The 131,807-nt window shown below is 58.2% G+C and overlaps 9 protein-coding genes, 1 non-coding gene and 1 pseudogene across 38 annotated transcripts in view; 6 read left to right on the forward strand and 5 right to left on the reverse strand.

Moving 5' to 3' along the window:
• The first annotated feature begins 10,990 nt into the window (after positions 1-10,990).
• CIMAP1B (ciliary microtubule associated protein 1B) lies at positions 10,991-14,127 on the forward strand. 6 transcript variants are annotated; one of them, XM_059681285.1, is made up of 6 exons: positions 11,605-11,838; positions 12,121-12,324; positions 12,535-12,639; positions 12,736-12,857; positions 12,973-13,113; positions 13,306-14,117. In XM_059681285.1, the coding sequence occupies exons 1-6, from the start codon at positions 11,730-11,732 to the stop codon at positions 13,384-13,386; spliced, it is 762 nt and encodes a 253-aa protein (XP_059537268.1). In that variant the 5' UTR covers positions 11,605-11,729; the 3' UTR covers positions 13,387-14,117. The 6 variants fall into 6 exon arrangements, with proteins under 6 accessions (XP_059537265.1, XP_059537267.1, XP_059537266.1 ...); XM_059681282.1 differs by adding an exon at positions 10,991-11,086 and having other exon boundaries at positions 11,699-11,838; positions 12,535-12,857; positions 12,973-14,123; XM_059681284.1 differs by having other exon boundaries at positions 11,604-11,838; positions 12,973-14,121.
• Positions 14,128-14,177: 50 nt separating this feature from the next.
• On the forward strand, positions 14,178-18,099 carry TYMP (thymidine phosphorylase). The gene is made up of 10 exons (XM_059681280.1): positions 14,178-14,323; positions 14,490-14,712; positions 14,862-15,064; positions 15,459-15,557; positions 15,978-16,107; positions 16,426-16,544; positions 16,999-17,161; positions 17,242-17,472; positions 17,585-17,725; positions 17,807-18,099. Exons 2-10 carry the CDS (start codon positions 14,520-14,522, stop codon positions 17,959-17,961), a joined length of 1,434 nt encoding a protein of 477 aa, XP_059537263.1. The 5' UTR covers positions 14,178-14,323; positions 14,490-14,519; the 3' UTR covers positions 17,962-18,099.
• A 184-nt stretch (positions 18,100-18,283) lies between these two features.
• Positions 18,284-20,260, forward strand: LOC132226838 (protein SCO2 homolog, mitochondrial). 4 transcript variants are annotated; one of them, XM_059681289.1, is made up of 4 exons: positions 18,284-18,457; positions 18,654-18,875; positions 19,043-19,114; positions 19,414-20,260. In XM_059681289.1, the coding sequence occupies exons 3-4, from the start codon at positions 19,101-19,103 to the stop codon at positions 20,228-20,230; spliced, it is 831 nt and encodes a 276-aa protein (XP_059537272.1). In that variant the 5' UTR covers positions 18,284-18,457; positions 18,654-18,875; positions 19,043-19,100; the 3' UTR covers positions 20,231-20,260. The 4 variants fall into 4 exon arrangements, with proteins under 4 accessions (XP_059537272.1, XP_059537270.1, XP_059537271.1 ...); XM_059681287.1 differs by having other exon boundaries at positions 18,654-18,781; positions 19,025-19,114; XM_059681288.1 differs by lacking the exon at positions 18,654-18,875 and having other exon boundaries at positions 19,025-19,114.
• Positions 20,261-20,389: 129 nt separating this feature from the next.
• Positions 20,390-32,919, reverse strand: NCAPH2 (non-SMC condensin II complex subunit H2). Of its 11 annotated transcripts, XM_059681277.1 has the most exons (22): positions 32,675-32,800; positions 32,229-32,318; positions 32,050-32,127; positions 27,824-27,925; positions 25,183-25,359; positions 24,752-24,807; positions 24,561-24,642; positions 24,413-24,481; positions 24,227-24,306; positions 24,018-24,145; positions 23,701-23,781; positions 23,182-23,297; positions 22,540-22,611; positions 22,252-22,318; positions 21,950-22,057; positions 21,807-21,860; positions 21,421-21,657; positions 21,261-21,332; positions 21,103-21,158; positions 20,930-21,031; positions 20,696-20,845; positions 20,390-20,632 (listed from the first exon to the last, which is right to left on the reverse strand). In XM_059681277.1, exons 3-22 carry the CDS (start codon positions 32,101-32,103, stop codon positions 20,492-20,494), a joined length of 2,004 nt encoding a protein of 667 aa, XP_059537260.1. In that variant the 5' UTR covers positions 32,104-32,127; positions 32,229-32,318; positions 32,675-32,800; the 3' UTR covers positions 20,390-20,491. The 11 variants fall into 11 exon arrangements, with proteins under 11 accessions (XP_059537260.1, XP_059537256.1, XP_059537255.1 ...); XM_059681273.1 differs by lacking the exons at positions 32,050-32,127; positions 32,229-32,318 and having other exon boundaries at positions 21,103-21,155; positions 21,261-21,329; positions 21,421-21,510; positions 21,583-21,657; positions 32,675-32,918; XM_059681272.1 differs by lacking the exons at positions 32,050-32,127; positions 32,229-32,318 and having other exon boundaries at positions 21,103-21,155; positions 21,421-21,510; positions 21,583-21,657; positions 32,675-32,918.
• A 156-nt stretch (positions 32,920-33,075) lies between these two features.
• On the forward strand, positions 33,076-37,612 carry LMF2 (lipase maturation factor 2). 2 transcript variants are annotated; one of them, XM_059681267.1, is made up of 14 exons: positions 33,077-33,243; positions 33,731-33,984; positions 34,124-34,152; positions 34,294-34,511; positions 34,587-34,765; positions 35,147-35,288; positions 35,438-35,572; positions 35,645-35,750; positions 35,837-35,933; positions 36,017-36,199; positions 36,305-36,473; positions 36,559-36,670; positions 36,751-36,847; positions 36,943-37,612. In XM_059681267.1, the coding sequence occupies exons 1-14, from the start codon at positions 33,150-33,152 to the stop codon at positions 37,243-37,245; spliced, it is 2,118 nt and encodes a 705-aa protein (XP_059537250.1). In that variant the 5' UTR covers positions 33,077-33,149; the 3' UTR covers positions 37,246-37,612. The 2 variants fall into 2 exon arrangements, with proteins under 2 accessions (XP_059537251.1, XP_059537250.1); XM_059681268.1 differs by lacking the exons at positions 36,305-36,473; positions 36,559-36,670 and having other exon boundaries at positions 33,076-33,243.
• Positions 37,613-46,986: 9,374 nt separating this feature from the next.
• On the reverse strand, positions 46,987-50,183 carry MIOX (myo-inositol oxygenase). Its single transcript, XM_059680889.1, has 11 exons — positions 50,087-50,183; positions 49,594-49,674; positions 49,217-49,297; positions 48,956-49,118; positions 48,731-48,798; positions 48,516-48,625; positions 47,900-47,967; positions 47,771-47,820; positions 47,580-47,692; positions 47,348-47,487; positions 46,987-47,300 (listed from the first exon to the last, which is right to left on the reverse strand). Exons 1-10 carry the CDS (start codon positions 50,099-50,101, stop codon positions 47,379-47,381), a joined length of 858 nt encoding a protein of 285 aa, XP_059536872.1. The 5' UTR covers positions 50,102-50,183; the 3' UTR covers positions 46,987-47,300; positions 47,348-47,378.
• A 4,705-nt stretch (positions 50,184-54,888) lies between these two features.
• Positions 54,889-55,860, reverse strand: ADM2 (adrenomedullin 2). Its single transcript, XM_059680890.1, has 2 exons — positions 55,751-55,860; positions 54,889-55,207 (listed from the first exon to the last, which is right to left on the reverse strand). The coding sequence occupies exons 1-2, from the start codon at positions 55,858-55,860 to the stop codon at positions 54,889-54,891; spliced, it is 429 nt and encodes a 142-aa protein (XP_059536873.1).
• Positions 55,861-57,155: 1,295 nt separating this feature from the next.
• On the reverse strand, positions 57,156-57,320 carry LOC132228991 (small nucleolar RNA SNORA23). The gene has a single exon (XR_009451575.1). It is a non-coding gene; the product is annotated as a small nucleolar RNA SNORA23 (small nucleolar RNA).
• A 3,204-nt stretch (positions 57,321-60,524) lies between these two features.
• SBF1 (SET binding factor 1) lies at positions 60,525-84,426 on the forward strand. Of its 7 annotated transcripts, none has more exons than XM_059681292.1 (41): positions 60,526-60,749; positions 66,190-66,275; positions 66,610-66,747; positions 66,936-67,094; positions 67,173-67,283; positions 67,601-67,624; positions 67,835-67,940; positions 68,056-68,188; positions 68,277-68,385; positions 68,473-68,586; positions 68,668-68,745; positions 69,062-69,175; positions 69,247-69,375; positions 69,456-69,554; positions 69,659-69,863; positions 69,950-70,062; positions 70,850-70,999; positions 71,205-71,273; positions 71,351-71,509; positions 71,592-71,854; positions 71,933-72,105; positions 72,182-72,255; positions 72,330-72,525; positions 72,718-72,845; positions 73,299-73,477; positions 73,570-73,703; positions 73,801-74,008; positions 74,081-74,277; positions 74,359-74,496; positions 76,788-76,865; positions 77,169-77,350; positions 77,421-77,597; positions 78,005-78,292; positions 78,374-78,500; positions 78,573-78,703; positions 78,777-79,007; positions 82,624-82,731; positions 82,827-83,038; positions 83,617-83,704; positions 83,771-83,902; positions 83,994-84,426. In XM_059681292.1, exons 1-41 carry the CDS (start codon positions 60,695-60,697, stop codon positions 84,090-84,092), a joined length of 5,694 nt encoding a protein of 1,897 aa, XP_059537275.1. In that variant the 5' UTR covers positions 60,526-60,694; the 3' UTR covers positions 84,093-84,426. The 7 variants fall into 7 exon arrangements, with proteins under 7 accessions (XP_059537280.1, XP_059537275.1, XP_059537276.1 ...); XM_059681293.1 differs by having other exon boundaries at positions 66,936-67,085; XM_059681296.1 differs by lacking the exon at positions 76,788-76,865.
• A 1,409-nt stretch (positions 84,427-85,835) lies between these two features.
• PPP6R2 (protein phosphatase 6 regulatory subunit 2) overlaps positions 85,836-131,807 on the reverse strand; it is a 59,169-nt gene continuing 13,197 nt past the window's right edge. The window contains exons 1-23 of one of the 4 annotated variants that reach the window (XM_059681300.1): positions 118,195-118,820; positions 115,029-115,271; positions 109,696-109,882; positions 103,336-103,473; positions 101,919-101,984; positions 100,220-100,332; positions 99,807-99,920; positions 99,459-99,585; positions 98,579-98,731; positions 94,172-94,351; positions 93,742-93,806; positions 92,300-92,415; positions 91,241-91,326; positions 90,865-90,942; positions 90,543-90,640; positions 90,026-90,083; positions 89,771-89,895; positions 89,499-89,653; positions 89,052-89,214; positions 88,881-88,969; positions 88,347-88,506; positions 86,706-86,945; positions 85,836-86,623 (exon numbers count right to left, since the gene is read on the reverse strand). In XM_059681300.1, the coding sequence (XP_059537283.1) occupies positions 86,575-86,623; positions 86,706-86,945; positions 88,347-88,506; positions 88,881-88,969; positions 89,052-89,214; positions 89,499-89,653; positions 89,771-89,895; positions 90,026-90,083; positions 90,543-90,640; positions 90,865-90,942; positions 91,241-91,326; positions 92,300-92,415; positions 93,742-93,806; positions 94,172-94,351; positions 98,579-98,731; positions 99,459-99,585; positions 99,807-99,920; positions 100,220-100,332; positions 101,919-101,984; positions 103,336-103,473; positions 109,696-109,882; positions 115,029-115,255 (2,787 nt within the window). In that variant the 5' untranslated portion in view covers positions 115,256-115,271; positions 118,195-118,820 and the 3' untranslated portion in view covers positions 85,836-86,574. Of the gene's footprint in view, positions 86,624-86,705; positions 86,946-86,986; positions 87,498-88,346; positions 88,507-88,880; positions 88,970-89,051; positions 89,215-89,498; positions 89,654-89,770; positions 89,896-90,025; positions 90,084-90,542; positions 90,641-90,864; positions 90,943-91,240; positions 91,327-92,299; positions 92,416-93,741; positions 93,807-94,171; positions 94,352-98,578; positions 98,732-99,458; positions 99,586-99,806; positions 99,921-100,219; positions 100,333-101,918; positions 101,985-103,335; positions 103,474-109,695; positions 109,905-115,028; positions 115,272-118,194; positions 118,821-131,807 lie in introns of those variants that run through there. The other 3 variants (XM_059681299.1, XM_059681303.1, XM_059681302.1) reach the window with 3 other exon arrangements.
• LOC132226841 (transcription factor BTF3-like) lies at positions 124,457-125,474 on the forward strand (annotated as a pseudogene).

Genomic DNA, 131,807 nt, shown 5'->3' on the forward strand with positions numbered 1-131,807 from the left:
GAGGGGCAGCCTCCGACTCTGCACTTCAAGGTGCGTAGAGGGGGCTGGCACTGGTCTCTCCCAGGAAACTTCGGGGCTCGGGAGGGGGCCCCTCACCCTCTCCTCTACCAGCCTCGGGACTTTCTCTTGCCTGAGCTCAGCAGACACTGAGTCGTTTTCAAAAGCAATTTTCTAAGTTGTCAAGAGAAAAAAAGTGATTTAAATAAAGAAAACCCAGAAGTTTGTATTTCCCTTTATTTGGCCGGAATGATTACAGCCCACCCAGCCCTTCTAGAGCCCCCTGGGCCTCCAGCGTCTTGACTGCCCAAGTGCTGCTCTCGCCAGGCCCTGGAGCACCGAGTCCAGGCTGATGCCACTCCTGTTACCCACTGTCATCATCCAGCCCCGAGATCCCCCAGAAACCTTCCTCCCGCCCTGGGTGCTCCATCAGCCTGACCCCTGGGTGTCCTGTCTCAATCCAACCTTCCCTTGTCCTGGCTGGATCACTCCACTCCCCCCTTCAGCACTGGGACTCAGGCCCCCCCCAGGCCGGCGGGCAGAGGCTCCCGCTGGGCAGGCAGCGGCTCCCGCTGGGCAGGCAGCTTGCCTCCCCTCTGGGCCTGGTTTCTCAGGGAAAGAGCTTTGCCTCTTCCATCTGCTTCTCACTTAAGCTGATCCCAGGTGTAAATCTTAAGACGGTGCCAGGTGGGGCCCAGACATGAAAAAGGGACTGAAGTCCCTGGTACGGAGCAGGGCCCCCCACAACGTGTATTTGTTCCTTCTTCTGGGACAGGGGACTTCTCCCTGGCATCAAAGAGGTGGCCAAGATGCGTCCCTGGCACCCAGCCTGGGCTCCGCTGAGCCTCAGGTATCTCACCCATCAGGTTGCCTCACAGCTCCCCGAGCATATTAGATGTCAGCAAGAGGGTGGAAGGTGGGCCCAGGCCTTAAGGTGGCCCTCAGGTGGGGGCAGGCCCCCTGGACACGGCCCTTATTCTCTGTCCTGTTTCCAGGCTCTGCCTCTTGGTTCAGTTTGGGATCGAAAGACCTTGATAGGATGTAGATGACATCCTTACATGCACCCCATCAGGCACCTCCACCCAGCTTCTTAAGACCCCTGTCGCAGGTCTGAGCTGCAGGCTGCTTCAGAGAACAGGAGAGGTGTCCACCAAGTGATCCCTTCAGACGCCGCGGCAGGGAGGCACCGAGCACAGGAAATCATCCCTACCAACTTCGCAAGGTGCTGAGGACCACAATGGGTTCTTAAACTGGACCGGAGGCCGGAACAAAAGCATGGATGGAGTGTTTGTGTGAACTAATATAAATTCAAAGTAAACATCATTACATAAAAGGGTACGGTCTTTTTTTTGTTGTTGTTTTATTCCGGGCCCACGGGCCGTAGTTTGCCCACGGCTGGGTCCCAGTCTCTGTGGAAAGAAAACACCTCTCTTTGTCCAATCCAGATCGAGGGCAAAACTCGGCCCTTTGTAGAGAAACTATTGGGAGGGTGGGGACATGTTCCCTCCCTAACTTCCCAGAGAGAGTGAGACTGCACTGCTGGGAGGAGACAGGTTCAGAAGCACATGTGATCACTCCACAAACCGTGAAACCTAACAGTTATTCTAGTTGTGCTATGACAGCATAGATGTCATGAATTACCATCAAGGTGAAAATGAAAATCAAAATGGGTCCCTGGAAGGTCCCTTAGGCCAAGAGGTCCTTTTTCTAGCTGCTGTCCTAGTCAATACAAGGAATAAGGAGGGAATCGGGCCTAGGTACTGGGCGCTTCCATTTCCTCAGAGCTGACACAAGCAGGACAAGAATGGAGACAGTCTCCCCTACCAGCAACCGTCACCACCCACAGGCCAGGAGCTGGGGAGGGGAAGGACACCCACACGTGAGCTGGGCCACTGGAGCGCTCACGGAGCCCACCACACGTGATCCTCAAGCCTGAGCAAAGCTGGATGGTGCCCCAGCCACCACTGTGTCCTTTCCCGTTTAGTGGAGGAAAAGCATAGTGAAATGGAGACATAATTCCAAGATTGATACAATGGACAGCTAATGTACATAAGATGGTAGAGAGCAGCAACCCTATCAAATATAAGGTTTCTCTGTTATTGGAATTTTTTTAAAGCAACAAAAATATTGTATAATCAGCTGGTGTGGCTCAGTTGATTGAAGCGTCATCCCATACACCAAAAGGTGGTGGGTTCGATTCCCAGTCAGGTGAGGATTAACCATAAAAACAAACAAAAAAACTAAAAAAAAGAATGAAGGCAAAATAAAAATATTTTCAGACAAATAGTGAGCGTCTTCACTAAAGGAAATTCTAAACTATCTATGTATTTCAGGTATAAAGAAAATCAGACCAGATCAAAGAACTAAGAATGCCAGAAGGAAAGAAAAGCAACAACAACAAAAAGTGGTACATTAATAAACCTAAATGAACATTGACTTTAGAAAAAAGGAAAAAGACAGAAATAACTAAAATAAGAAATGAAAGTGGGAACATTATTACTGACATTACAGAAAGAAAAGTATAAGAGAATACTATGAACATTACATCCCAATGAATTAGATAACCTAGATGAAATGGAAAAGTTCACAAACTAGCCAGACACACACCACCAAAATAGACTCAAAAGAAATAGAAAATCTCAACAGACCTATAACAAGTAAAGAGATTGAATCAGTAACCCAACCTTCCAACAGAGAAAAGCCTAGGACCAGATAGCTTCACTGGTGAATTCTACCAAACATTTAAAGAATAATCCTTGCCCTAGCCAGTTTGGCACTTTGGAAAGACCATTGGCCTGTGGACTGAAGGGTCCCAGGTTCGATTCTGGTCAAGGGTGTGTACCTCGGTTGCAGGCTCGAGCCCCAACCCTGATCAGGGCATGTGCAAAAGCAGCCAGTCGCTCTATCTCTCTCACATAGATATTTCTGTGTGTGTGCCTCTCCCACTGTCTCTAAAAGTCAATGAGAAAATGTTCTCAGGTGAGGATTTAAAAAAACAAGAAAGAATAATCTTTAACATCAATCCTTCTGAAACTCTTCCCTAAAATTGAAAAGGCAGGAACACTTCCTAATTCATCCCATAATGTTAGCATTATACTGATACCAAAGCCAAATAAATACATCACAGGAAAATAAGATTACAGACTAGTACCCCTTATGAATATAGATGCAAAAATCCTCAACAAAATAGGAGCAAATTCAGTCCAATACCATATTAAAAGTGTTATACATTATAACCAAATGGAATTTATCCCAAGGATGCAAGGTGGGATTCAATGTAAGAAAATCAATCAATGAGGTATATTGATTAGAATACATTAATTTTAGACTACATTAATGAACTAGAGAACATTAATAGAAGAAAGGGAAAAAACACCTGATCATCTCAATTGACACAGAAAGTACAAGAATTATTCTTTAAACCCAGTACCTGTTCATGAAGAAAACACTCAGAAAACTACTAGTAAGAATCAAAGGGAACTTTGACGTGATAAAGGGTATTTAAGAAAATCCCCCGGCTGACATAATCAGTGGTGAAAGACTGAAAATGTCCCATCCCCTACGGACAGAAACAAGGAAAGTGCCTGCTTTCGCTGCTGCTCTTTAACATTGTACTGGACGTTCTGGTCAGAGCTGTTAGTGAAGAAAAAGGCATCCAGATTTGAAAGGAAGAGGTAAAACTATCTCAATTTACAAATGACATGATCTTATACTAGAAAATCTCAAAGAACCAAAAAGAAAGCAACTTGAGCTAATGAACAAATTTAGCGAAATTGCAAAATACAAGGTCAACACACAAAAATCAGTTGTGTTGCTATACACCAGCAACAAACAATCTGAAAAGAAAGCAATTCCACTTACAATATAAAAGAACTAAATACTTGGGAATAAATGTAACCGAAGAAGCTGAAAACTGAAAAACATTGCTGACATTAAAGCGGACCTAGATAAACGGAAGGGCATCCTGTATTCGTGGATTGGAAGACAATATTGTTAAGATGTCAGTACTGCCCACAGTGACCTACAGATTCAATGGAACCGCTATCAAAATTCCAGTAGCCTTTTTTGCAGAAATGGCAAAGCCCATCCTCAAATTTATTGGAATTGGAAGAGGTCCTAAGATGTGATGACCCACGTTCCGTTGTGGTTCAGTGTTCGGGCTCTGGAGAAGGGCTGCGCGCAAATGACAGAGACGAGACAAGAAATAATAATTTGGAAATTGGGGGGCCAGGCGGGAGCCCAACACAAGAGGGAGGACTCCACTTGTGCTCAGGCCTTGCCATCCTTTTATTCAGTTTGGGATACACCTATAGCCCTTAGGCAGGCAATTCCATAACAGCCAGACAATCTTATCAGTAAGGATTTACATGACTATCTAGTCGGGAAATCGCTTCAGCTACCATTGTGTTGACTAAACAGTCGGTGCATAGTTCCGACCTTTGCCAGGGCTCAAATTCACCAGCGTTCCGGGCTCCTTGTCCACACCTCTCTGCTAGTGAAGACAATGAGCAGCTTCCAAAACTGAATAGCCAAAGCAATCATGACAGGAACAAAGTTGGAAGACACACTTCCTAATTTCAGAACTTACTACAAAGCTACAGTATTCAAAGCAGTGTGGTACTGGCATAAGGATAGACATATACTAGTAGATGAATACAATAGAACTGAAAGTCCAGAAATAAACCCATGTGTCTCTAAGCCAATTGATTTTTTTATTTGATTTTTTTATATATCTTTTATTGATTTCAGAGAGGAAGGGAGAGGGAAAGAGAGATAGAAACATCAATGATGAGAGAGAATCATTGATCAGCTTCCTCCTGCACACCCCACACTGGGGATTGAACCTGCAACCCGGGCATGTGCCCTGACCAGGAATTGAACCGTGACTGCCTAGTTCATAGGTCGATGCTCAACCACTGAGCCACACCAGCCGGGCTAGCCAATTGAGTTTTTACAATGGTGCCAAGACCATTCATTGGAGAATAACAGTCTCATCAGTAAAGGCGCTGGGACAGCTGGCTATTCACACGCAAAAGAATGAAGTTGGATCCCTCCCTTACACTGTATACATAACTCAAATGGATCAACATTCTAAATATAAAGCTAAAACCATAAAACTCTTAGAAGAAAACACAGGCATAAATTTCATGGTCTTGGGTTTTGCAATGGATTCTTATTATAACACCAATAAAAATGAGCAACAAAAGAAAACCATAGATAAACCTCAACAAAACATAAAGCTTTTGTGCATCAAAGGATATGATTTTTAAAAGTGACAATTTGCAGAATGGGAGAAAATGTTTTCAAATCATATATCTGATAAGGGTCTGATATACAGAATGTATGAAGAACTCTTAACACCTCAACAACAAAAACACACAACCCATATATTTTAATGGGCAAAAGTCTTAAGTAGGCATTTCTCAAAAGAAAATATATAGATGACTAGTTAGCATATGAAAAGATGCTTAACATCATTAGTCATTGGGGAAATGCAAATCTAAACCACAACAATGTACCACTTAACATCCACTAAGATGGCTATAAATTAAAAATCAACACTAATAAAAGAGAAAAATGGTAATTGGCGTACGAGCTACCCTTTTCATTGGCTGATCAGGGCTATATGCAAATTAACTGCCAACTAAGATTGGCAGTTAACTGCCAACAAGATGGCGGTTAATTTGCATATGTAGGCACAATGCAGGGAGGCGAAAGGGAAAGCAGGAAGAAGCCCCCTGCCACTGACAGTGATCGGAAACCCAGGGGGGAGCTAAGAGCTGGGGGGCAGGGCAAAGGCGGCCCTAGGGCCGCCTTTGCCCTGCCCCCCAGCCATGATCGGAGAATCAGGTGCCTTTGCCGCCCTGGCCAGTGATAGCAGGAAGTAGGGGTGGAGCCAGCGATGGGAGCTGGGCACGGTCGAAGCTGGCAGTCCCAGAAGCTAGGGGTCCCTTGCCTGGGCCTAAAGCGAAGCCCACAATCGTGGGGCCGCTGCAGCTGCGGGTCCCCGCTGCCCGGGCCGGACGCCTCAGCCAGAGGCCTCCGGCCTGGGCAAGGGGCCGATCCTGCGATTGGAGGGTGATGGGGGTCAACGCCTGAGGGCTCCCAGTATGTGAGAGGGGGCAGGCTGGGCTGAGGGACACTCCTCCCCACACACACCCAGTGCACGAATTTCGTGCACCGGGCCCCTAGTAGTAAATAAAAGTGTTGGCAAGCCCTAGCTGGTTCGACTCAGTGGATAGAGCGTCAGTCTGCAGACTGAAGGGTCCCGGGTTCGATTCCGTTCAAGGGCATATGCCGGGGTTGCAGGCTCAATCCCCAGTAGGGGGTGTGCAGGAGACAGCCAATCAATGATTCTCTCTCATCAGTGATGTTTCTATCTATCTCCCTTCCTCTCTGAAATAAATAAAAATATCTATTTTAAAAAGTTTTGGCAAGACTGTGGAAAAACTTGAACTCTCACATATTGCTGGAGGGAATGTAAAATGGTTCAGCCACTGTGGAAAATAATTTGGCAGGTCTTCATAAAGCTAAACATAAAACTACCACGTGACCCAGCAATTTAAGGCATATATCTGAAAGAATTAAAGACAAGTACTCAAATGTGTTTATGTACACACATGTTCATAGCTCTGCTCATTCACAATAGCCAAAAAGAAGAAACAGCCCAAATGTCCATCCACGGGGGATAAACACATTGTGGCATGTACATAAATTGAAGCAGCCATAAAAAGGAAGGAAATTCTGACACGTGCTACAGCTATTCACCTTGAACACAGCACACTAAGTGCAATAAGCCAGACGGAGAATGATTTCACTGTATGATTTCACTGTAATGAGGTACTTAGAGTAGTCAAATTCATAGAGACAGGAAGTAGATTAGAGATTACCAAGGACTGGGAGGAGAGGAGGACTTATTGTTTAATGGGTACCGAGTTTACGTTGGGGATGATGAAAAAATTTTGGATCTAGATAGTGGTGATGGATACACAGGGTTGTGAATGGATTTAGCACCATTGAATTGTGCCCTTACAAATGGTTAAAATGACAAATATTATCACACAGTCCTCAAGCTGTCATTATTCTGCATCATAGGCCAGCCGTAGATGTTCTAACAGAACCATGTAAGGTCCCAACAGCGAGGGTGAGCAGGAGCACTGATCACATTATACATTTGTATGTTCCCACCAAAGGGACTTGGCATATCTAGTTTTTCCAAGTATCAAGAAATGCATTAAAGAATTTTCAGACCTGGGAACAGCCCTCAGGAGTGTGTTCCCTGAGAGCTAAGGTGTGCATACAAGAGTCCTGGCAACAGGACACTGACCTCGGTCAAGGCCTGCTGTCTCTTCGCAGACTGGCTCTGTCCAGATGAGTCTGTTTTCAGCTAAGTCACCTAAAGCAGGAAGGAACGCCTAGACTCATGTCTCAACAATTTATAAATTAAGAATCATTAGGTCAGCATCAACAACCAATATTTATTAATAATCAAAGCAAGAATAACAGTTGTGGGGAAAAATCAAGTGTTTTATTTAGAAGTATTTGGTACCAGAGGAGGAGGCCTCCCGTAATAATGTTGAAGGTAGAAGTCATGCACACCATATGTATTTGTTTTAAATTTTATGAAAAGAACAAAGTAAATCAAAAGAAAAACGATATATCTTCCTTGCCACATATTACAAAATATTTCCCCAATGATAAACCTTAAAACTAGACAAACTACCTTCAGTGGGAAGAGGAGGGGAGGGGCCGGGTGGCGCAGTGTATACAGAGCGCCCTCTGGTGGTAGGTGCTATGCATACCATCCTCCAAAATAACATCTCAAGGTTACAGAAGGGGCCACAGAAATCTCTTTCAAATGTATGGAATCTGAGCGGATGTAAACTGTTAGGTGACTATTTTTAAACTGTGCTATAGGTCCGGCCTGTGTGGCTCAATGGTTGAGCATCGACTCACGAACCAAGAGGTCACCCATTCGATTCCAGTTCGTTGTGGACGACTCTCAGCAGCATAACGTCAAAATGGTTCAACCGCTCTGAGAAGTTTGGCAATTTCTTAAAACACAAACAAACACACAGTTACCATCCACCCACAATAGAGTCCTGGCATTTATCCCAGAGAAACGAAATGTCTACACAAACACCTGCACAAAGATGCTCATAGTTTCATTTTTAATAGCCACGCTATTTTTAAAAATTAATAACAATAAGAATGTTGTGTATCGAAAACTACAGATATAACTAAAACCATATTTCCTGAAAACCCATGACCATAGGTTTTTTTTAAATATATTTTATTGATTTTTTACAGAGAGGAATAGAGTTAGAAACATCGATGAACGAGAAACATCGATCAGCTGTCTCTTGCACACCCCCTCCTGGGGATGTGCCCGCAACCAAGGTACATGCCCTTGACTGGAATCAAACCCGGGACCCTTCCGTCCGCAGGCTGACGCTCTATCCACTGAGCCAAACTGGTCAGGGCAATTTCTTTTTAATTGTTTGGGGTTTTTTAAAATATGTTTTTATTGATTTTATTATTTTTTAATCCTCACCCGAGGATATTTTTCCATTGATTTTTAGGGAGAGTGGAAGAGAGAGGGAAAGACAGAGAAACAGCAATGGAGAGAAACGCATCGATTGGTTGCCTCCTGCACCGGCCAGGGCTCGGGCCAGGTAGCAGCCTGCAACTGAGGTACATGCCCTTGACCGGAATCAAACCCGGACCCTTTAGTCCCCAGACTGACCCTCTGTCCATTTAGCCAAACCAGCTAGGACTCATGACCATAGTTTTAAATGTCCTTATAACTAAATAAAGACTGAAAAGTAAATTGACTAAGCCTGGGTTCCTAGGAAAGCAACGCTGAGGCAGAAACTTTGAACACTGCTTGATTAAGGTGTGACCGCAGGGAGAGGGAGAGGGAGGAAGCCACTACTGGGTGCTGAGCGTGCCAGCTGCTCCTTCTCAAGGGATCAGCCTCCAAGAGGCCAAATAAATTCATCATTTCCCAGTATTGTCCTTTAGGGGAAGAATTAATCCAGTCAAAGCTCTTCCCCTTGGCCCTGGCCAGGTAGCTCAGATGGTTAGAGAGCATTGTCCCAATATGCCAAGGTTCACTCTCCGGACAGAGCACATACAAGAAGCAACCATGTATGCACCAATGAATGCATACATAAGTGAAACAGTAAATCAACGTTTCTCTCTCATCAGTAAATAAATAACTTTTTTAAAAAATATATTTTATTGATTTTTTTACAGAGGCAGGGAGAGGGATAGAGAGTTAGAAGCACTGATGAGAGAGAAACATCGATCAGCTGCCTCCTGCACACTCCCTACTGGGGATGTACCCGCAACCAAGGCATGTGCCCCTGACTGGAATCAAACCTGGGACCCTTCAGTCCGCAGTCCGACAGTCTATCCACTGAGCCAAACTGGTTAGGGCAATAAATAATTTTTTTTTAAGGTCTTCCCCATGGAGTGTGAATTTCCTGCATTTCCAGGCTGCCCTGAGGTGGGGAGCGAGGTGCAGCTGGCCAGTCACCACAATCCATCTTGGTTCCCACTCCTGGGCTGGCACCCAGGGCTCAGCACTCACTTGACAAAGGCCAGGAAGTCCCACCAGACCACTGGACACTCCTCCCTGCCCTTTGCCCTCTAGGAGCTGGTGGGAGAGTGCCAAGTTGGGCAGAATAGACCCATGCTTTCTGGATCTAAAGAACGGTGCACTTGACTGTTCTTTTTTCTAATATTTGTAACATGTTTATTTAAATTTTTTCTTCATTAATAATGAAATCAAGGAAGACTTTGTTTCCCTCTGAACACAGCTTTAGCTATGTCCTATAGAGCAGAGTATGAAGGCATGCACCTTTGCAGTTTTATATATATAAAGGGTGTCCCAAAATTCACGCAAGAAGTAATTTTGATAGAAAACACAGGTTTATAATTAAAAGTTGTAAATTTTTTATTGATTCACAAAGTATACAGTATAGGGTTATGTATGGAATAGCATATCGGGTAAATGGATTATCATGTCGCAATAGCGAGCACCATCAACTGTTATTGCCTGAGCAGCCTTTTCGAATGGTCCGATGATGCCTCCAGCCCAAGATCCGCACCAAACAGTGACACGTTGTGGATGGCTTGGTTAATCGACAAAATTGTCGCATTTGGGGTTCAGAAAATCCACGAGTGATTGAGAAACAAACACATCCACAACGTGTCACTGTTTGGTGCGGATTTTGGGCTAGAGGCATCATCAGACCCTTCTTCTTAGAAAATGCGGCTGCTCAGGCAATAAGTTAATGGTGCTCGCTATCGCGACATGATAATCCATTTACCCAATATGGTATTTCATATATAACCCTATACTGTATACTTTATAAATCAATAAAAATTTACAACTTTTAATTATAAACCTGTGTTTTCTATCAGAATTACTTCTTGCGTGAATTTTGGGACACCCTTTACTTTGAAACTTCATATTTTGAGTTTTTCTTTGATTCAGGGGTTTTTTTTAAAGATAATTTTCTATTTTCTAACTATTTAAGTTCTCTTGGTTTTTTAACATTTTACTGTTTGTTTAGAATTGCTTTGGATTACGATCAAATCATCTGTCCTAGTTTTTCTCTTTATTCAATTTGCGCGCGCGCGAGCGTGTGTGTGTGTGTGTGTGTGTGTGTGTGTGTGTGTTGTGTGTGTGTGTGTGTGTGTGTGTGTGTGTGTGTGGCCTGGCACATAATGATATTTTGCAAATATTCTGTGGGTTTAAATAGATGCAACGCTCTCTCTCTACACATAATAATAAACGGAGCCTGCTGATTGTATTAAAGTTTTTTGTTCTCATACCTGCTTTTCACCTGAGTATCTGTCTATCCTGGAATGGGTGTATGGAGCCTCGGGGAGCCTGAGGCCCGCGCGCTGGTCCTGGCCAACGCCAGGCTCCAAGGAGGAGAGGCGCCGCGAGAGGCAGGGCTGGGGGCGGGGCGGGGCCAGACCGCCGGGTTGCCAGGCGGCAGGACGGGGACACAATGGGGTCGGGGAGTTGGCCGGGACACCCACTTGCCTTCCCAGCCGGTAGCCACAGGAGCAGGTTAGTGCATCAACTTCAGGCCCCTCCAGGCGCCGGTCCCAGTGCGGCTCCCCTGCTGCGGCATCTTCCCCAGACGCCCACACCGCAGCCCCCAGAACCCCGGGGACTCCCCTTCGGCGGTGCCGAGTCCAAGCTTGGCGTGGGCACACTCACACTGAACTCACTCAGTTTGGGGGTGGGGGTGGAGAAGGCCTCGCAGCTGGGTCCCTACCCTGCGCCCCCCCCCAAACTGGGATACCCCCCCCCACACACACACACTGAACGCACTCAGTTTGGGGGTGGGGGTGGAGAAGGCCTCGCAGCTGGGTCCCTACCCTGCGCCCCCCCCAAAACTGGGATACCCCCCACACACACACACACACACTGAACGCACTCAGTTTGGGGGTGGGGGTGGAGAAGGCCTCGCAGCTGGGTTCCTACCCTGCGCCCCCCCTCAAAACTGGGATACCCCCCCCCCACACACACACACACACACTCACACACGCGCGCGCGCGCGCCCGGAGCTGGGAAAGCTACTGTGTTTTCTGGCGCCTGGGAGACGGGTGGGGCCCCGCCTGGCTCGCCCCTGGAGTTGCCGGGATGTGTCCCCGCCCGCCCACCTTCTGTCCACAGGTGCTGCGGGCCGTAGAGGACCCACCGCGCCATGGGCTCGGACCTCTGGGTCGGTCCCTGGCGACCGCACCGGCCCCGCGGCCCCATCGCGGCGCACTACCGGGGCCCGGGACCCAAATACAAGCTGCCCTCCAACACCGGTACCGGCGCGCGTCGCTGCGCGGGGTGGGGTGGGAGGAAGGGCTGGCGAGGTCTGTGTCGGGAGTGGGATGCTGTACCGGAGAGCGGGAGGTCCGTTCTGGGGGGGCTGTACCCCGGGCCGGAGAGCGGGAGGTCCGTTCTGGGGGGGCTGTGCCCGGGCCGGAGAGCGGGAGGTCCGTTCTGGGGGGGCTGTACCCCGGGCCGGAGAGCGGGAGGTCCGTTCTGGGGGGGCTGTGCCGGGGCCGGAGCGGCCGGACCGGGTGACGCTGGGTCGCCCGCAGGTTACGTGCTGCACGACCCCTCGCGGGCCCGCGCCCCCGCCTTCACCTTCGGCCTGCGCCTCCCCAAGCAGCAGGTCTCGTGCAGCCCCGGGCCGGGCTACTTGGTGCCGGCGCGCATGACGGTGCGCGGCTGGGACGGCACCCCCGCCTTCTCCATCTTCGGCCGCCAGCGCCACGCCGCGCCCAGCCTCACTCCCGGACCGGGTCAGGACCCCTGCCCGCCCCCCAGGGCCAAGCGGCACCCAGAACTCCCACCCGAGCCCGACCCCGGGGACCCTCACACTCCAAGTTCGGGGCTCCGTATCGGACCTCCAAGAACTGCAGGCTCCACGGGTTTTGACCAACCGCGGTTCGGTGTCCCCTAATCCCAGAACCCAGGCCTGGTTCTGCCGACACCCCCGGTCCGCCCCACAGGCAGGTACTTCCCGGAGCGAGCGGGCAACGCCACGTACCCCAGCGCGCCTCGACACACCATGGCCCCCCGAAACTGGGGCGTGCAAGCGGAGCACAACAGCCCAGGTGAGACCACGCGGGTCCGTTACCGCTGCGAGGCCCTTCCCACCCGGCCCCGCGGCCACCGGGCTCACCCCAGGCCCCCTCGCTGGCTGCTCCCAGGTCCCGGCTCCTACACGGTGCCCTCGGTCCTGGGCCCGCGAGTCATCAGTAAGGTCTCCGCCCCCACCTACTCTCTCTACGGCCGCAGCGTCGTGGGCAGCTTCTTCGAGGACCTCAGCAAGGTGAGGGCGCTGCGGGCTCCACGTCGGGAGGGGCAACTGGGCAGCGGGTGAGGAAGCCAGGGCTGGGGCCAGTGGCCAACGGGAATGGAGGCCCAGCCCAGCCCCGCTCCCGCAGACCCCAGGTCCCGGCACCTACCACGTGGTGAACCCCGGCATCTACAAGTCTCGGGCCCCCCAGTTCACGATGCAGCCGCGGACGGCGCTCCCCCAAGACAAGAGCCAGAACCCCGGGCCCGCAGCCTACAGTGTGGACCAGGTGATCCGGGGTCCCGGGGCCAGGGGCCAGGGTCTGATCCGGGGGATGAGAGTCCGGGTCCAGGATGGAGGGTCCGACGCCCGAGGTTTGGGACCGGGGCAGGGGTGGGGGTAAAGGGGAGACAGGACGGGGACCCTGGCGCGGAGCTGCAGGGTCGGCCTGCGAGATCAGCGGCGTCTCCTGGGCCCCCAGCACCGGAAGCCCCGCGGCTGGAGCTTCGGGATCCGACACTCCGACTACGTGGCCCAGACCTTGGCCGAAGTGGATGACTGATGGGCCGGCGGGCGCGGCCCCACAAACCTCTGCTTAAAGCTTCGGGAACCAGCCGGGTGTCCGCCTCTCTGTGCGCCGGGCCCGGAGAGGGCGAGGGGGCGGAAGGGCGGGGAGCGGGGTGCGGCGAGTCCGGGAAGTCGAGTCCCTGGGGCCTGTGATTGGCCGGAACCAAAGAAACCAAAATCGAAAGCCGCGTCTCCAGACCCCGGTAGACGAGCTGGTGCGAGCTTCCTGCCCGGGTGCCAAGCTTGCAGTTTGGACCGTAGTCAGGGCACCTACAAGTCAGCCAATGAGTGCATCGATAAGTAAAATAACTACTTTACGTTTCTCTTTTCCTCTCTAAAATCCAATAAAAAAATATCCTCGGGTGAGAATTGAAAACAAAAAAACCTGGGGGGGGGGGGGTGAGGGGTCATGTGGGGATAAGGACACGTATGTAATAACTTAATCAATGAAAATTTAAAAAATAAAAATAAAGAAACCGCCCTGGCCTGTGTGCTCAGTGGTTAGCGCGTGGGCTTACGCACCGAAGGGTCGGGGGTCGCGGGTTAGACGCTGGTCCGGGCAGGTCCCTGAGTTGCGGGATTCTCCCCACCCCCTTCCTCCCTCCCTCCCACTCTCCCTGAAGAACAATGGAAAAGATATCATGTGAGGATTAACAAAAAAACACGTAGTCACTAATTTTTGAAAAACACATCATCCCGCCTCCTCGAGGCGGCGATTGGCCCAGAGTCCTATCCGTATGAGGCCCCGCCCACCTGCCGTCTAGGGCAGCCAGTGACCAACGGGTCCGCCCCTCCCTGTGGGGAACTGCCCCTGCCTGTCGGGAACTGCCCCTGCCTGTCGGGAACTGCCCCTCCCTGTCCTCGCCTGGAGGGACAGGGCGGAGGCCGGCAGGAACCGAAGCAGGAAAGGCGAGGGCCGCTGTCCGGAACAGGTAGGAGCCGGGGTCCCGTTATGAGGCTGAGACGTGGGAGCTGGACCCAGAGACACGCACGTGGGCAACACAGACCAGGCGGCGGGCGGGGCGGACAGCAGGAAGGAACGGGCGGGGACGAGCGCACCTGGCTGCTCCGATGAACACAGGGCGGGGCGGGTCCCAGGTGTGTCTCCCACCCCGCAGGCTCGGAGCAATGGCGACGCCGGGAGCCCCACTGGGTGGCGTCCCGTCCGGAGGGCCCCAGTGCCCTCCTGACCCAGCGCTGGAGCCCAAGCAGCTCCCGGAGCTGATCCGCCTGAAGCGAGACGGAGTCCGCCTGAGCGAGCGAGACATTCAGAGTTTCGTGAGCGCCGCGGTGGACGGGAGCGCGCAGGGCGCACAGATAGGTGTGTGGGGCAGGTGGGCATTCCTGACTCCAGCGAGACCTCCTACCCTTGGCACCCCAGGGCTCCGCACCACGTCCCTGGCCCCAGGCTAACCCACCCCTGTGAGAGCGCCCCCTCATGCTGCCTACACCACCGTGTCCCATGTTTAGGGGCCATGCTCATGGCCATCCGACTGCAAGGCATGGATCTGGAGGAGACTGTGGCGCTAACCCGGGCCCTAGCCAACTCCGGGCAGCAGCTGGAGTGGCCAGAGGCCTGGCATCAGCAGCTCGTGGACAAACATTCCACAGGGGGAGTGGGTGACAAGGTCAGCCTGGTCCTGGCACCTGCCCTGGCTGCCTGTGGCTGCAAGGTGAGGTGCCTCCTCTCCAAACCGGAAACTCAGGCCTCAGAGGCGGGCAGCTCCCAACCTCTAATTTGGTCCAGAAAGAGCCCCCAAAGGCAGGACCCAAGCTCCTTGCCCCCCCTCCCCCATTCCCAGCAGCCCCCGTAACAGGACCACGCTATCCAGCGCCCCTTCCTCTTCAGTACCCGAGAAAGGACCCCAAAGGAAAAGCTGGGTACTCCTCCCTGGGCAGATACCAGCCTCCTTCCTCAGTCCCAAACCAGGACAATTTCTTTCCCATTCCCTCTCCACCAGGTGGACACCCACTACCACTTCTAACTGCAGCTGAAGTCCTAACCAGGGAAGTGAGGGAGGAGGTGGAGGGTGACAGTGCAGGTGTACTCAGACCCCTGTCCAACAGGTACCCATGATCAGTGGGCGTGGTTTGGGGCACACAGGAGGCACCTTGGATAAACTAGAGTCGATTCCTGGATTCACCGTCATCCAGAGCCCGGAGCAGGTACGTGGAAGCCACTGATCAGTCATTGACCTGGATTATTGATGTAAACATTAAACAGAATCGCAGAAGGATCACTGATGGGTTATCAGTCAGGGTCACTAATGAGGATATTCATAAAAGTTATTCATGGGTCTTTGCTGATCATTGGACTTTGGTCAAAGTTACCAACAGACTTTTGGTTGGAGCCATTAATAGGGACTTGGTAAAAATCCCCAATGGGCCATGGGGCATCGATTAATGTCACTGATGGGTTGAGCCAATCATTATGAGGACTTATCAGAATTGTTCCTAAGTTACTGGTCATGGTTTTGACATTTGTCAAGGAGGCTGGTGAGTCCCTTGATCAGGGTTAGTGATGGGGTCATTGACCAGAGGTCACTGACAGTCACTGGGAGTCCTGACATATGGGGATTTGGCCAGATGCAAGGTCTGCTGGAGAGAGTGGGCTGCTGTATTGTGGGTCAGAGCAAGGAGCTGGTTCCTGCCGATGGAATCCTGTATGCAGCCCGAGATGTGACAGCAACCGTTGACAGCCTGCCACTCATCACAGGTGACCTGACCCCACACTCCAGGGTCCACCTTCTGCATGTTAAACATCCCTGACTTCTGATGGACCAGTAAAGGGTCCTCTCCTAAGGGGACTGTGGGACCTCCCCCAACCCCAGGGTAGACGTCCCCTCACCACTCAAGAGGGAGACCTGGCTGAAGCACAACAGTCCAGGCCCTGTGACGCCCATCATAAGGGACTTGACCCTCAATGTTCAGAGTCCCTGACTCCTCATGTCTGACCTGAGAGCCAGGATGCCCTGCATCGCTCAGGACGCGCCAAGCTCTCCTGTACCCAAGCCCCCCTCTGCCTCCCTCCCAGCCTCCATCCTCAGCAAGAAGGTGGTGGAGAACCTGTCTGCACTGGTGATGGATGTGAAGTTCGGAGGGGCTGCCGTCTTCCCGAGCCAGGAAAAGGCCCGGGAACTGGCTAGAGCGCTGGTGAGCGGCTGTGCCCAAGGAGCCTCTGCTGGGGAGGGTCTCCCCCTACGGGCCCAGCCTCCCCTTCATAACCGAGCAGCCTGCTCCCTGTTGCCTCGGCCACATCCACTCAGCAGGCCTGTGTCACCATGGCCTCTGCCAGCACCTGGCTTCCCCACTCCCAGTTCCTCCTTCACCCCTACTCAGTGACTTACCAGGCAAGGCTGGCATGGCCCCGGTCTGGAGAATCCTCATGGCTCTAGGCCCGGGAGGGTACACGGTCTTCCTGACCCCCACCTCTGAAGTCGGGCACATTGCCTGCTTCACCGCTCCCCCCACCCCAACAACCAAACCCTTCTGGGACCCCCTCACTCCTGGGGAACTGGCACCCAGGGGAGCAGCACCGGCTGGAGTTTGGTAACAAGCGGCCCCACAGAATGCAGGGCAAGGGCCACACTGAACCATGTCTCCAAAGGTTAATGTCGGGGCAGGCCTGGGGCTCCGGGTTGCAGCTGCGCTGACAGCCATGGACCATCCCCTGGGCCGCAGCGTGGGCCACACCCTGGAGGTGGAGGAGGCGCTGCTTTGCATGGACGGCGCGGGGCCACCGGACCTGCGGGACCTGGTCGTTAGGCTCGGTGAGTGGACCCGTAAGGTGTCGGGGTGGGAACTACAGAACCGCCTCCGCGGCACCTAAACCCCGGACCCACGCCGGCAGGGGGCGTCCTGCTCTGGCTCAACGGACAGGCGAAGGCCCAGACCGAGGGCGCAGCCCGGGTGGCCGCGACGCTGGACGACGGCTCGGCCCGGGACCGCTTCGAGCGGATGCTCGCGACACAGGGTGTGGACCCGGGCCTGGCCCGAGCCCTCTGCTCCGGGACCCCCGCGCAGCGCCGGCAGCTGCTGCCCCGAGCCCAGCAGCAAGAGGAACTGCTCGCGCCCAAGGACGGTGAGCTCCCGCAGACCCGCCCCCGCCAGGCCCCTTCTCCCCCCAGGTCCCTGCCCTTCCTCAGCCCTGCCCTGCCCCTCGCGCCCACCCGCTCAGCACTCCCTCCCCGCAGGCACCGTGGAATTGGTCCGGGCGCTGCCGCTGGCGCGCGTCCTGCACGAGCTGGGGGCCGGGCGCAGCCGCGCCGGAGAGCCGATCCGGTTCGGGGTGGGCGCCGAGCTGCTGGTCAGCGTGGGCCAGAGGCTGCAACGCGGTGAGCACGAATCCCGGCCCCTCATTACCCCGCCCGCCGCCCCGGCCGCCCCAGCCACTAACCGCCCATCCGCCGCCGCAGGGTCACCCTGGCTCCGCGTGCACCTGGACGCGCCCGCGCTCAGCGACCCGCAGCGGCGAGCCCTGCAGGAGGCGCTCGTGCTCTCGGACCGCGAGCCCTTCGCCGCCCCCTCGCCCTTCTCTGAGCTCATCTTGCCGAACGACGCGCAGCAATAAAGCCGAGAGCAGCAATAAAGCCGAGGGCAGCAATAAGGCCGAGCGGCAGCAATAAAGCCAAGCGCAGCAATAAAGCCGAGGGGCAGCAATAAAGCCGAGCGCAGCAATAAAGCCGAGGGGCAGCAATAAGGCCGAGCGGCAGCAATAAAGCCGAGGGGCAGCAATAAAGCCGAGCGCAGCAATAAAGCCGAGGGCCAGCAATAAGGCCGAGGGCCAGCAATAAAGCCAAGCGCAGCAATAAAGCCGAGGGCAGCAAAGCCGTGTCTGCGCCTGATTCGCTCGCGGGCAGGGGCGGGACTCCCGAAGCGCCGCCCCGTTTGGCACGTGACTCCCCCCCCCCCGCCTGCGCGCACTTCCAGCTGCCATCCGGACGCGCGTGCGCGACGCGTTGACGCGTGCGCAGTGGAATCCAGCGTGGCGACCCGGCAGAGGGCCACCGGCCTCGGGCCCTGAGATCAGGGCGGGGCGTCCGACATCCCAGCGCGAATCGCCCGAGGTGCGGACCCCGGGAAGACTGGGTGCGAGGTTCGGAGGGGCGGGCGGGCAGGCGCCTGCGGTGTGCTGGGCGCGTGGCCTGCGGCAGGTATAGCTTTGCCCGTGCGTGGAGGGCGCCTGAAGGCTCAGGGAGTCTCCGCAGGGGCCGCCGCCTGCCAGGCACATCTCGTGCAGCGCTCGGAGCCCATTTGGTAAAGGAGGCGGGTACAGAGGCTCAGGGACGCGCCCAAGGTCACCCAGCCCGGAGCCCAAGCCCAGGAATCGAGGGAGGAGGGTGGAAGCCAAGCGGTTAGCCCTCGGAGGCCCCTCAGCAGCAGCTGAGCAGGTGAGGGGTCCTCAGACCCCCGCCGACACCCCTCCAGGAGCCCCTGTAGAAAGGCTCGGCCGCCGGAGTTGTCGGGAACCCGGATGTGAAGCGGGTGCGACTTGTGGCCCGTGGAAACCTTTTCTCCAAGCGGGTGGGCCAGCCAGGGAGTGGCCCAGGTTCTGCTGTAGGCGGGGAAGGGGTGGTCTGCCGAGTCTGCCTTTGAGGGTTGAAGCCAGACTCGCCGGCCTCCTTTCTGAAAAGGGGGCTCATTGCAAACAGATACACGTGCTCGCGAACCCAGGCAGCTGTGCTCGCGGAGTGATCTCAGGCGGCTCCTATGCTGAGACACAGGTGAGTGCTGCCCTGTCTGGAGCTGCGGGGCCGGGGCCAGGGCCAGGGCCAGGGCCAGGGAGGGAGGAGGCAGAACGAGGAACTCGCCTGAAGGACAGCAGTGACAGGCTGGACTTCTGATGACACCTAAGCTTGGAGCTTCTGCCTTCAGAGGTGAGACGGTTCTGAGCTCAGCAGAGCACTGGGTGGCCATTTGGGACAGCTTGGTCCTCCAGGTGGAGACCCATTTCCCCAGTGATGGGAGGTGACCCAGGAGGCCAAGGCACCTTCCGGCTCCTGACATGTTTGCCCTCTTCCAGGAGCGTCAGGCCTGTGCTGCTGCTGCTGGCTCAGCTCCCCAGGACTCAGCACGGGCTCTCTCAGCTCAAGGCCTCCACCCTCCTGAAGACTCCTGGAGGCGAGGCCCTCCATGTGAGGTGCCGGCTCTTGTCAAGGCAGGGCCCTGCAGAGACAGGCAGGCAGGGCCAGCCCCGGGGCCCTGGGCTGCGCACTAGGCTGCTGGTCACGGCCTTATTTGGGGCGGGGCTGGGTGGGGCCTGGCTGGCCATGAGGGCTGAGAAGGAGCGGCGGCAGCAGCAGCGGCGGACAGAGGCCCTGCGCCAGGCCTCCGTGGGCCAGGGAGACTTCAGCCTGCTGGACCACCAGGGCCAGGCTCGCTGCAAGGCCGACTTCCGAGGCCAGTGGGTGCTGCTGTACTTTGGCTTCACTCACTGTCCCGACATCTGCCCTGACGAACTGGAGAAGCTGGTGCAGGTGGTGCGGCAGCTGGAGGCCCAGCCCGGCCTGCCCCTGGTGCAGCCCGTCTTCATCACTGTGGACCCCGCGCGGGACGATGTTGCTGCCATGGCCCGCTACGTGCAGGACTTCCACCCGCGGCTCCTGGGCCTGACCGGCTCGGCTGAGCAGGTGGCCCAGGTCAGCCGCAGCTACCGTGTGTACTACAGTGCCGGCCCCAAGGACGCGGACCAGGACTACATCGTGGACCACTCCATCGCCATCTACCTGCTCAACCCCGACGGCCTCTTCACAGACTACTATGGCCGGGCCAGGTCGGCCGAGCAGATTGCAGACAGTGTGCGGCGCCACATGGCTGCCTTCCGCAGCGTCCTGCACTGACCTGGATCATTAAAGGGTGTGGTGGAGCTGCGTGTGTGTCTGAGCCGTACCAGCTGCCCTGGGAGGCCACGGACGAGAGGAGCCCAGCACCTGGCTGTGGGCTGGACGCTGGAGATGGGCAGCTATCTTCTCTACACAGGAGCCTTTTAAAGGGATGGGTGGAGTGGCAACACCACTTTATTAGGCTGGGCCAGCCAGGAAGCAGGTGTGAAGTGAGCAGATAGATGTGTGCCCAACATCATGGGGGACAGGGCTGCCCACTCAGGGCTGAGCCATGGAGGGGGCGGTGTAGGTCTGGAAGCGCTTGTGGGCCCGCTGGTGCGTGAGCAGTCTCAGGGCCATGGTGTCCACAGCCGCCTCCAGCCCTGGCTGCTGGGTGATCTCTACCGTGTGGTCGTTGGCCTGTAAGGACAGGGTGTCAGCAGAGCCAGGGGCCACTCCCCACCCAGGCCCAGGGCCACTCACCAGTTGCAGAGAGGCCAGCATGGCGCGGCACACCTCAAAGGCAGGCTGGCCCGCCACCAGCTTCGCAAAGGGACACCACTGGTTGAGCTGACTGAACCTTGAGACCATCTGGTCCCCGTACAGGTGGATGTCAAAGGGCACGTGCTGCTCCTGCAAGAGGGAAGGCAAGGTCCTGGTCAAACCCTGCAAGCATCCGGCTCCATGCCCGAGCAGAAGCCGGCCCAGCCCTCTTACCTGCTCCTGGAGCAGGGGCTGGATGCTGTCCTCCCAGTCCCTGACACGCTGGCTCAGCTCCGTCTCCTGAACGAACTTCTGAGACGTGGTGATGAAGAGCTCCTAGGAGAGGACGGGAGCTGCTGCCTCTGTCAGAGCCATCACCCGGCTCCCCCCCTCCAACCGGGGCCTACCACGTTCCTCCGGACCAGCTCCTCGTAGCTCAGGGATGCCGGCATGGCCTCTGCTTCTGGAAAGGAGGGCAGTGGAGGTGTGGGCCACACCCTCCCTCCCCTCACCCTTGAGGAGCACCCTCAGGAGGGCCTGGCCCGCAGCCCACTCCTAGACCTACCCAGGTCTGCAGCGTCCTCAGGCTCTGCCCCGTCAGGCTCTGCGTACTCTTCAGGCTCTAGAAAGTCACCTGCTGGGAGGTGGGGTGGAACCAGCAGGAGGCAGGTCAGCAGGCAGCCTGTCCTGAGCCCTCTTCCTCCCGCCACCCTGTGAGCACCCACCTGCTGCCCCCAGCTCCTCCAGGGAGTCCTCCAGGCGGTCCTCCTCCACAGGCCACAGCCCCTCCTCATCCCTCGGCAGCCACCGCTTAGCTGCCTGTGCAGAGAATCTGTGAGCCACTGCTGTCTCCCACCACCCGGGGCTGTGAGGCCAGTGGCCAGTACTTGCCTCCCTCCTCTGCAGTTTCCGGAGGGTCTCCAGCTGCTCCCTCACGTGTTTCCAGTACAGAACCTCCATGTCTACACATAAAAGCTTCGTGAGGGGGTGCCCGCATCCTGCCTAGACCACCCTGGTCCACCTAGGGCCTTGGGCATCCCCAGGCGGAGGGGAGGAGGGCAGAGCATGGTGCCATGATCCCTCAGAGGAGCACACAGGGCCCCAGTCACACCTGCAAAGGACGGGCCCTTTTTCCGGAGCCTCCTGCTATCAGCATGGTCAGCATCTGCAGGAGAACTGGGTCGTCAGGAGCCAGACCAAGTCCCTTCCTGCCCCTCCTGCACGGGCCTGGCCCAGTCCCACACGCCCACTCACAGGTGGCCAGGTACCACTGGTGGAAGTCCTGCAGCTTGGCGGCCCCCTTCCTCTTGCGCTTCTGTCCCGGAACCTCCTCCACGCAGGCGGGCACGGAGTAGGGTTTACCTGGGGGGGCAAATGGACTGTGTCCGGGCACCACTGCAGGCCCCGGGGAAGGTCACCAACACCGCTGAGAGCCATCACACGAGGGAGCACAGCCCCACCAGGCTCTCCGTGGGTACAGGGCACACCCCACCCACCACCTGTACCCCCATGGACCCAGCCAGACAGTGGGTACAGCTGTCCCTCCCCCCAGTTACCTTTCTTGAAGGGCTTAGAGTCCAGGGAGCTGAAGGGGTCCAGGCTCTGCCAGGGGTCTGGGGTCTCCTAGGCACGGAGAACAAGGAGACTCAGGGAGATGGGGGACACACAGCCTTCCCCCAAGGCCAGCACTGAGGGCAATGACGGCCAGGGGACACTGGCCACGGGGAATCCAGGATCCAAGGGTGGAAGGGCCTCAGTCAGGTGGGAGTGAAGACGTGGGTGGTGGGGCCTCAGGCACACACCCTCCCTGCCAGTGGGCTCGGGTCGGGGCCCCACCATCTCACCTTCAGCTGGGACACAGGCTCCAGGGCCTCCCGCCTCTCCCTCAGCTCAAACCTCCTGGGCTGGGCAGTGCTCTGCAAAGAAATGGCCTCAGGGATGTCCCCTCCTGTGCTCTGGGGACAAATACTCTCCTGGAACCAGAGTATTTGAGCAGGAATTTCAAATAGTTCAAGGGCTAAAAGTAACACTGCTAGGAAAACCCCAGAGAACACAAACTAGTGAGCTAGCGGTCACGGGGAAAAACAAAACGGAAGAACACGGTAATATCCACGGAGCTACCAGCCAAAATGAACACTAACACGCTTCCTGTGTGAAGTTCGCGTCGTAAGGAAAAAAGGACGTCTTCGCTCTGGGGCCCGAGCACAGAGCCCACCCTTCGGGGCTGAGGGGACGGCAAAGGCCTCCAAGGTCCCCCTTCCTGCCAGCCTGCCCTCGGGAGGCAGCTCCAGAGACCAGCTGCCACCTGTGGCTACAGGGGCACCACAGGCTCAGCCAGCCCTGAGGAGCAGCAGCTGCTCTGCAGGGTGAGGCAAGGGGCAAGGAAGCCGCTGCCCAAGAGCTGGCTTAGGACACGTGGGGCTGCCCAAACCCAGGGCCTGCCCGAAGGACGGCTCAAGCTTTGCAGGCCTCAGTGTGTGCCCCACCTGCTGTGGGCTCCTGGACTCCTGGGGCTCCAGGGGGACCTCAGGGAGCTCTGCCACCCCCTCTGCTTCCTCATCCTCATCCCCACCTGCGGGCATCGGGCCTTCTGGAGACGTGCCTGGGCAGAGGAGCAAGAGACCCGTCAACCCGAGGAGCCCGCAGCCCAGGCAGCAGGTGAGGGCTGCCCCCTGGGCCGGGCGGCCCTCCCCCGTCTCGGCTGCTTCACTCATCAGCCCCAGAGCCCGGAGCAGGCGCCTCACTCGACGCGCTGTGCCGCTGGTTCCATCCTACTTCCGAGCTACTTTCCTCTCCACGTTGCCTCTGTGCCCGCCCAGAGGAATGGGCGGACAGGGCAGCGGGCTGAGTGGGGAACGAGGCCTGGGCACAAGGGCAGCTCCGAGGTCTCATGGCTCCCATGCCTCCCCAGCACGGGCATAGAGGGGTGAGCAGGCTGGGTCCGTTGAGCACAGAGTCCTGTCCCCACCCCCACTAGTCGGTCCACCAGGATGACCTCTTCTCACCTGACTCCTGGGAGATGCCGGGCACAGGGACCGGACTCCTGATCAGAGAGACTTCCATTGGCTGCTCATCAGCGCATCCAGCTGAGAGAGACGGCGTGAGACAGGTCAGCCCAGCCCCCGCCTCCCCCCAACTCTCCCAGGGACTCAAGAGCCAGGGCTGGGGAGGGAGAGCAGGGCCCTGCACTGAGCAGCTGTGGGCAGACGGGGCAGCAGAGGGACCAGCTCCAGCAGGCCGGCCTGTGGGGCAGGTGACTGGGGAGGGAGGATGCCAGTAAGGAGCCCCAGACCCACACCTAGGCCCACACCCGCGCCCTCACCCGTCCTGGGCAGCAGAGTCTCCCTGGGGGACAAGCCCACTGGCTCCAACATGAAGGCTCCTCGGGGGTGAGGGGTGCACGTGTTCATCCTAAAATCCTTCCGACTGGCCAGGACCTCCCCCTGACAGCTGTGCTGGCAAAAACACAGCCTCTGCAGAGACCATCCCCAGCAGCCGCCCTCCCCCACCAGGCCCAGGCCCGGCCCGAACCTGTACAAGGGGTGGCTGTTCTTGTCCATCTCATCCAGGGCTACCAGGGCCATGGGCAGGAGGGGGACGATGGCGACCTCCTGCACAGGGGCCGAGAGGGGGTGAGCGTGGGGACGAGAAGGGATGCCCACACTGTACAAGCAGCCCATCAGCTACGCTCACCCCACCTACGGGGAGGGCACTCACACAGGGGGCCTGCTCATTCCTCAGGTCCACATTAGCACGGGTGTCGGGCAGGTCATCCAGCGACAGGAACTGTGAGGAGACAGTGAGCTCAGCAGCGGCACCCAGCAGGCACCCAGCGGGCAGCAGCCAGGCAGCCAGGAAACCTCACCTCATCCTCCACCCGCTGGGAGGCCCTGGAGCTGGCGTCCCTGCTGGCCCCGTCTTCCTGCGCCGCGAGCTGCCTGGCCCTCCTGGGGGAGAATCAACGCGTGGGAGTTCGGAGGCTGCAGGGGCATCCCCAGCCACACGCAGGGCACACGGGCCTCCACCTCCTGGCTCGCGCCTCCAGGACGGACTCACCTCTTGCCAGAGATGAAATCGAGGGCCTGGTAGACCAGCGAGTAGAGGTATTCAACCTGGAGGCCGGAAGCAGGAGGTGAGGACGCAGACAGGAGCCCACCCACATACCCAGGGCAGACATCGTGCACAGAGAAGCCAGCTGTCCCCTCCCAAACCTCCGGCACAAGTCCTGCCAGTGTGGCCCTCAAGAGCACTTCTCCAGTTGGCCAGAACTGCTCTGACAGCCTCATGAGCGCCTCTCCCCCTCAAGGCTGTGCGTCCCGCCATGCGCCTCTGTGCACACCTGCCTGCGGGCGGTCCATTCCCTCCGTGGCCTCAGCCCACCTCCCGCCTCCACGAGTCTCTGGCACCTGACACCACTCCAGCCACAACCCAGGAGGCCCCACCCTTAGGGTGAGGGTGGGGATTTGGAGATGCTGACCACAACGCACCACCAGGGGGCGCGCATGCTGCCTCTGGGCCGGTGATCGGCAAACTGCAGCTCGGCTCGAGAGCCACATGCGGCTCTTTGGCCCCTTGAGTGTGGCTCTTCCACAAAATACCACGTGCGAGCGCATGTACAGGGCGACTGAAACTTCGTGGCCCATGCGCAGAAGTCGGTTTTCAGCCTGGGCGAGTCTATTTTGAAGTGCTGTTGATATTTGGCTCTGTTGACTGATGAGTTTGCGGACCACTGCTCTGGGCGAACCCTCTGCTGGGGGGCCTTTTCTCTCATGCACTGGACACTGACACCGTCGTGAGCAAGAGACCCCATTTATTAGGAATAATAAACGTGAACTTTCCTAAGTGTGTGCCACACACACAGAACCTTGCTTCACACTTCATCTCACGTAACCTGTCTGAATCAGGTGCCGCTACCATCCTTCCTTTATCAGAGAATAAACTCAGGGCGCACTCTCCCTCCCTCTCCCTCCCCCCCATGCATGCCTCTCCTAAATCCTCAGAGACCCCACGGGGCTTGCCGCCAGGGCAGCAGTGGGCAGCAGCGGCAGCTCTTCCCGGGCTCACCCACACCTGTCTCCAAGGCCCCCCTTTCTCTGGCCGCCAGTGAGCTGACAGCAGCCCCCCTAGGCCACCTCCCTCACTGTGACTTTTTGCTCCTCAGTGGCCACAGCAGCCCCACCTTGGCTCTCCTGTTGCTGCTTCTGTCCTAAGCCCTTCCTTGTTCCACTGCCCCCAGCTTTAATAAATGTGCTCTCAAAATAAAATTAAAATTAAAACATTAAAGAGAGAGAGAGTAAACTCAGGCGCAGAAACACAGTGACCTGGCGCAGTGCTGGGCCCAGGCAGCGCTGGCTCCCGGCGCCTGTGAGCCTAGTGCTGTGCTATCGAATACAGCAGCCACCAGCCACAGGTGGCTATAGCAACTTATATGAATTAACAGTTAATAAAACTCAAGATTCAACTTCCTTAGCCATGCTAGTCACAGCTGAAGGGGTCAGGAGCCACCTGCAGCCAGCGGTCCCCACCTGACCACAGATCCAGACCGTTCCCAAAGCCCGCTGGGCCGGCTCCAGAGCCCGAGACCCACCCCTCGGCTTCCCTGCAGCGACACCTCCGTTCCTGCCTCATCACGGATCTACCTGCCTATCCGTCCCCTTGTACTGGTGCGTTCCAAGTCAGTTGCAGACATTCCTTCTTAGGATACACACAGGAAAAAGGAACTTGGTTCAATGGGATTATCTAGGACAAAATCAGTAAAATCATAGGCTGTCTTAAAGCTCTGCAGTGCCCAGAGGCACACCCACCACACCCCGTGCCAGCCAACCACAAGCAGACTCCTATCCCTCTGTCTGCTGTGGACCCTGGAACCCAGCTCCTCCCAGCTCCTCTAACTCCTGCCTCCCACCCCAAACTCCCAACGCTGGATCAGCACCATGGCCCACTCGCCGCCCCCACCCCCAGCCCAGCCCCGGGGACCCCAAGCCCCCTGGGGAGGTGCCCAGCAGGTAAATTCCATCTCTATTAGACCACGCTTTCCATTCACCTTTTGTTTTGCATTCCCCTCAGCAAATACATTTATCGCTTGCCAAATTGCACTCTCCACATGTCCTATCCAGTAGCTGACTCTCAGTACCTAACTTAGAGCCTCCGTGACGGAAATTGGGGCCTTCGGCATCAACTCCCCAAATCCCTGCGTCCAACTTCTCTGCATCCATGTTTACATATCCCTCCAGTCTCCAGGGATGGGGCATAGCCATCCCTGACCCACTCTCACTTCTGGGATTCTGTTCATCTATTCTCCTCCCTCCCCCTCCCTCCGCCACCACTTCCCCAGCTGCCCTTCTACGGGTTAGCACCATGGTTCCCAATCCCCACTGTCAGAGAGGATGTTCTAAGAAATCCTGGTGCCTGCACCTCCCCCGTTCCAATGTATTCAGCCTGGGTAAGGCCCAGCCACTGGTAACGGCTGGGACAGTGGCCTCGGTTAACAACCGCGCTTTAGTTACTACCTCGTCTCTTTCCTCCCCTTTTCAATAAAATTTCTCAAGAGACGTCCACACTGACCTGGAGCACTTTCTCGTGCCTCTATTTCCTTCCGCCAGTGGTCCAGCCCTCCTCTCACTAAATCCCCGTGACCTGCAGACCCAGAAGGTACTTGGAAGTCTTTAGCGTATGGGTCCAATTCACTGAACTCAACATTTTTGGCCATTTTTCTTCCCTCTGGACATTGTCTACTGCTCTGACTTCCTGGCCAAGACATTTTCTCGATCACCATCTCTGACTTCCCCCTTGAGGACACTCCCTGAACACTGGCTCCCCAGGGTGCTCCCTCCCTTCTGCGTTCCCTCTCTCTACAACACACTCTCAGCCTGGGGGGCACACATGTGGGCTGGATGGTTCTCTGCAGCGTGGGGCTCTCCTGGACGTTGTCGGGTGTTTAGAAGCAGGCCCTGCGAGTTTAAATCCAAGCTCTTGTTCAGTGTTGAGATGGCGAGGAATCCGGGAAGGAGACAGGGGGCTGGCAAGGCAGGTCGGGGACGGAGTGAGCCGGCCACCTGCCCCGCAGCACACACGACCTCGGTCCTGCTAGCCCCTGAAACACCCAGGCCCGTGGCCAGGGATGCCCACCTTCTTACTGTAGACACAGGCGGAGCCCTGGATCAGCAGCGCTGCCTCCACAAAGTTCATTGTGGTTTTGCCTTCGTCAAAAGAAATGCAGATCTGGTCCAGCTGCAAGACACAAACCGGTTCTGGGGGAAGCCCTGCCTGTGCACCTCCCGCAGGAGCCCACCCACCGCCCCCCTCTGGCCCTCAGACTGACAGCTCTGGCTTTGCTTGGGGCTCACTTGTCTGCTGCTTTGGGAGGGTCTCTGTGCTTCCCCCCACTTCCTGTGACCTCTGAGCCTGGTATTTGGAAGAGGGAGACCCCAACCACACAGCCAGTGCTGCACACAGCTCCCTGAAGGTGCTCTATCCAAGTCAGGGCTGACTCAGACAGACTCAGACAGACCGGCAGGAAGACCCCGCACCCGAGAGAGGAAGGGGCCTGCAGGGGTGGGGAAGACAGAGACGAAACACCAATCCTTTGAGCAGAAAACTCAGGAAACACTTCCCAGTGAGTCCTCCTCCTCCTTCTGTGACCCCTGAACCCCAGCTCCTATCAACCACATGCCAACAACTCCCAACCCGTGCAGAGCAGCGCCCTCTCCTAAGTTCAGGTGCGTTCGTAGCTGCCCAGCAGGTATCTCCATCGAGACTCCCCCCAGCCTGGCCCCTCCTGCAGTCCCAGCCAACAGCTCTTCGAAGCCCTTACATGCCTGTCCAGCTCGGTGCCAGGAGCGCCCACCCCAGCCTGGCCCCACTCCTCTGCAGCCTCCCTCGGCTTCCTGCCGCCTGAGGAAGGTCTGGCCACGCCGAGTCTCCCCTCAGTGCACAGCGAGCAGCGTCCGGGCAATTCCAGCCTCCAGCGCGGCGCCTGATGCCGGCGCCCAATAAATGCTCGGTGGACAAAGGGGTGGCGTCGGCTAAGCCGAACACGCTTTGTGGTCCACTTTCCCAGGTGAAGGAAATGGCTTTTGGGGAAGAGCAGCCGCCACACAAAGGCAGTTTGCTGACAGGGTGCATGCACTTAGGAAAATGAGTCTGAGGTGATCGTATCCAAAGCGTAGGGCGTGCTGGGGGGTGAGGAAGACATTAGGCCTGTGGTGGTGCCAAGAAGGGGGTCTGGGCGGACCCCACCCGCGCAAGGCGGCTGCTCCTCACTCCGGAAGGAAAGAGGGAGCGCGTTGTTCCGGTCGGCGGGGAGGGAGAGGAAGCAGGCGCAGGACGGAGCGAACGGACGTTGTGCCTGAAGAAAGGGAACGCGGAGAGGGCGGCAGGGCCACCCAGACCCTGAGCAGCAAAGGTGGCCCTTCTCTTCGGTGATACTCTGGCCCCAGCTGGGCACCCACTCCCAGGACCTCACTCTCCATTCTCCTTCTATCGACTCCAGGTTGGACCTCCCATCTATGCCCAACCCTTTTGGATGGCTTACCTGAAAGCCACACTGAAACAGGTCCTCGCTAAGCCCTAGAGAGCCCCTCCCCAAACCACCTGCCCAGCATCCCAGGGCCTTAGCTCCCACCCTGTTCTCACCCCCCTCGCCCCATGCCCAGCGCCCAGCTCCCAGCTCCACCCTGGCCTGTCGGTTCCCGTCCACGGTCGCCCCGTTCCTCCAGCCCTTCCCTCCAGTCTCCTCTCACACCAGCCAGGGCTCGTCTGAGACATCAGCTAGACTACGTCGCTGCACCCACTCTTAGGGAAAACCCCAAGAGGCTAAGCAGAGCCCTCCACACTGACCCGCTTCCCTCTCCAGTGGCCCGCCCTCCCCTGCTGGCTGCACAGGACTCACGGCCTGCTTCCCACCTCAGGACCTTGAACAGTTCCCTGAACCTCACTGTGACTAAGCAACTCCTCATCCCAAAGTGAGGTCCCCCAGTCAAACTCTCCATAGAACCCGCGACCTTTCTTTCAAACGCTCGCCCGTCTGTGACTGTACAAAGGCGCCCGCAGCGGTGAGGAGGGCGACAGCTGGGACGTGGTGCAGTCACCTAACCTCTTTGGAGAACTAACACCAGCACCTGCACGGGCAGGGCTCCCGGGAGGGTTACGTGAGTTCATGTGTATAAAGCACACGAAACGGGGTGGCGGAGCACGTGCCAAATGTGTGACGCTCATTCCAGCTCCTGTGTGGACACCTAGGACCCAGCTCCCACAGAGTGCAGCGGGGACTATTTCCTCCCGATTTAATAGGTCCTGAGCATACAATGGACCAGGGTGTGGAAAGTCCAGCCGTTGGGCCTTATCATTGGGTCTGGCCCTGCCAAGGCATGAGGGGTGAGTTAGTTCAATGTTTGACCCAACAGAGCAGGCTAATGTTTAAGTGGATGAGTTTGTGTGGCCTGGGAATGGTGATAGCAACCTCCAAATGGCTCTTGGCAGAAAAAGCGTTCCCCACCCTGCAACAGACACTCAACAACAACGAATAAAGAAGTGGATGAAAGAAAACAGCTACGTAATAAAATCTGTTTAAAAAGAAAGAAGAACATTCCGGTAGCTGCGTGGAAAAAGAAGCAACACAAAACTAGAGTCAGGACGTGGGAGCAAGGGGAGGGGCAGGGCAGAGCAGGCCTGAAGAGCAGACAGGAGCAGGAGGCAGATTCAGCAGGCATCTCCAAGTTCCCTGCTCGAAACCTGAACCCACGGTCACCCGACCCAGCACAGCGCTCGGCATTTTCTCAGCAGAGTGCGTCCAAGCAGAGGTCCGCTGACATATCAAGTGTTCATTTAACAAGCGTTTATTCTGCACCTACTAAGTGCTGGACATTCTGTTAAGCAAAAGGAAAAGAGCATAAACATGGTCCCTGCCCTTGAAGAGTTTACATGTTAGGGTGGCAATAGACCCTAAAGAAGTTAATAGCTCATGATATGCATTCTATTCTTTATTTTTTGTTAATCCTCACCTGAGGATATTTTTTCCATTGATTTTTTAAATTATTATTGATTTCAGAGAGGAAGGGAAAGGGAGAGAGATAGAAACATCAATTATGAAAATCATTGATCAGCTACCTCCTGCACACCCCACACTGGGGATCGAGCCCTGCATCCTGGTCATATGCCCTGACCAGGAATTGAACTGTAACCTCCTGGTTCATAGGTTTACGCTCAACCACTGAGCCACGCCAACTGGGAGATTTTTTTTTTTTTTTTGAAAGATTGGAAGGGAGGGAGGGGGAGGGGGAGAGAGACACATTGATATGAGAGAGACACATCGACTGGTTGCCTCCCAAACGTTCCCCAAACAGGGCTGGGGATCGAACCTGCAACCCAGGTATGTGCCCTTGACTGGGAATCGAACCCAAGACCCTTCCGTGCACGGGTCAATTCTCTAACCACTTAGCACACTGGCCAGAGTGTGATAAACATTCTAAAGGACTATGATCGAGAGAACTATTTTAGATGGGATAGTCAGCTCACTTGAAACTGAGACATAAAGGATGCTAAGTAATCAGTCATAAAAACAACAACACACACACACAACCATACGGGGTGAAGAATGCACCCCAGCAGGAACAGGAAATACAAATACCCTCCGCCAAGCACGCACTCCGTCTTACAGGCTGACTGCCTCCAGACAGCAGGTGAAGAGCCCAAGTGAAGGCCAAGGACAGAAGCAGGACGAAGGCGGAGATGCAGAGGAGGAAGCTGGGTGCACCCTGAGAGCAATGGAAAGCCACGGAGGGGTGCCGGGCAGGGCAGTGCTCCCGCCCCCCCCAAGTTGTAGAGTCACACTTGCTGCTGGATGGGGCATGGACTGGACGGGGCCAAAGCAGCAGTGGGGAGACCAGGAAGGAAGGGAGGAAGGTTTTGCATGAGTCTGAGCCCGATGGTGGCCTGGACCACAGGAAAAGGAGAGAGGGATTCAAGCGAAATGCTGGTGGGATCACGCAGGCTTCGTGCGGGGCTGGATGTGGAGGGGGGGGTTTCACTAGATGAGCTCTTGGCTCTCACCTTCGGTTGAAGAGTGGTGCCGTTCGCCAACATCAGGAAGACTGGGATTTGCACATTTACTATATCTCCTTCGAATGACTCCCAAATGCACGCTCCCAGGTGGGACCTCCCATCAATGCCCAAACCTTTTGGGTGGCTGACCCGACAGTCACACTGCAGCAGGTCCACGCTAAGCCCGAGACTCTAGGGGGCCTAGAGGGTCCCCGCCCCAAGCCACCTACCCGGCATCCCAGGTGACATGTGAGATCCTGGGAATGCATGAGAATGTGGAGGGGAAACGAGTGAGGAGATGGCCCAGGGGGCACCTGCGGCGCTAGGCACGGAAGGTTGGGTGGGAAAGAAAAAGCGGGCACTGACATCGGACGAACAGGAGACACCGAAACCTGTTTCAAAAAGGAGGGCGTGGTCAACCCAACAGGTGCTGCAGAGCCGCACAGACGGCCCTTCCCGGGCGCCCGGGGTTTGACGGGATGGAGGTCGTTACCGATCAAGACGGGAGCAGCCCAAAACGTGAGAGCGAAAGTCAAGGGCGGAAGCGGAGCGGACAGCTCCTCGCGCTGCGGCACTCCGGGCACTGAGACAACATCGCATGTCAGTTACCGTTAAAGGTAAATTTTAAAACAGAAGGGAATTCTCCCATCCTGGCCCAGAGCTCTCACACACCCAACGTGCACACACACCCCATTGCATCGGGACCAATGCCGGTCCCACCTACTCCATCGACCGCGGAGCCCGCGCACGGGTAGCGAGCGACCTGTCATGACAGGCTCCCCTCGCAGCGATGGGGGCGGGGACGGCGCCGGGAAAAAACATCGAGCCCGAGGCCCAGCGCGGCCGGAGCGCCGGGTGCACCGACCCGGAGGGGGCGGACCGCCCGGAGCCCCCGGCCCGGCGCCCCGCCCGCCCAGCGCCTCCCCCGGCCGCCCTCACCTCCTCCAGATATTCGCCCAGCTGGGCCGCCACGTCCACCTCCCAGTTCTTGGTGAGGTCGCGGATGGGCTGCAGGAGGTGGGCGAAGCGCGCCTCCACGTCCTCCATGCCCGGCAGCGGCTGGGGCGGCCCGGGGCCCGCGGGGTTGGCTTCGAGGGGGGCCAGCGCCCTCAGCCCGCCACCACTTCTGGCGCCATTTTGCGGCTCCCGCCCAGGACGGCGCGAAGCGCGCGGCGCCGGGCGCACACCTATGACGCACGCGCCTAGGCGACCCCGGGCGCTGCGCCACCTACGCGCCGGAAGTGCCTCGGCGCGCTGGGGGCGGAGCAGGCTAGGGGGCGGGGCGTGCGCCGCAGGGGGTGGGGCGTACGCTGCAGGGGGCGGGGCCAGGGCGGGGACTCGCAGTTGCCGCCGGCCGGGCGGGGCGGCGCCGGGTGGACTCGCGGGCTCGCGTCCAGCGGACCGCGTAGCGGACATGGCGGGCTCCCGGCTCCCGCGGCAGCTTTTCCTCCAGGGCGTGGCTGCCGTCTTCTTGTTCGCCTTCGCCTCCCTCTACACGCAGATCCCGGGTGAGGGCGCCGATCGCGGGACAGCCCCCTCCCGCGCCCAGCGTCCTCCCATCTCCCCGCCGACCCTACCGTCCTGGGCGGGAGCGCAGTCCAGGCCTGGATGCGGGGATGGGGGCTGCGTTCGTGTCCTGCGGGCCGCAGAGTGGGGGGGGGGGCGGTAGGGGGGCTTGCCATGGTCCTTTCCCGTAGGAAGCAGGGCCCCGAGGTGGGGCCCGACCTGGTGGGGTAGGTAGGACTCGGGCTCTCACCTGGAGGAGAGGGGAACGGGACCTGCCCGCTGGGAGGCCCTGGCTGGGGAGCCCGCGTGGGGTCGGGTGCCTGGCCTGGCGAGGGGAGCGGTCACCGGGTTCTGACACGTGTCTGAGAGCCTGCGTCCCGGCCTGGGGGGGGTCGGGAAGGACTGGCTGCGGGTTGGGACCTGGGGAGGCAGACACGCGGGCCCTGGGGCGGGGGGAGTCCGCCCTCGCAGGACTGTGCCCTCCCACAGGCCTGTATGGCACCGAGGGCATCCTGCCCGCCCGACGGACACTGCGGCCCCAGGGCAAGGGGCCGTGGCAGCAGCTGTGGGAGACCCCGACGCTGCTGTGGGAGGCGCCCCGCCTGGGGCTGGACACAGCACAGGGCCTGGAGCTGCTGACCCTGCTGGGCACCCTGCTGGCCCTGGGCGCCCTGCTGCTGCGCCGGCTGCGCCACCTCCTCGTCTACCTGCTGCTCTGGGCCGCCTACCTGTCCGCCTGCCAGGCACGTGGGGGTTGCCTGCCTTCCCCTCACCACTGGGAACCTGGTCCCCAGCTGACTTCAGCCCCATCCACCCTCCCCCATCCCTCGCTGCCTCCCCAGACATACACCCCCTGCGCCCTGACAGCCCTTCTCCCTGCAGGTGGGCCAGGTGTTTCTCTATTTCCAGTGGTGAGTGACTGGGTGTGGGGCTTCAGGAGGCTGGGGGGCGGGCGACGGGATGGGGGGTCGGCCTCTCCTGGGGGGAAGGGCCCTCTGAGGGGAGCAGCCTTGATGGGGAGGGGCTCTCTGTGCTCTTCCTTCTCCCTGTAGGGATTCCCTGCTGCTGGAGACTGGCTTCCTGGCGGTGCTGGTGGCCCCCCTGAGGCAGCCCTCCCACCATAAGCAGCCCCCCCAGGGTGGGATGGCAGGGGCCTCGCCCCACGAAGGCCTCCCCTTCTGGCTCGTGCGCTGGCTGCTGTTTCGCCTCATGTTCGCCTCGGGTGTGGTCAAGCTGACCAGCCGCTGCCCCACGTGGTGGGGGCTCACTGGTGAGGGTCCCCGCCTGCACAGGGGGCAGTCCCGGGGGCCGCGGCCCAGCCCTGACCACCCACCGCCCCCCGCAGCCCTCACCTACCACTACGAGACGCAGTGCCTGCCCACGCCTGCCGCCTGGGTCGCCCACCACCTGCCCGTCTGGCTGCATAGGCTCAGCGTGGTGGCCACCTTCCTCATCGAGATCGCGGTGCCCCCTCTGTTCTTCGCCCCTGCTCGCCGCCTGCGCCTGGCCGCCTTCTACTCCCAGGTGAGTGGGCCACCCGCCCTCAGGAAGCAGGCGGGAATTGGGCCTCCTGTGGGGGACTGGGTCGCCGCCGCCGGCAGTCAGGAGGTCTCCTGCCAGAGGCCAGGTTAGCTCTAGGTAGGAAGGTGTGCCTGTGGGGCAGAGCCCGGCCTCGCTGGAGGATGTCGGGCTCAGGTCGGCAGGGGCATGAGGTGTGCTGCGCTTGCGTTTTCTCCAATGGTGTTGGGGAGCCGTGGTCGATAGGAGCAGAGGGGACAGAACAGAGGCCAGGGGCGCTGCAGAGGGGGAAGGAGGCCTGCAGGAGAGACCTAGGCGTGGGGGGCAGGCTCTGAAGGGCCCAGACGGGGGCGCTGGTTGGAGTTCTGAGCACAGACCCTCCGGCAGGTCTTGCTGCAAGTCCTGATTATCATCACTGGGAACTACAACTTCTTCAACCTGCTCACCCTCGTGCTCACCACCTCCCTGCTGGATGACAGGCACCTAGCGGCCGAGGCTGGCAACAGCCGTCGCAAGAAGACACCTGCCTGTGAGTGTCACCCGTCCCAGCAGCCAGCCGTCCTCACCCAGGTCTCCTTCCCCCAGCAGTCCCCACTGGCCTCTGCTCTAGCTCCCCAGCCTCCTGGCTGCCCACCCTCCGCCCTGTTCCCAGCTGGCCAGGACTGTCTTGCCCCGCAGCCTGGCCCAAGGCCCTGCTGGCCCTGCCGGCCCTGTTGCTGGAACTGGCCGTCTACGGGCTGCTGGCCTACGGCACCGTGCACTACTTTGGCCTGGAGGTCGACTGGGAGCAGCGCACCATCCACTCTAGAACCAGTGAGTGCCAGCTGGGTGCCGGGGGCAGGGGCTGGACTGGGCTTCCTGTCCTCACACCCCTTCTTTCCACAGCCTTCACCTTCCACCAGTTTTCCCAGTGGCTGAAGATGGTGACCCTACCCACCATGTGGCTAGGGGGCGCCTCCCTCGCCTGGGAGCTGCTGGCCGCCCTCTGGAGGTAAGTGCAGGGGGCGGGGGGAGGGGCGGCGTGGGCGGTAGAGCTGTGCAGAGCAGGGCTGACGGCACTTGGCCCCTGACCCTCAGGTGGACCCAGGTGCAAGGGTCGCTACGAAAGCTCTGGACTGCAGTCCAGCTGTCCATCCTTGGCACTGCCACCGTGGCCATGTTCCTGGTCAGCCTGGTGGGTAGCACTTCACAGGGCATCGGGGGAGGGGCCGGGCGGGGCGGGGGGAGCAGCACTGAGCCTCCGCCCACCGCCTCCAGGTGCCGTACTCCTACATGGAGCCCTCCACCCACGGGCGCCTCTGGACCGGGGCCCACCGCCTGTTTGGCGCCGTGGAGCACCTGCAGCTGGCCAACTCCTACGGCCTCTTCCGACGGATGACCGGCCTGGGGGGGCGGCCCGAGGTGGTGCTGGAGGGCAGCTATGACAAGCAACACTGGACGGTGAGCACTCCACGGGCGGGGAGCCCAAGGGGGATGGGGTGGGCGGGGGGATGGGGGGAAACCAGGTCTAGCTGCTCCCCCAACCCGGCTGGGTGTGGCGCACAGGAGATTGAGTTCATGTACAAGCCTGGGAACGTGAGCCGGCCGCCCCCCCTCGTGGCGCCCCACCAGCCGCGCCTCGATTGGCAGATGTGGTTCGCGGCCCTGGGCCCGCACACGCACAGCCCGTGGTTCACGAGCCTGGTGCTCTGCCTGCTGCAGGGCAATGAGCCAGGTGAGGCTGGAGCAGAGGGTCGGGCTTGCTGGGGGGCTTGCGGGCAGGGCTGGGGGAGCAGCCAGCTGAGCCCACTCCCCCGCAGTGATCCGCCTCATCCAGAGCGACATGGCCAGGTACCCCTTCCACCAGCAGCCACCCACCTACGTGCGAGCCCAGCGCTATAAGTACTGGTTCTCACAGCCCGGGGAGCAGGGGTAAGGCTGGGGCACCCGGCGGGGGCTGGGGGCTGGGGGCTCGGGGCTCCCCATCGCCTGAGCTCCCCGTCCTGTTTCAGCCAGTGGTGGCGACGCCAGTGGGTGGAGGAATTCTTCCCCCCCGTGTCCCTGGGGGACCCGACACTGGACACGCTACTCAGGCAGTTTGGTCTCCAGGTAGGAAGGTGCTAGCCAGGCTGGGGGTGCTGACAAGGATGACCTCCACCCCCAGGGACGACCCCTACTGACCCCCCTCAATCCTGCCCCCACAGGACAAGAGCCCACGCCGGGCCCGCAGCTCCAGCAACGCCCTTGCCCAGGCCCTCCAGTGGGTACGGAAACAGCTGTCGCCCCTGGAGGCCCCCACCCTGCTCTGGGGACTCATCCTCGCGGTGGGGGCCGTCAGGGTCCTGCAGGCTCTGCTGGGGCCCCGCCCCTCCCGAGCCTCCCCTCCCCCCAGGGAAGAGAAGCACAGGCCGGCACCCAAGAAGGAGCCAGGATCGGCCACGGACCAGGCGGCACCAGCCCCCAACAGCAGCAACAGTGGCTCCCAGACTGCCCGGCGGAAAAAGTAGCCGTGTTCCGTCTCCCACACGTCCGGAGGGTCGGCAGCCCCCCACCTCTGGCCTCTGAAGCTGGACGTGGCCCAGCCACAGTGCCTTCGCCAGTGGTCCTGGCAGACGCAGGCTGAGGTGCCGCCCAGGGGCAGGCTCTGGCTGCCCTGCTGCTTCAAGGGTCCACTTGTCCCCCACTGCGCCGACCACGTCCCTTCCCAGGGCCCCCTCTGGCCTGGACAGTGGCCCCGGAGGCGGGTGTGACCAGCTCGGAGCCCTTCCCAGGACGTGGTGCAGGACGGGGGGTCCAAGTCTGCAGAGGCCGGAGCCTGATGCCAGCCCAGCCCATCATTTGGTTCACGAACCAATAAAGGTTCTTCATGCTTGACCCGTGCTGCCTCCTTCCACAGGGAGGCCTGCGGACAGGCCTCTGCTGTGGGCACAGCCCAGCTGCTGTCCAGCTGTTGCTGACCCGGCTCCTTGGGTGTCTTTGCTCTGCCCTCCTCAGTGTTCCCCTCTGTAAAATGGACACAAGGGCCTGGTCTGGCACCGCTCAGGGCTCCAAGCCTCAGCCAGCACAGCCTGGCCCACCTGTCAGGTCTGCACTTCAGAGCTGCGAGGCCAGTCAGGGAAGGTGGGGCCTGGAACCCACCCAAACCCAGCCCCGTCTCCTGCTCCAGCTCCTCAGGTCACTGCCCTTGGGAAAGAAATGAAGACTTAGACAGAGCACTGGGCACTGCTTGGGCCAGACCAGAAAGAAGGCGAGGTGGGCCGGGGGCCGGGAGCCGCAGGTGGCCGGTCAGGGAAGGTCTGAGCACCACTGAGCGGAGGGAAGACCTGAGAGGCCAGAGCAGGAGAGGGTGCGGTCGGGAGGAGAAGAGGAGCCGGGACCCTGGGTCAGGCGGAGGAGGGCACCGTCCAGGTTTCCATTTGGGGGTTGGTTGTCAATCAGGTCACTGCCATCTGTGGGCACTTGCAGCTCAGCCTTCCCTCTGCCCCTCCACCCCCACCCTGCAGGCTCACCACAGAGCCCCGGACAGCTTGCCCAGGTGTGCCCAGCTCCTCTCCACATCACTGACAGCCTCTGACAAACCCACAGCCACTGGTGGACTCAGGTGGACCTGCGACCTGAGTTTTCGGGTGGGTTCAAAAGTGCTCTGGCCCTGGCCAATGTGGCTCGGTGGGTTGGGCATCATTGTGGGCACTGAAAGGTTGCCAATTTGATGCCTGGTCAGGGCATGTGCCCGGGTTTTGTTGGTCTGGACCCCAGTGGGGGCGTGCAGGAGGCAGCCAATCCATGATTCTCATCGATCTATCTCTCTCTCCCCCTCTCTCTTCCTCTCTGAAATCAATAAAAATATATACATTTTAAAATGCTCTGGCCCTAGCCAGTTTGGCTCGATGGACAGAGTGTCAGCCTGCGGACTGAAGGGTCCTGGGTTCGATTCCTGGTCAGGTCACATGCCCAGGATGCAAGCTTAATCCCTAGTAGGGGGCATGCAAGAGGCAGTTAATGATGTTTGCAGGCGGCTGAGCCACGGGCCTGTCTATACAGGGCGCTGCCGGCTTCCACCGACTCTGGCCACTGGACTTGGCCGTTCTCAGGTCCAGCGGTTCCCCCGCACCTGTTCCGCACAGCCCTGCAGCCTCCCGGTCAGCAGCCCTTTCCCGGCAGAGGTGAGCGCCGGCTCAGCCAGTGGCGGAGGCGCTCAGCACAGCCACGTGGCTGCCGTGTCCAAGTGCTGCCGGTGTCTGGGAACCACGTTCCACAAGGAGCATCACAGGAGGCACCCAGACACCGGCAGCTGCAGCAGTTTCACCGGGGCTGCTGGGGGCAGGAGTGAGACGCACTTCACCCGTCGGCCCTGGAAGCTGTACTGTGGGCTCAACACAGGCATCTTCGCAGGCTCAGTGGCTGAGCATCGACCTATGAACCAGGAGGTCACAGTTCGATTCCCCGTCAGGGCACATGCCCAGGTTGCAGGCTCGATCCCCAGTGTGGGGCCTGCAGGAGGCAGCTGATCAATATTTCTATCTCTCTACCCCCTCCCTCTCTCTAAAATCAATTATATATATATATATATATATATATATATATATATATATATATATATATATATATATATATGTATATATATATATGTGTGTGTATATATATATATATACATATATATATATATATATATATATATATTTTTTTTTTTTTTTTTTTTTTTTAATGTTGACTGGCATCCATGGACCCAGTCATCTGGTCCAGGACACCTTTATTCTTAAAAGTTATGGAGGACTCCAAAGAGCTTCTGTTTATGAGGGTTATATCTATCAATATTTACCGCCCTGGAAATTAAACAGAAATTCTTTACATATTTACTTATTGACTTTATTTAAACATAAAATAAATTCATAACATGTTCCAATAATAACAAATGTTTAATGCAAATTAACTATTCCCCACAATAGTAAGTGAGAAGAGTGGCATAGTTTTACATTTTTGCCAAATCATCTTTAATGCCTGACTTCTCGTATCTGCTTCTGGTCAACCTGTTCCAATATCTCCTTGGTCGAAATACATGACGAACATCGGGCCTCACACCGATATGTAGTTGGAAAGGGAAGAGTATTTTAGAATATTCTCCAGGCGTTGCACATATTCTGACTCCACATCATGACTCTAAGGAGTCGTTTCTTAGGGGCTCGTTGCAATGTGGGGTGTGAAGCCATGCCAGAGAAGTTTCTGTTCTCTGTCACATGACAATCCACTGGTGCATTTTGCATGATTTTGGAGCATCACATGTGGGTCATTTGGAAAATAATAGTTCATGGAATTATGCAGATCTTCTGAATGTTGACACATCCGTCCTATTGTACAATCTCAAAAAAAATCATGTTCATTAATATCACCGTCCATCTCATCAGAAAAGCCTGTAACTATGAGTCAAGTTCACAGCAGTGGACAGTGATGGACACGCCTGCTGGTCTCAGTCTATTGATAGTAGCGCTGTCAGCCAGAAATGCCTGGGGGACACTCAGCTGGGCCCACTCACCTGGCCCAGGTGAGTTTCCCACAAACATCTCCCCTTCCCAAACCTGAGTTACCACCGGACAGATCCTTGTGGCTATTACGATCGCAATGTGACCTTCATGAATAACCACTGGGAAACTTTGAAAAAAAAGTTTATTTCTCACAGGACATGCCAGGGTGCACACAGCAAGGTGAGAGAGAGCACTCCAGGCTGGGGGGCTGTTTTTATCGCATCGAGGTGGGTCCTAGGGTTTTCTGGGCTCGCTGTTCGGTAAAGTTAAAGCATAAGAGGAGTAATTAGAGTGAAGGAAGAGATATAAAAGACAAGTAACTAGAATGGTCAGTTACCAAAATCAACCAATATCTCTTACAACAAAGGAGCCTGGTTGGAGGGAGTTGGCCCTCTACCCAGTCCTGTGGCTGCGTTGTGTCTATTCCAGACGCCGCCTCTAAGCCAGGCCTCTTTGAAAGGGGTCTCTGCAATCTGAGCTTAAGTCAGGCACTTGCTACAAAAGCCAAATGTCACGGCATTCACTACACACAATTTCCCCAAAATCCTAGTATTTGCTCAGAAGCTAAATGTTACCGTTGGCAACCAATGCTGTCCTTGTCTTCCTGAAGTGACAGTGTCCTCTTCTTCAAGTGTAAAAAGATGCCTGCTGGCCCTGGCCAGGGACCTTGGTTGGTTGGAGTATCGCACCAATAGGCCAAGGTTGCTGTTTCGATCCCTGGTCAGGGCACATGCAAGAATCAACCAATGAGTGCATCAATAAGAGCGGCAAGTCAAGGTTTCTCTCTCTCTTTTTCTCACTCTCACCCTTTCTCTCTCTAAAATAAATAAAATAAGTAGCCCTAGCTGGTTTGGCTCAGTGGATAGAGCGTCAGCCTGTGGACTCAAGGGTCACAGGTTCAATTCCAGTCAAGAACACATACCCGGGTCACGGGCTCCATCCCTAGTAGGGGGCATGCAGGAGGCAGCCAATCAATAATTCTCTCTCATCATTGATGTTTATAGTTCTCTCTCCCTCTCCCTTCTTCTCTGAAGTCAATAAAAATATATGAAAATAGATAAAATCCTATGTAATAAAGCGGTAATATGCAAATTGATCCTCATTCCATCACGCCATCACAAGATGGCTGTGCCCACAGCGGAGGTGGGGAGGGGGACCTGAGGCTGCGACCCCCCACCCGATGGGGCTTGATGGGGGGCCTCAGGCTGTGCCCTCCACCTGGCAGGGCTTTACGGAGGTGGGGCTGGCTGGGTCTGGGTCTCACGTGATTTCAAGGTGCATGCAGGTGGGTGGGGACTTGACTCTGGGTCCCGCGGTGCGCCCCAGACTCTGACAGGAGAAAGATTTTCATATACATTTTACTAATTTTCTTTCATCTCTGGCACTTCTATTATAGAGAAAGGGCAAATAGCAATATGAAAATATTTCCTCTAATTCCCTTTTAATGTGCACAGATTTCATGCACCAGGCCACTAGTAAGTAAATCAATAATAACATTTTTAAAAAAGAAAAGAAAGACAGCCTGCTAAGTAGCCAAGACTGAATGACTGTGGTTTATCTATCGGTCCAGGGCACATGCCCAGGTTGAGCTGGAAACTCAACCACCCAAGGACTTTTCCTTGAGGCAACTGTCATGTTTCGTACTCAGCAGAAGCATTCTTCTCATTTTTTGTCACACGAAAGATAAAAAAAAAAAAAGACCCATATTCAAGGATAGAGAATTAAAAAAAATAGTAACTTACTCCTTGGTCAAAGACATTCTTTTTTAAAAAATATATTTTTATTGATTTGTGAGAGGAAGGGAGAGGAAGAGAGAGATAGAGACATCAATGATGAGAGAGAATCTTTGATCGGCTGCCTCCTGCACGCCTCCCACTGAGCCCGCAACCCCGGCCTGTGCCGATTCCCGTGACCTCTGGCCGGTCAAAGACATTCTTGAGCAAATGACCTTTTCTTAACTGGTGGTGTGAGGCCTGAAGGACACAGGACTAGTGCTTTGGGGCACCGTCTGGATCTGTGCAGGTCGGCAGCCATTTACCACTATTGCATGTATGTTGTCATGGTGAATGTCATCCCAGTGACAAGGGCGAATAATGTCTCAGTATATCGCACCAGCATCGACTCTCCGGGCCCGGAAAGGTTCTTGCGCTCTTCAGAACCGCTGTCGGAGCACAAATCAGCCTTGGGCATGGGCTGGCGTTGAGGGCTGGCGTTGAGGGCCTTGGACTTGTCATTGTATTTTCGTGGGCCGTTTGCACCTTTAGAAGCAACCACCCTTCCTCTAGGGCCGCTCAAAGTCCCCAAACCACAGCAAGTCCCTAGAGTCACCAAAGGAGAAGAACATTTTTTTAGGGGGGGCGGGGGGGGGGGGAAGGGCGGGGGATTTCCAGGCTGTTGTAGACAGAGAATCTATTGGAGGAAACTTGGAGTTGAAAGTGTCGTGGCTTTCCATTGGCTGAGCTGGGGCAGTCTTTCATTGGCTGAGTAGTTGCCCATCTTCTTGCCGGGTAAACGAGGGCTAGGCCGAGAGCTCCTGGACGGACCCTACAACTCCATCTGTTTATTAATCTTCACCCCCTAACAGCTCCTCCGTCCAGAGTAGCAAAGGCCCTGATTTGCTGCTCTGCTCCCGCAGGGCATGGCTGCCGGTTTCCAACACCAGTAGGGTTTCCCAACTGCCGGCCCCAACAGGCCTGGAAACAGATCTACACTCTCTGTTACCTGCACCCCACTTTCTCAGAGTAAACTGGCTCCTTTAAAGAGAAATGTTACCGATTGGAAGGGTGTTGGCCGACCAATGAGGGGCTGCTGCCCTAATTGCAAAGGAAGAGCTGGAGGAGGGGTGGAGGGCGGGGGGCAGAGGGGTCAGGGGGTTGGATGCAGCACGGCTGGAGGGAGAGCCAAGCTTGCCCTCGGTGGGCTCCTTAACTGTCCCAATGCCCCAAGGCCCCCACAGAGGCCCGACAGTCCCCTGGGTGGGCAGAACCCTAACCCTCCCCCAATCTGGGCCAGTTTAGGGTCTGACAGGGGTACAAGGAGGCTCTGGGGACAGGGATAAAGGCGGCTGCTCCCACCCTGCACTGGGGAGGCGCCACAGGGGTGGCATCAGGATGGCCACTTTGGACCCAGAGGGGCAGCCCACCGAGCACTGCCCTCCCCCAGCTCTGGGGCTCATTCTTCTCCTCCCCACCCCAGCCTCCTGCCAGACCTGCCTGCTCGCTGACCTGACCTCCGGGAGGCAGAGGCCCGTCCACCCTGAGGCGTGCCCTCCATGGCCCCATCGCCCAGGTCTCAGCGAGACTCAGCTCCCCCCTCCCTGCCTCGCCGGCCCCCACACACCCATGGAGCAACTCCAGGAGGGACCCACTCGACGTCCTGTACCTGCGCCTGCCCTGCCCGATCTCACAGGCTGGGAGGGCGGTGGAGAAGGGCAGCCACCCCTCCTCCCCGGTGCTGCCCAGCGATGGAGGGAGCAGGTCAGGTCAGAGTTTCCTGAGAGGAGAAGAGCTTGACCTTGTTCTCTCCTGAGGTCAGTGCACAGGGGCTCTGGGCACACGGGAGGGACAGTGGGGTGTGGGCAGGACAGGGAGCTGGGCTGAGCACAGCCTGAGCCGGGCAGGAAGGGCTGCAGCCTGCACCTCTGATGGCCACAATGAGAGGTCAGAGTGGAGGTGGACATTCAAGAGGTGATGGAGTTTTCAGCCCCTACGCGTGGATTTGAAATACCGTTTCCCACTCAAAGAAGCCAGGGTTCCTTGAACATCGTCCCATACACAAGGGTGCGGGTTCCATTCCCAGTCAGGGCGCATGCAGGGTTTTGGGTTTGATCCCCAGTCCGGGTGCTATGGGAGGCAACCGATTGATGTTTCTCTCTCACATCAATGTCTCTCTCCCTCCCTCTCTCTCTCCCCCCTCCCACATATATCCTATATAATAAGAGGTAATGTGCAAATTGACCGTCACACCCTCGTCCACAAGATGGCCACCCCCATGTCATCACAAGATGGCCGGCAGGGGAGGGCAGTTGGGGACAATCAGGCCAGTAGGGGAGCAGTTAGGTGTCGATCAGGTTGGCAGAGGAGTGGTTAGGGGGTGATCAGGCTGGCAGGCAGGCAGGCAAGCAGTTAGGAGCCAGCAGTCCCGGATTGTGAGAGGGAAGTCTGAATGCCGATTAGGCCAGGGATCGGGCCTAAACCTGCAGTCGGACATCCCCCAAGGGGTCCCAGATTGGAGAGGGTGCAGGCCGGGCTGAGGGACACCCCTCTAGTGCACAAATTTTTGTGCATCAGGCCTCTAGTGTATATTTATATTATTTATATTTATAATTTATATTTATATTGAAAAATAAAAAGAAACCAGGTCTGGGGCAGCCTCTGTGTAAGCTGATAAATGTCCCCCCAAAACATGTCCACACCAAACCCTTGGAACTTGTGTGACCTTATTTGGGGAAAAAATCTTGCAGAGCCTGACTGGTGTGGCTCAGTGGTTGAGCATCCACCTGTGACCCAGAAGGTCACGGTTCAATTCCCAGTCAGGGCACATGCCTGGGTTGTGGGCTTGATCCCCAGTACGGGGTGAGCAGGAGGCAGCCAATGAATGATTCTCTCTCATCATTGATGTTTCTATCTCTCTATACCTCTCCCTCCTTCTCTGAAATCAATAAAAACATATATTTTAAAAATAAAATAAAGAATCTTGCAGACATGATTAAGGATCTTGAGGTCATCCTCGATCATGGGGTGTGGGGACTAAATGTCATGAGAAGTGTCTTTATAAGAGAGAGGCAGACACAGAGAAGAAGCCGTGTGGAGGGGGGCAGGATGCAGCCAGGGCTGGGGGATGCTGGCGGCCATCTGAAGCTGGAAACAGCAAGAGGCCTCGTGGGAGCCTCCGGGGGAGCAGGCCCGGCCGACACCTTGATCTCAGAGGTCTGGCTCCCAGAACTTGAGAGCATAAATGTGTTGCTTCAAGCCAAGAGGTTTACGATCACTTGTTATGTCAGACACAGGAAGCTCATAATGTGGGAGTCTCAACCAGCAGACAGACAGCGAGACATCCCTTGAGGCCATTGCTGCGGTCGGGTCATGGGACCAGAGGGGATGGGGCTGTCTGAGCACTAGTAAGAATGATAATTCCAGCCCTGGCTGGTTTGGCTCAGTGGATAGAACGTCGGCCTGTGGACTGAAGGATCCCGGGTTCGATTCCAGTCAAGAGTACATGCCTGGGTTGCGGGCTCCCTCCCCAGTGTGAGAGGCAGCGATCAGTGATTATCTCTCATCATTGATGTTTCTGTCTCCCTCTCCCTTCCTCTCTCTGAAATAAATAAAAATATTTTAAAAATAACAATAATTCCATGACTTGCCCCAACTGGCATGGCTCAGTGATTGAGTATCGACCTATGAACCAGGAGGTCACGATAAGATTCCCAGTCAGGGCACACGCCTGGGTTGCAGGCTGGATCCCCAGTGGGGGGCGTGCAGAAGGCATCCAATCCATGATTCTCTCTCATCATTTATGTTCCTATCTCTCTCTCCCTCTCCCTTGCTCTCTGAAATCAATAAAAAGACATATTTTTTTAAATCCATGAACTGAAGCCTAAACATGCTGAAATCTGTTTGTTCTTAACACAAAAATGGACAACTTGGCCACCGTTGAGAGATGTTGCAAACGGGTAACTTAAGAGAAAGATGAGCGTGTACTTGCCTTTCCTACACTAACGGTAACCGGTAGGCAGTAGGAGGGGCTTCTGGGTCCCTCCGGGTCCGAGGAGGCTGGAGGAGCGAGGGCGGGATGCTGTCCAGACCTCTGATGGGTGAAGGATGTTCTTAGCTGACACTGAACCCAGCCTGTGAGGAGCGCTCCGCCACCTCCAGAGCACCCTTGCCCCCAACAAGCCTCACCCGATCTGACCAGGCCTCTACATTCATTTACCAATGACCAAAAATAGTGAGGAATTATTTCCTCCAGCCCCGGACAGAAGGAAACTCCCTGAGACAAAGAGCCACTTTCTACAAAGAAATAAACTGCCAGGGGAAGCCAGCCAAGCTGTGGTCTTGAGGGCACACTGGGGGGGTGAAACCACAGGGAAGGAGGTGATGGCCACGTCAGGATGGGGCTGCACCTGGGGCACCGGACGGGGGCGGGGGGGGGGGGGCTGGTGTGTGTAATCGTGGTTAGTGTTTGTACCCTGTGCACTTGTTATGTTTTCTGTAGTGTGTTCTTTAGCTATGAGGTGTTTCTTTCTTTTCTAAAAATATATTTTTATTGATTTCAGAGAGGAAGGGAGAGGGAGAGAGAGAAACATCACGATGAGAGAGAATCATGGATCGGCTGCCTCCTGCACGCCCCACACCGGGGATCGAGCCCACAGCCGGGGCAAGAGCCCTGACCAGGCATCGAACCGTGACCTCCTGGTTCATGGGTTGATGCTCAACCACTGAGCCACACCGGCCGGGCAGGTGTTTCTTTTTATAAGACGACCAAGCCCAGAGGACTTGGTGACTGTTTTGAGAAAGGGGGGGTGGCGACTAGGGTGACCCCAGGTTCTCACTGGGGAGCTGGGAGGGCGACGGGCACAGCAGGACACATGTCCACGAGGCTGGGTACTGCCCCCTGCACTCAGGCTGCCCTGCACCCAACACACAGGGCTCAGTGAGGTCCAACTCCAGCTGCTTCTAGGTCTTTTTTTTTTTTTTTAGTTTTCTTTTCTTTTCTTCCTTTTTTTTTAATCCTCAAGGATATTTTTCCATTGATTTTTTTAGAGAGAGTGGAAGAGAGAGGGAAAGACAGAGAGGAACATTGAAGTGAGAGAAACACATCGATGGGTTGCCTCCTGCAGGAGCCCCGACCAGGGCCCAGGCCGGGGAGAGGCCTGCACCCGAGGTAGGTGCCCTTGACCGGGATCGAACCCGGGACCCTTCCGTCTGCGGGCCGATGCTCTATTCACTGAGCCAAACAGCTAGGGCTGCTTCTAGGCCTTTATTGCCACCGAACGAGAGGCCACGGGTGGGGAGCAAGGACGGCAGGCGGGTCCCCCGGGGAGGCTGGGGTGGGCTGTCCCCGTGCCCGACACCGGCTGCCCCCAGGGAACCCGGGCAGGCCTGAGCAGGGCGGGCGGCCGGTCACCAGCTCAGGACCCCGGGGCAGTACTTGTCAATGAGGCCCTGGTAGTAGGGCCGCAGCTGGTCCACGTCCGGCAGGTCGGGACACTTGGTGTAGAGGTCAAACTTGCTGCAGCGAAGAAGGGACGGTGACTCAGGGGAGGCCCACACCCCCCCCCCCCGCCATTCCCACCCCCCCCAGTCTCCGTGGGGTGGCTGTACTTGAACTCCTGCACCCAGGGCAGCATGGCCAGGTCCTGCTCGCTGCACAGCTGCCGGTAGTCGCCCCCCGTGTGCCACGGGTAGAAGGAGTGGAACCGGATCATGTAGAAGGCCTGGGGACAGGAAGAGGCCACCCTAGTGAGCGCCAGGCTGGGCGGGCGGGTCGGCGGGGGGCCCCTCCCCACACCTACCTCGGGGGGCAGGGAGAAGTTGTTGAACTTCATCACCTGGTACATGTACTCTGTGGGAGAGAGGGGTCACCACCAGGCACCCGGGGGGGGGGGCCCTCCTTGGCAATGCCAGCCTGTCGCCAGCCTCACCATCGTGGCCCCAGGACATGAGGACGTTCTCGAGCCCACAGTGCGGCTGGTACATGCCGAGGTCTGAGCTGCAGGGAGAGAGGGAGGGTGAGGGGCTCAGAAGCACCCTGGGCCAGCGTGTGTGGCTCAGTGGATGAGCGGCGACCTATGAACCAGGAGGTCACGGTTTCATTCCGCTCGGGGCACAGGCCCGGGGTGCGGGCTCCATCCCCAGTGGGGGGCGTGCAGGAGGCAGCCGATCAGTGATTCTCTCCCGTCATGGATGCTTCTATCTCTCTCCTGCTCCCTTCCTCTCTGAAATCAATAAAAAGATATTACATTTTTATTTTTTTTAATATATTTTTATTGATTTCAGAGAGGAAGGGAGAGGGAGAGAGAGGCTGAAACATCCATGATGCGAGAAGATCACGGATCGGCTGCCTCCTGCACGCCCCACACTGGGGATCGAGCCCGAATCCCGGGCATGTGCCCCGACCGTAATCGAACCCGGGACCTTTTGGTCTGCAGGCTGACACTCTATCCACTGAGCCAAACCAGCCAGGGCTGCACTTTATTTTTAAAAAGAAGATGAAGAAACACCCCGTAGAGGACCAGCAGGGCGGGGGGTGGGGGGCACCTGTATCGAGGATCCTGGAGGTCGGGGTTGTCCTGGAAGGTGGAGTCGTGGAAAACCACAGAGGCCTGGGGACGGCAGCCCACGGGAAAGGTGTCGCCGACGACCGCCCACTGGGGAGGGACACCCACGACTCGCTTGCCCGCCAAGTGGGTGTCCCAAGCCCAGAGCTAAGGCTGTCCGGGCCCTGCCCACATGTCCTCCACCCCTGCCCTCACCTGGGGCTCCCCCGCCAGAGCCAGCACCTTCCCCAGGTCGTGCAGGAGCCCCACCAGGTGGAACCAGTCTGGGAGGAAGAGGGAAGGGGTGGTGGGATCAGGGCAGGGGAGGGACAGGGGGTGCCAGGGTCAGGGCCTGCAGGGAAAGGGCACCCTGTCTGCCCTCCCAGCCCCAGAGGCAGTGCCTCCCCCACCACAGCCAGGGAGGGGCGGGTGGGGGCGCACCCTTGTCGGGGTGGGCCTGCCGTATGCCCTCGGCCGTCTGGAAGGCGTGGAAGGAGTTGGGGAAGTCCACGTCTGGGTCCGACTCGTCCACCAGCCCGTCCAGCATGTCCACAGCCTCCAGGACGGTCATTCTCTTGTAGGAGAAGCTCCTGAACTGGGCGTGCTGGCCGGGAAGGACCGAGTCAGCAGGCCCACGGGCGGGGGCGGGGCGGGGGGGAGGGCAGCCCACCCTCGGAGCTGCCACGAGGGGTCAGCCGGCACCTTCTTCCGGACGAAGTCCACCGTCTGGTGCGTGTGCATGAGCTTGTAGGTGGCGAAGACGCGGTCCAGGAGCGGGCCGGACTGCAAGCCCGAGGGTCAGCCAGGCGGCGGCCAGCCCTGCCCTTCACCGCCCGGCCACTGCCCCCTCGCCCAGGGCTGGTCCCACAGGTGTGAAGGGGGCCGTCCCCAGGGACCAAGTGTCGCCCTCCCCAGGGAAGGGCTAGGACGGGTGGGGTGGGCCTGAAACATGGGGTGGGGTGGGGCCGGGGTGGGGCTTGAGAGGGGTGGGGGGGCAGGGAGGGGGCGCAGGGGTGATAAAGCTGGATGGGGGGCTCGGGGTCCAGGACCCACGGGTGAGGGCGGGGCGGGGTCCTCACGGTGTAGTTCCGGAAGCTGCCCTCGTCCTTGGCCACCTCCGGGTGCCCCTCCGGCCTGTAGACCAGGGAAGGGTCTGGGCCCTGGTTGGGGGGATTGAGCCCATTTCACCGTGATGCCCGCTCCAGGAGGCAGTGGGGACCCCCTCGAGGGCACGAGACTGACTAAGTGGGGGGTCGGCAGCAGAGGCCAGTGGTCGCCCCAGAGCACAGCGCCCGCAGCACACCCCTCTCCGGCCCTGGCACCCGCCGGGGGCCTTGGCGAGTCCTGGGCTGCCGAGTGGATGTCAGCCGGGCGCCTGTTTCTGGGGAGACGCTGTGTAGGAGCAGACCCACTGAGCCGCCCTCCCAGACCTGGGCGCTGGGAGCCCGGGGCGGGCAGCTGACTCTTGCCTAGCGGGACCACAAGAGGAGCAGCGGGCTGGCAGGCACCCGCAGGGAGGGGACACCGGGGAGTGGCCAGCAGGGCCCGTGGGCACTGGGCCTGGGGACTCACCACAGCCACCTTCATCCTGAGAGGGAGCAGCGCTGCAGGCGGGCAAGCGTCCCCAGGCCTGTGCCCTTATATACGCCCACGGTTACATAAGCGGCCGGACGCCACCCAGCCCCTCGGCCTGGGCCCTCGGTAATGAGTGACCATCCACCCTCCTCCAGGCTCGGCGAGTTGATGGGTCAGCACAGGAGCGGCCCAGCCCCTCCTGCCTGAGCTCCGGACTCCCTCCCGGACAAGTGGCCACTTAGGGTGAGCTGCGCTGTGTCCCACAGGCTCCAAACCCGGCCACACCGGCCCAGGGCCCTCCCCACAGGCGTGGGACCCCGCCACCCCCATCCCTCAGGCACCTGGGATCCTGGGCAGGGCCTTGTTCCAGAAACACTTACTCTTCCCGGTCGGTGTGGCTCAGTGGTTGAGCATTGACCGTGAACCAGGAGGTCACGGTTCAATTCCCAGTCAGGGCACATGCCTGGGTTTCGGGCTCCATCCCCAGTGTGGGGCGTGCAGGAGGCAGCTGATCCATGATTCATCATTGATGTTTCTTTCTCTTTCTCCCTCTCCTCTCCTCTCTGGAGTCAATAAAAAATATATTTTAAAAAAAAGAAGGGGGGAGAGGTCAATGGGGAAAAAGGAGACATATGTATATAATACTTTAAACAATAAAGAATTTTTTTAAAAAAGAGACTCTAGCCCTAGCCGGTTTGGCTCAGTGGATAGAGCGTCGGCCTGCGGACTGAAGGGTCCCAGGTTCGATTCCGGTCAAGGGCATGTACCTTGGTTGCGGGCATATCCCCAGTCGGGGGTGTGCAGGAGGCGGCTGATCGATGTTTCTCTCTCATCGATGTTTCTGACTCTCTATCCCTCTCCCTTCCTCTCTGTGAAAAAACCAATAAAATATATTTTAAAAAATAAAAATAAAAAAATAAAAAAAGAGACTCTAACACTTCTATTTATTTATTTATTTTGTATATATTTTTATTGATTTCAGAGAGGAAGGGAGAGGGAGAGAAAGATAGAAACATCGATGATGAGAGAATCATTGATTGACTGCCTCCTACCCGCCCCACACTGGGGATCGAGCCCGCAACCCCAGGCGTGTGCCCTGACCCAGAATCAACTGTGACCTCCTGGTTCATAGGTCGGTGCTCAACCACTGAGCCACACCAGCCGGGCTATTCTGACACCTCAAATGGGAAGGAAGACTTTCCTAGCTGGGCTCCCCCAGAACACATCCAGGACAGCCAGGAGCAGAGGGCAGGGCGTTCCCACACGCAGACCCAGGGAAAGCCCCGCTGGAAACCACCTCTGCCCACGGCGGGCAGGGAAAGGCCAAAGCAAGAGGCTGCTGCTCACCAGAGGGGTGTGTGAAGCGACATGTACACAGGAGGCGAGCCGTGGGCGGCTGCAAGACCAGACGCATCCCTACCCCGCTCGGCAGGGGCCAGAGCGCGATCGGGCCGGGGCGACGAGTCCCGGTACCAGTACCGGAATGCTCCCTGGTACGGAAATCACGGTACACGCGTGACCAGGGCCAGGCAAGGGCCTGTTCCAGGGACCGGCCCACAGCGGGGGCAGGGAGGTGCCAGCCGGTGTCGGAACCAGCACCAGCTGTGATCAGCCGCTGTGGGGTCTGCAGCGGCCTCCCCTGATCTGGCCCAGTCTCTCCTGGGGGAGGAGGGCGGAGGGTCCGTGGCAGGAAGATGCCGAGAGCGTGGGGTCACCAAGCCTCGGGGGTTCTTGCTAAACTGACGGGACAGGATTCTTGCTGAAGGCAGGGCAGGGCGCTGAGACGTCAGGGTGGGGCCGCTGCGAGTACCAGGCGAGGCCCCGGGAGGGAGGGCGGGCGGGCGGCTGAGAGGAGCCCGGCTGAAGTCTAGTAAAGGTGGAAGGTGGGTCTCTGTCTGGCTCTTAGGGTGAGAGGTTCGGGCAGAGATGAATTCAGGCGGCACTGGGCCAGGTCTGGTACCTGCAGACACAGCAGGGTCCGAATGCACAAACGCACCTGCCTGGCAGGGACGTTCTCCACAGAAGAGGCAGGCACAGCAGAACGAGTCGTGCCGGCCGCGTGGCTCCGTGGCTGAGCGTTGACCCATGCCCAGGAGGTCAGGGTTCGATGCCCGGTCAAGGGCACAGGCCCGAGTTGCTGGCTCGATCCCAGTGTGGGGCGTGCAGGAGGCGGCCGACCCAGGATTCTCTCTCATCATGGATGTTTCTCTCTCTCTCTCTCTCTCTCTCTCTCTCTCTCTCTCTCTCTTCTCTCCCCCTTCCTCTCTGAAATAAAAAATATATATATTTAAAAAAAAAATACGACTGAGCTCTTGCTGCTCAAATGTGGCCTGAGGCTCCAGAAACAAAACCACTTCCCGCTTCTGTGGGCCGTGATCCACGGGGATGAGCCTGGAGACCAGGGAGGGACGTGGGCGGGACACGCCCCAGAGAGCCCGGACAACGGAGCGAACGAGGCTGCTCTCTGAGGACGGACCAGGAAGCTCCCAAAGGAAGACCTTGATGACAAGGGGGGATGTGGACAGAACCGTGAATGGAGCCGGAGGCGCTGCCTGGCACCTCTTACGCCTCAGATCGCTGGATGTGAAAACGGGGCACAGTCACCTGTGCACGGGGCCGGAGCAGCCTGTGTCCCAGAGAACTGTGTGCAGAGACGACGAGAAAGCAGGTGTGACGACCCCTGGGCGGATGGCGGCAGGACTGGAAATGAAACATGGGTGGGAGTCAGCGTCACTCTGCCAAGCTGTCGGCACCGACAGCCACGCCTTCCTTCTGCGGACGTCACGGTCCCTGCCCCTCGTGAGCACCCCTCGCGTGGTCTCCTGAGCAGAGCACGATCTGGGCTTCTGCCAGAATCAGTGATTCGGGAAGAGCTTTTTAAAAATCCCAAATAAACGCTCGTCTCTCACGCTGAGAGGCCTTTTTTTTTTTAGGTTAACAAGAGGTTTGGCTAAAGCAGGGGCTGCCAGAAGGCCGTGGGTAGGGGCTGGGAAGCTGGGGTGCTGCGTCCGGACCTCCAAGGGGGGGTGCGAGGTCGGCGGCCAGGGCATGGCCTGGAGCTCAGGGGCCGGGGGACACCAGGTGTGATGCTTTGACCACAGCAGGTGACCTCGTGATGCGGCACAGCCAAGCGTTAAGGTCAACAGTCCGTCCCGCCTGGAGGAACAGCTGCCCAAGGCTCGGGGGAGGGCCGAGGCCGGGACACCACGGTGCTGCCCCGGGGCCTGGCAGCCTGGTTACCGCGAGGGGGTGCACCGCGGGGGGCATCGTGTGCAGGACCGGGCCACAGGCAGGCCAGGACTTTGCCCCCACTCTGCCCTCCTCGTTCCGGCCCCTCTCCTACGCCCTCCCTGCCTGCCTGCCTCGCCGACACCCCTCGGTGACCGCAGGCACTGGCTCTGAGGCCGGCCTACCAGTTCCAGCCTCTCTCAGCTGCTTTGGGGCGGCCTCTGCACTCTCTGTGGGTTTGCTGTTGTTGTTTGTATTTTGAATATATTTTTATTGATTTCAGAGAGGAAGGGAGCGGGAGAGAGAGAAACATCGATGAGAGAGAATCATTGATTGGCTGCTTCCTGCACGCCCCCTATTGGGGATCGAGCCCACAACAGGGCATGTGCCCTTGAACAGAATCGAACCCGGGACCCTTCAGTCCACAGGCGGATGCTCTATCCACTGAGCCACACCAGCCAGGGCCTGACTGTGGTTTTGTCCCTGACCTCTGTGGCTGCAGTGTCTGCCCATAGAGTTGGGATCATGATTGTGCCCCCCTCACAGGGTGGCTGAAGGGGTGACAGGGGCAAATATGGGCAAATTCAGTGCCGTGTGAGTGTTTGCTAAATACAAGAAACCACCTTCCTGGACCCCAGGTCATGCCCCTGTGACGTGGGGTGTCAGGACTTCGGACCACTGACAGGCTGAGTCGTAAGGAGCCCCATGCACGCTGCTGTGCGCCGTACCGCTCCCCAGGCCCTGACAAGCTGGGGACAGCAGATCCTGGGGAGTCCCCACAGTAGGCAGGGCGGGGGTCAGGGAGCCTGGGGTGCCTGTGGAGCCCCCTCTCTGTGTGGCTCTGAGCCCATGGAGCTGTTGGGCTGGGAGGTCTTGGCCACAAGCCGGCCTGCCTGGCCCTGGGACGTGGGAAGGGGTGTCTGTCTGCTCTGCCCCAGAACACCGTGTGGCTCTTCTTTTAAAATATATTTTTATTATTGATTTCAGAGAGGAAGGGAGAGAGAGAAGCATCACTGATGAGAGAGAAGCATTGATTGGCTGCCTCCTGCACGCCACACACTGGGGATCGAGCACACAACCCAGGCACATGCCCTGACCGGGAATTGAACCATCACCTCCTGGTTCCTAGGTCGATGCTCAACCACTGAGCCACGCCGGCCGGGCTAAAGCCAGGATTTAATCTGACGACGGGCCCAGCAGGGAGAGGGTTCCCGCGGGCCCGGAGGTGGTGGCACTGCGTGCTCAGGACTGACTTCTGCTCCGTGACCTTGAGCAGACCTCTTCCCTCTGAAACCCTTTCCCGAGTGGGATGCTGCCCCTGAGCATGCGCGCTCCTGGGTGCACAGACCCCGGGGCAGACGGACTGTGCCTGCAGGCCTGCCTGGGGCCACACATGTGCATGGTTTGTGGGTCCAAAGCAGTTCCAGGTAGCTCGCTGCAGCACCTGGTGGGTGGGTTGGGGGGGGGGTCTCTGCTGTCTGCGGGAGCCCTGGGGGCTGGACTGGGGCTGGGCTGAGCTGCCGCTCTGGGGTTGGGGTGCAGCATCTGGCTAGGGCATGCCCTGCCCCACCTCAGCCATAGCTGTAGGGGCTGCTGGGGTCCATGGGGGCTGGGTCCCGGGGGCCGGCCGATGCCACCAGCTGCCACAGACGGTGGCTGAGGTTCTGCACCTGGCAGGTGCTCAGCACACAGCCCGCCCGCAGGAGCTGGGCTCTGGGCCTTGGGGGGCCCAAGTGTCGACGGGGACCACTCCGGAGAGGCTGACCCGCGGCAGGGGACAGACTGGCGCCCCTCTGTGGCTGCAGGGCCTGGGGCGGCTTTTGGATCACAGGCCGGGGTGCAGGGTGCTGGGGCTGCAGGCCGCTGGCAAGGGTCCTGGCTGGAGGTGCCCTGCAGGGGAGATGGAGGAAGTAAACACAACAACCCAGCCATTCAGGGACCCCGCTTTCTGCCTGGAGAATGCCAGGGGGAGCCCCAGATGCTCCCCCTGGCCACTCAGCCACTCAGTAGCCCAGGTCCCTGCCCCATTCACCCGCGCCTCCTGGGAAAAGGGCACCCCTGGCTTCTGAGGGTCACTGTGCTCAGGGCCAGGGGCTCCCCCTCAGCCCTTCCTGCAGAGCGGGAGGTGGCAGGCCTGGGGACCCTCCAGCCCCTGTGCCCTGGCCAACCTCTCTGTTGGGGAGGGCTACTCGGCCGGGGGGGAGGAGGGGAACCCTGGGAGGGAGGCAAAGAGAGAGGGGCTCTTGCACTGACCAGGCTTTGCTGAAGGCTGGGGGCTGGCCCTTGATTCTGAGGGTAAGCCCTAGCAGCAGGGGGTTTCCCCAACGCGGGAGGGGGGGGGGTGTTGGGGAGGGGGCTGGGCAGAGGGGCCTCCCAGGTGTTCTGGTTTCTGCAGCTTCGGCCAGGGGACAGGCTGGTCTGCACCCCGCTCACCTGGGCCGGGCGGGCTGCCGGCTTCTGCCCTGGCCACGGGGCAGCGTGCCTGGGAGCTGCAGGTAGAGGAGGCTGAGGCATCCGAGGGTGACGGGCAGGAGCCGGGCCATGGCGGCGGGCGGCGGGTGGCGGGAGGCGAGCGGGCAGGTGCGGAGAGTGGAGGGCTGCAGCCACCCTTCCCGGGGAGCCTCCGCGTGGGGCGGGCGGCTGGCACCTGCGACCAGCAGTGAGCGGGTCCTGCTTAGGACGGAGCCCGGCACCTCCGGACCCAAATAGCCTCCCCAGGAGTGGACAGGGCGGGCGGGGCGGGGCGCCCTCCCCAGGCCTCCCCCCTTCCGCCGGCTCCCCAGCCTCCCCAGCCTCCCAGGCAGAAAGAGCGGGTGCTGGAGGGGTGCGGTCCGCAGGGCTGGTTCCCACCCACCACCTCTCCTGGGGGGGGGGGTCCCAGCCGCAAATGTCGGGGCGGAGGAGCAACTCCGGGGGCCTGGCAGCAGCGCTGCGGAAGCACAGAGGCTGGGCACTCGGTTCCCCACGGAGACGAGTGCAAGACCCTCAGCCCAGCAGCTGGCTTCCTCAGCTGCACCCTGTCCCCTCACGGCTGAAGGACGAAGGGATGTCTGTGAGCAACTTAAACAAGGAGAGAGTGAGGTCCCCACTGCCCCCCCCCCGCGGGCTCCTGCACCGCCCGGTGGGCACCCCACTCCTGACTCCTGCTCAGCAGGCCTGTGTGGGCGTCACCTGAGTACACAGGCACGAGCAGCTAAAAACACTTGTCGGCACAGCGCCCTCCCCACGCTCCCACTGTTGGCCCTGCTCCCACGTGCAGGTGTTCTGCGGCTGACTTCATGGATCCTTTTCTTTCTTTCTTTTTCTTTTTTTTAAAATATATTTTATTGATTTTTTAGAGAGAGGAAGGGAGAGAGATAGAGAGTCAGAAACATCGATGAGAGAGAAACATCGATCAGCTGCCTCCTGCACATCTCCTACTGGGGATGTGCCTGAAACCCAGGTACATGCCCCTGACCGGAATCGAACCTGGGACCCTTCAGTCTGCAGGCCGATGCTGTATCCACTGAGCCAAACCGGTTTCGGCTCTTTTTTTCTTTTTTAAAAAATATATATTTTATTGACTGTTTTACAGACAGGAAGGGAGAGGGATAGAGAGAAACATCGATCAGCTGCCTCCTGCACACTCCCCGACTGGGGATGCGCCCGCAACCAAGGTGCATGCCCCTGACCGGAATCGAACCTGGGACCTTTGAGTCTACAGGCCGACGCTCTATCTACTGAGCCAAACCCGTTAGGGCTCTTGCTTTTTCTTTTTTTTTTTTAAAAAAAAAAATGCAGTGAGTTATTATAGATATTGTAAATTCCCAAAAGCTATACAGAATTTCTGTTCGCAGAGTTCTGCGTGGGAATCTGAATGCTGGCCAGTGGTGAATTATGTCCAATGAGACAACACTAGAGCAGTGCCAGGATCCCATCCTCCTCTTAGGCTGCATGATGTTTGTGTGGATAGCAGGATCCTTTATTTTATTTTATTTTTTAAAATATATGTTTATTGGTTTCATAGAGGAAGGGGGAGGGAGAGTTAGAAACATCGATGATGAGAGAGAATCGTGGATCGGCTGCCTCCTGCACGCCCCCCACTGGGGATCAAGTCTGAAACCCAGGCATGTGCCCTGACCGGGAATTGAACCGTGACCTCCTGGTTCATAGATTGACGCTCCACCACTGAGCCACACTGGCTGGGCCCATCGCCCTTTCTTGGATGATTGAGCATCTCTGAGTCTACCCCTCTCTCCTCATCCTTCGGACCCTCCCCGGTCTCTTCCCCTCGGTCAGGCTCCTGTGAATGACCTGCCCCCTCCATGCCTCCTGCTGAGCACACCCTGGGAGCTCAGGGAACATGTGCTGGATGAAGGAGCCCACAAGTGTTGAGCAGGTGCCACAGCGAAGAGCTCGGTTTGCACCGGGGAAGGTAGGGAGCATCGGTAACCCCACTGCTGTTTGTTGACTTTTACAGAGTAGGGAGCAGGGAGAGTGGTGCAGTCACATGTGCAGTAGACAAGTGGAGTTCAGCAGGGAGGTGGGGGCAGCGGGGGAGGGGAGGGTACGGGGGAGTGGGGACAGAGTGGATGGGTCAGAGAGGAACTGAGCCAGGCAGGGAGTCACTGGAGAGAATGGAAGGCTAGCTGCCTGGGGCCGTCCTGGCAGAGGCGTCTCACAGGCCCAGGGCTGCAGAGGGGCAGATGGGAGAGACGGTGCTGGGAGTTACGGACGTGGCCAGGTTGGGGCGGGTGGGCGTGTGAGCATCGCTAAGGAGGGTGCGGAGAGGACAGAACGTGACATGCCAGCTGTGAAGGGACAGGCAGGGAAGGGGCATGGAGGACCCAGGGACATGATTCTGCACCAGCTTCTCCTCACCAGCCCCCCTGCCCCCCACTCCTCGCCTCAATCTGTTGTTCACACTGCTGCCAGATCGTCCTTCCAAACCACAAGTGTGATTGATCATATAACTCACCCCACCAATGACGGAAATTTCCTGTCTCTACAAGGTGCTTTAAAAAAAAAAATGTTTTCATTGATTTCAGAGAGAGAGGAAGGGAGAGGGAGAGACAGAAAAAAGCATCGATGGAGAAACATCAATCTGCTGCCTCTTGCACACCCCCTGCCAAGGATCAAGCCTGCAACCTGGGCATGCACCCTGGCTGGGAATCAACCGCGACCTCTCGGTGCTCGGTGCACGGGACAGTGCCCACCCAGCGGAGTCACGCTGCCAGGACACATAGGAATGGGAGGTGCAGGTGAGTCTCAGTGAGGTGTGGGCCCAAGGCTCACTGCATTCTTCGTCAGGACACTCGCTGCCACCATGGGCCCAAGGTCCCATCTCCCCGAAAGCCCACAGACAGGGCGCCCTCTGTCCGCGGGCTGCTTATTTTGCCACTGGATTAGCGGCCCCTCTGTGACCTCACAGCCCCCTGCACAGCGCATGGGGCACTTGTCTGTGATGTCCGTGTGCCCTCGGGGGTTCCTTCCTTCGGCCTCAGTCGGAGGAGCTATTTCTGGGGAGTGGTGGGCTGGCTGCTGAGAGCTGCCCACCGATGGCGGTGCCCCTGGAGAGAGGGCCCGGGCCACAGCCGGCAGGTGGTGCTTTAGAGAAAGTCATGAGAGGCAAGAAAAGCCAGGGTAGCCACTGGCTAGGCTAACGTCTTCGAGGGCAGTTTTAAATATATATATTTTTTATTGACTTCAGAGAGGAAGGGAGAGAGATAGAAACATCAATGATGACAGAGAATCACTGATTGGTTGCCTCCCGCATGTCCTCCCCCGCAACTGGAGATGGAGCCCGCAACCCGGGCATGTGCCCTTGATCAGAATCGAACCAGGACCCCTCAGTCCATAGGCCAATGCTCTATCCACTGAGCCAAACTGGCTAGACCCAGGGCAGTTTTGTAGAGCACCTTCAGGTGAGAGAGAGTGCGTTAACCTCTGATGGCCAGGATCCCTGGAGAGAAAAAGACTGAGCAAGAGGCAGATTGGAGGCTGGCAGAGCCTGCGGTAGCGGTGGAAGGAGGTGGGGGGAGGGAGGCGGGCTTGGGGTTTGGTGATGCAAGGCGTGGCTGACCATGGGGTGGCTCCTGTGTTTTCTGTGGAGGAGGGCCGTGGGGCTGGGGGCGGAGGTTTGAGGAGACTGCGGGTCGTCCATCAAGGCTGGGCCGTGGTGTCCTGGTGGCCACCTGCACTGTCAGAGGAGCAGGGCTCCAGGAGACGGCTGGGCAGGACCGTGTGTGTCTGGACAGTGAAAACCCAGGCAGAGAGGTGGGTGGGGGGGGGGGCAGGGCATTGGCAGCTGACAGGTGAGGGAGCCACACTGGGTAGGGTACAGGGCGAAGGGGGCCGCCAGGGGCGGGGCTGGGACCAGGGAGGGTGGCTCCCTGCAGGAAGGCCTGGGGGAGAGCAGGGAAGGCACAGCCCCTTCAAAGCACCCAGGGGGGCCTGTTGAGTGTAGAGTGCAGGAAACCCCATGGCAAGAAACTTCGGTGGGGCATCATGGTCCAGAGCGAACCCCCAAACTTGCCCGTGACCCTACGGTGCCTCTGAGAGGGCTGCAGAAATGGGCTCCAGCTACGTGCCTGCCGGGCTCGGGTGGAGCCCGGGACCCTTTTGGCTGCAAGTGACGGAAACCAATGCCGACAGAAGCAGGGGACCCCGGCTGTGCCTGGGCCTGTGCGCCCAGGTCGGGCGGGGAGCCTGGCGGGCTCCGTTCTCGTCTCTGGGTTTGGTTTCATTCATTCTCCCCGGCGGCCCCAGCTCGAGCGCGGGGGGCACTGTCGGGTCCTGGTGTGCGCCCAGCCGGGCCTCCTGCGGCCGCCGGTCATGGCCTCACCTCCTGCCGGGGATTCCAGGCGGAGCCCCCCTCGGGCTGGGAACCCTACGGGCAGGGCCAGGGTCCGCCCCCGCCGCCAGGTAGGCAGGTCCTGAGGGGACGTCCCGGGCCCCCCTGTGCGCATCCGGGGGCCCCGCGGGCAGGGCCAGGCCCTCCTGCCTCCCGCCGGCTGACAGCGCCGCGGACGGGGCACTGGGGAGCGGGCTGCGCCAGCCGCTGACCCGCCGGAGCCGCCGTCGCTGTCCCCGCCCCCGGGGCTGGACCAATGGGAGCGCGCCTCTCCGGGCCATGCCCAGGGGGCGGGGCCTAGAGCCCGCGGGCTGGACCAATGGGAGCGCGCCTCTCCGGGCCCTGCCCGGGGGGGGCGGGGCGAGGCCGCGCACGCGCAGGGCGCGCCCGGGCGGGCCGGCTGGCTGGGAAGATGGCGGCAGGAGCCCTGGCCGCCGCCGCGGAGCGGGCCCCGGGCGTCCGGAGAGCGCGGGCCGGGGCGGGGGCCGGGCCATGAGCACGCCGCCCTCGCGTCCCCGAGCCGCGGAGCCCGCCCGCCCCTCGCCATGGCGCGGCTCGCGGACTACTTCGTGCTGGTGGCGTTCGGGCCGCACCCGCGCGGTGAGTGCCGGGGCCGGAGAGGGTCGGCCGGGGCGGGCGGGCCGAGGCCGCCGGGCCAGGGTCGCGATCGTCCAGGGCACCTGCCGCGCCGGCTCGGGTCCGGGGGGCCTGGGTCGGGGGCGGGCGGGCGGGCGGGCGGTGAGAGGGATCGGGCCGCGCCGCCGCCGCACTCGGGGCAGAGCCGGGGCAGGCAGCGCCTCGGCGTTGCCGCGAGGAGAGCGGGCCCGGGCGGTCGCCTCCGACTCCCCGTGGGTGGGACGGGCTCCCCGCCTCGGCCGGCTGCCGGGCGGCTCTGCCTCCAGCGACGCGATCGTCCGCTCACGAGCCCCTCGCCGGCCCCGGTGCCTCCGGCCTGCAGCACAGGCCCGGCGCGGGGTGTCCCCGGCCCAGGCGGATGGGCGGGTGCAGGCGAGGGCGAGGGGTTCGGGGGACACTGCACCCGGAGGTGGTGGTGGAGCTGGAGCTGGAGGGTTTCAGGAGGAAATGGGGGAGAGAAGAGCCTTCCTGGCAGAGGGCCGCGTCCGCAGGCCTGCAAGCCCGGCCGGGCGGGGGTCGGCGCGCTGCCTGCTGTCCGTCCGCGAGGGCCTGTCCGCGCTCAGCGCCGTGTCTGAGAGCCCGTCAGCGCAGCGACAGGAGAGCGCAGCCCGGCCATGACATCAGCAACAGCCGGGCGGCAGCGCCTGGGGAGCAGCGCCCGTGCCAGGCCCTGCACAGCCCTTTGTGTGCCTGACCTCACCCTCTGGGGCAGCCCACCCAGCTCTCCCGGCTGGTGCCCGGGCACAGCGGGCACAGCGGGCTCGGGAGAGAGGCTAGGTGCCTGGTCCTAGGCCCGCGAGGGGGGCTGGGCGTGCCTTGTTGTCGGGGTGGCTGGTGGTCAGGCTGGGCTGAGCCCTGAGCCTGCGGTCCACCCTGCAGCGTGTCAGTCCTGCTGTCAGTCACCACCCAGGACCCAGGCTTCCTCTCCTCCTCGCCTGCTGGGCCCTGCGCCCTGCGGACCCTCCTCAGGGCCCTCCCACTCTGGACCGCTCCCCCGCTCTGCTCCCGGCTGTCTGAATGCACCCCGACACCGTGTCCTGGGGAGCGTGTCTCCTCCGGAGGTGGAGTTCTCCCGGCAGGAACCATTCTGCACCCGGGGGCGCACTGTCAGTGGCGTACAGGCCAGAGGGGCGCATGGGATCCAGGGAGCAAGGCTGGCCCCTGTGCGGGGCTTGGCTGGGTGCTGGCCGGGCTCGTGTGCAGAGCAGGCTTGGAGGCTGGTGGTGCTGAAGGTGGGGGGGTGGGGGTCGGGCCGAGGAGGCAGAGACCGTGCTGACGGTGTGACAGCAGACGTGGGGCGTGGAGGGCGAACATGAGGGAGGCAAGAGGAGGCGTGGGTGGGCTCCGTGACCAGCTGGCTGTACCTGTGCTCAGGGGTATGCACCCCACAAGTATGTGCCCTTTGACCAGGACGGGGAAGGCGGGAGCCCACAGTGCCCACTTACCATGAGTGGCAGGAAGGAGTGATTCCCAGGCTGTCCACTGCCTTGGGGGTGGGGCTCGAGCCCCAGGACCACTGCTCCAGGCTCCTGGCCAGCCCCCAGCCTCAGGGCTTCCCTTGGCAGGACTCGTCCATCCCTGTGAGGAACAAGCCCACAAGCCGGGTGCGTGCTGTGGGGCCAAGGGCAGAGGAGCACTGTGTGGGGGTCAGCAGGCCCCGCTTCGCCACCTGCTCGCTCTGTGACCTCGGGCCGGTCTTTAGGCCTCTGCACCCCAGTTTCCTCATCTGCAGATGGGATGAGACACGCAGACCTGCCAGGCTGCTATGAGCATGAGATGGACACACACATGACGCTGTTCGCAGGGCGGCTCCAGGAAGTGGTGGGTGTCTTGTCAGTGGCGAGCAGCAGGTGTGTGGACACCCCTGGGCACAGATGGAACGGACCCCTCTGTGGGAGGAGGAGGGGCCTTGCGTGCTGGAGGCCTAGGACATTAGGGCAGGGAGCGGGGTCCTTGGGTTCGGTGGAGAGGTTGGGGAGAGGTGGAGGTCTTGGGCTGGACCTGGACATCCTGTCCAGAGCTGCTGGCTGCAGGGCCTGGGTGCTGAGTCCCAGAGTCTTGCCAGAGGGAGAGCATCTTGGTTTCATGGTCACGACCTGGCGGACCTCTCCAGGGGGGAGGAGGGAAGGAGGTACCCCTTCTTTCATCGAAGAGGGTGCATGCCCCTCCCCTGGTGAGTGGGAGCACCTCCACACCAATACAGGCACCCTGAGCTGGTCTGGTAACATCTCAGGTGCCAGACAGATCACCTCTGTCCACCTCCCGGCCTGGCAGTGTCTGCTGACTTAACGCCGCGTGGCCAATGCTGGGTGTGTCTTTGGGAGCCAGAGATGCACTTGACCTGACCAAGTGGCCGAGGGACTGGGGCTGGACCCTCCTGGTCCCCCCTGCCCCGGCATCTGAGAAGACCCCCCTCCATCCCATGGCCTGGCCTCTCTCGGTCCTGACGGAGCGGAGCTGCCACATTCCTGTGCCCCATCGCTCTCCCCACCCATGTCCTGCCCTCCCTCTGGAGCAGGTTGGGGCTGTTTGGGTGGCCTCAGTTGGCTCCCAGCCCCCACCTGGGAGTCGAAGGGTCCTAGCGGGTCTGGCCCGACTGAGGAGGCTGCGAGCAGTGGTTATGGGGCTCCAGAGCGCCAGCCCCTGTGAGGCTGCAGCCCCTCTGCACGGACCCTGTGCTGTGGCTGCCGGGGAGCAGGAGGGCGCTGCCTGCCTCTGCTCTTCCTATGGCTGGGCTGGTCCCAGGGCGTGTGCACCCTCCCTGGCCTCTGCCCACAGTGCAGGCTAGCCCAGGCGGCCTCCAGGCACTCAGCCTGGCACTGGTGAGGGGCGCTGCCAGCAGATGACAGAACGCATGCCCTGTGTTCTCCCTCCCCCATCAGCCTCAGCCCACACGGGACTGGCTGCTGGGATGTGGCTGTGGGAGGAAGTCTGGTCCCTGTCTGTGTCTCAGGGGACCTAGTGCCCTTCCTCCTAGGGCCCCCCACCCCCACCCTGACGCAGGGCTGTGCTGGTCCCTGGGGTAGGGGCAGCTCTGGTGGGGCGCGGAGCAGCAGCAGGTCGCCTCCATGGCCACAGGGCTCCCTCGGGTGGGGGTGCTGGGAGACGGGACAGAACCCAGCCTTGCCTCAGGGTGGGGCCCATCGCCAAGCTGCAGCCTGGCCCTGCCAGCACAGACCGAGGTGCGGGCTGGGGTCTCAGAGGGGTCAGGAGGCCAGGCCTCTCTACCGCGTGTCCTTCCGGGAGGCTGCATGCCTGGAGCGCCCGGGCTCCGGAAGCTGCCCTGCACGCTGACTGAGGAACCTGTTTGCTTGTGGGGTGTGAGTGGGGCTGGCTGTGGGCGGATGGCGGTGTAGCCGGTTGTGTGCATTCAGCGAGCGCTAATTAGGCTGTGGTCTGTGCCAGGCTCAGTTGTGCGATGGGTACACAGTCGTGGCTTCTTGCTCACGGAGCTCCCATTGGCCCAGCCCCCCAACAGGTGTACCGGAGTCGGGTGTGGTGGAGGGAGGCAGGGCCTGCAGGCCCCAGGCTCGGGCAGCAGACAGCTGCCTGAAGGAAGGGACGCTGTTGGGCTGAGACCTGAAGGTCAAGTTTGGGGTCATCGTGGCCCAGAGAAGGTGCTGGTGCCATGAGCATCGCTTGCCCTGCCCAGCCACCTGCCCCTTAGGTAGTTGGGACAGTTCAGGAGTCGCCTCCAGTTGGTTCTTCGGAGGGTGGAGCCCTGCAAGTGAGAGTTGACATTTCATACGATGAAGGGAGGGAGGGAGGGAGGGAGGGGACGGTGGACAGTGGCCAGCTACTCTGTCCGTGTCCTGGGGGAAGAGGCGCCGAGAGAACTGCCTGCCTGGGAGGGGGGCTGTGGGGCAGAGCTGCACACCCCTCCTTCCTCCGCCTCTGCCCCATGGCAGGAACTGGGTGAGCCCTGGTGTCAGCCAGACCTGGGCCCAGATGTGGTTTGGAGCCCACACCCGTCGGCCCTCCAGGGAGCTTGGGGGAAGGAGCCATCCCTTAGGGCACCCCAGCCTGGGCCGCGCAAGGGTGGCCCTTGGGCGGGGGGCTGTGGGCATGTGTGTAGGTACATGTGGCACCAGCAGACATCTGTCCCTTTTCCCCACTTCGTCTTGTCTGCCACCTTATCTCCGAGTGTCGTGCTCAGAGGGGGAGGGGAGCAGGAAGCTGAGGTTTTGTGAGTCAGTCATGGCCCCTCACCGCCACCTCCAGCGCCACCTCCAGCTGGCGCCAGAACCTCCTGTTGCCGACTTGGTGCTGCCCCGACTTGGTGCTGCCCCAGGACCGGGACCGGGAGGTGGTCTCCTGGGAGGGCGCTTTCTGACCTCAGGGCCGGGCCCGCCCTCGCCTGTCGCCAGGCTCTCTGCTGCCCTGGGCAGTGGTGAAGCTGCTCCGAGCAGGGGAGGGCCTGCGGGTCGAGTGTGGGAGGTGAAGGTGGGAGGCTTGTGTTTTTCCTGCTGCCCTGCAGGGCGGGAGCTGGAGGAAGAACAGAGACTGTGTCCTTTCTCCGCGTCCCCAGAGGCCAGGGCCCCCCAGCAGGGCCCGGTCATGCCTCCAGTTTGGTTCTGGGATGAGTAAGAGCCACAGGTGTGACCTTGACCTGGAGCAGTGCCTGGGCACAGAGTGGGGGAAGCAGACGAGAGGGGCATAGTGGGCCCTGGGGTTCCAAGGAGTGGCTGGGTCTCTGGGGAGCACCCTGGGAGTTAGGCTGGGAGGCAGCTTCCCTGGGGCACAAGCAGGGATGTGGGCCTCCTGCCCCAGCCCTCCTCCCTGGCCCTGGGTGGCTGTGCACAGCGGCCTCCTGGGCAGCCTCCGCACTCCCCTGGGGGTGCTCTGTCTCTGAGGCAGTGGGCACCGTGGTCTTTCCCTGCCACAGACACTGCGTGTGCGACCTCTGTGCCTCTCAAGTGAGCCTCGGCTGACGGTGAGGCAGAGCCAGGGAGCAGGGCTGGGCGCTGGGCTGCGGGCGCCCACTGTCCTGGTGCCAGCTGTCAGGCCGGGGGCGTCGTGAGGGCCTCGTGCCTAGGCTGGGGTTTGGCTGGGGGACAGTCTGGAAGGATCGCCCCTCCTGGAGGGGTTGCGCTGTGCCGTTGGCTGCGTGCAGGCTGCAGTGGGCTCTGCGGGGGGTGCTGACGCTGGGCCAGGCCTGGGAGTGGGAGCGAGACAGGGAGGCCCGTCCACCGCAGGGCTTCTCCCGCCCTCTGGTGGCCCTGGGCCTGTGGCTGCCTGGTGGCCTCTCTCAGGATTATTTTTAGGGAAATTGTAGGTCTGGGAGCTGAGGCCAGCCTGGTGCCAGATGAGGACGGGGGCGGGGACGTTCAACCCTGGGCTTCGAGGCTCCTGCCTGGGGGGGGGGGTGTGTGGCAGGTGCTCTGACCCCCGCTCCTGTCCTCAGGGAGTGGGGAAGGCCAGGGCCAGATCCTGCAGCGCTTCCCGGAGAAGGACTGGGAGGACAACCCCTTCCCTCAGGGCATCGAGCTGGTGAGTGGGGTGTTGGCTGCTGGGGGCCAGGCCCCGCCAGGGACAAGGAGATGTCTGAGCTGCTTCGGGGGGTGGGGGCAGGGGGCTCGGTGCCCACATCCTGTCATCCCTCCCTCTTCACTATGGGGACCATGTCCTGCATCACAGGGTCTTCACCCCACCTAGACTATTACTCCCTTTTGTGGGGGACAGGCTAGGTCAGGAAGTGAGGTGCCCCCGGTGGCCCAGGGAGGTGCTATCTGCTGCTCTGGCACCTGGCATCCAGGCCCTGGCTGTGCGCGTACTCCGTGGCAGCGTGCAGAGGGAGCTGACCCCTGACCCTTCCCTCCCACAGTTTTGCCAGCCCAGCGGGTGGCAGCTGTGTCCTGAGAGGAACCCACCGACCTTCTTTGTTGCTGTCCTCACTGACATCAACTCCGAGCGGCACTACTGTGCCTGCTTGACCTTCTGGGAGCCGGCAGAGCCCACGCAGGTCAGCTTGGGGCTGCACCCCCGCCCCTGCCCCTGCCCCTGCCCCTGCCCCTGGGTGTGTCTCCCTGTCTGCGGTTGTCCTGGCACCTAACCCCATGGAGCTTGGAGTTTCCGCAAGAGTCACCCATGTCCTCCTGCTGGGTTCACGGGACCCGCCTGGGAGCCAGGCGAATAGGCTTCTGTCCACAGGAAGCCGTGTGCTCGGAGGACGCTGCCGGGAGGGAAGAAGAAGCCGCCGAGGGAGGCTCGGGGCGACTGTCACCGGGCACGTCTGGCCCGCCCGGCCAGCTGTTCGCTCCAAAGACTCTGGTGTTGGTGTCTCGGTTGGACCACGTGGAGGTGTTCAGGGTGAGGCGGGCAGCCAGGGCCGAGGCAGGGCGTGGGGCTCCCGCCAGCTGCTGCCATGCTCGTCTGTGGCTCTTGCAGAACAGCCTGGGTCTCATCTACACCATCCACGTGGAGGGCCTGAACGTGGGCCTGGAGACCGTGGTCGGGAACCTGCTCACCTGCACCATCCCCCTGGCCGGGGGCTCACAGGTGGGTCTGAGGCAGCTGCTGGGCCCTCCTTGCGCCCATGGCTGTGAGGGTGGGGCTGCAGGCTCTCAGAGTCCAGCCTGGGCGGAGCCCGGCCCCAGGCCTCGGACACGCGTGTGTCTTGGTGCCACTGCCAGCTGCCACCCCTCCTCGGCCTGCCTGCTCGCCTGTGTGTCCGTGTCGCCTGGCTCTGTCTGGCACCTGTCAGTGTTTCTGTCCTCTCGCTCCTGGGGTGTGCTGTCTCTGGATGCTCAGCCTCTGTCCGAGCGCCGTGTGCGCGTGTGTCTAACTGTGTCTCTCTGCCCGTCTGTCCTGTGCAGCTGGACTCTGTTGAGGATGGAGTGGTACGGACTCTTTGTTTCTTCTGCCCACCCAGCCCATCCCTGCCCAGGTCAGAGGCCCGAGCTCTCTCTGCAGCACTGCTCGGGCCAGCAGAGGCTGGTGTGGCCTTTCCCTCGGGCCCTGTCAGCCCTCCAGCCTGCTGAGGCCACGGAGCTCTGGGCTGACTCGGGACCGGGCGATGCCCCTGAGCACCACTCTCTCTCTCCCCACAGAGAACCATCTCGTTGGGGGCGGGTGACCGGCAGGTCATCCAGACCCCACTCACCGACTCCCTGCCCATCAGCCGCTGCAGCGTGGCCCTGCTCTTCCGCCAGCTAGGTGAGCCCGCCGCTCCGGGCCTCCCTTTCCGCCCCTGCCGGGGTCAGAGGTTGAGGCTGTCACTGTGCATGGGGTGGGGCGGGGCGGGGCCTGCCAGCCTGTCCTCTCCCTTCAGGCATCACCAACGTGCTGTCTTTGTTCTGTGCTGCCCTCACGGAGCACAAGGTGCTCTTCCTGTCCCGGAGCTACCAGCGCCTCTCAGACGCCTGCCGAGGACTCCTGGCCCTGCTGTTCCCGCTCCGATACAGGTGCCTGCCCGGGCCCCAGCTGCCACCCAGCCCTCTGCCCGGCCCCCTCCTTCCTGGCACCCACCTCACTGAGCCCTGGCCTTTGCAGCTTCACCTATGTGCCCATCCTGCCAGCGCAGCTCCTGGAGGTTCTCAGCACGCCCACGCCCTTCATCATCGGCGTCAACGCAGCCTTCCAGGCAGAGACCCAGGAGCTGGTGAGGCCTCCGCTGTGTACGCCCCGTGCTCCAGGCCCTGCTGGCTGGCCTGCGGGTCCCTGACCACCCACCGCCTTTGGTCCGCAGCTGGATGTGATTGTGGCTGACCTGGATGGAGGGACGGTGACCGTCCCCGAGTGTGTACACATTCCACCGCTGCCAGAGCCGCTGCAGAGCCAGACCCACAGTGTGCTGAGCATGGTGAGACCACGGGGAGGGCAGGAGGACGGGGCCTCAGCGCCTGGGCTGGTGCGCCTGACCACGCTTCTCTCCGCTGCTTAGGTCCTGGACCCGGAGCTGGAGTTGGCAGATCTCGCCTTCCCACCCCCCACAATATCCTCTTCCTCCCTGAAGATGCAGGTGGGGTCATGCCTTCCTGTGCCCTCTCCTTAGGCCTGCCGCCAGCACAGCTCAGCCACCCTGGCCGCGGGGGAGGTGGGAGGGCAGGCGCTGAGCTCCGAGGGCCCTGGGCAGGAGCGGTGGTCAGTGCTGTCGCAGGCATCCCTGCGCTCTGCGTGGAGGGGGCTGGAGGGAGAGGAGGGTCTGAGGCACCTGGGGAGGCTTGAGCAGGGCCCCCACAGGGTTTGGGTTTGAGGAGGTGGAGCCTGGAGTGGGTGGAGGGTGAGGGCTGCCTGTGCAGGGGCCGGGCACTCACCCGCACTCACCTGCAACCCAGGACAAGGAGCTGCGGGCTGTTTTTCTGCGGCTCTTTGCCCAGCTCCTGCAGGGCTACCGTTGGTGTCTGCACATGGTCCGCATCCACCCGGAGCCCGTCATCCGCTTCCACAAGGTGGGCATCAGGGCGGGCACAGCGGTCGGGCAGCAGTCAGTGCCTGGGGCTGACCTCCTCGTGCACCCCAGGCAGCCTTCCTGGGCCAGCGTGGGCTGGTGGAGGACGACTTCCTGATGAAGGTGCTGGAGGGCATGGCCTTTGCGGGCTTCGTGTCGGAACGCGGGGTTCCCTACCGTCCCACGGACCTGTTTGACGAGGTGTGCCCTGCCCCAGCTGGGAGGAGCCCCCGCCCCGCCCCGCCCCGTCCTGGTCAGGGCCTGACGCCCTCTCTCCACAGCTGGTGGCCCATGAGGTGGCGCGGATGCGGGCGGACGAGAGCCACCCCCAGCGGGTCCTGCGTCATGTCAAGGAGCTGGCGGAGCAGCTCTACAAAAACGTAGGTGGGCGGCCCGGGTGGGTGGCCCGGGAGGCCGCTCTGCGGCCCCGCCCTGGGAGCTCGGGGAGCCCTGGTCTGCGCGCCCACGCCTCCTGTGCCCCCAGGAGAACCCGTACCCCGCCGTGGCTATGCACAAGGTGCAGAGGCCAGGGGAGGCCAGCCACCTGCGGCGGGCGCCCCGGCCCTTCCCCCGGCTGGACGAGGGCATGGTACAGTGGATCGTGGACCAGGCCACGGCCAAGATGCAGGGAGCACCCCCCGCTGTGAAGGCCGAGAGGAGGACCACCGTGCCCTCGGGGCCCCCTATGAGTGCGTAATGGGGGGGAGGCCCTGAGTCTGGCCCGGGGGGGGGGCGGTGTGTGAGGTCAGAGGTGAGTGCGTGCTCTGCTCCCCAGCTGCCATCCTGGAGCGGAGCAGCGGGCTCCATGGCAACAGTGCTCGCCGCCTGGAGGTGGTTCGGAACTGCATCTCCTACGTGTTCGAGGGGAAGATGCTGGAGGCCAAGAAGGTGAGGGCGCTGGGCGTGGGGGGCGCTGGGCCCCAGCTGGGCCTCCTCACCTTCCATCAGTTGGGGGAGCTGGGCTGGCAGGGAGGGCAGTGGGTGCCAGGGCTCAAGTCCCTCCAGCTCAGTGGGGTTCAGTGAGAGCCGTTTCTTTCAATTTTCTCTTTTAAATTCATTGGAGGGACGTTGGTTGATGGCTCACATGTTTCAGACGGGCACTGTGACACGTGGCCTGTAGATTGCGGTGTGTGTGTGCCCACCACCCAAGGTCAGATCTTCCATCACCATGTACTTGGCCCCTTTATCCTTTCCTACGCCCCCCACCCCCCAAAGGTTTCTTTATCCTCCACAGAAAGTGTTGACCCATGTGTTTTTTTAAAAAACATAGAAAGGGAACCCACTCACTGCTTTTGGTGGTGCTCGTGACAGCTGGGGGTCTCGGGACAGCTGTCGGTTCCTCCTGCCACAGCGGCGTGGGCCGGGGCGGCAGCTCCTAGTCGTTCCCCAGGGAGCAGCAGGCCTGTGCTTGGGAGGGGGCCCGGCGAGCTCGCTGAGCGCTGTGCTGTGCTCAGGGCCCGTCTGCGCCCCTGCTGATGAGCGTGCAGCCTGCGTCCTCCCGCCTCCGCCTCCGCGCGCTGTCGCGTGTGGAGCCCTGAAGTCCCAGCCCCTGGCCCACCTGGCCTGGACACCCGAGGGCCCTGTGTTTGCAGCCTGGGCGCCCGCCCTCCAGGGCACCGTGGGTGGTCCCTGTGTAGTCAGTCACCTGCCCTCAGCCTCTGTGCTCCATCCCCAGCTGCTCCCTGCTGTGCTGAGGGCCCTGAAGGGGCGTGCGGCCCGCCGCTGCCTGGCCCAGGAGCTGCACCTGCACGTGCAGCAGAACCGTGCCGTCCTGGACCACCAGCAGTTTGACTTTGTCGTCCGCATGATGAACTGCTGCCTGCAGGTGAGGCGGCCGGCACGGGGCCCGCAGGGGGCCCGGCACTGCCAGGGGGTGGGGGAGGCTCTGGTCTGTGGGTGGGTACTGGGTTGTCCTGCCCTGAACCTTTGAACAGCCCAGGGCAGCCTGGGGAAGGTTCAGGAACCGTAGTGGTTGGTGCCCTGGGAGGCGAGGCGTGGAGGAGGGTCTGACGGCTCTGCCGCTGCCGCAGGACTGCACCTCTCTGGACGAGCACGGCATCGCGGCCGCTCTGCTGCCCCTGGTCACGGCCTTCTGCCGGGTGAGTGCTGGTGGCCCCGTGTGCCCTCCCCCCGCCCCTTCCCGTTGCCCCTGCTGACACCCGCCTGGCCTCTGTAGAAGCTGAGCCCGGGGGTGACGCAGTTTGCGTACAGCTGCGTGCAGGAGCACGTGGTGTGGAGTACGCCCCAGTTCTGGGAGGCCATGTTCTACGGGGATGTGCAGACCCACATCCGGGCCCTCTACTTGGAACCTGCTGAGGACCGAGACCCCTCCCAGGTGTGTGAGGACTCCCGGGCCTGGGAGTGGGGGGCGGGGGGGGGGGTGCTTGCCCGTCCCGGCTCACCCTCGGCTATGGCAGGGCTGGGAGGAGCCTGCAGAGGAGGAGCGCTCGGCCCTGGATGTGGCGTCCGAGCAGCGGCGTCTGTGGCCCATGCTGAGCCGCGAGAAACAGCAGGAGCTGGTGCAGAAAGAGGAGAGCACGGTGTTCAGCCAGGCCATCCACTACGCCAACCGCATGAGCTACCTGCTGCTGCCCCTCGACTCCAGCAAGAGCCGCCTGCTGCGCGAGCGCGCAGGGCTGGGCGACCTAGAGAGCGCCAGCAACAGCCTGGTCACCAGCAGGTGGGTGGGCCTCCGTGGCCTTGGGGGGGGGGGGGGCTCGGTTGTGAGGCCCGTACCCACCATGCCCTCCCGGCCCAGCATGGCGGGCAGTGTGGCCGAGAGCTATGACACCGAGAGTGGCTTTGAGGACGCAGAGACCTGCGACGTAGCCGGGGCTGTTGTCCGCTTCATCAATCGCTTCGTGGACAAGGTCTGCACAGAGAGTGGGGTCACCAGCGACCACCTCAAGGGGCTGCATGTCATGGTGCCAGGTATGGGGGGTCTGGGTCTGGACACGCTCCCCGTGGGCCCTGGGCTGGGCCCCGGGTGAGGACTCTTGTCTCCCAGACATCGTCCAGATGCACATCGAGACCCTGGAGGCTGTGCACCGCGAGAGCAAGAGGCTGCCCCCCATCCAGAAGGTGCGTGGGGCCTGGAGGGGCTGGGCCCCCGGGCCTGGGCTGGGTCCTGAAGTGCCGCTTCTGTGTCTGAGCAGCCGAAGCTGCTACGGCCTCACCTGCTGCCCGGCGAGGAGTGTGTGCTGGACGGCCTGCGTGTCTACCTGCTCCCCGACGGGCGTGAGGAGGGCTCTGGGGGCAGCGGGGGTGGCCCCGCAGTGCTCCCGGCCGAGGGTGCCGTCTTCCTCACCACCTACCGGGTCATCTTCACGGGGATGCCCACCGACCCCCTGGGTGAGCCTGGGGACACGCCTCTGCCCTGCCTCACACCCGGGGCTTTGGAACGAGTAGGACTCTCCCTGCCTCTCCTTCCCCATCTCGGGTGCAGGTCACTGCTTCCCTCCCCCTGCCCGGCCCCCTTAGCCCCGGGACCCCAACGTTGGGACTGTCCCCTCCCGTCCCCTGACTCTCTGCCGCCTGTCACAGTGGGGGAGCAGGTGGTGGTCCGCTCCTTCCCGGTGGCCGCGCTGACCAAGGAAAAGCGCATCACGGTCTCGACCCCCGTGGAACAGATCCCGCAGGACGGGCTGCATCTGCGCTCCTGCACGTTCCAGGTGGGCCCGCGGGGGAGGGGGCAGGACGCAGTGGGTGATCTGCCAGCGTTGGGGCGCTCCTGTTTGCTCTACGAGGCCCCCACCTTTGAGTCTGTGTCTGGAGTGTGCTGCATAAGCTCAGCACGACCCAAATGTACACAGAGGAGGAGGAAGCCCGGTTAGAGGCCGTGCTCCGCGGCCTGCCAGCCGCACCGGCCGGTGGCGAGGGCCCACGTGCCCAGTGCTGGCGGCGCTCCCTTGGAGCGACACGCCCGCCAGCCCCAGGCGTGCCCAGCACGACGCAGAGGCAGGGGGCCCTTCACAGCCGGGCGCTGGGCCTGCCCCGACCCCCGGGGCCCATCTGGTCGCAGGGTGTTGACCATCCCTCTCATTCGGGAGGCACAGGGCTTCCTGTAGGCTCTCCCGCCTCTGTGGTCGGGGCGCCCAGACTCAGAGGCCTTGTGTCTGACGCAGCTGCTGAAGATGGCCTTCGACGAGGAGGTGGGGTCCGAGAACGCCGAGCTCTTCCGCAAGCAGCTGCACAAGCTGCGGTACCCGCTGGACGTCAGGACCACCTTCGCCTTCACCCAGGGCGCCGCGCACACGCCCGGCCGGCCGCCCCGCGCCACCAAGGACAAGGGCCCCTCTCTCAGGTGTGGAGCGGGGCCCGGTGCCGGGAGCCCACGCCTCCCGAGCCGCTGGGGCGGGCCTGTGCCTGTCCGCTCACTGCCGCCCTCGCACCCAGGACCCTGTCCCGGAACCTGGTGAAGAACGCCAAGAGGACCATGGGGCGGCCGCACGTGACTCGGAAGAAGTACAGCCCCCCCGGCTACGAGCACCGGGGCCAGGCCCCCGAGGACCAGGAGGATGAGATCTCAGGTGGGGTGCGGGCCGCCCTGGGTGCCCGGGGTGAAGACCCCTGTGCAGGGGCCCTGGTGCTGTGGGGGTGACGGCTCCTGTTGCCTGGCCTCCCCAGTGTCAGAGGAGCTGGAGCCCGGCACGCTGACCCCGGCCTCGGCCCTGAAGCCCTCGGACCGCATGACCATGAGCAGCCTGGTGGAGCGGGCCTGCTGCAGGGACTACCAGCGCCTGGGGCTGGGCACGCTGAGCAGCAGCCTGAGCCGCGCCAAGTCGGAGCCCTTCCGCATCTCCCCGGTCAACCGCATGTACGCCATCTGCCGCAGGTGCGTGCTGGCCCGGAGGAGGCCGCGGGCTGGGGTGCTGCCTGCAGCCGCCTCACCTCACGCCCCCCGCAGCTACCCGGGGCTGCTGATCGTGCCCCAGAGCGTCCAGGACAACGCGCTGCAGCGCGTCTCCCGCTGCTACCGCCAGAACCGCTTCCCCGTGGTCTGCTGGCGCAGTGGACGCTCCAAGGCTGTGCTGCTGCGCTCGGGGGGCCTGCATGGCAAGGGTGTCGTCGGTCTCTTTAAGGCCCAGAACACGCCTTCTCCAGGTACCCTCCCTCGTCCTCATGCGTGCCCTGGGCCCCGTGCCCCATGCCCACTGCCCACTGCAGCTCTGCCTCCTGCCCCAGGCCAGTCCCAGGCGGACTCCAGCAGCTTGGAGCAGGAGAAGTACCTGCAGGCCGTGGTCAGCTCCATGCCCCGCTACGCCGACACATCCGGCCGCAACACCCTCAGCGGCTTCTCCTCAGCCCACATGGGCGGTCATGGTGAGGGGGCTCATGGGCCAGAGAACTTTTGGGGGTCATGGTGACATTTATGGAGGGCAGGTCAGTGAGGGGGCAGAATGTTTGGGGTCTGAGACGAGGGAGAAGGTCCAGCATGGGACCAGGTAAGTCCCCTGAGCTCCTGCTCTGACCACTCCTTCCCCCGCACTGCGCTCCCCGACCTCCTGGCCGTCCATGGACACAGCGTCCCTCCTGCATCCCCTCAGGGTCCCCATGGCCCACTCCATCCAGCCATCCTCCCTCTTGGCTTCTCTCCTTATCTGTCCTGGCCCCTTGGGCCTTGTCTGCACTGGTCTCCCCATCCCTGTCCCCACCACGGCCCCCTCCGTGCACATTGGACCCGCTGTCCCCAGGTGGCCCATGCTGGCGGGACTCGCCCTCCCTCTGTCCACGCCAGCCCTGCCCAAGAGCCCGCCCTCTTCTGTGGCTCTGCCCTGCACGCAGAGAAGGCCCCAGGCCCTGAAGGTCGGGCGGAGGGCCTAGGGGCCATCAGTGGACCCTGCCCTTTGCTGCAGGGACACGTGCAGGGTGGCCCCTGTAGAGGGGTGGTCTGGCCGCCTGGGCAGCAGGTGGGGAACCTATTGAGGAGGTGAGCCAGGTGGGTGCTGGGTGCGGGGAGAGGCTCAGATTTCGGGAACCACCCATGAGGGCCTCATTCTGTAACGAGGGAGGAGTGTCTTCCTCGGGGTCCCACTCCAAGGCACTTACTTCTGCATCCCCTTTCCCACCTGATCTCATAGGCTTCTGCCTGACCCCGACCCCCCACACCCCCCCACACCGTGTCTAACCCTGTCTCCCCTGTCTGCCTCCATTTCTTCCATCTGACCCCATCTCCCCATCTGACCCCGTCTCCCCATCTGACCCCGTCTCCCCATCTGACCCCATCTCCATCTGACCCCGTCTCCCCATCTGACCCCATCTCCATCTGACCCTGTCTCCCCCTGGCTGCCGTGGCTCAGGTGCCACGTGAGGGCCACTTCTCCGTGAGCCCCGCCCCATTGGTGCAGAGGGGATGTGGTGGTTGCTTCTTGGTCAGACCTCTCTGGTTCCCTCCATCCCTACTCTCGTACTTGTCCGCGTTTTTCTCTGCAGTCAACACGCTGGGGTGACAGGTGGGTTTTGGGGGCTGGTGGTACTCCCCCCAGGCCAAGCCTTCCAGAAGCCCGTACGTCCTCCTTGATTCTGAGTCCCTAGGTCTGCCATCCTCCACCCCTGACTGTGGAGGAGGGGCTCCAGGTGCACGAGGGCCTCGCCTGCCCCTCCTGCCCTCACACGCTCCCTCTGCTGTCTGAGCAGCCTCCCTCCCAACCTGGCCTGTAGCCTCAGCCCACACTTCAGGGCTCATGTCCCCTGTCTGTCACCACTTACTGGGCACGAGGGACAAGGGGGCTGGGAACGGGCAGCCAGTCACCCTGGTGGGTGCTCATGGGGATGTCCTCTGGGGCACAGGTCTGACCTTCTCCTCAGTGCTCTGGTTCGTGGCTTCTGCTTTTCCACACATCAGAGGCCACCTTTGCATGCGATTGTGGGGACATGGTGGCACTGCCACCCACCCTCCCCTGGTGCCTGCACCTCCCTGTGGCCACCTGGGCACTTCTGGCTCCACAGCCTCCTGGTCCCCCAGCTTCAGGGCAGCCCAGGCTCCGTCCACGTGACAAGGACACCTGTGTCCTCCCTGGGTGTGCCTCCTGTCCTCGCATGGAGGGGTGCGCTAGTGGGCAGGGCCGTGTCCCTGCTGCCTCCTCAGGCGACCAAGGCTGGATGCAGGCTTTGGAGCAGCTGCCTGGCGAGGTTCCCTGTGCCTCGAGCTGGGCCAGACCAGCCCATGAGCCTTGGGCCTGCCTCCCCGGTGGACAGCACCGCTCGGCCTGGGGCTGGGCTGGGCCGTCTGTGTCCTTGACTGCATGTGCTCCCGGGCTGTGGCTGGAGCTCCCGGATCTGGTGGCTGCTGGGAAGAGGCTGCTTGGTGGGATGTGCTGTGAGCGGCTTGGGGCCGTGCTGTGGGGTCCAAGGGCCCAGGGACAGGTCGTAGAGGAGGTATCTGAAGGGGGGCCCAGGGTTCCTGCCTCCTCTAACCTTTCCTACCTGCCCCTGCCGGAGGACCTGGGAGAACCCTGCAATTTGGCCCTGGCGTGGACCCTGCTGTCTGGGGGCTTCTGGGGGGCTTGGTGGAACCCAGTCCTGCATGTGGCCCCTTTGGTCCACAAGACCCCATGCTGGGCGCCCACCTGGGCCTGGGCCAGGCCTGAGCCTTCTTTCTGCTGTGCCCCCAGTGCCCAGCCCCAGAGCCAGGGTCACCACGCTGTCCAACCCCATGGCGGCCTCGGCCTCCAGACGGACCGCACCCCGAGGTACCGTACCATCCACTTAGGCTGGCTCCCCACACCTGGCACAGATGCCCCCGTGTGACTGAGTCGTCGTGGGCACTAACGTCCCCCCACGCCTGCCACTAACGCCCCACACAACAGACTGGCATAACCGAGCCCTCCCACAGCCCTGGGCACTAACCTGGCCCCCGAGTCCTGCCCCTGCCCCGGCCCTGACGCAGCTCAGGCCCCTCAGGGTCCTGCTGGCCTCCCCGCCTCCCCGGGAGCTCAGCCCCAGGTAAGTGGTGCCCGGCCCAGCTCGGGGGCTCACCTGGTCTCTCCGTGCAGGTAAATGGGGCAGCGTTCGGGCCAGCGGGCGCAGTGGTGGGCTCGGTGGTGATGTGGGCTCCCGGCTAGCAGGCAGAGACATGCGGGGGCCCCCCCAGGCGAACGGGGCTCCCCCAGACTCAGGCTTTCCGCGGCCCCAGCGTGCAGCCCTCTACATCATTGGGGACAAGGCCCAGTTCAAGGTGACTGGTCGGGGCATGGGACTAGGTGGGGCCTGGAGCCGGGCAGGTCTCACCATGTGCCCTCCTCCAGGGCGTGCGACCAGACCCCCTGCAGCAGTGGGCGCTGGTGCCCATCGAGATGTTTGAGGCCCGGCAGGTGAAGGCCAGCTTCAAGAAGCTGCTGAAGGCATGTGTCCCGGGCTGTCAGGACTTCGAGTCCGGCCCCACCTTCCTGCGCTCGCTGGAGGACTCGGAGTGGCTCACCCAGGTCTGCACTGCCCCTGCCCCCACTGTGGCCGAGGGCCCTCAGGGGGTGAGGAGATGGGGAGGGGCTGTCAGGCTACCCCGGGTTCTGGGCCCTTCACTCACTGCTGCCAAGGGCAGAGGAGGTCTTGGCTCACTTATCCAGCAGGATTGGGCCCTGGGAGGGAGTGATGGCCACTTCCCACCCCGCTCAGGGCCAAGGCTGTCCTTGGCGGGGTGCTGTGCATCCCAAGGACGGGCCCCCTCTCCAGTGCTGGGGGCTGGGGAGCGCGGGAGGCAGCAGGGTTCAGCTGTTCGTCGCTGTGCCTACCTTGCCGGCTACCCTGGGTGCATTGCCCACCTGGCTGCCCTCCTGGGGGCGTGTGGGTCCTGGGCTGGTCGGGGCCGGTCTGAGGCTGCTGGTCCCTGCAGATCCACAAGCTGCTGCACGTGTCGGTGATGGTGGTGGAGCTCCTGGACTCGGGCTCCTCCGTGCTGGTGAGCCTGGAGGACGGCTGGGACATCACCACGCAGGTGGTGTCCCTGGTGCAGCTGCTCTCGGACCCCTTCTACCGCACCCTGGAGGGCTTCCGCCTGCTGGTGGAGAAGGAGTGGCTGTCCTTTGGCCATCGCTTCAGCCACCGGGGGGCCCACACCCTGGCCGGGCAGAGCAGCGGCTTCACGCCCGTCTTCCTGCAGTTCCTGGACTGTGTGCACCAGGTGAGGGGGTGGCGGCGGCGGAAGGCTGAGCCCCGGGTCCTGGTCCCTGGCTCCTGACCCCTAACCTCTGACCCTGCACAGGTCCACCTGCAGTTCCCCATGGAGTTCGAGTTCAGTCCCTTCTACCTCAAGTTTCTTGGCTACCACCACGTGTCCCGTCGCTTCCGGACCTTTCTGCTGGACTCGGACTACGAGCGCATTGAGCTGGGTAGGGTGCAGGAGGTGGTCGGGGCAGCGTGGGTGGGGGCTGGCTGGCGGGGCTCAGTGCTGCCCCCTGCAGGGCTGCTGTACGAGGAGAAGGGGGAGCGCAAGGGCCCGCAGACCTGCAGGTCTGTGTGGGAGTACGTGGACCGGCTGAGCAAGAGGACGCCCGTGTTCTACAACTACATGTACGCGCCCGAGGACACGGAGGTGAGCTGGGCAGGGCCTGGTCGAGCCAGTGGCCTTCTCCTGGCCCAGCTCCTCATGCCACGCCTGCCCCCAGGTCCTGCGGCCCTACAGCAACGTGTCCAACCTGAAGGTGTGGGACTTCTACACCGAGGAGACGCTGGCCCAGGGCCCCCCCTATGACTGGGAGCTGGCCCAGGTGTCCCCGGAGCCCCCGGAGGAGGAGCGGCCCGACGGCGGTGCCCCCCAGAGCCGGCGCCGCGTGGTGTGGCCCTGCTACGACAGCCGTCCCCGGGCCCAGCCCGACGCCATCTCACGCCTGCTGGAGGTAGGCGCGGGCCCCACCCACCGCATGCCCTGACACGGGGTGCGTGTGTGTGTGCGCGTCCAGCGGCCCTGCCCTTCGCCGGCCTGCGCGCTGCCTGCCCGCCTGCCGGGGCCTGCCCTGTCCTGGCTGCAGGCAGTGGTGCTGGGCCTGTGCACGCTCCCTGCCACCGGGTGTTGGCCCTGAGGAAAGGCAAGGCTCTCCCAGGTCCTGGCGCCAGCTCCCACCCCTCTTCTGGCTCCTGCCTCGTGTCCCCTTCCGAGAAGCGTGCCTATGGGCCTGGGAGCGTGGGGTTGACGCCAGGCCTCCTCTCCTCGGAGGTCCTGTCTGCTCTGCCTCAGGAATCGGGATCTATTGGGGCCAAGGCCCTAGGGCAGGGGAGAGCCCTGTGAGCTGGGGGGTGGGGCTGGGTGGCAGGGACGCCCAGCAGCCAGAATTCTCCACGGTGGCCAGGCAGTCAGGAAGGCTGGACTGAGTGGCTGTGGGGGAATATCTCGGCATCTTGGAGCTTCTGCTTCCTTGTGGGGCGAGTAGAGGTGCTAGTTCCTGCGTCTCAGGGAGGTGGTCGTGCAGACCAGCAGGAATAGGTTTCAGCAGGGCCACTGGGCCTGGCCTGAGGCCACCTGCCACCAGGGGCTGGGGGAGCACAGGGCCATGGGTTTGTGGGTGAAGGTGACCCACAAGCACAGGGAACAGAAGAGAGTCCCCTCTTTATCTCTGGGAACACGAATAGACTTGGGGTCTGGAGTGAACTGTGCCACTGACTTCCTTACAACCCACACCCGTGTGGCACGTTCTCGTCTATACTCTGACTTCGACTGCATGTGTGTCTACATTTGAGTTTCTTTTACTCAGCATGTGGTTGGGTCTCATCTCTCCTGACGGTTCCTTTTATTGGAATTTTTACTCTGTTTACACTTAATTGTTGATGTCGTTTGGTTGAAGTCTAGCATTTTGTTATTTTCTACTTCATTTTTTTTTGTCCCTTTCCTAACAATCAGTTGTTAGTGTTCTGTGTTATCTACTTATCAGGCTTTTGAGCTATGCCTCTTTGTGTTACTTGTAGTGGTTGTGAGGGACCCCAGTGGTCCTCCCTTATCCATCCATGGTTTCAGTTACCTGTAATCAACTATGTTCCAAAAATAACAAATGAAAGGTTCCAGAAACAAACAGTTCATCCATTTTAAATTGCGCATTATTCTGAGTCTCAAGATCCTGCACCCACTGTCCTGCCCAGAACCCCACCTCCATCCCCCCCACCTCCCGCAGACACTCCTTCCTGTTAGCCACCTGGGTTGTCAGCTTGACTCACAGTATTGCAGTGCTCGGTTGAAGTCACCCTTGTTTTACTAAATAACAGCCCGAACCCATTCACATAACTTACTACAACGTATAAGTCAACTTTATTACTATTGCTGGTAATCTCTTAGGATGCCTGATTTATAAGTTAAAGTTTATTGCAGGTATGAATGTACAGGAGAAAACATCGTGTAGATGGTATGTTGGTACTGTTCACAGTTGCAGACATCCCGTGAGGGTCTTGGCACGTGTCCCTGCGGATAAGGGGCTGACTTGACAATCTTGTCTTGAATTCTCTGTGCCACCTGACACACAGACCCAGTCAGCACCCTCCTCATCACCCCTGTCTGTCTGTCATGTTGTCAGCCTGCAGTTTACGTTCACCTGTGTTACAAATACGCAGGAGGGATGGTGTTTACGTAGTCAACTTGGTTTTAAAGAGATGAGGAAATGAAAAGGCCTCTGTAATTGCCATTTTCAGTGCTCTTTCTCTTTTAGTGTAGATCTGGCCTAGTATTATTTCCCATTGGCCTAAAGACCTTTACTGTTTCTTGTGGTGCAGGTCTCCTCAGCTTCTGTTTACCTGAAAGTGTCTGTATTGTGCCTGTATCTATTAAAGGGTGTTTTCATTGTGTATAGAATTCTAGATTGACAGCTTTTTATACTCAGTCGTTTAAAAATATGATTCCAGATGTTTTCTGGCTTGTAGTGTTTCTGATTCAGAGTTGGTCTCTCTCTTATGGTTGTAAACTGCATAAAGTACCCCCCTTTTTTTTCTCTTACAACCTTTAGGATTTTTCTCATCATCTTTGGTTTCAACAATTTGACCATCACATGGTTTTTCTGTGTTCATTCTGCTTGGAGCTCTTTAAGCATCATAAATCAATGGGATGATAGTTTTCATCAAGTTTAATACATTTTAGGCTATTATTTCTTAAAAGTTTTTTTCTTCACAATCTCTCCCTTCTTTCCTCTGGGACTTTATTTTGCCATAGGTCATTGAGGCTATTTTTCCCTCCTGTCTTTCCTCTCTGCAATTCATTTTGGAGGATTTCTATTACCTTGTCTTCAAGTTTATTTCTCTTATGTTTATATGCTCTTAAGTCTATCTAATTAATTTTTCATTTTAGATATTTTTCAGCTCTAGAATTTTTTTTCATAGTTACATTCTCTGCAGAGTCCCCATCTCTTCAACCATTATGTCCATCTTTTTCTTAAAATCTTGTGTGGTAATTGAATACCAATTTCATTTGGGGGCTGTTTCTTTTAACCTTTCCACTAAGTATGGGTCTCATTTTCCTGCGTTTTTGTTGTCTAATCATGTTTTATAAGCTGGACACTGTGGGTTCCTTTTTGAGCGTTAGGAATGTGTTGTCTTCCTTGAATGTGTCTTGAATTTTATTCTTCCAGGCAGCTAATGGGCTTGTGTGTCAGCTGGTCTTCTCTGGGGTTGTTTCTAAGCTTTGTTAGGGCAGCTCGAGAGACACCTTCCCCCTGGTTCAGAGGGGCCCTGCTCCACAGGCGTGGCCCCTCCTGGGTTTCTGCTGACGGTGCATGTGCTCGCAAAGAGCCTGGCTCTGGGTGTCTGGCATTCATTCCTTCATCTCCCCGCAGTGCGTCCCCTCCAGGCTTGGATTTAGCTCACAGCTCCTTAGTAGCTGCTCAGGACTCGTGACATCTTGCCTGTCACATGGCGGTTTAATTTGGCCAAACACTCAGGAGGCCTCAGTGTGGGTTCCTGTGCCATCCCTCCCCTCCATCGCCGCCCTGCGGACCCACACACCTCCCCAGCCTCCTGGCGGCTGCCTCCGCAACTCGGCAACTCGGTGCTTGGCTCGGGCTCTGCCTCCGATTGTGGCCGTGGCCCTGGTGTCACCGTCTCAGGGCCTCTGGCCGCACTGGTCCAGCCCATGGTTGTCTACGGCGGCTATTCAGGAGCTGATCACCGTTGTGACCAGAGGTGGACGTCCCGCCTTCGGGGGCACGTTAGCCGGCAGTTCCGTTGCGTTCTGAAGAGCGCGGCCTCTTTCCTGGTAGGGATTGGGTTTCCCTTTGAACTTCAGCCGTTTTCCTGCCGTAGCCCGTTTGGGTTTGCAGTGCCCTCGTTGTGTTGTGATGCCTCTTACTTGTGTGGTAACACTTCCAGCTGTTGTCTCTAAACACTGATTCTGCACCTCCCCCACCCTGTCTTCTCCTTTTGTCCTGTTAATACACGTTAGCCTTTTCCTACTGTCTCACTTTCCTGTATTTTCTTCCTTTTGCTGTTTCACGTCCTAGGCTGGGTACTTCTGAATAACGCTAGCTCCCCGATTCTCCCCAGGAGCTGCAGCGGCTGGAGACCGAGCTGGGCCGGCCCCCTGAGCGGTGGAAGGACAACTGGGATCGGGTGAAGGCTGCCCAGCGCCTCGAAGGCCGGCCAGACGGACGTGTGAGCGGGAGTGGCTGTGGGGGGCTGGGTTGGCTTGCTGCCAGGAGGTGGTGGAGGCCGCCTGGCACTGACACAGGCCCATCTCCTGCCCCCAGGGCACCCCCAGTTCTCTGCTGGTGTCCAGTGTGCCCCACCACCGCCGCTCGCTGGGTGTGTACCTGCAGGAGGGGCCTGTGGGCTCCACCCTGAGCCTCAGCCTGGACAGTGACCAGAGCAGTGGCTCAACCACATCCGGCTCCCGCCAGGCCGCCCGCCGCAGCACCAGCACCCTGTACAGCCAGTTCCAGACGGCTGAGAGTGAGAACAGGTGCGAGGCACCACCCACTGGGCTGTGGGCACCTCTGGGCTGGGGGCCTCTCAGATCACGGACAGGTGCCCTTGGGGAACTTCTGGTCATTCTTGGGGGGGAAGGGCTTGTGGGGGGACCCGACAGTGGCTTGAGCTTCAGCTCAGTTGCTGGGGACGCAACAGTGGCTTGGAAGGGGTTTGGGATGTAGAACCAGTGACCGTAGGCCAGCCAAGGTGGCTGCAGAGCAGAGGGACAGGGCTGTGGGTACGGTGAGGGCAGGCAGGGTGCCAGGGGAGGTTGAAGTAGGTTCCCGGTGAGGCCAGGGCCTGGCGGCTGCATCGCCCTCTGGGCCTGGGGAGCTGCTGGATGTGCCTCCCTGTCCACAGCACCTGCCGTGTGTGCAGGGCGGCTTCACGGACACCCGAGGCTCTGATGTGGGGGGCCCTTCTCCGCTTTTCTGGGGCTCCCTGGTCAGTGCTCAGCCTTGCTTCATTTGGGGACAGGGGCATGGGTCTTGCTGCTAGGACCGGCCAGGAGGGGAGGGGACAGCTGGGCCTGGCTGGGCACCGATGGCCCTGGTTCCACTACCAATGCAGGTCCTACGAGGGCACCCTCTACAAGAAGGGGGCCTTCATGAAGCCCTGGAAGGCCCGCTGGTTCGTGCTGGACAAGACCAAGCACCAGGTGAGTGGTCGGCGGGCACAGGGTAGGCAGGGGCTAGGACCGGCCCTGACTTCCTGTCCCCCTCAGCTGCGCTACTACGACCACCGCGTGGATACAGAGATCAAGGGGGTCATCGACCTGGCGGAGGTGGAGGCCGTGGTGTCTGGCACTCCCACCATGGGTGCCCCCAAGACCGTGGACGAGAAGGCCTTCTTCGATGTGAGCTGTGACCGGGGTGCAGGAGAGGGCGGGCGGGCGGGCAGGGGGCTCCGTGGGGTGGGCCGAGGACTCAGCTGCCCACCCTCCCCAGGTGAAGACGACTCGTCGTGTTTACAACTTCTGTGCCCAGGACGTGCCGTCGGCCCAGCAGTGGGTGGACCAGATCCAGAGTTGCCTGTCAGATGCCTGAGCCCAGCCCTGCCCGGCTGCGCTGTGTCCAGTTACAGACCACTAGGGGTGGGCAGGGCCCCCCGGCCATGTTTACAGCCCCCACCCTTGACAGTATTGAGGCCCAGCCCCCGAATTTGTGTGTATAGCCCCTGCCAACCCCATCCTGCCCACCCCGCCCGCCTGGCCAGCTCTGACTTATTTTGGAGTCCTGGCTGAGCGCTGGTGGGAGGCGCCATGGTACAGCCCTCTCGGTGGGCCTGTAAATAGCCCAGCCCTGTCCGCGTGGTGGCCCCGGCGGCCCGCAGGCACCCTGTTCCTACAGAGTCTATAAAGAGAACTAACTACGTGCCACACGCCTGCGTCTCCTCAGCTTCCCAGAGGAAAGGACCCAGGTCGGCCGCGTGGGGGTCGAGCACTCTGCCAGGTTGTCCACAGCCCTGGGGCGGCTCCCTCAGGCCCCTGCTCTGGCCTGGCCTGGCCTCGGCTGGTTGTGGGGTTGCACAGCCTGAGGACCTCCCTGGTGCTGTGAAGAGGCAGTGGTTTCCGTAAGGGGAGGGGGAGTCGGTCATTTGCATGGCTCTTGGGAGGCGGAGGGGCTGGAGGATGGGGGTCACGAGACATGGTGGTCGCTGGTCAGATGGAAGGAGGTGCTAGGAGGGGGGGCTGGGAGCGAGGGTGCCCGAGGATGTGGGGAAGAGGGTTCATACGTGGCGCGGGCATGGCCCTGAGGCAGGCGTGGTGGCTGTCACTGATGGCCTTGGTTCTGGGAATCGGTTCCACATGCCTATCCACCCCCCAGCACGTCTTGGGAGTAATGGGCTCCTTTCCCATTCAGACATGAGTCCCACCAGCCCCGGGCCTCACCTGTGGGGTGGGCAGCAGGTGGGGTGTGGGGGATGGGTGTCAGAGCTGAGAGAACATTGCAGTGGTCTGGGGGTGGCCACTGGTTCCTGGTCAGAGGGGCTGGTGGTGTGAGGGCCTAGCTAGGGGTGGCATCTGTCAAGTAGAAAAGCAGAGGTGGCCCTGGCTGGTGTGGCTCAGTGGATGGAGCATCGGTCTGTGGACTCAAGTGTCCCAGGTTTGATTCCGGTCAAGGGCATATGCCCAGGTTGCAAGCTTGATCCCCAGTAGGGGGCGTGCAGGAGGCAGCCAATCAATGATTCCCTCTCATCGATGTTTCTCCCTTCCTCTCTGAAATCAGTAACAATATATTAAAAAAAACACACACACACACACACAGAGGTGGACACAGGTGCAGGTGGGACCTCGGCCAGCACAGGGGGTAGAGGGTGGGGCCCTCAGGTCCTCCCTAGGCCACTGCTGCCAGCTGTGGGACCGTTCCCAATACCCAGGACACCTACAGGCTTGGGGGTCCTGTGCCTGAATGTCATGTGGGGCCATGGGGCTTGTTCCCTGGGGTCAGGGGCAGAAGTCACCAAAGCAGTGGCCCCAGGGCAAGGTCAGGACAGCACCAGGCCTTCCTGGGAGACCCTCCTCCCGGCCAGTAGCCAGGCACAGACCCTGGGGGGAGTCACTGCCCTTCAGCTGCCCCTTCTGCCTGGCCAGGGAGGACGGAGTGGCCCTCGTGTTTGAGGTGTTGGAGTCGTGAGCTCCGGGCAGAGGAAACGCTCGATGTGTATTGCTCTTTGTTGCTCAGGTGTTGAGACCTGCAGCTGTGACGGGGTGGGCCTGGGGCAGCAGACACCCCTCCCTCCCCACTGGCCAGGATGGGCTCCAGGGTGTGCAGCTTCACAAGACGCGGTTGTCAGTAAGAATAACACAACTTTATTGGGAGTTGGGGTTTGGGTGCCCTGTCAGAGATCATCAGAACATTAAAAATGGACTCAGCATCACACACTCTGCAGGCCTTCCAGGACGATGGCACTGCCCCAGCGGGTGCAGACTCCACCCACCCAGCACTGCCGGGGCCAGTCTCTGCCCCTGCCCCCTCCTGCATGCCCATGGCCAGCTCTTGCCAGGTGCCCAAATGCACCGGAGTGCCAGGGCTGGGATACCCCTGCCGGGCTGTGAGGATCTCGATATTTTTAAGGCAGTCAAATGTTGCATCCTGGCTTAGAGGCTAGCTCCCAGGGCCCCTGGGCAGCTAAGAACTGTGTGGCCAGCCCAGCTCTGGACATGCATCTGTCCCGAGTCAGGGAGACCCTTCACTGCAGCCAGATACAAAGTGCAAACACGGCTCTCTCTGCGTTTGTTTAAAAATCGGTAAAAACAGGCTGGCAGCCTGTGGCGTCCGCGCCCATCGCGCCTCAGTCCTTGTGGCACCAGGGTTGTGGCCTGGCTCTGGCAGGCAGAGCGCACTCTGAAGCCTTATTGCTGTGCATGGGGTCAGGCAGGAGCGACGCGAGCTGGGCCGTCCGACTGGGTCCAACTGCCAGCTTTACCAATGCAGCATTTATTTTAAAATTAAATTAAATTAAAAAAGACAAATTGCATCACCAGGTAGGTATCGATTAAGGGCGCGCCCTGGCTGGATGGCAGCATCACACGGGGCCATTGGAGGCGGCTCCTGCTGGCGGGGCAGCTGTCTTCCTGCAGGAAGAGGAGTGGGTCTTGGAACCTAAGGGTCCAAGGGTCCCTGTCCAGTCCCCTCCCCCTGGCCCAGCCTGCTCACCTGTCCTTTGTCACGGTCCCCAGAACGGCCACTGTGGAGACAGCTGGGCTGGCTGTGGCTGTGGTGGTGACGGCCACCATGGGCCCTGGGGGCACTGCCACAGCCAGCACCCCTGTGGGGGCTGGGGCAGGACTGGCCTTGCTCAGAGCTGTGGAGGCTGCCTCGGGGGGGACAGCCCCAGCCAGTGTGGAGGTGGCTTCTGCAGGTGCGGAGGTGGGACCTGGTAGCGTGCTGGCAGCCCTGTGGGCAGATCTGGGCTCAGTGACCTGGGCTGCCCCAAGTTCCCAACATGCCAGAGCAACCTGCCTGCCCCCAAGGCCTCCACCCTCCCTCCAGGCAGCCCCTACCCTGCTCCCCGGGACCCTCATTTCTGGGGACCACACTTGGCCCTGGCACTTCCCTGACAGCCCACAGGCCATGACTGCCCAGAACTCGCCCCTCCCACACCTGGAAAGGGCCAGGGCATGACGGTGGCCTAGGGACAGCCTGGCCCCTCTTGCAGCCCAGGAGGGGGTTTGCCCAGCGGGGCCCACACCTGCCCAGCACTTGCTTCCACTGTGTCATGTCAACACCACCCTCAAAAGGACGGACCCCTGGGAGCCCGCAGAGCAGGCAGGAGGGGCTTGTGGGGCCTCGTGGGGCTGCGCCAGGTGCGGTTGGCAGCGTGTGGAATAGACCACACGAGCCTGCAGACAACTCGACGGGGAAGGCGCAAGCCCACATCGGCCAGGGCAGGGCAGGCAGACCGACGGCTTGCTTTTGGAAGGACATAACCCGCTGGTCGGAGGACAGCTGTTTAGGAGGGGAGAGGTCGGGGGACGTTGAAGAACTGTAATGCTGCTTTAAGAAGGAACTAAACCCCTCAGGAGCCCCAGACTTGCCCCCTTGCCTAGCCATGGTTTTCTGTTCATCATAGGCCTGCCCCACTTCCTGTTGTGAGCCAGAGCGGGACCCCCACCAATGGGATGCCCAGAGCTCCACCTCAGGTGGGAACCGGGGTGGGTGGGACCTGGCCAGGTGCCAGTCTGCCCACCTGTCGGGGGAACGAGGGAAGGCCGGGAAGGTGCCATCTCACTCAGCACCACCTGCTGTGACTGCACCTCACGCTGCCCACCACTCCTTCCCGAGTTTCCAAAACAGCTCCTTGTGCTGCCCTCCCCCTCCACCAACCCCCAGCCCAGCCTGGACTTTCTCCCTGAGTGTAGGGGTGGGACATGTGGGGGCTCAGCTTGCACAGAGGTCACCCCCCATCAGAGTTCAGCTACAAAGCCCTAACATCCCCCCACTGTCTGAGCGTGACAGGCATTTCTTCCCAAGGCGCCTGGTTTAGGTGGGCACATGGCTGGGACTTGGCACATACCAGACAGGATAAAAGTTGAACCCCCTTCCCACCACCCAGGGCCACCCCAGAGCCTGGGGAGTGGCTCAGCAGGGCCTGGCCATTCTCTCCAAGGTGGGCCTATGGTGGGGCGGCCCCATTCCCAGGTCCCTGGGGTGGGACATTCAGGTCCTCTGCTCACCCCTGTGCATCCCTCTCCACAGAGCCCACCTCTGGGGGGTCACAGGGTCCATCTTCTGGGCAAGCGGAGAGCTGTGGACAATCGCACCCCCCCCGCCCCCCCTCCCCGCAATCCTGCACACCTGGGGACCGGCATGGGCAGTGGGGGGGCCTCCTGGCCGGGACCCATACTGACAGCCTCTGAGGTGACAGCCACCTGCTCGTCCTCATCACTGCCGGAGGCCACCAGAGGGGTGTCCCTGGAGACACACACATTCCAGGCACACGGGGAGGCGGAGCCAACTGCAAGACAGGGGCCAGGGGACACTGGTGAGAGCAGGGGAGCCCCCAAACTCGGGCAGGCATTCAAAAGCTTCAGCTCAGACTTGGGACAGAACCTGTCCGCACGCTGCCTGACAAGGGGTGTGTCTGCCAGCGAAGAAGCTCCCCTCCCTGCGTGGCCCTCGACCCCCTGGGGCTTCCCAGCCTCTGGACAGGCCCCCCAGCTGCCACCGAGGCGGCCCAGGGCGTGCGAGGCACGAGGAGGCTGCCAGGGGTCCCGGTGGCACAGACAGATCAGGGGCAGCCCCTCCTTCCAAGGGCGGCTCAAAGGCCATCCATCCCTCCTGGGCCTGGGCCACTCTGCCCACCCTGCCATCAGAGCTGCTCCGACTCACGGGTTCTCTCTGGGCCCTGGCTCAGGCCACCCTGGGCATCGCCGGGTCCTACGTCCACTGGGGAGCTGCACCTGGGCCCCAACTCGGAGCTGTGAACAAAGCCAAGGCTGAGGCCGTGCAGGGAGACGCTGCCCGACACGGGCATTGCCGCCGCCTGCCCTGCCTCCTCACCAGCAGAAGGGCTGGAAGTCGGGGAACTTGGCCCAGCCTTTCTCCTCCAGAGCCGTGGTGCTGGGGGCCCTGGCTGCCCACACACTGGAGCCCACGTCCATCGCCACTCCTGGGGTGGCAGCGGTCGGGCTTGCTGGTTCATCAAACACCGTCCACGTGGCCCCTGCCAGAGGAGACGAGTGAGTGGCCCTGAGCCCTCAGCCCAGATGCAGCCAGACACAGCAGTGGCATCGCCCCGACCGGGCTGCTGGGCGTGTGGCTGAGGGCCGTCAGGACTGAGCTTCAGCATGGCCCCGGTCGCTGGGCGTGGGGAGCCCTCAGGACCACGCACTCCAGAGTGCAAGACAGGTCAGTAGGAGGCAGATCCCTAGGAGCACCCGCCAGGGCACCCAGTCCTCTGTCACCTGTGCCCCTACCCACCCTGAACGCTGCACCCCAAGCACCTACCTTCTGAGCCACCTTCCACATGAGGACCGCCCTTTTGGGCAGCGGCTTGAGGAGCCCCTGCCGGAGCCACATCTCCATTGGCATCCTCCCCATCCCGGTCTCCACGCGCCAGGCCGTTCTCTGGGCAGCTCTCTGTGGCGGGAGGGCCCCCAAACCTGGGGGGGAGCACAGTCAGCTAAGGGGGATGTCACGACCGGGCGGGGGGGGTACACACCCGTCCAGGGGCCTCTGTGTCCCTCGGGGAAGCTGAGGCAGGGCGGGCGGGCACACACCTGGCTCTGCCCAGGCCCCGGGCAGCACAGTGGGCCTCCTTGTCCTCCCAGATGTCATCGTCCTCGTCGTCGTCAAAGGGCTGGATGTGGTCTCCACAGCAGGCCTCAAACAGAGCCGCGCTGGGCTGTGGGAGCCACGTGTTCACACAGCTCCTGAGGCCTGGCCCGCAGCCGCACAGGGAGCAGCCCCTGGCCCCCGCTGCCCACCCACCGCCGTGTCCGTCCACATCCAACAAACACTGAGTGGAGACTCACGCTGTCCTCGTCGGCGTCGATGTGGAAGTTTATCTCTGCGATCCTGTCGAAGGGAGCGCTGAAAGAAGAACAGCGCCGCTCAGTGCGTGGCATCTGGGTGAGCCCCTCACAGGCCGCAGCGTGGTGGGCGCGCCAGGGGCTGGCTGGAGGCCGAGGGAGTCTAGCCCAGAGCAGTGGGGCTGAGAGCACAAGGCCGGCTCCGCGGCTAGTCCAGAGCTGTGAGTCTCCCGGGTGGGGCCCATGCCCTGGGCTCATCTGCTTTCTCCCCGGCTCTGAGGGCAGCCTGGGGACTGGGGAGCAACGACCTGCCCTCCCTGGGGGAGCCTGGAGGCTGCGAGGGACCCTCTCTGCCCGGCCCCTCCCACACGGCTCACACCCGGCTCAGCTGAGGAACGGGGCAGGTCTAGCAGAGCCCACCTCCACCCTCTGAAAGGGGCTGGGGTGCGGGTGGGGAGGGGGACCGCACAAATCGGTGCTGGGTGTGCGAGGGAGGTAGCCGGGCACACTCTGGGCTCACTTGACGCTGTCGTCCTGGTCTGCAAACTCCTCGTCATTGAAGCCAAACTGGTCCACGAAAGTGGCCGTCATCTGCTGGACCTGGTACTCGGAGAAGGCCTGGGGGACGGGCACAGCCTCAGACTCCCGCTCAGGGTCACACCCAGACAGCCTATTGAACTTATCATTCACCCGCTGTGTCCCCAAGGGCCCCATCCATGTAAATGGCTTGGGGGGAGGTTCCCCTCATCACAGGCGCAAGGAGCACCGCTCCCCTTGCCATCTCCCTCGGCAGTTTGGTGAGATGCCGCCAGGACTGCGGGGAAGGGCCTGGCCACACGCACCTGCTGAAGGGACAGCTCGTTAGGGAACACGCCCTCCATGTCCTCATCCTCACTCGAGGGGTGGAGGTGGGTGCTTACCTGCAACAGCAGAGGGTGGGCATGAGTTGGCAGGAGTGAGCTGGCACCCAGGGCTGGTGCCCAGCCTGCTCCCCACCTGCAGCCCATACTGGGTCTGGGCACAGGCCTCGGAGACCACACTGGGCCTCCTGACACGACAGGGAGGGGACCGAGCGGCCACAGCAGCTCTGCTCGGGGGCTCAGGACCGCACGTGGATGGCCCAGGCCTGTGGCCAGAGGGTCTGTGTCTGGACACGGAGCAGAGGCTGCAGCACACGCTCGGCCGCAGGCACACGCACAAGCAGACGAGACTCCTCACCAGGTCCACGGCGTTCCTACGGTTGGTCTCCGTCAGCGTCTCCTCCACGAAGCTCTCCCAGCGCCCACGGCAGTCCGCAGGCAGCCCTGCAAGGGAAGTGCTGCCTGGTCCCGAGAGCCACTGCAGGGTCCCAGGCGGCCTGTGCGGGCACAGGGCCCAACTCGGCGGGTGTCAGAGCCCGAGTCTACCTGGTGCACAAGGGACCCCAAGGGGCCCTGACACAGACACGCCAGCATCAGCTTCTGTAACAAAGCGGCCGACGGCCCGGCCTCTGCACAACCCGCATGCCCCACCCGTTTTTCTGGCGAAGTCGGAGCCTCCGATTCACGCCCCCGGAAACGGTGAGGGAAGATGACAGCCAAGAACTTCCCACTTGCCCATCGCCTCCCCACCTGGGCCCCCACCCTCATCGTGAGACCGATGGACCAGGAGGCCTGACCCCAGCCTGAGGCCACTGACTGAGAACACCCCCTTCCTGGGCTCACACCTGCCCTGCGACCACAGGCTGCCACGCGGAGACACACCAGCGAGGCCACGCCTGCGGTCTGGCTGACGACCATCTACAGGCTGCTTCCTCAGCAGCATAACTCAACTGAATGCCAGTGCACCCCGTGCCCGCTCTGGGCTCACAGCACCTGCACTGTGCCCCCCCTCCCCCATCACACTCCACCGCCTGGCCATTGCCCAGTCCACCCACCTGTCTGCCTCTTGTATCCTGGGCAAACCCTGTTCAGTCTGCCTGGCACCCTCCTCCCCAGTGAGGCCACATGGGCCCTTCCCCGGCTCAGCTGGTGAAGCCTGGAGCTGCAGACTGTGCCAGGACATGAGATGGAAGGGGAGTGGCCCTGCATCTCGATGCAGGAAGCAGCCCAGGGGGCAGGCCGAGGGCAAAGGTGAGGCCTGGCCGGGGAGGGGCTGCCTGGCCCAGAGAACAGCTGGACTGCGTGGTGTGCCCTGACCGTGAGCAGACGTCTGCCCAACACAACGGGCGCCGGGGCCCACACCCAGCCGAGGGAAGACCCCGTGAGGCACGGCAGCCAGACCCCGGCCAGGGCTCACCTTGGATAACCTCGCTGACGGGGGTCTGCATGGCACCCCTCTCCAGGTTCCGCACCACTGCGTTGGCGATCCGGGTGAGGTGGCCCATGTTCCCGCGCCTCATGCCGCCTGCTGCCCTGGAAGTGAAGGGCAGCGTGAAGGCATCTGCCAGGCCTGGGCCTTGCCCACCGCCCCCGAGTCCCTCCTCATGGCCTCGCCTACGTTGGGAGGTGCTGCTCCCACCCCCTGCAGACCAGAAAACGGGCTCAAAGCCTGCACTCCCCACATACCAGCAGGGCCTGCTCAACCCCTGCAGCCCTGCGACCCGTCTGGCTGCGCCCCTCCCCTGCACGCAGACACCAGCTGTCCCTGCGTCCAGGCCCTTCCAGCACAGCCCAGGGCCTGCTGCCCAGGGAAATGCCCAGTCCGGCAGCAGGAGACGTGGCCGGCTCCAAGGAGACAAGGACGATGCGGGGCCCGAGCGCCTGCTGCTGCCCTGGGTCGGCGTCGCTCCCCTCACTGGCTCAAGGTGTGGGAGTGCTCGCCCTGGCTTCTGTCCACCTTTGCCTCCCACGCTGCCATGAACTTCTCCACGCCCACGGCCCAAAGCAGAGCACGTCCTATCCTGGCGTCCCTGACGGTCACACGTCTACAACACAGCCCTTGACAGTAGTGGACAGAGCCTGCTGCCAACCACATTCTCTCTCCAAAGAGCCTGATGAACCCAGAGGAGGACGCGAGGTGAGCGAGTGAGCACCTGAGCTGGGGAGCCAGGCAGAGGCAGGCCCAGGAGACAGGGAGGGCACTGGCTCCTGGGGAAGCTGGGACAGGTGGGAGCGCCCAGACTTGCACACGTGCACACACACGCAATCTGCGAGCTCAGGTGTGGGGAGGGCCTCCCAGGACCAGGTGAAGCCACCAGCCGTGGCTGCACTGACATGCGGGTTCAGTAAGAGCAGGAGGTGAGGGATAGACGCGGGGAGGGAGGTACCCCCAGGAGCAGCGGGCAGGGCAGAGGGAGGGCTTCCACACTGGGCCCTGCGGGCCATTCTGGGACCCGGGTGGCCAGGAGTTTCAGGCAGAAGTGACACCATCTGTGTTTCAGAAAGAGCCCAGCTGCTCACACAGAGGCCGTGTGGGACAGGGAGGAAGCGGGAAGTGGCCTGGACACTCTCTTCAGGGTTCAAGGGCTCAATGGTCGAAGTGACTGATGCTGGGATGGAGAAATGGGGGATTCGGGACAGGACGGGCGAGGGGGGAGGGTGGGCGAGTAAAGGGTAAAGGAGGCCCCAGAGCAGCCAGGCCGGTGAGGAGCCTGAGGGGAAGGAGCCCAGCCCAGCCAGGTGACTGCCTGGCTCATGTCAGCTCAGGCCCGGCCTCCCTGGCAGCCCAGCAGCGGTTTCAACAGCAGCGGGAGCCCCTTCTGGAAACCACACCTCCCATGGAGCCCCGGGGGTTCTTACTGTGTGTGGTCATTGGCCTCCCAGGCCTCCAGGATCCTCTGGACCAGGCAGCACTTCTGGAATAGCTGGGGGGACAGGCTGATTGGTCAGGTCCGAGGGGCTGCGTGCTCCCCTCCACCCTCTGTGAACCGAGTGGGCTTAGCAGGCAAGCAAGCAGGTGGCCTGGAGGTGAGCATCGTGTGAAGCGCTCCCGGGTGAGTAGGAAAGGAGAGAGATGCGTCTCGTCCAGGATTCATGCATGTGGACTCAAAGGACCCCAAGTCCCAGAATGTTTTCTTATGCCCTTTCTTTGTGATTTCCTCTCTCGTGGTCAAAAGGAGGGCAGCTCACCCAGGTCACGTGAGGATCAGAAAAGAAAACGCGGGGGGAGGGGCCTCAGCCATGTGGCCGGGCTCAGCACGCAGCGCCACCAGCGCCTGGCGGGACTCACATGGGTCACCATCGTGCTCTCGGGGTGGCTGGCAGCAGGCAGCGGGCTCTCCGAGTCCCCACTCTCGGGTCCACTGGCTTCAGCCCTGTCCTCCCGGGGGGCGTGGGAGAGAATCGCGACCACGCACAGTTCCACTTGGAGGTGCAGGAAGTTATTCCAGGTGTACTTGAAAAACAGGTCCTGGGACAGGCAGGGAGAGGCCGTGGCAGGCGGCAGGCGCGAGGCAGCGCCTGAGAGCCTCCCTGTGAGAAACCTCTGCAGAGCCCGCGCTCTGCTCTCATCTGAACATGCCTGACGGCCTTCTTTTTGTCTCCAGTCAGAAGCTTAACTCATCTGTAGCCTCGCTCTCAGTGTGTTTCTATTAAAAGGCTGTGTATTTCCTAGTACGATCCCCGTTAGCTACATTCTACACAGTCTATTATGCAGGATTCCTATTCTTCCTTTAGGATTGTGTCTTGACCCATGAGTCAGTGGAAGTGTGTGAAATTCGCAAACACCCAGAAGGGAAGTCACGTGAGGAGGTGCACGTACGGACACGCCCACAGGAACCCCGAGGGGCCCGGCCTGAGCTTTACCAGCTGAAGCCCGGCCTCTTCCAGGCGGGGCACAAGCACAGCTGCCCCTGAATCTCTGACCCTGACAGGTGAGGGGGTGAGGTTCACCTGTCTGCACGCCCTGGCACCTCACACAGAACAGAGGCCACAGCAGCCTACGTCCTGACTCTGCTGCCTACACAGAGGGAGGGAGGGTGCAGCGGGGCAGGATGTGCACAAAAATCCTCAACAAAATACCAGCAAAACTCAGCAGCACGTTAAACAGATTACACACCGTGACTGCGTGGGTTTTTTCCTGGATGCAAGGACGATTCAATGTGTAAATCAATCAGTCATGATGGTCAGTGTCTACTGACCAAAGGACGAAAACCATATAATCATCTCAGCTGATACTGAAAAAACAATTGACCAAGCTCAACAATTCTTAAAAATGAAAATACCGAATACACTAGGAACAGAAGGAAACCTGCTCAACATGACAAAGGGCCCCAGGACAAGCCCACAGCAAACACATGCTAACTGGTGACAGGCTGCAGGCTTCTCTACGCTCAGGAACGGGGCCTGCAGCCTGCTTCCGCCACTTCTGCTCAGCACCGTGCGAAGTCCTAGCGGAGCAATGAGGAAAGAGAGAGAGAGGAAAAGTGTCCAAGTTGGAAAGGAAGAAGCTGAATTATCTCTTTTCACAGATGACACGATCTAATATGAAGAAAACTCTACACATTTCACAGAAACTGTTAGACCTGATAAACAAGTTCCAAATACAAAACACACAAAAACCAGCTGCATTTCTATACACTAACAATCCAAAAAAAGTTTTAAGAAAATAACTCCATTTACATTAGCATCCACAAAACAGAAAACACTTAGGAATGAATGAACCCAGGAGGTGAGAGCCGTGCACGCTGAAACTGCAGCACCCGGCCGGCCGAGGGGAGCAAAGACGACCCGAGTCCCTGCGAGGGCCCCAGGCTCAGGCGGGAAGACTGGTTCTGTGAAGCTGACACCACCACCAAAGTGACCAACAGACTCACTACAGTCTCTTCAAGATTCCACTCAATGGCGCTTTTTTTTTTGTAGAACTAGAAATACCCATCCTAAGATTCATAGGGAATCACAAGGGATCCCCAAAGGAAAATCTTGACCCCCCCCAAAAAAGTTGGACTCACACTTCATTTCAAAACTTACTACAAAACGATAGTAATCAGCAGCATGTAGTCCTGGCGTGAGGACAGACATGGAGACCACGGCAAGAGAGCTGAGAGTCAAGAAATAAACTCTCACGTACATGGCCCACTGATTCCCTGCAGGACGCCCAACCAGTCAACGGGGAAAGGACAGTCTTTTCCACACATGGTGCTGGGGAACGGGACACCCACAGGCAGTGGAATGAAGTGGAACCCTCACCATGTACTACATTAACAAACTAATTCAAAATGGATCGGAGACCTGACAGAGCTAAAATTATAGAAACAAACAAAGGGGTCGGCTGCATGACGGTGGATTTGGCAATGATTTCTTGGATATGACACCAACAGAGAAACTGAACTTCATTCAAATTAAAAACTTGTGTGTGTCAAAGGACACTATAAGCCAGCGGTTCTCCACCTTCCTGATGCCACGACCCTCCCATACAGCCCCTCGCGTGGTGGGGACCCCCAACCACAGAATGATTGTCGTTGCTGCTTCATAGCTGTCATGTTGCTGCTGTTATGAATCGTCACGTAAATATCTGATCTGCAGGATGGATTTTCACTGTTCGTGACCCACAGGCCCACCTGACTCAACAATGGGCAAAGGGCTTGGACAGCTGTTCAAAGGAAATACACAAACGGCGAACAAGCCACACGAAAAGGTGCTTGGCATCACCAACCATTAGGGGAATGCAGATCAAAGCCACCACGAGACAGACCACTTCAAACCATGACGACGGCCATCTTTACAGAAAAACGAAAACACGTTTGGCGAGGACGTGGGCGCGAGAACCCCCCTACACTCTCGCAGGAAGCAAAGCGGCACAGCCACTGGAAAACCGCTGCTTCCTCGGAGCGCTGGCCACAGAACGGCTACGTGACCCATCAACCCCACTTCTGGGCACATGCCCACCAGAAGGGAAAGCTGGACTCAAACAGGAACCTGCACATCCACGTTTACAGCAGCATCATTCCAAACAGCCAAAGGGGCCCTAGCAGGTGTGGCTCAGTGGCTAGAGCGTCGGCCTGGGGACTGAAGGGTCCCGGGTTAGATTCTGGTCACAGGCGCATGCCTGGGCTGCGGACTTGATCCCCAGTAGGGGTCGTGCAGGAGGCAGCCAGTCAATGATGGATGTTTCTAACTCTCTCTTCCTCTCCCTTCCTTTCTCTAAAGTCAATAAAAATAAATAAAACAGCCCAAGGGGAAAGCAGCCCACACACCCACCAACTGGGGAATGGACGGAGTGTCTCCCTCTACAATGGAAGGTGATGCGGCCATAAAGAAGGACATTCTGACGCCTGCCGCAACAGGGATGAATGAACCTTGAAGACACTGTGCTCGGTGAAACAAGCAAGACACAAAAGCCCAAACATGGTGTGATGCCGCGTACATGAGGCCCCACAGCAGCCAAACTCAGACGCAAAAAGTAGGGTGGGGGACGGGGGGTGTTGGAGGGCACGGGGATTGACTGCTTAATGGTCAGTGTTTCTGTTTGAAGATAAAAAAGTTCTGCAAATAGACAGTGGAGTCGTTACATAAACTGTGAATGTACTTAATGCTACTGAACTAAATGAACCCTTAAAATTATTAAGCTGGTAAATTTTATGTTACGTATTTTTTTACCACAGTAAAAATAAAAAGAGGGTGGAAAAGAGAAAACAATTTTTAAGAGAGGAAAAGGACTAAGTGAAATAAGCCAGTCAGAGAAAGATAAATATCACATGATCTCACTCATTTGTGGAATATAAACAACAACATAAACTGATGAACAAAAACAGATCCAGAGACAGAGAAGCATCGATCAGACCGTCAAACCTCAGAGGGAAGGTAGGGGAGGGTGGGGGGAAGAGGGGGAGATCAACCAAAGGACTTACATGCTAGCATATAGGCCTAACCAATGGACACAGACACCAGGGGGGTGAGGGCATGAGTGGGGGAGTGGGGGGTAATGTGGGGATAAGGACACATATGTAATAACTTAATCAATAAAAAAAAGATATAAAGCTAAAGAGAGAGTGAGAGAGAGAGAGAGAGAGAGAGAGAGAGAGAGAGAGAGAGGGAGGAAAAGGCAAGTCCTTCACAACCCACTGGGGTTTCCAAATCTGGAAGAGCCTGTAGAGGCCAGTTCTCCAGGCCCAGCTCCAAGGCTGGCTCCTTCTGGGAGCAGAGGCCCAAGGGCAAGGCCCCAGAGAAGCCTGGGGCCTGCATCTGCCTGTGGTGCCCCCTCAGAGCCACGCCCCTCCCCTCAGCAGCCCCTTCTGCCTGGCGGGCCCCCTCCTCAGACACCCAGGCATCTTCTAGGCACTGAGTGGAGGCGCCCCCACTGGCTCTGACGGGAAGTGCTGGGTGCCCTGTGGAGAGCGAGCAGCTGCTCCTCTAAGGTGCTCTGTGCCGAAGGGCGAAAACCCAAGGCCTCCAAGAGGCAGGTCTGGAAGGGCGTGACCTCAGACAGACAGACAGACAGACACCTGCCTCTGCTCGCAGGGCCATCTCCGCGCTGCACCGAGGCCGGCAGGGCTGTCCCACCTTCACTCAGGCTGTGGTCAGCCTGGGCCTGTCTCAGGACCAACCAGAGCTTCCCGAGGACAGGCCCACCCCCAGGGCTGAGGTCCAGATGCCTGCCCACGCCGCGTGGGGGAGGGAGGGGGCAGTGGCCGCTCACCAGCAGCAAGCCCATGGTGTTGAGCCGGCAGAGCTCCTGGTTGATGCTGGGCGTGTTGGTGTGCAGCAGGGCAGCCATGAGGCGGGCGCCGTGCAGACGGGCGTTCCCGAGGGGCTCCTCCAACACGCCGATGGTGGTCAGGATTGCGGCTTTCTGTAAACACAGAGCACCACTCACTGGCCCTGGCAGCCCAGCGTGACCAGTGCTCAAGGGCCCGGCTGGGGTCCACGCTGTGGCACAGCTCGGGGAGGCGGGGGGGGCCTTCCTGGAGGCAGCACTGCCTGCGAGAGGGAAGGAGGCATCAGAGCGAGTGCGGGGTCTGCACCCAGAGGCTCACCCAGCCACAGGGGGGGGGCACCCTGGAGTGAGAGATCTGTGCTGAGGCAGGACCAGCACTCTCAGGGCCACCTGGAAACTCTTAGACTACACGCGGGTCTTCTCTGATCCCGCACATGCAGCATCACGTAGCCACCTTTTTGTTAACAGAATGTTCCAGAATCTCTACCTTTGTGAAGCTTACTTTCTGGTGGGGGAGGCAGCCTGGGGGGCGGTGAGAGAGCGAGCCTCCTCAGCGTGACCCCAGCACCCCCTAGAGCTGCTGAGCTGAGCACCGGGCCTCCTCTGGAACCCCTGGCCCTTGGCTGGTGCCCCGACTCCGAGGCCAGCCCGACGGTGAGTGTGGGCTCTCAGAATGCAAGTCATCTGGGGGCTGCAAATGCCCCCCCCACCCCCCGGCCCCAGTGCAGATGGACATGCAGCAGGGGGTCTGACACAGGCCACGGCATCGGCCTGGTTCTCGAGTCGGGTCAGGGAACAGCAGCACGAGTGTGTCCACGCGTTCGCATACACCGTGGGCGCTTTGCTGTCTGAGGTCCGGTACCTTTGGCGGGTGGAGCAGGAGCTGGTGAAAGTCCTTCAGCCTCGGCTCAATGCCGTGCAGGACACTGCCACTGACGGGGCACAGCCTCTCCAGTCCCTGAGAAAAGGCGTCCACCAGGCCCTCTGTCCTGTGGATGAGGAAGCAGATGGAGATGGGGACAGCCCAGGCCTCCGTGGCATCTCCCTCCCCTGCCCAACGTCCCCCTCGTCTCAAGAGGTTTGGTGACTTACAGAGAGGAGGGTGCCTGAGGCCTTGAGAGCACTTTCCCAGGCGATGGCCCATGCTCAGCCGCCTGCCGTGAAGAGTGGCGCCCAGTGCCGGGCGATGCCCTCCCCACGAGGCACTCACCCAGCCCGCCTGGCTTCCAGCAAGGTCAGCAGCACCTGCGTCCCGCTGACGAGGCAGCTCTCCGTCTGGTCCCCGTCAAACATGTTCCTCAGAAGCTGCTCCACGCAGTCCTGCCTGTCACACACGGTCACTGCCTGGAGCAGAGCAGACAGAGCACGCCTCCCTCCCCTGCCTCCCGTGGAGGTGCGCTCCTGCTGGCTTGCACTCGGGGGGCCTGCCTGGAGACCTCCCGTGGGAAACAGGCCCCTCAAATTAGCTCTGGGTCCGGGTGAGCATTTCACAGCCAGCTCAGAGTCCGAGCCAGAGGGAGTGGCTGTGTCTGCGGTTTACAGGGCCAGCTTGGAGACGCGCTCCCAACTCAGAGACCCCACCCACCGGCACCCGCCAGCACCCCACTAGCCCGCAGCACTCACGACTCCAGCACTGCAAGGAGGGGGTCCGGCTCCAGGGCCTCGGGCAGCTGGCTGCCCTGCTCCCTGCCCAGCCGGACAATGTCACAGAGCGTCTGGGAAGCGTTGGACTGCCTCTGCAAAGACAGGGACATGGCGCTCCGTCAGGGCCGGGACACGTCAGCACCCACCAGCGGACAGAGCCCGCTGCTCATCTTCTGGGAGCTGGGGACGCCTCTAAACCGGGTCATTCCCGAGGGGTCTGCTCTGCTCCCACTGTCAGGGCGCACGGGACTGTCCAAGTGCCAGGGCTCTCAATGCTCCACTGGCTCGCAGGGACGACTGCCCCTCGGACCCATGTTGAGCTACACTGCGTAGGTGACCACCTCACTGATACTGCATTTTTTTTTAAAATATATTTTATTGATTTTTCACAGAGAGGAAGGGAGAGAGAGATAGTTAGAAACATCGATGAGAGAGAAATATCGATCAGCTGCCTCCTGCACTTCTCCCACTGGGGATGTGCCCGCAACCCAGGTACATGCCCTTGACCAGAATCGAACCTGGGACCCCTCAGTCCGCAGGCCGACGCTCTATCCACTGAGCCAAACCGGTTTCGGCTGATACTGCATTTTAAACTAAAAGGAGCTTCTGGTACTCAGAAGGGGTCCTGTGAAAATACAGACGACAAAGGACGCGGTGCTTGAGGGAAATGGACCCCGTGGAAATGTAGAACTGCCCAGGTCACTTGCGGACCACAGGGGTTTCCTCGGGGCCGTGGACACGGTTAGACATGCAGCCCTGGCCCCTTGTCGGGGCATCAGGACACGTGGCTAAAGGACGGGCTTGCACCATCTTAGGGAGAAACGGAAGCAGCCAGGTTGGCTCTGTGGCCTCGCACCTGCCTGTGGCCCATGGACAGGCCCGTCAGCCCCCCACGCTCACGCTCACAGACACCTTGGGGGGGATGAGGGACCAAGAGCAGAGTGGTCTGGAAGCAGCTGAGGCTCTCAGAGCTGCTGAGGAAGCGCGGGCCCCGTCACATGGAGAAAGGGCCTCTCAGGAAGCACCCCGCCCGCTCCCACTGGCCCCCCCCATGCTTATCCCTGGCAGGGGACCTTCCGGCCAGAACCAGTCACTCCCCTGCAGGGAGCGGAGCACAGCAGAGCCTCGCGCTCCGCAGAGAGTCTGCAGGAGCCTCTCCCGCCTGCTATCCCCGAGGGAAGCTGAGCCCCACTGCGGGCTGCCCTACAGAGAGGCCCCAGGGCCTGGGCTGAGACTGGCCTGGCCAGTCGCCCTCAAGGACCTGAGTCCTGCGGACAGTCCAGTGACCGAGGCACTGGTGACCCTGGAAGCAAACCTGCCTCCCCCAGTTGAGCCCTGAGTGACCATGGGCAGAGGACCTGCTAGGCTGTGTCCACATCACTGACCCACAGAAACTGATAAAAAATACTTGTTGTTATAAGCAAGTAAGTTTTGGGGCAATTTGTTACTCAAGCATAGAAAACTAACACAATTCTGTGCGAGCTGCTCTGTACAGTGCGTGTGCATTACTCGTCAGTAAAGAAGTCTCTGAGTCAGTGCTCAACAGGAGGACGAGGTGCGCCATGGTCCTCCTGGGAGGAAAGGCAGCCGTGCCCCTCGGACGCAGCAGCGGGCGCTGCCCAAGGGCCCAGTAGGGGCTCCTGGCGAGGGGGGCTCTGAGGCGGGCACGTGTACTCACATCTTCGTCCTCCCTGGGGTGGATCAACTCCACGAGTCTCTGGATGATCCTCTCTTCATTGAGCCACTGGAAGGGAAAGGAGGCTGTGATGGCCCGGCTCACATCTAGCCACACGGAAACGCCCTTCCGTGCACAGAGCACCACCCACCAGGTTCCGGGGCACAGGCTCTTTGCCCAACACGTGCCCCCAGGCCCAGAGAGAAAAGGCCGTGACCTGACGGTCATAGGGTAGGAAGCACCATCTGTGTCCTAATGGGGTGGACTCAAGCACACGCCAGCTCTGCCTGAGGAGCCCACCTGAGCACCAGCTCTGTCAGTGCTGGCTCAGAGCAGCTGCTGCTTTTTTTTTTTTTTTTTTATCCTCATCCAAGGATATGTCTTTATTTTTATTTTTAGGAGAGCAAGGAAGAAACAGGGAGAGAGAAACATTGATTGATTGCCTCCTGTACATGCCCCGATGGAGGATCGAACCCACAACCTGGGTAGGAACCCGACCCGGAATGGAGCCCATGACCCTTGGGTGTGCAGGAAGACGCGCCCGGCCAGGGCTCAGCCTCTGCTCCTACAGCGCCGGAGCCTTTCCAAGATCAAGACCACCAGGATGAGGCTGCAGGAGCCCCGCCAGGGCTGACGTGCTGGACACTCGGGGGTTCAAGGGCAAGGTGGCCAGGCAGCCTGGGTCATGCCCAGATCCCCCCACACCTCCTCACCCAGACAGTGAGGGCAGGGCAGCCTTCCCTCCAGCTTGAAGAGCAGATGTGATGCTGCGTCCACTGGGGGCATGGGCTGTGACTGGTCTTAGTGGGAGGCTCACCGAGGGACGGACCATTAGCCTAGGACTGAGCCCTGCCACTTTGATGAGCACTGCCACCCGATTTAGTCTACTTTAAACTGCACGGCAACCAAACCCCACCAAGCACCAGGGACAGGCTGCCAGGACTGACCTCGTGCCTCTCTGGGATAGAAGCGCTCCCCGCCCCCCTTTCTGGGAGGCCGTAAGCACCATCAGGACAGACCGGGCACACACCGTGGGACAAGCAACAGGCCTCGTGGTCTCTGCCCTTTCCCTGCATGGAGTCCCCTCAAGTCTGCAGGGCACAGAGCTGCCTGGAGCTCCTGCCTGAGGCCATGGGGCGGGGCAGGGCGGTGAGGAAAGCAGGGGCAGCCGAGTGGGGGGAGAAGGAACGCTCTGCTCTTGCTTCTGAATGGACTGAGAAAGGACAATGGAAAAGGTGCAGAGTCCAGTCCAACCTGACAAGAGCCCGATGGCCCCAGAGGGAGGCGCCGAGCGGCGTGGGAAGCGGGGAGTGCCCGGCACGCCAGTGCGGAGCCCCTTCATTCGGTCCAGCCTGCTGTGCAGCCGTGACCACCATCGAGCATCTGCAGGCACGCCAGAGAGCGGGGCCCACACACTCACCCGCAGGACTTCCTGCCGGAGCCCAGCAGGCTCCACGCAGCTGACCAGGCGAAGCAGCAGGTCCATGAGGGCAGAGGTGCCAATGTGCTTCAGGACCAGGCTGATGAACGTGTCCTTCCTCCTCAGGAACGCAATCACCTGAAGCCAAACACCCTGGTGAGCCGGTGGCCGCCCCGCCCACGAGATGCCCCGGAGGGAGGTCACTCATGAGAAAGGTGACTTTCCCATCATGCCGAGCAGAAACACGGGAAGACCTAAAAAGCTGTGAGAAAGCCTCTGCAAGGACAGCAGAGACCTGAACACAGGAAATCCGCCCTACAGGCGGGGCGGGGCGGGGCGGGGCGGGGGGCGGGGGGGGGGGGGACCCAGGACAACAGGTTTGCTTGCAGGTGAGCCTCCATGGGAACATGACACCAATGCCCACGTGAGACCACACAGCAGCCTGTGCACAGCAGCCACTCGGGACCCGCGGGATCAAGTTTCTTCAACAGAATGCGCAGCGTGGACAGAGCTGCCAGGACGCCAACCTGGAGAGCACAGAGCACACGAGCTGGCCAGTCACCACGGCCCGTGATGGGGGAAGGGAGCCAGGACCGAGGCTTCAGAAAGGAAGAGGCAGGGATGTGCGCTGGCTGGTGACCACGTCAACAAGATGAGAACAGCTAAGGACGAAGCATGAAACCACCGGGGGGAGAGGGGCGCAGCAGCCAGCACCTGGGTGGGCTGCTCAGAGGGGGCTGCAGGTGAGCGAGCAGGTGAAGGAGGCAGTCTGGGCAGAGTCCCCCTTGGCTGTGTGTCTGCAGGTCACTGTGCTGGGCAGACCCAGGGCTCCACTGGGAACAATGGGACTCAGAGAAGAAGCCCCCGCTGGGGGAGGTCAGCCACACTCTGAGCTGGAGGAAGGGGAGGAGGAGGAGGAACAGAGGAGAAAGAGGGAGAGGGGGCACAGGACAAAGAGGAGAGGAAGAGGTGGGAGGAGGGCTCTTTGAAACGATTAAGCTCCTAGAGAAAGATTATTGGGAATGATACGAGGGACATCACTACCGAGATTCAGAAATCAGCCGAGATAAACAGACTGGGGTGTGCATATGCCATAGCACACTACTCTGCAATAAAAAGGAGCACACTACTGTACTAGTGAAACACACAACTTGGAGGACGCTACAGGGAATTATGCTGAAAAAGAAAAAAAGCTAATTCCCAAAGGCTATGTATTATATGATTTAATTGAACGTTTTGAAATGACACAATTTTAGAAATAGAAACTGATTACTGGTTGCCAGGGGTTGGGGATGAGTGACGGGGTACGGGCAGGGGAAAGGTGGGAGCAGTTAAAGGGGCCACACCAAGGACCCTGGTGGTTTTGGAACTGTTCGGTACTTGACGGTGATGGTGGAAACACAACCCTACACAGGTAATAAAATGCATAGAACTTCTTTTAATCCTCACCCCTGGATATGTTTTTATTGATACTGGGAGAGAGAACGAGAGAGAGAGAGAGAGAGAGAGAGAGAGAGAGAGAGAGATATCAATGTGAGAAATATCGCTCAATTGCCTCCCGTATGCACCCCGACTGGGGATCAAACCAATTATAAAATGAGCAGAGGACTTGAACACACACTTCTCCCAAGAAGACATACAAATAGCCAACAGATCTATGAAAAGATGCTCAACTTCACTAGCTGTTAGGGAAATGCAAATGAAACCTACAATGAGATACACCTGTTAGAATGGCTTTTCTCAACAGGACAATAATAACAAGTGTTGGAGAGGTTGTGAAGAAAATGGAACTCTTTTGGGTGGAATGTAAATTGGTGCAGCCACTATGGAGGTTCCTAAAAAAATTAAGAATAGAATTACCGCCCTGGCTGGTGTTGCTCACTGGTTAGAGTGTCGGCCCTCACATCAAAGGATTGTCGGCTTGATTCCCGGTCAAGGACACATACCTGGGTTGCAGGTTCGCCCCCAGCCGCAAGTCAAGGCATGTGCCGGAGGTGGTGTCTCTCTCACATTGATGTTTTTTTTTCCTCTCTCTCTCCTTCCCTCCCTCCCCCTCTGAAAAGCAATGGAAAAAATATCCTCAGGTGAGGATTTAAAAAATAATTGAAATAAAAAAGAACAGAGTTACCATATGACCCAGCAATCCCTCTTCTGGGTATCTACCTGAAAAACTTGAAAACATTTCTTCACAAAGAGATGTGCAGCCCTTTGCTCATGACAGCATTATTCACAGTGCCCAAGACATGGAAACAGAAGTGTCCTTCGAGAGAGGGCTGGATAAAGAGGCTGTGGCACATATACGATGGAGTATTACTCAGCCATAAGAAAAGATGAAATACTACCATTTGCAACAACATGAATGGACCTTCAGAATATTGTGCTAAGCGAAACCAGTCAGTAAAAGCTAAGAACCATAGGACTTCTCTCATGATGTGGGATGTAGAGCAAACTCATAAACACAGACAACAGTATGGTGGTCATCAGAGGGAAGGGGTAGGGGTGTAAAGGTGATGGAAGATGATCTGAGTTTGGGTGCTGGGCACATAATGTGAAAAAATGTTAAATTATAAATCAACAGTGGTTACCTCTGGAGTGTTACATAAGACTGTTTTCTGTATTTCTGTCTTATTTGAATTTCATATAAATGTGTTACCTTTGTCAGTAGAAAAAATATTTTTTAAGAGTGCAGTCCATACTATTGGTAAGGGAAGAAGACAGAAGTGTTATAAGCAGCAGGAAACTTCAGACAGTGTCTGGAAGGTGAACACACGTGTGCAGGCGCTGGGCTGGAAGGCGGGCAGGACGTCTGTGAACCCAGGCCTGCCCTACATGCCAGCGCCAGCCCCACCAGCAGCACCGCTCCTCCTGGGACAGAGACTCACTGCTGCACCCCCGAGTCTTCACTCATCCTCTGCCAGTTTCCAAAAAGTACCTGAGGTGAGACAGTCCCCTGAGGTCCCCTGAAAATCTCCCATTTTCAACCCCATGGAGGGGACAGTCCACTGAAGACTCCACACACCACAGGGTCTCCTCCCGCCACCTGCTCTGCCGGGGCTGCTCCTCTCAGAGCTCCAGGCAGACACAGAATATGGGTCTGTTCCCTGCCTCGTACGTGATGACACCAAGCAGTCATGGTGAGCAGCTGTGGGTGTGATCGTGGGGTCTGCTCAGCAGAGTCTTGTCCCTCCTGAAGCTATATTCAAAACGTCCTTCTATTTTAGAGATGTATTTACCGGAATGAAATGTTCTGAAACAGGCCTCGGGGATGCTGGGCGCGGCCCGGGATAAGAGAAAGCCTGCTCTGCAGCTGTGCCGCAGGTCAAGGCTCTCGTCTGCTCTGTCTGCGGAGGGAGGCACTGAAGCAGGTGTCTGCTGGATGTGAGACAGGCAACACCGACTCCAGGAAGACACGCTCAGCTGGGTGAAAAGGAGTCACTCACTATTTCACAGAAGCTGATTACCAGAAGATTTTTTAATTTGCTTTAAAACAGTAAGTGCCCTAGACACAGTCACTGGCCACCACACAGATGGAGCCACATGCCTTCAAAGACGGACAGCTGACTGAAACCAAGATGGCGGCATAGGTAAACACCGGAAATTGTTGCCTCACACAACCACTTCAAAAATACAACGAGCCAAAACCGGTTTGGCTCAGTGGATAGAGCATCGGCCTGCAGACTGAAAGGTCCCAGGTTCGATTCAGGTCAAGGGCATGTACCTGGGTTGCGGGCACATCCCCAGTGGGAGATGTGCAGGAGGCAGCTGATCGATGTTTCTCTCTCATCGATGTTTCTAACTTTCTATCTCTCTCCCTTCCTCTATGTGAAAAATCAATAAAATATATATTTTTAAAAAAACCAAAAATACAACGAAAAGACAAAACGGACATCATCCAGAACCACAGGAAGGCTGGCCGAGTGGAAATTCTACAACTAGAAGGAAAGAGAAAAGCACACCGAGACTCAGAGGAGGTGCGGACGTAAAGTGCAGAGGTACGGAGGCGCACGCGGAAAGGGCTGGCAACTGAGGATGCAGTTGTCTTTTTCAATTGGGAGGGAGACACAAGCTCCTGACTGCTCTGAACGCCAGTTCTGGGCGAGTCTCTGGGGATCCAGACTCATACGGGGAGAAACTGGACTGTCTGGCATCGGTCAGAACTCGAGGGCGGCTTTCTCTCAGAGGTGCTTGCAGCGATCCAGGGCCCCTTAGGGCAGGGCTGAGGAGCAGCCATAGCTGTTTGCTCTGCCCTGTTGATTCCCTGAGACCCTGCCCCACCCAAGCTGTGCCCAGAGGCTTTTGCATATGAATGCCCTGGCCCTTTGCAATCTAAAAATTACCTAACAAACTGCAGCTGGGTCAGAGAGACCCAGAACATCCAAAAAGAAGGCCCAAGGCCCCACAGCAGCTTGCGCTGCTTCACAGCTGGGCCTCATCTGGGCATCTCCAAACTCCAAACAAAGAAGAGAAATCTGCAGATCTATCCATAGCTCCATAGCTGGGTAGCCTCAGGCAGAGGCTAAATTAGCACCTCCTTAGAGATCCAAGAGCCACTGTACCCAGTGGTCAGAGTGGGACCATCCAGATTACAACTCCCCAGATCCATAAGGGACACACTCAGGGGGCAGACTCAGTGAGCACCAAAGCCCCACTGAAGCAAGTCTTGCCCCAGAAGGATGTCTCCAGCACAGAAGTTCTCCCACTGCAGACATGGCTGATTCTCACAGCCAATTGGCCTGGAGGTCAATTCCTCCCAGTGATATCTACAACAATCAAAGCTTAACTACAACAAGACTGTGCACAAAGCCCACAAAGGGGTGCACCAAGAGTGTCCACCTCAGGTAACTGGGGAAGCTGAGCCACTGGGCCCTATAGGACACCTAGCACACAAAGCCACTCTACTAACACAGGGAAGCAGCCAAAATGTGGAGGGGAAAAAAACAGGTCACAGATGACAGAAATGGAGGAAAGCAAACTACTGGATATAGAGTTCAAAACCACGGTTATAAGGTTTTCCAAAAATTTTCTAGAAACCACCGATAAATTTAGTGAGACCCTCGAGGATATGAAAAAGGACCAACTAGAAATTAAGCATACACTGACTGAAATAAAAAATATTATACAGAGACCCAACAGCAGACTAGAGGAGCCCAAGAATCAAGTCAAAGATTTGAAATATGAAGAAGCAAAAAACGCACAACTGGAAAAACAAAAAGAAAAAAGAATCCAAAAATATGAAGATAGTGTAAGGAGCCTCTGGGACAACTTCAAGTGCCCCAATATCCGAATTATAGGGGTGCCAGAAGAAGAGAGAGGGCAAGATATTGAAAACCTATTTGAAGAAATAATGACAGAAAACTTCCCCTACCTGGTGAAAGAAATAGACTTACAAGTCCAGGAAGCGCAGAGAACCCCAAACAAAAGGAATCCAAAGAGGACCACACCAAGACACATCATAATTAAAATGCCAAGAGCAAAAGACAGAGAATCTTAAAAGCAGCAAGAGAAAAACATCTAGTTACCTACAAGGGCATACCCATATGACTGTCAGCTGATTTCTCAATAGAAACTATGCAGGCCAGAAGGGAGTGGCAAGGAATATTCAAAATGATGAATGCCAAGAACCTACAACCAAGATTACTTTATCCAGCAAAGCTATCATTCAGAATTGAAAGTCAGATAAAGAGCTTCACAGATAAGAAAAAGCTAAAGGAGTTCATCACCACCAAACCAGTATTATATGAAATGCTGAAAGGTATCCTTTAAGAAGATAAATAATTTGATGAACAGAATAAACTGGTGAATATAATAGAATCAGGGACATAGAAAGGGAGTGGACTGACAATTCTCAGGAGAGAAGAGGTATGGGGGGTTCAGGAAGAGACTGGACAAAAATCATACACTTATGGATGAGGACAGTGGCAGGGGTAAGGGCAGAAGGTGGGGTGGGAACTGGGTGTAGGGGAACTATGGGGGGGAAAAAGAGGAACAACTGTAATAATCTGAACAATAAAGATTTAATTAAAAAAAAAAAAAAGACGGACAGCTACAATCCTGCCAGGACTCGGTATGTCCCGAGCCTCACACTTGTGACCGGCGTCCTGTGTGGTTCCCAGAGGTGGTGGGAAGCACTGCGATTCCAGAGCCGGCAGCAGAAATACTTCTTGGGAAGCCACCTTCTTAGTCAAACTCCAACTCACAGATCAGCCGCCCACACTGCACCACTGAGTCCCACAACACAGCCAGGAACACTGTTCCCTTGGCTGCTGACACGGTCGCGCCGCAATGGCTGGCAGCGAGCTGTGTGTGTGGGCATCCTCCAGGCCAACCACCCCTACCACACAGGCATGGCAGGCGTTTTACCTGTTCCGTCTTCCTTGCGATGAGACTGCCAATGGTCTTGCTGAAAAAACTGGCGAGCAGAGGATTGAGAGGCGGCTCGTGGTCCAGGAAGTCGTAGAGGAGGTTCAGCAGAGCCTCGTCCCCACCCAGCCTGTCGTTGATCTGCGGCACATCGCACGTCAGCAGCTCACAGGCCGTGTTCGGATACCTACAGGGCACAACGCCAGCAACTGGAGGTGAAATTAGACTTCTCCAACTCTCGGGAAACAGCTTAAATAATCTGCCCTTAGGGTGCAGATCCATGGGCAAGAGGAAAACATTGACAAACCTCTGACCAGAACAAAAATGCACTAGGCCTCAAATGACCAGCACTTCTGACGGACTACTGGAAGGCCACATCTGTAACCACCACCTGCTGGACCTCGTGCCCTGCACTCTCTCCAGGCTCTGCTCTCGAGCTCACCTACAGCTCTCTCACCTCCTGTCACCATCACAGCTACGGAGACATGCTGTCCTCCCTCCCTCTCCCCTCCCTTCCTGTCCCTGCGCATCCACAAGCACGGTCCCGTCTGGCCTGGACTGAAGCTTTACAGTGATGTCCTGGTTATGAGGAGGCAAAGCACAATATCACCAGGAATATCACCGATATACATGAACTATGTCCTATGCATCTGATAAAAGTGACCAGATACGAAATAATCCTCACCTCATTCCGAGTAATCCCATGACATCACCGAGTGCCCTGCCTTCCTGTGGGAGATCCTGGGCTCACTGCCGCCCCCTGGGCCAGGCACACCCACCCAACACCTGCACATCCAGGACTGAACCTGTGACCCAGTGCCTCAGCTGGGGAACGCAGGTGACGATGCCTGGCCCAGAGGAGGCAGGGACTCAGGGGGAGCATCCTGTGGGCTGGTGGCGTACACCTGGCACCACGTGGGACACATGGCCTGACCTCTGTGCCGGGGCTTCCTCATCTGCACACGAGGTGAGTGGCCACCTCCCCACAAGGCTGTGCATAAAGCCAAGCAGCATCCAGTCAGCCACTGCGACTCCCTGCTCCTGGCAGCCCCAGCACAGAACCCAGCACAGCCCCCCCCCAACCCCCCGCACAGACCCCAGCACAGGCCCCAGCCCAGGTGGCCCTGGATCCGTGAGAGGGTCCTGGGTTTGAGGCTCTTGAGGAAACAGTTGGTGAAGACCTCAGTCTGGCTGTGGAGCCATGTTCCTCATCGGCCCAGTGACAGCTTCTCCTCAACCCAGAAATAGTGCCGGGTGTGCAGCAGGCGTGAGGGACCTGCGGATCCGCAGGCAGCCCAGCGTGGGCAGTTAACAAGCAGGCCCCGGCTTGAGAGGGGGCTCAGACAGAGGTGTGGTCGGTTCTAGGGAGGGGTGGCCAGCGACCACCTTGGGGATTGTGACCAGGATCAGAGGAGGTGGCTCAGCACTGCGGGCGTGAGCTGTGATACCAGCATGGTGGAGAGCGCACGGCCGCCAGGAGCAGAGGCCAGAGGGCGTGCTCGAGTGCAGGGCAGGAGGCCAGGTCAGCAGCAAAGCCCCACGTCATGCAGGCAGAGAGGTGTCCACCCGTCTCCAAACAAGAAGATGCATCAAGTGCAGGACAGAACTGGGCCCAGCAAGCAGACATCTCCCTCCAGGAAGCTCTCCAGGAGCCGACAGGAAGGCCCCAGTCCCCCTGCACACACAGGCCACCACTCACACGTGGGGCAGGCTGAGCTACAATACCCTCACCTGCTCAGGGACGGTGAGGTGGAGGGACTGTGATTTTTATAAGTACTTTATTTTTATTTTTAATTGTATTTTTATTGATTTCAGAGAGGAAGGGAGAGGGGGAGAGAGATAGTATCATCAATAAGGAGAATCACAGATTGGCTGCATCCTGCAAGCCCCACACTGGGGATCGAGCCCGCAACCCAGGCTTGTGCCCTGACCAGGAATCGAATCGTAACCTCTTGGTTCATTGATCGACGCTCGGCTGGGCTTTATCAATATTTTATAAGATTCTTCAAGAAAAGAACTGCATTAGTAGTTTATAAAATGTGAGCCTCAGCTAGTCACAGAGCCGTGGCAGCCAGGCCTCGGGTCAGGGAGGAGGGAACTCTCAGAGCAGTGACACTTCCAGCCCCTCCCTGCTGCCACCGCCCAGGCCCGGAGGTTCTTCCCAGGAAAACATGGTCCAGAGCAGCTCCTGACTCAAGGCCGCCTGGCACAGCCGAGGGAGATGGGACACGATCCACAAACAAGGCCTGGTACAAAAAACATTGGGGTCCCCCAGCCCCTCTTCCTGACTCAGGGCATGACAGGTTGACACCCACAGGTAGGAGCTGGAGGGATTTTTTCTGGAGAAACTGATGGGACGGAGAGAAATGCCAGCCAGCTGTCGTCCTCCCCGGTGTGGGCACCCGCCACCCACAGGAAGGCATGGTGAGCAGCCCTCCTCAGACCCCATGCTCTGTGCAGGCTTTACTGCCTCTTGAAAGGAACACAGTGCTGATCAACCACCCACCCACCAGAAAACAGGGCACGCAGAACAGGGAGAGCGTGTGGAGAACAGAAGGAAACTGCCCAGAAAACTACACTCAGGCAGGATCAGTGAACAAGAATTGGAAGCTTGCCAGAACCGGTTTGGCTCAGTGGATAGAGCATCCGCCTGCGGACTGAAAGGTCCCAGGTTCGATTCCGGTCAAGAGCATGTACCTGGGTTGCGGGCATATCCCCAGTAGGAGATGTGCAGGAGGCAGCTGATCGATGTTTCTCTCTCATCGATGTTTCTAACTCTCTATCCCTCTCCCTTCCTCTCTGTAAAAAATCAATAAAATATATTAAAAAAAAAAAAGAATTGGAGGCTTGTCCTACCCGGTGTGGCTCAGTGGCTAGAGCGTCGGCCTGCGGACTGAAGGGTCCCAGGCACATGTCCGGATTGCGGGCTCGATCCCCAGTGTGGGGCATGCAGGCGGCAGCTGATCCATGATTCTCTCTCATCATTGATGTTTCTATCTCTCTCTCCCTCTCCCTTACCCTTCCTCTCTGAAATCAATAAAAATATTTTTTTTAAACGGCCGGAGGCTTGTATTTAAAATATGAGAAATTAAAAATGATAGAAAACATGCCGAAACCGGTTTGGCTCAGTGGATAGAGCGTCGGCCTGTGGACTGAAGGGTCCCAGGTTCGATTCCGGTCAAGGGCATGTACCTGGGTTGCGGGCATATCCCCAGTAGGAGATGTGCAGGAGGCAGCTGATCGATGTTTCTCTCTCATCGATGTTTCTAGCTCTCTATCTCTCTCCCTTCCTCTCTGTAAAAAATCAATAAAATATATATTTTTTAAAAATGATAGAAAACTTAAAAATCAACAAAAGGGAGGAAGATAAAATTTGAAGAAACTCTCAAGTGTAGAACAAAGGCAAAGGTAAGACATTAAGAGAAAAAATAAGAAGGAAGTATCAATTCGGGGGGTCTAACACCAATTAGAGGTCCCAGAGAGAACAGAGGGAAAACGGGAAGGGAGAAAGTTATCAAAGAAATAACACAAGAAGTTCCCTGTGCCGAAGGCCACGAATTTGCAGATTGCAAGGGCCCCTGGGTACTGAGCACAATGGGTGAGAGCCCCACACCAGGGCTTGCCTTGGCGGGAACATGTAGGGTCTACAGCTGGGCACCTGCTCACTCTGGGTGCCTGCCTGCTTGTTTCCTTCCCCTAGAGCAGAGGTTCCCCATGTGGGGCGCACGGTCCCCAAGGGGCAATTTAATTTTTAAGGGGGGCAATTTGAGACTGAGTTATTAACAGTGAATGTTTTGCATTCCTTACGGTTCTAGGGCCCCAAATACAGTCTGTAAATATACATGTGACATCTTGTGCGTTTCAGTTCCTTATTATGTTCTGAGACTTTATTTGCTATTTTTTCATATCATTGCATATTATTTTTTAACAATTTCTTGGTGATTTCTTCCTCAGAACTTCAACTGTCCTTCCGTTCACTTTTCTCTTTCATGGATGCCATGTTCTTTGGAAGCTGTTTAAACCAAGTTAATGGGCTTTTAGGCTTCCTCCACATGAATAGGAGTTTACTTTTAAAATAAGAATTTTATGTCACAGGGCGGGCGGGGGCGGGGGGGGCAGCAGGATTTTAGAGATGCTTAGGTGGGGTGTGGCCAAAAAATGGTTGGGAACCACTGCCCTAGAGCGAACAGTTCCTCCTTGCCCTGTCTGCTTGGCTTTGTACTATCTGTCACTAATTTCTCCCAGACTCGGGCTAGAAAACTCCCCTGGCCCAGGATGCTACTCCAGGACCCCTCTGCCCAGCCCCGCTCTCCTCCCTCAGACCTGTCACCAACGCCCTCCAGACAGGGAGACACAGAACAGTCACCAAGCAGGACCCACTGGGAGCGAGAGGGTACAGGGACGGGCTGTGAATGGTGATGACGGTGATGCTGAGCCCACGCGCTGAGCGGGAGCATCCCCTGCACAGTGGTCTCTATCTGACGTTCCTCAGAGGGTCCTAGGGCCAAGGCCCCGGCTCCTCCACGAACCAGCTCTGCCTCACCAAGGACCGCCTCGCCCAGCACAGGCACCCCCTGCCCCCCACCGGCTGGGCCAGCACAGTCCTGTCTAGGCAGGGACAGTCTGGGCAGCCTCTGCTGAGCCACCGGGTCTGCCCTTGTAACCACAAACGGGTTACATGTGCTTGTGCTCCAACAGGACTTTCTTTGTGAACAATGAGATGCGAATTTGGTATCATTTTCAAGTGCAACCACCATTTAAAAATACAAACCCATTCTTAGCTTGCAAGTCACACAAAAACAGGATGTGACCTGCAGGCCATGGTTTGCTGACCCTGTTCTAAGACCTCCCACGCTGACTGTCCAACTGCCCATCTGTCCTGACGAGCTGCTCAGGCCCCAGTGGGCAGCCTCAGAGCCAAAGGCTGCATCCACTCTGCCCTTCCTGTCACCCAAGGTCCCTGTCCTCAAACTCCTCAGTCCTTATGCCAAGCCCTCACCACACCCCTTCCTTCTGACATCCTGGTCAACTGTAGAATGGGGCATTTTAGGAAAAACTGAGAATGGTCACTAATGACATATTCCGCTGAGCCCAGGACCCAGAGTGAAGCCAAGTCCACCGTCTCCCGAGCGGCCATTTACCAGTCAGGGGCCCGCCCCCTATGGCGGTGCCGCCACCTGCAGCTCTGCTGGGGCCTGTCCCCCGGCACACTTTCCCTCAGGCTCCAGCATGCCGTGGGGCTGACCACAGCCCAGAATGCAAAGTCACCCCCAGGAGCAGCCTCCTCACTGGTCCATCAGGAAGCCATCCCTGCGGCCCTGCCCGGTACATACTTGAAGCGGACCTTCTCGTCCATGTCCAGGGGCGGGTCCTGTGTGATGAGGCTCACCAGCTCCTCCATACACTGCGGCCGACACAGGAAGTCCAGCAGCTTCCGGTTCTGAGCCTTGCACTCCTGCAAGATGTCATCTTCGTCCATTAACTCCCGCAGCGTCACGTCCTCCTTATCCAGCAGCTTGTCGACATGGGACGTGGTGTTCAAGTCGAACTTCCAGAACATGGTGACGGCCACAGACCTGCAGGCAAAGACCAGAGGGTCACTTCCCCCAGCAACTCAACAGGGTCCCAGAGTCCGTCCCATAAAGGCCTGCGCTGGAGAGGGTGCTCTTCCCAACACCCGCTCTGCCCACGCCCTCCGGGTCAGGCTCTCATGTCAGCAGGGACGTCACGTGACGTGCAGCGCTCGGCTCCCTGCTGGCTGACCCACCTCCCTCCTGCTCCTTTCCCACCCTGGGTGCTCTCTTTCACTCCCTGCCCCCCTAGGAGAGGTGTCTCCGTGCCTCTGCACCCCAAGAAAGTTAATGATTCACAAGTCCACCCAGGCATCCAGCTCCTCAGAGTGAACACTGGACACCTCTCCCCGAATGTCCCTGGATCGTATGTACTCTGAGTTTTCTGTAGATGACACACTGACATCTGAGAACACCTTTCTGGCTGGAGAGAGACGGCCCCTCCCTGGCTGGTCAATCTTAGGCCCAGCAGGGGCAGGCTTGTGCCCTCTGCACACTCCCATCCAGAGGGCTCCTCCACTATGCCCAGCCCTCCCCTGCCACACGTCCCTCACACTCCGCTGGGCCCTGAGAGGAAGGGAGAGGGGGGAGAGAGAAACATTGATATGTTGCCTCTCATATGTACCCCAATTAGGGATCAAACCCGCAACCTAGGTATGTGCCCTGACCAGGAATCGAACCCACAACGTTTTGGTGCATGGGATGATGCTCCAACGAACTGAGCCACCCAGCCAGGGCATCTTTTTCTAGCTTCTTAAGATAGAAGCTCAGATTTATTTTTTTTAATTTTTTTTATTTCTTAAATATATATTTGTTATTGATTTCAGAGAGGAAGGGAGAGAGAGAGAGAGAGAAATCAATGATGAGAGAAAATCATGATCAGCTGCCTCCTGCGCTCCCCCTACTGGGGATCAAGTCCACAACCTGGGCATGTGCCCTGACCAGGAATTGAACCAGGGACCTCTTGGTTCATGGGTTGACACTCAACCACTGAGCCACACTGGCCTGGTCATATCATTGATTTTTTAGACCTTTTTTCTATTATAAGCATTTAAAGCTACAAAGTTTCTTTCAAGCACTACTTTAGCTGCATCCCACAGATTTTTATATTTATAATGTTCCTTGTGATTTTTTTCTTTGACTTACACTTTAAAACAGGGGTCCTCAAACGACGGCCCGCGGGCCACATGCAAATACAAATATTGTATTTGTTCCCGTTTTGTTTTTTTACTTCAAAATAAGATATGTGCAGTGTGCATAGGAATTTGTTCATAGTTTTTTTTTAAACTATAATCCGGACCGCAAACCGTCTGAGGGACAGTGAACTGGCCCCGTTTAAAAAGTTTGAGGACCCCCGCTTTAAAATATAATGCTTAATTTTCAAATTATTTTGGGACTTCCTAAATAGCTCTTAGTTACTGATATCTCATTTCTGTTGTACTCAGAGAGCAGACTTATGTGACTTCATTCCTTTAACTGTATTGGTATTTGATTTATGGCCTTGCATGGAGGTCAACAAACTTCGGAAAGAGCTCAGCAAGAGTTACTTTCAGCTTTGTAGGTGCCATAGGATCTCTGTTGCATGCTCTTTTCCTTCTTCCTAACAATTCTTTAAAAAGACAAAAACTACTGCTCTAGCCGGTTTGGCTCAGTGAGTAGAGCGTCGGCCTGCGGACTGAAGGGTCCCAGGTTCGGTTCTGGCCAAGAGCACATGCCTGGGTTGCGGGCTTGATCCCCACCCAGTGTGGGGCGTGCAGGGGGCAGCCAATCAATGATTCTCTCTCATCATTGATGTTTCTCTCTCTCTCTCCCTCTCCCTTCCTCTCTGAAATCAATAAAGATATATTTTTAAAAAAACAAACAAAAAAACACAAAAACCACTCTCATCCCTGGCTAGCGTGGCTCAGCTGGTTGAGCGTGGTCCCAGGCACTGAAAAGTTGCTGGTTCCATTCCCAGTCAGGGCACATGCCTTGGTTGCAGGCTTGATCCCCGGCAGGGGACGTGCAAGAGGCTGCACTCGAACACTGTTTCTCTCTTTCTCTTCCTCTCCCTTCCTCTCTCTCTGAAAATCAGTTAGTAATCTTAAAAACAAACTACTCTCAGTCTGCAAGCGGCAGAGAGCAAGCAGGGGGCTGGACTTGCAGGCAGGCGCAGTGTCCTCCCCAGTGCCTTGCCTATGACACAGTCCACGGTCCATCCTAGTGAGTGTGGGTGTGCCCTGGAAAACCCGGTTCACTCTGCTGCCGGGGGAGTCAGTCAAGTTGGTTGACAGCAATAATATAATGGTGACTGATAAAATCAGCTGACAACTGCTTTTGTGACTGCTTTCATCAAATAATGAGAGAGGATTGCAGTCTTCAACTATAACTGTGGATGTATTCATGTCTCCTTTTGATTTGTAAGTTTTTCCTTCATGTATTTAGAGTTTATTTTATTATGTGGATACATATTTAGGATTTTATGTCTTGATGAACTGCCTCTTTGCTCATTTTGAAATGCCCCTTATTATCTCTGGCAATATAGGCAACCTCACTTCACTGCGCTTCGCAGAGACGGCGATTCCACCAACTGAAGGCTTGTGCAGCCCTGCACCTCGCCAGCCCACGGGCACCACTTCCCCAACAGCCTGTGCTCAGTGCTGCTGAAATATTACAATCCTTGTCATCGTCAAAACCTGGTCATGGTGCTCTGTGATCAGTGACCCTTAACCTTACTCCTGTCATTGTTTGGGGCCACAAACTGCCCCATATGAGACCAAGAACCTAACTGATAAATGCTGTGCTCTCACTGCTCCACCGACCGGCCGCCCATCTCGCTCCCCCTCCCGGGCCCCCTATTTCCTGAGACACAACAAGACGGAAGTCAGGCCCGTTCAAAGCCCACAGTGGCCTCCAGGAGGCCCAGTGAAGGAAGAGCTGCACCTCTCACTTCAAATCAAAAGCAGAAACGACCAGCTTGGCGAGGCTTGTCCAACGCCAAGAGAAGCTGAAAGCGAGGCCTCTCGCGCCCGACAGTGAGCCTGCTGTCAAGGCCAAGAGGTTCTGGAAGGAAATTCAAGCGCTGCTCCAGCCAACACGCGTGATGAGGGGGAACAGCCTATTGCTGGTGAGGAGACGGGTCCGTGCTCTGGGTCCAGGCCACACAGCCACAGCTCCCTGCAGCCAAAGCCTAATCCAGGGCCAGGCCCTGCTCTTCCATTCCGTGAAGGCTGAGAGGTGAGGAGGCGGCGGGAGGAACGTGTAGAGATGGGAGGCTGGTCGTGAGCTGAAGGAGGTGCCAGGGGAAGCAGCAGCAGGTGCCGAGCTGCAGCGAGTTGTGCAGAAGGGCCGCTCGGATGACCGTGGAGGGGGACTCAGCAGGTTCCTCCACGGCCTCGGAGTGTGGAGGACACGGCCTCCTACGGGAAGGAGACGCCGCCTGGGACGTTCGCAGTGAGGGGAGGTCAGCGCCTGGCCTCACAGGACAGGCGGCTCCTGCTAGGAGCTCATGCGGCTGTGACTTTAAGCTGGGGCCAGCGCTCACTTCCATTTAGAAAATCCTAGGCCGGTAAGAGTGATGCTCCGTCTGCTCTACCTGTGTCTGAATGTGCCGCACGGCTTCCGGCATCGCGTGAGCCCCTGTGGAGACCTGCTGCTCAGAAAAAAGGATCTTACTGCTCGCGACAAGGCGCCTGGTCACTAGGAGCGCGGGGGGAGACGGGCCAGATGAATGTTGTTTTCATGCCTTTCTGCAGCTCTTGGGCCAAGGACTAACTTTGACTCCCAAGCCTCACTGGGAAGAAAAGCCACATTTGTAAGCGATCGCTGCCGTCGTGGTTCCTCTGATGGATCGGGGAGAATAAAGGAAAAGGTCTCCCCGTCCCAGCTGCCTCCTGGGAGGCGGTCACAGGCGTCTGGGAGAAGCTGATCCACCCTCGTGGCCGATCTGAGGGCTCCAGACCTCCAAGAGGAAGTGCCTGCACGTGTGGTGGGAGCAGCAGAAGGAGCATGACGTGGAGCTGAGGACGCGCTGAATCGCTGCAAACTCAGGACAGAGCTTGAGTGATGAGGAGGAGCTGGCAGAGGAGCAGAGAGAGGGGTTTCGGGAGACGGAGCCCACCCTGTGACGAGGCTGTGAGGACGGTGAGATGGCGACAGAGGATTTAGAGCAGTGGTTCTCAACCTTCTGGCCCTTTAAATACAGTTCTTCATGTTGTGACCCAACCATAAAATTATTTTCGTTGCTACTTCATAACTGTAATGTTGCTACTGTTATGAATCGTAATGTAAATATCTGATATGCAGGATGGTCTTAGGCGACCCTTGTGAAAGGGCCGTTCGACCGCCAAAGGGGTCTCGAACCACAGGTTGAGAACCGCTGATTTAGAGTGTCACGTGAGTGTGGCTGACATAGCAGTGCCGGGTTTGAGGACTGGCTGCAGAGAAAGAGAGAGAGAAAAAAAGAGACACAAAAGAGAAAAGGAAAAGAAAGGGGAAAAATAAACTATCCTCTACAATTACCTTCATTTCAGAAAATAATGACTTTTAAATACCAAAAAAGGAAAGCCATCATTTCAGAATTAAGGATAATGTCTCACTTTGATAAAATATAGTTTTAAGGACAACTCACCTCATTACATTTATTTTGTTCATTTCACCCATATTACAGACCAGCATTTGAGGATCTCTATTATTTTACCACCACCACATGACACATGAAATAAAAGTAGGTTACTCTTACAACCATTAACTTAAACCATAGCTCATGAGCTCACATCAGCACATTCTGCTATGCCATCAAGTCAAAAATCCCTGTATAAGGATATTTCCGTTTCCATCGTTATCTATGCATTTTAAGAAATACTGATCGCATCTGTGGCTTCCTTTAAAAGTTTATCCCAATGGCACTGCAGCTAATTTCAATGTCAAAGGAATGCTCCCAGAAAATACTGCACTCCTCCAAACGCTCCTCACGTCCCAGCACCCTCCCAGCACCGCACACTGCCCCACCCGCAGGGAGCTCTCGCTCTCCTTCCCAGGTGACATATCCAAGGCATCCCCACCCCTCAGGTTGTCATGAGACTGCAGGCCCCGCACCAACACGTGAGACGTCAGACTCCTGCCACGCCCTGACAACGCCTCCGCGCGCCAGGCTCTCTGGAGCGCCTAGCGAAGTATCACCAACATCTTCCAGACGCTTATTCAACCGCCACCGAAAGGAACTTGAAGCTCCACATCTCTATTTACTCTTTCTGGTCAGCATGATCTTCAGACTGAAGGTAGGTCCCAAAGAGAAATGCTGTCATATGATCATATAGTTCCAAACAAGCCCTTCACAAAAGAACACGGAGGTACAGACTGTTGCTAAGAGAAATTAGAATCTAAAAGATTGACAATCAAAGTCCTGGACCGGCTGTGTGACCTGAAGCCAGTTATGTGACCCCTTGTACTGGGAACAGTGAGCATCCCTGACTCTTGGAACTGCTGTGAGGACTGAGTTGCCCCCCTAAAGAGTCTGGAAGAGTGGCCGCACCTGGTGCCCTCACAGATCCTGACTGCCAAGGAAAGGAGGAAAGGGACAGGTCACCTGCTGCAGAGAACAGGCTCAGTGGTGCTGGGCGGCGGGCACGGCTCGCAGAGCTGAGTGTGTGCCTCCCCAGAGCCCACCTTCAGCGGCATCACACGGGAGCTTGCATCCAACATGAAGGAAGTGTTTGCCCTGGATGGACAAACCCTACTCTCCCAGAGAGCAATGGTCACCCTTTACCAGCACAGACTGGGACTCTACGTGGCTTGGAAAAAATGGTGACAAAAGTCCCTGGAGAGCAGTGAATATTTGTACAATCGACTGATTAACAAATGAGACCAGGTCTAAACGGGGGGGGGAGACCCCCAAAATGGCCTAATTGAAAGAGATGAATAACAATCCAAAATCGGAAGTGAAGCCCTAGCTGGTTTGACTCAGCAGTTGGGGCGTCAGCCCATGGACTGAAGGGTCCCAGGTTCGATTCTGGTCAAGGATATGTACCTCAGTTGCAAGCTCGACCCCTGGCCCCAGGCGGGACACATGCAGGAGGCAACCAATCAATGTGCCTCTCTCCCATCGACTTCGCTCTCTGTCTCTCCCCCTCCCTCCCACTCTGAAAAAATAAATGAAAAAATATATCCTCAAGTGAGGATTAACAAAACATACACAACACAAAAAAATTAAAAGAAGTGAAAAGAAGAAATAGCCCTAGCAGGTTTGGCTCAGTGGATAGAGCGTTGCCTGTGGACTCAAGGGTCCCAGGTTCGATTCTGGTCAAGGGCACATGCCCGGGTTGCGGGCTTGATCCCCAGTAGGGGGTGTGCAGGAGACAACCAATCAATGATTCTCTCTCATCATTGAAGTTTCTCTCTCTCTCTCCCTCTCCCTTCTTCTCTGATATCAATAAAAATATATTTTAAAAAATAGAAGAAGAAATAGCCACTAACACAGAGGTAAATTAAAATGATTATAAAACAATAATTTATACTATCTATGCTCATGCATTCGAAGCAAGCCTGAACCATCTAGCCCAGCGGTTGCCAACCTTTTGGACCTTGCGGACCACCGGCTGGTGACCGCTGATCCAGCCTCCTGGAAACACACCATCCAAGCCCAGTGCAAAGGCAGAATCAGCCTCTGGACCAGGCCTGGGCTCCACCTGGATGTCTCCCCCACAGGCTGAGCGCTGCTTTAGGACTGGCTGTCTTCTCTCAGCCCTATAACCCTGGGTCACAGCTTCAGGTTGGACATGCAGCTGACATGCTCTGTGGGTTCACCACATCAACCAGTAAACAAACTTGATACAAGTTCTTAAAGGCTGAGACGGGAGGGGGGTCCAGTGGGCAAGCAGGGCAAGGAGCCGAGCAGGTGGGAGCAAAGGGACAGGGCCCCCACAGCTCCCACCTGCGTGACTCAGCAGGTATGGAAGACTCTAGTTGTGCCCAGCTTTTGTTGCCCCTTTCTTCAGTAGTGACAGGGGTTTAGGTGGGCACTTGGCCACCTCCTTAAGCCTGATTTTCCCAGCCTCCCCTTGCAGCCAGCTACAGTCAGGTGATGAAGCTCTGGGCAGAGGGCTGGGTGTAGAAGTGACCTTGGAGCCACAAGCCTTCCTGGTGTGAGCTCCTGGGTCCTGCTGGCCCGCCTGCCTCCGGGGGGTTGCAAGAAGCAGAGCACCCTCTGACTCCACGAGTGAAAGCCCGAGGCTGAGGCAGGAGCTGCCAGACCAAACTACGTGAGAGAGAAGTGCAGTCCCCCCTCGTTTAAGCCACTGCTTCTTGGGACCTTTTTGTTGCAGCTCAGTCTGTACCTTAATACAATCTGAGCAAGTTTCTTAACCTCCCTGAGCTTTAGCGTTTTCACCTATAAAATGATCACATTTTCTCCAAAAGGTTACAGAGTTAAGCAATACACCGGGCATATAGTAAGTGCTCAACCAATACCTGAATTTACTGAATTGGGAAAAGAGATGTAATATCACTGACACGTATTATAAGCTCAACTAGTGTTCACTCCCCCCCCCCTTTTTGCTTTTAGTTTCAATCCTCACCTGAGGATTTTTTTTTTTGTACTGATTTTAGAGAGAGGGGAGGGGGCTGGGGGGCTGAGAGAAACATTGATGTCTGAGAAGAACATGGATAGGCTGCCTCCTGTATACTCCCTGAACCCACAACCTAGGTATGTGTCCGGACCGGGAATCGAAGCAGCAGCAACCTTTGGGTGCGCAGTGCACAGGGTGAGACTGAGCCACACCAACCAGGGCCCATTCCCTCCCCTTTTAACATCAGTTTTAACAGGCGGAGTACAACAGCCACCCATGTGCTGCTCATGTTAAACACAGCAAGAGGGGAGGAGGCTAAGACGGCTACGTGCTGTGACTCCCCTGCTTGAAGAGCCCACCCCCCCCACCCCCCGCCCCACGCAGGCAGGTGTGGGCTTGGTGCTGCCTGGTGCTCCATCCTGACCACCATTTACTTGCCGCCAGCAGATGCTATTCCTTGGTGTGGAGCTGGATATTTGAAAAAACGTGTGCAACTCAAACAACGAAACACAAAAACTAAAGTGGTCCATCCTTCCCAGAAACAGCAGGAGACTTCCCAAGGCACTCATGACAAAAGGACGTGCTGCTAATGAGACCAGGGCCACAGGCAAAACCTAGGACTGGCCTGGGCAAACCAGGACTGCTGGGCATCCCACCAAAACCAGAACACCAGCACTCCAGCCTTTCAAAACCAGGTCTCAACCAGATCTTTTGCCCATAGAATGAATTGGAATTCTTCAAAAATGTCTTGCGTTTTATGGACCCCTTCATTTCACATATTTTAAAGTCAGCTTGTCAATTCCAACCTCCGACCCTGTCTCCACACACACACCCTGGGGTTTGTAATTGAAATTAATGATGTATTTCTAGATCGGTTTTGGGAGAACTGGCACATTTACAACAATGAGTTTTCCAATCCAAAACCGTGGTGTATCTGTCCGTTTACTCAAGTCTTCTTTAATTTCTCTAAAAACTTACCATGTTTTCCACAGAGGTTTCACATTTTTCATTAGATTTATTCCTAGGTACTTTTGTTTATAATGCTACTATATGCATGACTTTTTCACTGCAATGTGTTTATTGGTGGTATGTGATAATATTTTTATAAGCTGATTTTATATCCAGCAACTTCCTACATGATTACTGAGTAAAGTTATCTGTAGATGGTTTCGGGCTTTCTACATATACAATCACATCATCAGTGAATGACAACAGTTTTGTTTCTTTCATTCAAATTCTTTTATCTTTTTTCCCATTTTTCTGATTTATTGGTTTGGCTAAAACCTCCATCGTGAGCCTCAAATGATCATAAACAGACTATAAACAAGCATGCTTCTAACTCCCTCTCCCCTCCATGCTGCCTACATCTCTGTGTTCCCATCATCTTCTCCAGGCTTCCTCCTGGGGGATTTCCTGTTTTCTGGCTCAATGACTTCCTCTTTACTGTAAATGATTTGATATTAAACCCACATACAGGGTGGGGGAGAGTAGGTTTATAGATGTTTATGTGGAAAATACAATAATTTTTAATAATAACACAAGAAGTCCTGACCGGTTTGGCTCATAGGATAGAGCATCAGCCCTCGGACTGACGGGTCCTGGGTTCGATTCCGGTCAGGGGCACGTATCTCGGTTGCATGCTCCCAGCACTGGCCAGGGGCATGCGGGAGACAACCAATCGATGTGTCTCTCTCATATCGGTGTTTCACTCTGTATCTCCCTCTTCCCTTCCACTCTCTCTAAAAATCAATGGGAAAAATATCCTCGGATGAGGATTAAAATAATAATAATAAGTAAGAGCTGCCATCTTGTGTCCCTGCATGTGTACGCTTATTCTCAGGGGTCTGCCCTAGACCCCCTGAGCGTCAGCCTTAATCCCTCGCGCGGCCCTGTTTCCTCTCCAACAAGATGAAAGAAACTATCATGAACCAAGAGAAACTCACCAAACTGCAGGCACAAGTGCGCTTTGGTGGGAAAGGAACAGAAAACACACTCGTAGAAAGAAGGGGGGGTTCACAGAACAGCTACAGCAGATGATTAAAAACTTCAGTTCTCCTTAAAGAAGTTAGGGGTGAACAATATCTCTGGTATTGAAGAGGTAAATATGTTTACAAACCAAGTAACAGTGATCCACTTTAACAACCCTAAAGTTCAGGCATCGCTGGCAGCCAACACTTTCACCACGACAGGCTGTGCTGAGACAAAGCAGCTGACAGAAATGCTCCCAGCACCTTCAACCAGCTCGGGCGGACAGTCTGCCGGTGAAGGAGACTGGCTGAAGCTCTGCCCAAACAAGCGGTGGATGGAAAAGCGCCACTTGCTACTGGAGAGGACGATGATGACGAAGTTCCAGATCTCGTGGAGGATTGTGATGAGGCTTCCAAGAATGAAGCAAACTGAACTGAGTCAACTTCTGAAGAAGATAAGCTTGAAGAAGTTTCTGGGAGCTGCTATTTTATATTACGACTGCTTTTTCAAATTTTGTTTATGGATCTGATAAAATCTTGATCTCTGATATTTTTTAGCCCAATGCTCCTGGACATTGCAGCTCTTTTCAGTTTTTGCTTATACATAAATCATTCTTTGCAGCTAATTAAGCTGAAGATTCTTGGGAATAAAGTTTGAAACAGGTTAATAAAAAAATAACAACAACACAAGAATAAAACTGTTTCACATACAATTGTAAACCTACTTTTGCCCCACCCAGTATTGTATTTTTTATTTCTAGACATCTATTTGGTTCTTTTTCAAATGTTGTAGATCACCTTTTATAGTTCCCAAAGATATTTTCTTTCTTTCTTTCTTTAAATATATTTTTATTGATTTCAGACAGGACTGGAGAGGGAGGGAGAGAGAGACAGAAACAATGATGAGCGAGAATCATTAATCAACTGCCTCCTGCACACCCCCTGCTGGGGACTGAGTCCACAACCTGGGCATATGCCCTTGACCACAATCGAACCCAGGACCCTTCAGTCCACAGGCTGACGCTCTATCCACTGAGCCAAACCGGCTATGGCAATAATTTATGTCCTCAAGAATAAAAAGCATGCTTGTTTATAGTCTGTTCCTGATAATTTCAAAATCTGAAGAATTGAAGGCTCTGTCTCCATTGTTTTTCACTCATGGTGCCTTATTTCCTTATTAGACGCCCAGTGCATGAATTCGTGCACCAGAGGGGTCCCTCAGCCTGGCCTGCAGTGATGGGCCGAAACCAGCCGGTACAAGAATTCGTGCACCAGGCCTCTAGTATGCAAAGATCTTTGGTTAATCTCTTCCTGTCCTCCCTCCTCCCCTCTTCTCTCTGAGATTCATCAGTCTGTTCCATGTTTCCTGTCTGTGCATTGAGCATCTGCCCCCTGGTGGTCAGTGCACATCATAGCTACTAGTTGAAGGGTCGCTTAGGCTTTTTTTATATAGATACTAGGGGCCCGGTGCACGAAATTCGTGCACTGGGTGTGTGTGTGTGGGGGGGGTGTCCCTCAGCCCAGCCTGCCCCCTCTCACATACTGGGAGCCCTCAGGTGTTGACCCCCATCACCCTCCAATCGCAGGATCGGCCCCTTGCCCAGGCTGGACGCCTCTGGCCTAGGCGTCCAGCCCGGGCAGCGGGGACCCGCAGCTGCAGTGGCCCCACGATCGTGGGCTTTGCTTTAGGCCCAGGCAAGGGACCCCTAGCTCCTGGGACTGCCAGCTTCGACTATGCCCAGCTCCCATCGCTGGCTCCACCCCTACTTCCTGCTATCACTGGCCAGGGCGGAAAAGGCACCTGATTCTCCGATCATGGCTGGGGGGCAGGGCAAAGGCGGCCCCAGGGCCGCCTTTGCCCTGGCCCCCAGCTCTTAGCTCCCCCCTGGGTTTCCGATCACTGTCACTGGCAGGGGGCTTCTTCCTGCTTTCCCTTTCGCCTCCCCGCATTGTGCCTACATATGCAAATTAGCCGCCATCTTGTTGGCAGTTAACTGCCAATCATAGTTGGCAGTTAATTTGCATATAGCCCTGATTAGCCAATGAAAAGGGTAGCTCGTACGCCAATTACCATTTTTCTCTTTTATTAGATAGGATGCTTGGTCAGTTTTGTGTGTGTACTAACAATCCTATCTAATAAATCCTATCTAATAAAAGAGAAAAATGGTAATTGGTGTACTACGATACCCTTTTCATTGGCTAATCAGGGCTATATGCAAATTAACTGCCAACTATGATTGGCGGTTAATTTGCATATGTAGGCACAATGCAGGGAGGCGAAAGGGAAAGCAGGAAGAAGCCCCCTGCCACCGACAGTGATTGGAAACCCAGGGGGGAGCTAAGAGCTGGGGGCCAGGGCAAAGGCGGCCCCGGGGCCGCCTTTGCCCTGCCCCCCAGCCATGATCGGAGAATCAGGCGCCTTTTCCGCCCTGGCCAGTGATAGCAGGAAGTAGGGGTGGAGCCAGCGATGGGAGCTGGGCACGGTCGAAGCTGGCAGTCCCGGGAGCTAGGGGTCCCTTGCCTGGGCCTAAAGCGGAGCCCATGATCGCAGGGCCGCTGCAGCTGCTGGTCCCCGCTGCCCGGGCCGGACGCCTAGGCCAGAGGCGTTAGGCCTGGGCAGGGGCGGAGCCTGCAACCACGGGGAGCTGGGGGTCCCCTGCCCAGGCCTGACACCTCTGCCAGAGGCCTCAGGCCTGGTCAAGGGGCCGATCCGGTGATTGGTGATCGGAGGGTGATGAGGGTCAACTCCTCTGGCCAAGGCATCAGGCCTGGGTGGGGGGCGGAGCCGGGGATTGGGGGGATATGATGGTCCCCTTGCCCAGGCCTGAAGCCTGGGTCAGAGGCGTCAGGCTTGGGCGGGGGGTGGAGCAAGCGATCAGAGGGAGATGGGGGTCCCCTGCCCAGGCATGATTCCTGGGCCAGAGGCCTCAGGCCTGGACGGGGGCCAGAGCCAGTGATCAGGGGGAGATGGGGGTCCCCTGTCCAAGCCTGACACCTCTGGCGGAGGCGTCAGGCCTGGGCAAGGGGCCGATCAGGCGATCGGAGGGTGATGGGGGTCAACGCCTGAGGGCTCCCAGTATGTGAGAGGGGGCAGGCTGGGCTGAGGGACACTCCCCCCCCCACACACACACACACCCAGTGCACGAATTTCGTGCACCGGGCCCCTAGTACCCTTATAAAATATCTGTAAGGATTATTTTTTGCATCTTAGGATGACAGTAACTTCCTCCAGAGAGGATACCTGAAGGCATGACCAAACCAGAAAACACACTAAATTCATGCTTGATTACCCTGAACTGCTACCAGGCAGTGTAAACCTGGGCTAGGAGCCTCACAAAGGCTAACCCAGAACCACAAGATGTTCCCCTTCTCCCACCTTTTTCCTGCCACACTTAGTAAAAAAATAACCAGGTGGGAGCAGGGATGGAGTGGGGCAGGCATGTCTATACTTCACCCTAACTCGGAGGATATAGATACAGCCTTCCACGCCCCATTTAGTACAGGGATGGTTTCCTCTAAGCTTTCCCTTTGAGAGGACTGAGATCTTAACTACTGTTCATACCCTACAAGGCCACTAAAGTCAAAGCCCCACTTTGTCCAGATCATCAAATGCCCTCAGGGCAAAGGCAGATTCCATCCCATTGTGCTTAAATTACCTTTCTGGGTTCTTGTTTTTAGTTATATTTTGGTCTAGAACTTCCTTACTATATTGTCAGTTCTTTTATTTCTTTTTCTTTGTAGTCCAACATTTTTTAAAATTTAAACTCTTTATTGTTTAAAGTATTACATATGTCTCCTTTTCCCCCCAATGACCTCTCCCACCCCCCAGCACATGCCCTCACCCCCGTCTGGGTCACTGGTTATGTTTATAAGCATGCATACAAGTCCTTTGGTTGATCTCTTATCCCCCATCCCATCCTCCCCTGCTTCCCTCTGAGGTTTGATGGCCTGTTCGATGCTTGTCTCTGGATCTATTTTTGTTCATCAGTTTATGTTGTTCATTATATTCCACAAGTAAGTGAGATCATGTGTTATTTATCTTTCTCCGACTGGCTTATTTCACTTAGCATAATGCTCTCCAGGTCCATCCATGCTGCTGCGAATGGTAAGAGTTCCTTCTCTTTTACAGCATCGTAGTATTCCATTGTGTAGATGTACCACAGTTTCCTAATCCACTCATCTGCTGATGGCACTTGGGCTGTTTCCAAATCTTAGCTATTGTAAATTGTGCTGCTATGAACATAGGGGTGCATATATCCTTTCTGAATGGTGTTTCTGGCTTCTTGGGATATATTCCTAGAAGTGGATTTCTGGGTCAAATGGGAGTTCCATTTTTAGTCGTTTGAGGAAACTCCATCCTGTTCTCCACAGTGACTGCACAGTCTGCTGAAGTCCAACCATTTTGATGCTTTCCATAGGGTAGGGCTGGAAGGACAGAGGCAGTCCAAATACCATAGCCTAACATTAATAAACAACATAAGACACTAATGTTTTTCTTGCAAAATATACCTGATATACAATTCTCTATACTGAAACTTATGTTCTCGCATCCCTTTGAAGGATTATTCCACTTTCAATGGCTGCTACTCATACTCATGAGACATGTGTTGTCAACTGAATAATTGTAAGCTACTGACTGCGAGCTGAAGATCCTTTTGTCTTTCATGCTATACGATTCCAATGCGTGGGTGTATGTTTCTTTATTTATTTACTAGAGGCCCGGTGCACAAAAATTTGTGCACTCGGGGTTGGGAGAGGAGGTCCCTCAGCCTGGCCTGTGCCCTCTCACAGTCTGGGACCCATCAGGAGATAAGGACCTGCTGGTTTAGGCCTGCTCCCGGTGGCAGAGGGCAGGCCTAATCCTAGGTGTAACTCCTGGTCGGGCTCAGAGCAGGGCCCATTGGGGAGTTGGGGCCCCGCCTCCTGTCATGCACAGAGCAGGGCGGATTGAAAGGTTGCGATGCCACCCTCAGTCATGCTCAGGGTAGGGCCGATTGGGGGGTTGGGGCACCACCCCGTCACACTCAAGGCAGGGTCCATAGGGAGGTTGCAGCGCCACTCCTGTCATGCACAGAGCAGGGCCGATCAGAGGGTTGGGGCTCCGCACCCTGTCACACTGATCCCGGTGCTGGGAAGCCTCGCTGCTCCGCTGATCCCAGGGCCAGGACACCTCTCGGCTCCCCTGATCCCTGGCCCGGAGGCCTCTCTGCTCCGCTGATCACGGGGCCGGGAGCGGGACGGGAGGCCTCTCGGCTGATCACCGGGCCGGGAGGCCTCTGGACTCCGCTGATCGCCGGGGCTGGGAGGCCTCTCGGCTCCGCTGATCACTGGGGCTGGGAGGCCTCTCGACTCCGATGATCGCGGGGCCTCCGACTCCGCTGATCACCGGGGCCGGGAGGCCTCTCGGATCCGCTGATCACCGGGGCCGGGAGGCCTCTCGGATCCGCTGATCACCGGGGCCGGGAGGCCTCTCGGCTCCGCTGATCACCGGGGCCGGGAGGCCTCTCGGCTCCGCTGATCACCGGGGCCGGGAGGCCTCTCGGCTCCGCTGATCACCGGGGCCGGGAGGCCTCTCGGATCCGCTGATCACCTGGGCCGGGAGGCCTCTCGGATCCGCTGATCGCCGGGGCCGGGAGGCCTCTCGGCTCCGCTGATCGCCGGGGCCGGGAGGCCTCTCGGCTCCGCTGATCGCCGGGGCCGGGAGGCCTCTCGGCTCCGCTGATCGCCGGGGCCGGGAGGCCTCTCGGCTCCGCTGATCGCCGGGGCCGGGAGGCCTCTCGGCTCCGCTGATCGCCGGGGCCGGGAGGCCTCTCGGCTCCGCTGATCGCCGGGGCCGGGAGGCCTCTCGGCTCCGCTGATCGCCGGGGCCGGGAGGCCTCTCGACTCTGCTGATCCCAGGCCCTGAGGCCTCTCTGCCCTGCTGCTTCAGGGCTGTTTGGCTTCGCTCTGCTTGGAGCCTGAGTATGCAAATTAACCGCCATCTTTGAGCTTCTATAACTGAAACATTGTATCTTTTGGAGTTGTTGCTTCAGGAGCTCAGAGCCCCGCAGTTGCGGGGATCCTTGACTTTCTCCATCGCTGGGGCAACCAAGCCTCCTATTCTCAGCTGCCTGGCTGCCAGCCGCCATCTTGGCTGACAGTTAATTTGCATATCTCGCTGATTAGCCAATGAAAAAGGTATCGGTTGTACGCCAATTACCATTTTTCTCTTTTATTAGTATAGGATACTGCTTGGGACACAGTGTGCTTCCATTCTGGGAGTCCAACTACACATTTACCACACATTATTATTCTCATTTTCCACGTCCCATCTCTCAAGGCTGCACACTGTGTAACTTCTTCATTCATATACTCCAGTTCACAATTCTGTCTTCTGCCATGTTTAATGTGTCTACTCCACATATATTGAGTTTTCTTTATTTAAATAATTCTTTATTGTTGAAAGTATTACATATGCCCCTTTCTCCTCCCACTGACCCCCTTGAGTTTTTTATTTCAACATTTTTTCATTTCTGAAAGTTCTACTTGGATCACTTTGATACTTTGTTTTGCATTACTAATTTTTATTCTATATGTATTTCTTCAAATATTTCATATACTAGGGGCCCAGTGCATGAATTCATGCACCTTGAAAGGAACTGTGGGCCAAGAGGCTGTGGTGGGCACAGGGGCGTTCTCGGCCCATCCTCCACGCCCCCACCTGGCCCCTCCCACCACGGCCCCTGGTCCCGTCTGCCAGCAACCCTGCTCCCGCTGTCACCGCTCCCATGCGCTGACGGCGCTGGCCCCGCTTGCACCCACTGACTGCGCAGAGCGATTGGGGCCAGCACCAGCAGTGGGTGCAAGCAGGGCCGTCGCCGGCAGCAGGTGAGAGCACTGGGCGGGACCATGGTGCCTAGAAGCAAAGAATTTTCAATAACCACCAGAGGCTTGCCCCAATGACAGCAACCAGCACCCCGCCTTGGTCTGGTGTCCCCGCTCACCTGCTCCACCATCCCACGGCGGCCAACGCCTGCCATGTTCTGTGCTCT

This window comes from Myotis daubentonii, chromosome 2 (genome assembly GCF_963259705.1).
Source record: "Myotis daubentonii chromosome 2, mMyoDau2.1, whole genome shotgun sequence".
NCBI lineage: Eukaryota > Metazoa > Chordata > Mammalia > Chiroptera > Vespertilionidae > Myotis > Myotis daubentonii.

Bases quoted from the DNA above. Each gene is read 5' to 3' on its own strand.
- NCAPH2 (XM_059681269.1), bottom strand. From the start codon at position 32,782: ATGGAGGACGTGGAGGCGCGCTTCGCCCACCTCCTGCAGCCCATCCGC. The intron at 22,612-23,181 runs GTGGGGCACACA...ATTTCTTTGCAG, and splicing joins AGTCCAGGAGCCCACAGCAG to AGCACTGCCCAGCCCAGGAG. The intron at 22,058-22,251 runs GTAACTGGGGGG...TTGCCCCCCCAG, and splicing joins CTCTAAGCCCTTCAAGAAAG to GTAAACCCTACTCCGTGCCC.
- SBF1 (XM_059681292.1), top strand. From the start codon at position 60,695: ATGGCGCGGCTCGCGGACTACTTCGTGCTGGTGGCGTTCGGGCCGCAC. The intron at 66,748-66,935 runs GTCAGCTTGGGG...TTCTGTCCACAG, and splicing joins AGCCGGCAGAGCCCACGCAG to GAAGCCGTGTGCTCGGAGGA. The intron at 68,386-68,472 runs GTGAGGCCTCCG...TTTGGTCCGCAG, and splicing joins AGGCAGAGACCCAGGAGCTG to CTGGATGTGATTGTGGCTGA.
- MIOX (XM_059680889.1), bottom strand. The intron at 48,626-48,730 runs GTGAGGGCAGGG...GTCCCTCCCCAG, and splicing joins CTCTGGCGGGGGAGCCCCAG to TGGGCGGTCGTCGGCGACAC. The intron at 47,821-47,899 runs GTGAGGCTGGCG...TCTCTCCCACAG, and splicing joins CATGTCCTGGGGCCACGATG to AGTACATGTACCAGGTGATG.
- TYMP (XM_059681280.1), top strand. From the start codon at position 14,520: ATGGCGACGCCGGGAGCCCCACTGGGTGGCGTCCCGTCCGGAGGGCCC. The intron at 15,065-15,458 runs GTGAGGTGCCTC...CCTGTCCAACAG, and splicing joins TGGCTGCCTGTGGCTGCAAG to GTACCCATGATCAGTGGGCG. The intron at 17,726-17,806 runs GTGAGCACGAAT...CCGCCGCCGCAG, and splicing joins GGGCCAGAGGCTGCAACGCG to GGTCACCCTGGCTCCGCGTG.
- CIMAP1B (XM_059681282.1), top strand. From the start codon at position 11,730: ATGGGCTCGGACCTCTGGGTCGGTCCCTGGCGACCGCACCGGCCCCGC. The intron at 12,325-12,534 runs GTCAGGACCCCT...TCCGCCCCACAG, and splicing joins CAGCCTCACTCCCGGACCGG to GCAGGTACTTCCCGGAGCGA. The intron at 12,858-12,972 runs GTGAGGGCGCTG...CCGCTCCCGCAG, and splicing joins TCTTCGAGGACCTCAGCAAG to ACCCCAGGTCCCGGCACCTA.
- LMF2 (XM_059681267.1), top strand. From the start codon at position 33,150: ATGGCGGGCTCCCGGCTCCCGCGGCAGCTTTTCCTCCAGGGCGTGGCT. The intron at 36,200-36,304 runs GTGAGCACTCCA...TGTGGCGCACAG, and splicing joins ATGACAAGCAACACTGGACG to GAGATTGAGTTCATGTACAA. The intron at 36,671-36,750 runs GTAAGGCTGGGG...GTCCTGTTTCAG, and splicing joins TCACAGCCCGGGGAGCAGGG to CCAGTGGTGGCGACGCCAGT.
- ADM2 (XM_059680890.1), bottom strand. From the start codon at position 55,860: ATGGCCCGGCTCCTGCCCGTCACCCTCGGATGCCTCAGCCTCCTCTAC. The intron at 55,208-55,750 runs GTGAGCGGGGTG...TCTCCCCTGCAG, and splicing joins CGGCAGCCCGCCCGGCCCAG to GGCACCTCCAGCCAGGACCC.